Raw genomic sequence first — 144,179 nt, 5'->3', positions numbered from 1 at the left:
TCTTAGCTTTAAAAGTTAAGGTTTTAAGAAGTACAATTTTGTTAGGAAAAGTAAAGTGGGATAATTTTGGTCAAAGGGAACTTCTTTGCCCAGCATTGGAACAGCATTATCTGACCACTGAGCCTCAAATGCCCACTAGAGGAGCACTCTTCTACAGCAGGAAAGCACTGAATGGCTTGGTGCCCAAACCTGACATTTTAGTCAGCTCAGCTTGAGCTAACAGTTAAGATGTGAGGAAGGTGCCCTGAATCTTTGCCATCTGGCCAGAGCATACCTCTCAACTGTACATATTTTCACAGAATGTCCAGATTTTTGCCTCATATTTTTGATCCATTTTTCATATAATTGTGGTTTTCTGGCAAATCACTGGTGAGTCATTAAATAATAAAGTCAGAAAATAATGGCAGGCGTTTGAGTTTCAGACTTCATACTCTTCGGAAAATTCATGCAAATGCAAAATATGCTATGCTATCAACTTTCTAAGTTTGTAATAACAATATTTAAAAATTGTCCCTGTTTTTGGGCCTTTGTCCCCCCATTATTTATGGCTTTGTCCAGATTTCTTGCTCTAAGAAGTTGAGAGGTATGTGACCAGCTGTTACCTCCTCAGCAGAATAGATAGCTAAGGCTACTGCAGCAGTGACTAAATGATGATGGTCATCATTGTAAACACAGACTTAACATTTAACATCACTCCTTGACACCTGCTATGCAGACAGAATATAATCAGTTTTATAATACAAAGGTGGATGATGTTTTTAGTTCATGAAGGTACATACAATTCTCCTATATGATAACATACAATAGAGCTTAGTCAAATACAGAACTGTAGAGCAGGGAAACCCAATATGCAGAACCGTAGTAGTCAGTTAAGTTATGATACAGGATTTGCACTGCAGCAAACAATTCTGGTGGATCTCTATGGAGAGAGAATATTTCAGATTTGAGATTAACTGTATTACTGTCTCCTTAAATCATTTACATATGTGTGTTAATCTATTCGGTCTATAATCTCTAGTATCTAAAACTGAGATAGACTTATTATGTACAAGGACCATGGTGTCTACCATCTAGTAGGAAGAGAATAGCACTCTGCAGAAATGTATTAAACCAAACCTCAAGATATTTATTAAGGAGTTCCAAAGTCTTTTGAAACAAAATAACCCAAAACACTATTGATTCTGAGTATAGGTGCCAGGTGCTTTGCAGTCATCCATGGAAATATGTTCTTTGGTGATTACTGAAAGCTAATTCACACAATTGTTTTAAAAAATTTTCATCAAAGTTACCTCAAAAGTAAATACAACTCATTAGCAAGCAACATTCATTTGTCCTTCTGACTCTTCATTTGAATTCTCACTAGAGTCCATGTACTGCTGCTGCTGATTCAGCAACCTTTAACTTAAAGCATTTTGTTTTATACTGGACTCACTAGAAGGTCTCTAAAGGCATTGCCACCTACATTTGTCTATGAATCACCTAGAGACTGTTTAAACTGCATAACGTATTTTACAATGAAAAACGTCAGTTCACTGAATGTCATTAAGGTAGCTCCCAACAGTTGCCAGTTGTGTACAATTCTTTTGAATCTTTTTAGTGTGACTGAACCTCGTTCATTGAACACGTCTGAGGTCTGCCATCAATCTGCATTAGTACCTGAAAACAAAAAGCACTAGAATGCTAAATAAACCTAACAGAAATACTTATCATTAGCAGCCATGACATTAAATATGCTGAAATGATTCTGTTTTAAGAGCCAAAGTGATGTATATATCCACATTATAATGGCAGGATTGGTAAATGTGATCAGTACTACACTCAAATGTGGGGTTAATCCTACTTATTACTTCTCTGGATGTTGGATTAATATCCTCAACGTCTGACAGCTGCCTACATACATTAATAGTTATACATCCCTCTAGAAATTGCCTAGTGGGACAAAAGAAGTGATACAGCCACTGTACCTTCACCTGGGAAACTAACATTCTAGGTATGACTGTAGTTGCAGGAGTCAAAGGGTAAACGGATGGGGCACAAGTATGTAGCCAGTGATGGGAGGAACGTAAGGTATTTGGGTATTGCTTGCTGAGTGTCAATGAATAAGCAGTTCCTGAGGGAAAGCATGAACAGTGTGGCAGGTCACACATGACACTCTGTAAGAAATTCTTATAGAGCAAACTTCAATACAGCTTCCATCAGTGAATTCCTACATTTGCAGTTATAAATGCATGTTACTGTCCTAGTTCTGTGCATTCTGGACTAAAAATCATTCCATGGGGGGGTTAAGCAAGCCTGACAGATGATCCAAGCTTCTTCTCGTGCCACAGTTATAAGAAGCTGCAATGGCAAGCTGGCACTGCCCCAGGAGGTAAGGCTAAGTAAAGGGTGTATCTAGTCAAGGCTAATTCAGGATGGGAGCACAGACAGCAACACTGAATGTAAAGGACATTAATATGCGAAAAGTAGCAAAGCAATGTACAACAGTTAAAAAAGCATTATTATGTCAGACATCTGAACAGTCTATCCGCTCAGTTTGACAACAGTTCATCAGCAGCAGCTGTCGTCTGGAAATCTAACTGATAAGTATAACATCGAACCAGAATACGTCTAGTAATAAATACATTCAACAAGAATCATGATGAAAGGTATACTTCTTAAACAACAATGAACCACCTTTTTATGTAAAAAGATGTATTTCTACAGAGTTCAGCATGCTAAATGACTCATCCTGTTAGGGGTATTAAAGACAAGGCATGTAGCAATTTGGTATTATCAGAAGCATTGTGATGGATCTGTAAATAATGTATAAAATAGGTATGGAAGTTTCATAATAATATTCTATATTCTAAGATAAAGGACACCAATAAGTAAAGCTGGTGTAAGATCAAATGTGCTTGCTTATTTTTGTACCTCTACACATATGGGAAGGCAGTAGAACCCTGATGGGCAGAAGTTTACAAAAGAGACAAGGTTTACCTGTCAAATTCGGCATCTTGGTTTTGCATGCTGGCTAGCATATCCTGCAATAAGATATATAGAGAGAAAAGACTACTCAAAAAAATGGGTTAGGATTAAAGAGAGATAGCAGGAAAAAAAATCTAGACTTGAGCTCCATTAACTGTACATTTAAATAAAAAAAAAAACAATTCTGACCGGTGTCTTCTGAGATGTAAGGTGATGTGCAGGTGAAGTGTGATGATGTCTCTAGCTATGATGCTACTTTAAAAAGCAAAAAGAAAAATGGTACATCTTTTTATATTTCAGACTTTTAATTCCAGGAAGTACAAATCAGGAGTATCTGTGGAAGTATCTGCTTTAATTTATCCATGTTTTAATTTTTTTGACAACTCAGTTTTGAGTCACATTTTACTGGTAACCTTCCATGTGACTGAGTACCACCTAAACATTTTACTGTAGTTATTATTGTACACTTTTACATGTGAACATCTTGTAAACTGAAATGTTAGTCTGCGAAATCATTTGGAATAAAATATTTAGCATGGCGTACCTATATGCTCTTTAACTGACTCTGTCTGCTTTGGGGTGTACCCCTTGGCAAGTGTTCTCTATTCTCATGTAAATGTTGCAAACTGGAACTAATGCAACAAGATGGTTTACAAATATATGTACAAACAGAAAAACATGTAAATCTCTGTACTGTAGCTGGGTCTGTGGCACAGAGGGCTAAAATCCTGACTGCAAACTGGATGCAGGAGAAGCTGTCTGGGAAGGTGGGAGTGAGTGACCATCACCACAGACACCCCACTCCAATGCAATATTGGCAACGGGAAGAGCAGGGGTGTTGCAGCAAGGCAAGGTAGCATGAAGAGTGAAAACAGTACCTCACCAAAAAACAAGTTTGTGTACTGTACCAGGGATAATTGCTGGCATTGTGAGATTCCCACCTGGTAATGTTGTCACAATGCAATGAAAGTTTAGATTACATAAAAAAACAAGGATGATGCAACTACCTCAGCTGATAGTAACTGGAAATTTGCATGTTGGAGATGGGTAGCTGATACACAAGGCAGCCTAATGGAGGAAAAAGTTCAGGAAGAAACCTAAATAAGCTGGATGGTGATTACCTAAACATATCCTTATTTTACTGCACAGTTAACGGCAGAGGCCTTCAGACTCAATATCTTTAGGTCAATGAGGAGTCAACTGATATGAAATTTAGGTGACACACACATCCCATGCTCCCATTCAGAAAGTCCGGCTTTCATTATGATGTGACGTAGAGGTCCTTCCATCCTAAGGGCAGGCAAACAAAGTGTCTACCTAAGGTGCCAACTATTAGAAGGCTTCATTTTCCTTTACATGGGTGCAGTACTATAAATATTCCACAGTGAGGGTACCACAGGTACATTTGCAGAGGACATAGTAGAGCTTACATAAATTCAAAGGTCACCTCTGTAGCTAACTCAAAGGCACCGTCAAATGTTTCAGATGTGAGACGACACCAGGTAAGGCAACTGTCATTGATCCAGTCACCTAATGATGCTCTCACATGTAACCATAAACTCTTTAAGTATTTACACTGCACAGCATCATAAGTGGCATAGTTGTGAGGCCTGTATGAGTTTCAAGTGACCAAAATTACAAGCAAGTTAATTTAACCTCTTGAGTTGAAATAACAATTCTTCCATGTTCTTCACGTTGAGCTAATGATTTCCTTTCAGTCTCTAGACAATTTGAAGCCAAAGCACTTCAATCAACCTGTGTTAGAAATGCATATGAAATGAGATGGAAGAGAGGTGTGTATGTGGTCCTTCAAGGGGGATACAGATTAGCTGAAATCTGCAGAATGGTGATTGGTACGGCTATGAGATGACCTAGCAAATCACATCAGTGTGCATTTCTGTGGTGTGATTTAAAGATATTACAAGACCTTTGACTAAAATGGCTGAGGGACGTTAATTATATGAAAAAATAGTAGTCTTGATGGGAATGGAGCTAGGGTATGTGACTCAAGTCCCTGAAAAGTGGAAAGCATTTTTGTTTTATCATTTAGTCAAAAACTTAATCAAATTCAGGTCATGATGAACACTAAGGACAGTAGTGTGACAACCCTGGAATGTAAGGACCTATGAAAAGCTGAACTAGGACTAGCAGGCATACAGAGCGAATAGAAACTTTAGCCAAGTACTCTGAGTAGATGAGTCCCCTGTAGGTTTGATGTGGAGCAAAGGCTGAAGGTGGATGGACAGTAGCATGCTGTGCAGTGGTCATTGTGAGATCAAATCAGGCACTGGCACCAGAAAGAAACATCAATCACTTTAAATTGGCCATATTTCTATATGTATCTTGGAGTGAGAAGTGTAAAAGGAGAGTCCTTGGTTTTGCTGGATGATGCCTGATCCCATGGAGTTCAAATTGTACCAGGAATGATTCTGCCTAACAAAGAAGAGCTTCCAAAAGTCACATTCACCAAAAATTATACAGGATGAAAAGCTAACAGAAAGATGATTTGTTTGGAAAAGGTATGCCAATGTAAGAAGGGGCAATCAATGAGTGTATTGGTTTGGGGGAAGGATAACACTGAGCCTTTTGGAACTTGCACATTGGTACCCCACCAGAGCTAAGAAAGGAGGACTCCAATGTTTGTGGTTAGCTATGGAGAGGTAGGTGGTGTAGTATTAAGTTGACCAATGGTGTGCCAGTAAATTGGGGTTAAGCAAAAAATGGGAGCTTCAGAAGGCAACCAGCAGCTTAAATGGAAGGGAGAAGGAGGCATGCTGGAAAAGTAAATCCTGTGTTGGCTTACACTGGCCAGAAGGGTAGCATAGTTTTTGAATTGCAACCAACCAATCCAGACTATGGTTTTGGAAACTGGCTGGACTGGAAAAGATGAGCCTAGGTCTAGGTCACTGTGAATGTGCTGCTTGGTAATTGGGGTCTCCCTCGCTGGGGGGAGCAGCAATTCAGGGTTCAACAGACCTTGGTGAGTTAAGTCATCCCAGTTCAGCTATAGGGAGAGAGATTTTTAATTATAAAAAAACTTATCATTTATTAAACAAATCATACCAACAAATAATGCATCCTCATGCATGGTACACAAGAAATTTTACACTGGTGGTTCATTTCCCCTGATGCTGTTACCAGTGATTTTTACTACACAAGAATCAGGCCAAAGTGAGTATTTACTTCAGCACTTCATGACTGTTGATTTTCAGCTGATTTGATAAAAAGTGGTAAAGCCTGTTGCTACTGTTTTGTTAATTACTATTTTAATGTACAGAAAAGAAAAACATATGCAGTAGGCAGTGGAGATGTAGATTCCCATTAATCTAGCTAATTTTACCTATGTTACCCAGTTTAGACTGTTTTGACTCAGACATAGTTCCCAGATTTGTTGTTTTCATTGAGTAAAAATACCTTTGTCCTCCTTTAATGATCTTAGTTCTGACTGCTTTACTTCCTCCATTAATTTTAGAGCTTCTAAGAGAATAGGAGAATCTTCTAACTTTCATTTACTTGTTAAACATTTTTAACAGATTAGGGCTTTCCTTGTCCTGGAGACTTTCTGCTTAATATCCCAAGTCAACGATAACAGTTCTTTAGAAAGACATAGTTACACGTCTACAATTGTATGTAGTGATTTCTGCACTTCTTGCTTAAACTATGCTAATTTATGGCAGTCCCAAAATTATGCTCTCAATTCCCATTTTCACCACTGTCACAATTCCAACTGCTTCTTGAAACAGTAGGGAATATATATATATATATATATATATATATATATATATATATATATATATATACATATATACATAGAGAGAGAGAGCAGAATGTTACCGATACATGTCTGGATAACATCAAAGATTGAAACAATACTAATTTCATTAGCTTTAATCGTACTTTGACTTGGGAATGGGCCCCATTCCCGTCATGGTATTAGAAACCCAAAAGACTTGGAGAAATTAAAAAAGAGAGAATAAGGACTGCATACACATCTGCTGACTTCACCAGACCCAAACATAATGAACGTTTTAAAACATAAGGAGAACAAGTTTAGGATGACCTCCCTGCTTGATTTAGCAGAAGCATATTCGTGTCAACGGGAATGGAAATGAAACCAGAAATAGACAAAACTCAGGCAGCAAGAGAATGTGCCAGAAAACAAGAAAGAACATAAGGAGGAGGATCAGATGAGAAGGCAAGAAATGTCGAAAAGACATAACTCTAATAAGTACAGAAAACCCCTGGAGCAGCCTCATGTCAATCAGGATCTGATGCAAGAGTGGTTAAAGAGTGGTGCATTTAAACCAAAAGCTCAAAAGTTAATATTGGCAGCCCAGGATAGTGGACTACATTGGTTTACAAAGTTCACTGAATGTGTAGGAGAAACAGACAAATGCAGATGCTATAAAACAGAGCTTTAAACAGTTGCACATCCTGTTGCTGTGTGTGATACACTAATGACAGAATGCCTGTATACTGAAAGACAAAATAATGTGGCAAGACTGCTGCATTGGAGACTTTGTGATTATTACAGTATTGAAGTAGCTGAGAAGCATCGGAAACATGAGCCAGAAAGCATTACAGAGAATGATGAAATTTATGTCACAAGGGATCACCCACTACTAATAGTTCAAACAATAGATGTGAGAAAACCAGATACGTAGTGCATGAAAAGAAGACAAAAGTAGCATTCATCACTGAAATTGCTACAACCAGTGATTACAGTGTCTTATGTACAGAGAGACAAAAGTAATAAAACAGCCAAATTTGCAGGCAGAAATGAGGTCAATATGGAAGAGCAGTGAGTCTCATAAAACAGAATTTACACAGGGGTCGGGGAAACAGGGTGATGTGAACAATAAGACGTAGGTGCATGGAAATATATTTTTTAGAGTTTTACACATTTACAAAGTTTCCACACTAACCTCACAAAATTTATGGAGGTAATATTGCAGGAAAATTGGACACCAAATCCAGCTGACTTCTTACTAAGCTATGTAAGAACCTCAAACAGTAGCAAGATTAGATGTGATCTAGTAGCGTTAGTGTGGCTGATAGTAAAAAAAGCAATCACAAGGAGATGGACGTTGACCTTATTCCCAACAATCGAGCAAGTGAAGGAACTGATGATAGAAATAAGTAAGAAGGAGTTAAAAATCACCGGAAAAAAGAGGTGTAAATATCATAAAAAGAAATGGATTATTTGGTAGGAAGCAATGGCAACATTAGAATTAAGAGTAAATGAATAAGAAAATGTAGCATGAAGGCCAGTAGAAAAGGGAGGTCAACAGAGAAGTAATGATCTAGACATCAACGGATTAAAACAAATAAAGCAAAAGGGGCACACTAAATGTCTCATTATAACAGGAATGATCTGGTGCTGGATTGTACAGCGAGTCTGACAATAATAAAGATTACATTGATCTAGGGTCACTCAACAGAAGTATACAACTAAAGCAATATCATGATTATGATTTGGATACCCTGACTTTTCTTCTTAAAAGGTCAGGCATGGGTGTGATTAACAACATTATCAGTATTTCAAAAATGTAAAAAGAAAGTAACAATGATCTGTTAATAGGGCGACACTGATGTATAAAACTTAAAATAGATAGTTAAGAGGAAAGGTCACCCACCAGAAAAAATACTGAAATTCATGTTTTGTAATAAAGGTAACATGAATAAAGCTGTTAAAAAAAAAAAATTTAAAATAATGAAATTCATGTTTTGTAATAAAGGTAACATGAATAAAGCTGTTAAAAAAAAAAAATTACAGTCGTATTTAGATATGCTACCAATACTTGTAACTCCATATGAATTGCAGAAGGAGCCAGTTCTTGGCACACTGTGGGTGCTATGAAGAACACTTTTGGTTGACATCAAAGATTGAAACAATACTAATTTCATGAACTTTAATCATACTTTGACTTAGGAATACAGGGTCCTTTCCCATCATGGTATTAGAAACCCAAAAGACTTGGAGAAATTAAAACCATGAGAGAATAAAAATGATGATGGAGGTATTTCCATCCAAACAGTCTGAGGTGGCTTGATTTAGTGGAGAACCTTTCTACACCACATATTGCCTTCCACTCTTCCACAGTGAGATTCCTTTTTGTACTTCCATAGGATAGGCCCTTCATACAATGTGTTGCCATCAGGACTGCAGGGACCACAGTGCTGAGCCACTATGTAAAATGTGAACATAGCCAAAAGGGGCATCACTGGACTGGGGGATCAGGCAATCTGCTAAGGATGCAACACAGTAAAGTGGTTAAACAAAACTGCAAGGCAATGCTCAAGTCAAAGTTATGCTGGAAGACCAACACAAAAGGGAACTAGGAGAACAAAAACTACAAGGCAAAAAGAGAGCTCATTCCCATGCTATCAGGTGCAAAAAGTAAAAGTGAAAATCATCGGTGTGCAAGGTCAGTAAGCTCTGTCCAGAGGAGGGAGAACAACTCTACTTATTTATTGGTCTCCTCTGAGAATGCAGTCTGGACATCTGATCTTGTATCCAAGTCATCCAGTCACCCAAACCATCAATGTATAAATCGAACGTCCTCCTTGACTCACTGTGACAGTGGTACGTTTTTTGGTGGTATTCAAGAAAAAGCAGAGGAAAGTGTAATGAAAATAGAGACCACATCAACACAGGAATTAGGAGGGTCATGACTTTGCAAGTTATTGTATTGGAAAGCAATCACAGACAAGAGATGCATTATGGGGTGAGGCGTTCACTCCAAAACAGTCAAATGCTTGAGGTAGGGATAGGAAATCCATTGAGATGTTCCTGTTGCCATTTCCTGAGGTAGCTAATGATAACACCATCATTTCAGGTCCCCAAGGTCCATGTGGATCTCCACATATTACTTCCTGCCTCCAGCTGAAACAACTCATCTACGATACAGAGGTCTGGGGATTAGTTCAGGCGAAGTCCATGGATGAATACAGATATAACCAGTGGGTGGGAGCTCTGACAGAGAAAAATAAAAAAAAAAAAAACAGACTGTTACTGGCTTGGTTATTAAGGAGGGATCCATTAGTTTTAGCCAGGAAGAGGCATAAGACCCCAGTGGAATCGTATTCACTAAAGTATTTTGGTTTGGAGGGTGGAGGATTGAGCCAGGTGTTTGGAGTGGACTTTGTATACTTGGCTAAAGCTGTTCCCATGACTGACCATGTATTTAGCCTCTTTTCAAAAGCCCCAGAGTTGGATTTCATTTTTTTTTTTTGTCATTGCTTCAAGCAAAACCATAGTTTCATGTGGTTTCAAAGTTGTCCCCCAAATGACAGACACTTTCTACTGCAGACAAAAACAGGAAGTCCAGCAAATTATGGTTATCCTCTTTTAATGGGAGTTACAACTAAAGGATCAGTGTTATTGTACAGCCATAATGTCAAAGTTGTCAGGTGAGGTAAACTTTAGTTTTCAAGTGGAATTTACTGCAGCATCATGGTTGGTCCACCATGGTCACAGGTGACTTCTCCAGTCACTGGGAGTAATGACCTAGAGTTATATCCCACCCCACACTATATATCACCCTCACTGTCCAGCCATAAGCTTTACATCTCCTTTATTGCATGTTTCTGATTTAGTACTCTTGAAATTACTGGGAATTAGGATCTCTAAGATGACAGACTAGCTTGGACACAGCTGCTTAACTAGTACCCTCAAAATTCACTGGTCTTGCTAATAATACAAACTTACTCTAAATTCACAGAGTGACAATTTTATTAACACTTTACTGAAATTATAGAACATCAGCCAACTTTAAAAAGAAAAGAAGGAGAAAGGTGGGGGTACAAAAACAGGCAGTTCTCCTCGCCTCAATGACTCAATGATTCATACGTACAATAACATGCTACTGTACTATACAACTACATGGTCAAACTACAAGTTTTCTAGAAAAGTCACGAGCTGAACAAACTTTTGAACATGAAGTCAGTGCTGGCACACACAAAAACTAAGTAGAGCCCATATTTCTTTCCTTGAGAGAGAATTTAAAAATCCCTCCCCACCACAGTAATGAATGATAAGCAAATATATAGTCACCAGGCTGCCACACCACACAATCACAGAACAGCAAATGGTCATGCTTGTCTGTTTACTGTTTGTAGCAACAAATAACTCTGTGCTTCTGATTCTGACCTCAGAGGAAGATGATGTGTGAAATGAACTTTCTCTAGTGCAGGACTAGAAATGTGTGCCTCGCAGGCATTGTAAGCTTGTGTTTGTGAAACAGTGTTTCTTAATAATTTTAAATAAATGTCTCTACATTTTGCCCCGTGTAAAATGGGAAAAAGGGGACTGATTTCAGTGGCTACTGTACATGTTCAAGCTCACTTCCAAGATACTCTGAAGTGACATTTATGTAAGTGGTATAATTACAAGGCCAAGCGTACTGTACCTGGCAGAAGCCTGAGTTACGGGAAAGCCGGGAATACGTTCCTGTACTTTCCATTATCATTTACAAACCTGGTGCATTGCTATAACCAACAGTAATAAAAAATCAATTATTCAACAAAATAAAAAGGAAACATCATTACTAAGTCATCTGAATATTCATGACACTCCTTTCATGTTGGCTTTATTTTAATTAAGTTACAGTAAAGGAATAGCAAAGAAAAACAAATGGGTGTGCTGAGAATTGCATCTTGAACAAAATTGAGTAGCTGTAACATTTATTATTGTGATACACTGTTTCACTTTTAAAACTGGAAAAGATTTTCACTAAATCAGTTCTCACTTACACTCACTACAACTTTTAACAAACACAATACAGGCACTGCTTTATAATCCAGAGAAACACTATCTTAAAAATATTAAAATTAAATATGGTAATGTTACACTACATAACTCAATATATCATAACTGTAACACTATATAATAGCTATGAACCATGAACCATGAATGGTTGTTTAGCTAAGTTATACTGGATTTACATGTGTAAGGGCTTGTGGATTTGGTCAAGAGGCAGACCAAATCAGGCCAGGCAAGAATAAATCCAGTACAACCCAAACAATTAGTCACAAAGAGTATACACACCAAAAACTACAGTGGTCTTAAAAATATGATCCCCCCCACAACCACACACACACCACTTGTGCCTCTGACATCTGACTGCTATACTGCCAGCTGCCATCTTATTCCATTTCCCTAGTGTGACCCATACTAGGAGGGTCTCTGTTCTGGGAGGGCCTGCATACATGGGATAGCCATGTCCCCCATCAAGCCACCACAAGAGGGGGGGGGTTCTTCTTTAAGCCCTGATCAAGCCACCACAAGAGTAGGGGTTCTTCTTTTAGGGTTATGTCATTAGGTGGGTTTGCAATGGTGCAATCAACACCCCCCCCTCACCAAATGTCACATCATTCCTCTTCCACTCACCTAGCTCCAACAGGTGGCCAAGCCACCAGGCAAACTCAGGTTATGTGGGTCATAGTCTGGTCTTTATTTCTCTAGTCCATGGGCTGGCTAAAGGTGTGATTTTTTTTTTAATACCATATTATTTAAATAGTCACAAATTACTGTCATATTAAATTTCTTTAAAAAAATGTCAAAATATGTCAGTACTTCCCAGTTTACATTTTCCTAAAAAACAAAAGATTTCTAGGACCATTTTCAGCTTTCAGTGCTATAGCTTCTAACATGAAGACAAAAAGTATCATTTACAATATGTCATAAAATGCTTTCTATAACAGGCAGAATCTGTCATGAAATTTCCACCTGACATATCCAGCATATTCTTTCTATCTTGAATTTGTAATATTTGGACTTAATTTACTACTTAGGCCACCAAAATATTGTTGGCATCCATTAGCAGTACAGTACATGCAAGTGCTGAGGAACAATACTAGGAATATAATTATGGACTAGCGACCACCTTTGTTGAGCTGAAACATGAGGCATCATTCCCTTTTATGCCATTTTTTCATTTAAAGTAAAATGTATAGTCACCTCATCTAATACGCAAAGCTGTGTAAGTAACCTTGCACACTAGGCAAGATTGTCTGAATTCACAGAATCCTTCCAGTCTGCAAATAAATTGCCCAGCAGGATATTTCATAGATATTCATCCTAGGTAGTTTCTGTGCAGAGCAGTACACAAAATGCATAGGGGTGATATGGCACTTTAGTTGCTTACACTTGTTTACTTCAGTGTGAAGAATCTGTGGAGAGTGAAACAGGTCAGCTTCAATTTAATCAGACTGAGCAGTTATATGTAACTGCATGGTAGGCTACGCAACTGTGTGTGTGTGTATATGTATGTATACAAGCATGAATATATCTCTGCAGGGTGCATAAATTGACTACATGTCTGTGTGTGGTCTCTGCTATTGGGCAAAGGAAGCTGACTAGATCACAGCCACACACAGATCAGCCTCCCCTGTCTGACAGCAGCTACTGTAAGTGCAGTATGCAATATGTGTGTGTGTAAATCGGTATAAATGTGCGTCTGGGTCTGAGTCATGGTGAGCATCACTGTGTCACTGTCTGCTACTGTGTGTGTGTGTGTGTGTGTGTGTGTGTGTGTGAGAGATCTGCTAGGTGCTTGCATCACCTACTACCACAGGTTGGTAAAATGACTGGTTGTTCAAACTTTTACTTTAGTTACACGCAGCACTACAGGGAACATGCATCACTCTCAACAATATTTTATTTCAGGTTATGTGTGCTGCTCCACTGAACTCTATGAATTCCATCTGTACTTCTAATATATTTTACTTTTGTCCTCTATTTGTGTCTTTAATGTAATGCTTTAATCTCAAACCAGGAAGTCTAGAAAGTATTATAAACTAAACATCACATGTAACTTTACTTATTTTACAAGAAACTAAATGTTTATCATTCAACCTACACACGTCAAAATTTGTTCTAGCATTCTTCAGGTAAAATGGATAAGTCTCTGGTCAGACGTCTAATTTGGCTAAGTTACAGTATTGCATTTTTCAATCAGCAGCACAACTAAGCAAATACAGAATAATTGTCTTTCAATCCTCTTAAAGTTCCCTTGTTTTCATTTTTCACACACTTGATAATTTGGGGGATGGGATTGCAGTCTGTGAGAAGGGGTCTTGCCCAGTGCTGAGCTAGGTTCCTTTCAAGCAGAATCAGCCCTGTTCTACTTCTGCATGAGAAACAAAGGCTGATTTTCGTAATAAACGTAACTCCCATTTAAAAGACACACTTTGCATTATTACTGACACTATTCCTCCAAGCACCGTTTTTTGTTCTGTAAATAGCCTGTCGCAGGAACTTGCAAAATTTGCTTCTTAGGGTATGCTGTGCTGCTTACTCCAAGTAAGGGTTCTTTCCCCTGGGTTCCCTTTTCCTCATGCTCCTCATTATCCACATTTTTCATCTCTTTGGACTGAGACCAGTCTCTCTCAATGTAGAGATGATAAGGATCTTGCTTAGATTCTCTTTTTCGGGAACGTGTGTATGCCAGAATCAGTAACCCAGCCAACACTGCATACATAACCATGATTAGGACTACAAGGTACAGTGCATCCCCCTTGGGTGTTGGTTGCTGCTGCTTAGTTTCGTTCCCAAACGTCTGTGCCAGTTCTGCATAGAGTTCCTTAATCAGGCTGTGAAGCTTTGAGGATGGATTGGTGCAGTTCATGTTTTCCCTAAAAATGAAAGAAAATTTACAATTAAAACATATAATTTTCAGGATGTGATCAATTTTATATGTTTGCCAAAACAAGCTAAACATTTTTTTGAGACTAGGTGCCTTGGCTACTACAGTGCTGGAATCATCCAGTGTTTCTGGTTTGAAACTGGTCTTCTGCATTTACCTCAGTTGCTCCCTTGCCCATGGGTAGGAAATCAGAATGTAACTCTGATGCTTGCAGAACAATATTTTCATACAGATATTTCACACCAGCTTTAGAAAGTGAGAATAAAAAGCCAACTGAGTGACAGGATGTAACAGTCAGGCAGCTAAGACATGTGACACCAGCGTGCAAAGTGAAACAACTAAACAAGACGAGGAGTTATGGTAACACTTTAATTAACTGGCCTTGGCGGTGTAATGTTGTGTGTAACCACGTCATCTAAGATTTATTAACAAACATTAAACAAAAAAGCTCTGATGTGTTACTGCTTCTATTATTATACATGGGATTATAATTTATTTTTGTTTTATAATCCTATCCTTTATTACAGTATTTGTTCTGTATGTTGTGCCTAGATTAGATAGCTGGCATGTTTAGCTGATTGTCATAAAAATTTGCGATGCAGCTTTCTGAAAACAGAATAACAGGACATGTTGTAATCGTGATTATTATGTATTTTTAAATCATTTTTTTTAATTTAAAAAATATGCAAGTAGATCAGGATTTTACTTGGCATGCCCATTCAGGTTTCAAACATACACGTTTTGCACATTTTAAAATAACTGTATTTAAGTAGTTAGACTCCTCCACTACCTAAACTGTATTTCCCAATTAATTACTAGTTTGAGGGACTACTCAATAACATTCACCATCATTCTCTTCTGGTTTAATCTGCCTATTATTGAAAGTTTCAAGTTCCACTGAAACCATATAATTCATAAATCTAAAATTTTACTGACTTCCATTACTAGAATTCAATTTATATCAATATTCTTTGAACATATTGACAATAAAGGTCATTCTAACTTGATAAACTTTATTTTAAGCATGGAAGTAGGCTAGAAAGCCCTTTATCTTACAACCAAATCTGTGAACAATGCCCAATATTTGTAATGTATTTCTATATCTAAAGAAAATGGGTTTAACAGGGAAAACATGATTAAACTCATATGTTCCACTTTTTATTCAATTCAATTTTCACTCTATGACTCAGGTACAGTTATTCATTACTGTAACCATAATAGCCACATTTGTATAAGATTAGCAGTTCTCTTTTCCACTGATATAGTAACTATATATATTCTCGGGAAGGTAGATAGTGTTGCAGTAGTTAGTATTGCTGTCCCACACTCTGGAGCTTTGTTTTGTTTTTTTTTTTAATTGGTGTGTCTTCTGTCTGGAGTCTGTATGTCTTCTTTGAATTTGATCTGCATGGTTTGTCACTAAGTGTTTCGATTTTATCCCACATCGTAAAAAGATACTGTCAGATGAAATGTCAGTCTTCTAACTTGCCAGCAGATTAGCAATGTAGTCTGTGTGTGTCTATGTGAGTCTTGTGATAGTCTGGTGGTCCATTAAGGGCTGGTTCTCTCTCCCTCTCTTTCTCATATCCCCTGTGTGCTGGGATAGGCCCAGACTCCAAATTGAATCCTGCAAAGGATAAACTGGGTGTCAGTGGAATGACGAATGAGTATATATTAATGTACAAGACAATCTAAGGCTCCACAAGTGGTAACAGCCACTAAGACTGCATTATTTGTGATAGCCTTATGATCAGGACTAGTACAAAACCTTGCACACACCAACACTGATGTAGCTGCACCACAGAAAGGATTGTTTCACCATTTCAAAATTAATTGAAGCTGTAAAAATGGTACCCTCATATTACTTGGAGACTCAAACACAGAACCTGTAAGACGCCAGTTGTTAAAAGGTGATATGAAAAGTCTTAGAAAAACTGAGATATAGATAAAATATTAAAAAAGCACACAATAGACATATCATGTACAACAATGTGGGATTTATAAGAGAAACAGACTCAATGAAAAACATAAATGCTTTGTTGGGAACATGAGATAGAGATTAACTGCAACAGGACTATGGTAATTCATAATGGCTATTCAGTACACAACATCAGGTAAACACCTTTTCTTTATGCATTCCAAGCTTATGTATTTTACTGAAGAACCCACTTCATGTTATCTACTGTCCAGCCTTTCAGCCAACAAAAAGCATGCAAGTGTATTAGGCCTGGAATTCTGGGTAGCTTTTGGTAGTAATCATTATATCATAAGCATTATCTGTAAAATAATACCTGCAGAATAGAAAACTCTGATATTTAACATTAACCTGATCAGCAGAAACAGACAGTTATGTGGTAGACAAAGGCTTCTATGATGCACACTCGGACTGTTTTTTATTTATATCGTACATTTCTATGTAGTAGGAATTCTAAAAGATCACTCTAACTGGCCAGTGTTATTTCACAGTTCATTATGCCTTCTACTTTAAAATGTCATGATAAGGAAGGCAGAGATGTTCTGAGATGCTTTTCAAGCATTTTTCTTACAATTCACTTTGAAGATGATATGATTTTACTTGTATTCTTCCTTCACTGTTCTGTCACCAATGAATCAGAACTGCAGTATGCTGAATTCAGGCTGTTATTAATTAGCTGCCAGTGTAATTTAAGGAATATCCTTTCATGTTTTGCAGTTCCAAATTCCTACTAAGTTTTTATATTTTCCTTTTTTTTTTGCCAGTAACAGTGACTAATACTTTTGCTTTGTAAATAATCTAATTATCTGTCTTCTCATCTGTGAAAGCTCACCCTCAGAAAGGTTGCTAACTAATCTCCCGGGAAGTCAGTGAGCCTCATATGACAAACTCTCTTGTACAGATTAATGAATGTTATTTCTTGTCAAAGCAGCATCTGCTACATAACAACACATTCTTTGCAAACAAGGTTGTCAAGAACACAAAAACTGCATCCACCACACACACAAACCATCTTGTGCTGAGGTACTAAAAAGCAATCTTCCCAAAAACGAAAGATCTCCTGACCCTACAAATGGCAACACCTATCATCAGCAATCTCTAAATCATACACCAAAAGCAACACCAAACACTGCATATATGCCTGCTCTCAACAGACCCCCCCCCCCAAGAACGAAGCCCATAAGACAAGCAAACACTTTACCCAGGACTCTCATGTCATAGGGGACTCCACTGTATTCCACACAGATTCCACACTCACCAAACTGGGCAAGGAAAAGATAACAGTTAGTTGCTTACCTGGAGGCAGGATCCGCCAGGCTATGCATACACTCAAGTCAATGCACCAGAGGTACCAGCATGATTCTGTCATAGTCTATATGGGTGTAAATGGTCTGAGACGTACCTCACTGGACTATATGAAGACAGACATTAAGGATCTCTCTGAATATGCGTCTCAGACATGTATGTACATTGCACTAAGCAGCACTGACTGACTATAACAACTGGCTTACTTTCTGGTGTCACTACAGGAGGTTTTAGTACTTGTCAGCATGGGAGGACGTGGTTAATAGACCACATCGCTTTGCCAAGGATGGTCTGCACCTGATCCTCCTGGCTTCAAGATATCGGCTAAAACCTTATCCACCCCCTTAGAGCTTTTATAAGGCAATGCCAAATTGACACAACTACCAACTTAGAATAAAAACCCGAAGGAACTGAAAGGTGTTACGGCATGATGCTAGTAGTGTAACTCTCTGTGCAGGCAGGGTATAAATTGTAGCAACTGTTTGCTACAGTTTAAAAGAAGAAATTATTTTTTTTAATAAAATATGTTAAAAGAGGGTTGGGGCAGGGCACAGAAGTGGGACCTAAATGGTTGGGGGAAGGGCATGTCATGCATCTGGTCACAGATCTAACTGTAATAAGCCAATCACTTACAGTGTAGCAATCGGCTTATTACAGTGACGTGCTCTTCTAAGGGAGTGCTTCTGACAAAATCATCACTTGAAGTCTTAAGAAGGATGGCCCTCATGTGTTGCTGCTATAGTGAGTATAAGATCAACTGACTGAATCCACATTTAGAGCTTTGACCTTCCAGTTCTTTCATCAAATTTGAACATTTTCAAGCTTCTGTTCATCTTTCTTTGAAAAATGAACAAAAAATACTTTCATATTCAAATGTCTTACTTGACTACAGAAGATATTTTTCAAATTCAGTACAATATGACCTTCTTGATTTTTACGTATTTCTGAATGCATCCCATCAACTTATGACAGCAGATTATTTATAGGAACATTAAAAAATGTAAGTTCTTATGTACTATTATGCCAATAACACATACTGTGAAATCTTACATGTAAAATAGAGGGATATCTGTGAAATATAGAATATGTCTTTAAAAGTATATGTGAATTCTGAGTCATGGATGTAAAATTCTCACAGTCATTCATAAAGGTCAAGTAATTGGATTAGGTACTTGAAGGAAAAATAAATGACCAGTTAAGCTACGCGAATAGCTACAGGTCTGGAAGGCAAAAATCAAAAAGATGGGTCCTCAAACTGGAGGGCAGAAAACTGGCTGAATTGTGGTTCCTGAAAATGGATGGCCCAAATGGGGCCTGCTGCAAATATGGCCTGAAGTATTTATTTATTTTTTCTCCCCAGTACACCTATTTTACTTTTTGTACCTCCAGTATGCTTTAAAGACTTGACAGCATCTATGTGTTATATTTCCTTTTTCAAAATGTGGTACTGTTTATCCATTTTTACTTCAAAAGAAATGTATTTATTGTCCAAGTCATCCAAATAGTACTGCAAAATCTTATTAACTCCGGTTATAATTCTACCTATCAGCTGAATACAGACAGTAAAACGCATTAGAGAGGATGATTGAGCCCATTACATACAAGCTGAATAACTAGAGATTAAGAGCTGAACCCAATTATTGGGTACAATTCGGTCACTACATTGCCTGGATGTCAGCAGAAAAAAAATCAACTAGAAATATATAAGGAAAAAACTCTGGTAGGGAAGAATCTTGAAGCTGTTGCAAAATGCAGCTCAGTTTTCAGCTGCAGTATAGGAGACCGCTTCCAGTAATTTAGAGGCATACCAAATTCCTCTGTATTTCCCGATTTTGAGGGCAAAATAATGGGGCTCCACAAATTCCCGAGAGGCCCCTTCAAATTCCGAGATTTTTTTCGGTGAGCGAATATTAATAATGATAGTATTGTTGTTATGATATAAAACACAGACTGAATATATGCTACTCCCTGTAACCTTTTAATGCAACCATATCTGTGTAAATAATAAGAACCCCCGTTTACCTATGTCTATTTGTTAACAACTTCAGCTCTGCAAGAAAATACCTGAACTGTGTGGCAATAGAATGCTGTGTTTCTGGTATCAATAAATGTATGTAATTTAACTTTAATGGAAAAAACAGTAAGGGCTTCTTTCACTCTTTGGCAACCGTGAAAAGATCAGAGACACTGCCTGACATTTACTTTTCCAAAGCTGGGATGGACTTTGCCCACTTGAAGTTGTTTTCTGGGGTCTGCTGCAACAGACAAAAGTATTGGATTTGGACTGATCTGAACAAGGTTGGAAGTGCAGACTATATGAACAAGGCTGTAGATTGATTACAGCTCAGGAGGTGGATTCCAAAATATGGATATCAATTTCAAAGGCGTGAATACACTTACCTGATTAAGACTTTACACCCGATTGTTCACTAAGCAACCTATCTGTCCATCTAATGCCCCATCCAGAATAAAAAGAAATAGTACTCCAAAGGGGTCATCACCAAAACATAGGGTACTGCCTGTGTCTCATACACACTGAATGCCTTTTAATACAATCGGAAAATTGAGAAGAGACATTTGTGCAAAATTTATGTTTTATGCAGAATAAACTCCAGCAACACTCATACCTGTGTCAACCTTTTAGTGCAAGAAATCTGGACAATGCCTAAAATAATGTGGGGCAGCAGGGGGTAAAGGCCCAAAGTAGGGACAGCTTCTAGATATTGCGTTTATAAACAGAAAGTTGCTGGAATAATATAATTTGTGTTACCATGGGGTTTTTTTTTTTGAAGGATATGAAGTCGGAAATTCAAATGTATGCCATTAGTGACTTCAATCCTCAGTGAAAACAACACATTTCATCAGGAACAACAGACCAAAAACATGTGGCAGAAATCTGGACAGCTGAGATTAGAACAATATCGATGACAAGGGGGGCACATTTTCAATTGCCTTGGTCCCATTGAACTACCATTTGTTTCTGTGCTGATTTCATCATGGAAGTAATTATTGGGTGGAACTCCCATATACACTCATTTTGTGTTGTTAGCTTTACTTTCTATTTATGTTATCCCTAAATACTGTCAGAACAAAGTATAAAGGTTGGATTTATAAAGTTTTCTACATGTATACTTACTGCCTGCATCCTTACATGAGGGAGTGGCACTCGCAGAGCAAACGGTTTAATACTGTACTACTGCTTATAGTCAAGGAGGTTAGGTTACCTCACTTGTCACCCATAATCAAACCTCCCTGCACTGGGACTAAACTCCATCTCAGTCCCGCTGGGACACCACCTGCACACAATGACAACAGATACTGGGTTTCCCTCACCCCCACCAAATTTCCTGATCATTTCAAATTTCGAAGGTGGTTAAAGCTTGCTTCCAGTTTCTGTTTCTGTTAACTCACAGTAAGCCACTCTTTTTATTACCTCTAAACTGACAGATGCAGTTTGGAAGAGGAAAGGACAGACAGAGCCGGGCCGAGAGATCAGTTAATCTGCTCCATGCCTAACCATGACCTCAATCTGATGGTGGTGGTGGTAGACATGGGGCCCCAACAGGCTCCTCGTCAAGTGGGGGCTCCTGCTCTCTCCCGGTCGGGAACTCTCACTTATACTGAGCATTCTGCAGGGGATTGGAATGTTAACATTCTTAAGAGGGGTCTTAGCATGTCAGGCGTATGGAAGTAATTGTTCTACTACACCCCCAAAAAACAATATGTTGCCAAACTGATGATAACTCTATAAGCTTTGGATATGAAAATTAAATTATCAACAGTAAAAACAAACGTAGTTTTTCTTAAGTCACCTGGGTTGATTTGAGTGGAGTCTGGGGCAAAGAATGAGGATCATGCATTCTTAAATGCTCTGCTCAGTAAACCAGTTTATTCAGTATAAAGCAGTAAGTTGATTATTTCAACCAGCCACTGTGATAGTAAAGTTTATTTCTAGAAATGAATTTAGGATTGAATCTGATGGAAACTATATGCACCTTCCCAGACATTTCAGGTCCTTATGTATTGCATTACACATGTTGTTTATCTGTAAACAAACCCATTCTGTATACAGTAAACTCTCAGTTAACCTGCACTCTCAAGCAACCAGCAAAAAAAAAATTGAAGAAATACAGTACAATTTTCATGTGTTGTGCTTTCTGTTTTTCCCCCTGCAGAAACAGACTTTACATTTTTAGTTTGAGTTCTAAAAAGGAAGATGGTAATAAATTCCCTCTCTCCTCAACCTTAGAACAAGTCAACCAAACAAATAGTATGGGGTACAGTATTAGTCAGGTCTGTTTTTAATAGTAACTCTCAATACATTTATCCAGCATCTACCAATCCCCATGGGTGCCATTTAACTGAGAGTTCACTGTACTTGCGCTGCTTAGCTTCATTCTCTATACCTATAAACTGTCAACATACCTCTCAACTGTCCAGAATTTTGTCTCGTATTCTGTTTCATAATCTGTTTCTCATAAAATTTCCAGTTTTCTGGTAAATCACGCAGGACTGAAAGTCACTTAACAATTACACATATTTGAGTTTCAGACTTCACTTCCTTCAGAAAAATGCATGTTGATGCAAAACCTGTCACTCTAGCAATTGTGTAAGATTTTAAGAATAACATTTAAAATATGTCCTACCTTTCATGGGCCTTTGTCCAGATGTTTGATGTTTCCAGTTTGAGAGGTATGTTCAGAGGATAAAATAAATCACATGTATTTAGTCATGTTTAAAATAAGTGAGACACTGAAAAAAACGCATACAGCCATATGACAAATGGCTGGAGAGAATAAAAGCTATTCAGATGAGATGATACAACTGCAGAAATCAGAGACTGAAATGAAGGAAGGACATGCTGAATATGAGGCCTCTTATGATGGGCTGTTTCAAAAAACAGAAGAGCTAGAAGGCCGAGAATGCAGAGAAAACCTAAGATTTTCTACTGTACCAGAGAAACTAGAAAGAAAAGACTACATCAGTTTTATGAAAGCAAAAATACGGAACTGAACTGGTATTCAACAGAAGAATTTGTTAACTGAAAGGGCAAATTATGTTTATGCTCCAAATTTGGCCATGGAAAAGAAACCAAGACCTACAGTAGTAAAGATGCAGTCATATCAGCAGAAGCAGCTGCTTGTGACAAAATTATGGCAGTAGGGCAAAATTTTACCAAACAGGACACCAAAATGTTCACAGAAAATGATTACTCACTCTACAGAGGGAGGACAGGAGAGGAGAGTTTACCCCTACAATCAGGTGTTGAGAGTAAGGTGTGAGATTCAAGTAGCTATATCCAGCTGAATTCTGAAAGAGCAATGGCATTCTCGAATGCAGAACATGTGAAGGAGGAAACAAAATGTTTCCCCATTAAAAACGGAGCCAGCAAATTGAGGGGGATTCTGTTCGTAATTCCTCTGATAATGGAACAGCAACTTGTCAATAACATCTTATCAATCTTCCAAAGGAAAATGACTAAATGACAGAAGAAAGTTCAGGAGGTGACCAGAAAACTGGAATACCTTGGATTAGAACCAGAGACAGGTGTGGGTGGTCAAAAGCAGAATAATGTAAGAGTAGGAAATAAACAGATGAGGGGGCTGTAACGTGTCATACACCCAGGATGCAGTTTGGACATGAGATCTGTGCTTCTGCAAGAAGTGGAAAAAAAAGGTGGAGACTGGAAATCAGTGAACTGTTAAACTGGTGTGAGGACTTTAAAGTATAATCCCTGTTCTGTCATTGAATTTTAGAGGATAATGAAAGAATTGAAGTTGTAACTGTATGTAAAATATTTATTTTTTCTTAGTGATATGTGTATAATAAATTTTCTGAAGTTAGATGCATATTACACTGTAAAGCAGTTCTGTAAAATATGCAGAGGTACTTTAAATATGAAGTGGGGGGGGTCTTATTAATGGCTGCTGATAATGCAAGTGATGTTAAAGTGAAAAAGTAGATGTGTTGTTGGCAATCTCACCTTTATTCTTACTGATTGGGTCAGATCCGATGTAGTGGATCTGTCTCGATCTTTCCAAAAGCTTGAGATCTTCAGCCAAGCTCATGGGCAGCTTTCCCTTCCCATAATGCAGTTCCCTAACTTCCCCAGATCTCATTTGCCATGCTGCAAAAAAGTTCAAATAGAAAGCTCTGGGCTAAGTTTATTCCTTATTCTTAATTCTGTAATGTTACTAATCTCTCTGTAGTTAAATCTCTTTTATCTTAGAACTTTTTATCCCTTCCTTAACAACCTTGTTAGTGTAATGTACTGTTATTTACCATTTTGGTGCTTTTTGTTAGCGTCCATTGTACTTAGATGATGTCTAACTTACACCTGTTTTATTTAGAGGGTGTTTTGCCTTTCTTCCCCTTTGCCTTTTACATAAATTTATTCTAAATTTTACTCTAAATTTCTGAGTGTGTTTATTTCTCACTGTCCCTGGTCAGTTTCCATTTAAGTTAGATGATGTCACCCCCACACACACACACACACACACACACATATATATATATATATATATATTATATATATATATATATATATATATATATATATATATATATATACATATATATATATATATATATATATATATATATATATATATATATATATATATATATATATATATATATATATATATATATATATATATATATATATATATATATATATATATATATATATATATATATATATATTATATATATATATATTATATATATATATATATACAGGACTGCCTTTGAAGTCATGAACAGGGTGATGACTACTCCCCAGTCCAAGACACAATCTTCATCGGATCTCCTTCCACATCTGCCGCAGGTGTCTGTGTCCTCACACCTGTCCACAGGACTGCAGGGATCCCAGGCCTCAGGATGTCCTTCAGGAGACTCCCCACTCTTCTGAAACATCCCCAGAATACCCCACTGAGAAAGTCCCACAGAAGAGGACATACAAGAGGAAGCATTGTGACTCCCCAGAGGAGTCCATCATACCTGATATGACATCGATGAAGCAGAAGGGTCCCCATGGTTGGCTCCTGAAGACGTCTCCTTTGGAGACATCCTGGAAATTTTAAAACAGAGAGGTGACTGGCAGTCCATGTCCACTTCGGCCAAGGAGTCGGTATACCTGAAGGCCTTTGGATCTCACCTTTCAACCTCTTGGTGACCCCTCCTTCTAATGAGCTTATTGAGTTAATTTCTCGGAAAGTGTAAGAGACCCCAGATTTGATAGAACCCACTTCTAGGAGGCCAAACAAATATATCACAGCCCCAAAAGATAAGGCTTTTCTAACCAAAGGTGTAGCAGTTGATGCCATGGTCTTAGTGGCCGCCACAAAAAAGGAACTATTTGAGACCAGTTCCTCTATCCATCTTCCTAATAAGGATTCCAGGACCATTGACAGGTATGGGAAGCACATCTTTTTGTCAATTGCCTTTACCTTACAGTCACTGAACTACCTTACTCATTTCAATAGACTACAGAGGGATCTGTTAAAGGAACTTTTTAGACACCCTCCAAGGAGCTGTAACTGACACTGTGACAGATAAAGTCAATGTGCAGCTCGCCACCCTCAATTCTGTTGTCAACTCGGCCATGAGGCTCATTTCATATGCAGCAGATGGCGCGAGCAGGGTGTCTGGTTTAGGCATCTCTAGGAGGCAGGAGATAGGCCTGAATGTGCCTTTGCGATTTTGTGGAGCCCTTTCAAGTCTTCCTTCGTTAATGCTCCCTTTGATTGTTCATCTCTCTTTGGGGCTAAAGTTTAAGAAATGCTTACCAGGTGTGAACAGGAAGCTAAGACCTTATCTGCCACTGGAGTACATTTTTCCACACCTACCAGACTATTCCCTAAGGGTCACAGAGGTAGTGAGAAAATGTGTTTCAGAAAATCACAAAGGTCTTACCAGGACACACAAGATGGAAGTTCCCCCAGAGGCAGGGGGGGGGACAATAATGAAAGATGCTGCCTTCGCAGCAGGGGAGGCCTGCACAATCAGTGCGCCAGAGAATCTTTCTTTGGCAGACCCTTCCAGCACTCCTGAAGGATGCCCGATTGCTCACCTCTGGTGGCAGTTGAAAGGGGGATGATTTTCTCTGCACCTCGAAACCTTGCAAAAGATAACAAAAGATAAATGGGTGCAGGACGTAATATCCAGGGAATATATAATTCCCTTCTCCTTTTCCACTTCCGCAAACAAGACAGTTCCAGACATTCTACCCAGTCAAAAGGAACAAGCAACATTAGAAATTCAAAATTTGCTAAGAAAAAGAGTCATCCAAGAAGTCCCCGCAGACCAGAGAGGATCTGGAACTTACTCAGGATACTTTTTAGTTCCAAAGAAACAGGGGACTAAGACCCATCTTGGATCTCAGTAACCTGAACAAATCTGTGAAGAAGACCAATTTCCAGATGGTGACACTGCAGTCAATTCTTCATTCTTGGAAAGAGACAGTTGGATGTGTTCTACAGACCTTCAGGATGCGTACTACCCCTAAGAATGGAAAGACAATCCAGAAGGTACTTGCACCTCTGGTTAGGAGCCAGCCACTTCTAGTTTTGAGCTCTGCCTTTTGGTCACACTACAGCCCCCAGAGTGTTCACCAACTGCATGGCAGTAGTGGCGGCTCACCTGAGATGCCGAGGATTCTGGGTGTTTCTGTATCTGGATGACTGGCTCATAACCACCCCAACTAGGCATCGTCTGCTACAAGCCAGGGATTACAATCTTCAGCATTGTTCTTCCCTAGGTATTATCATAAATTACAACAAATCTGCTCTAGAGCCATGTCAATGTTTTATATTCATAGGAGCAGAAATAAATACAACTACATTGATAGCAAGCCTCCCTCACTACAGGGTTCATGATCTCCGCCTTCATGTAAAACTGTTAACCAGGAAGACATGAGCCTCTGCAAAACTAGTTCTTCAGGTGCTGGGAAAGATGGCAGCTTCTATCGTACTTATTCTCCTAGCTCATCTGCATATGAGAATACTTCAGTGGTTACTTTCCACACAATGGTCAATCCTAGATCTTTCAATGTCGCACAAAATCCCCATAACCAACTTCTGCAAAAAGGATCTCCAATGGTAGATTCACTCTCCCTCAGTATCTCAGGGACGTCCATTCCCCTCAACACCAAGCCATAGTGACCATGGATGCTTCCCAGATTGGGGGGGGGGGGAGGCATTATCTTGGGAAGACAGTTGGCATCTGGCAGGATCACAAGGCTCATTTTCACATAAACATCCTAGAGATGAAAGCGGTGCTCTTAGCACTGCAAACAATTCAGGACACTCTCCCTCTGGGAATGATAGCAATCCATTCAGACAATATGTCAGTAGGCTGGTACATAAACAAGGAGGAACCAGATCTTGCCCCTTTTGTCGAGAAGCTCTAAGGGTCTGTCAATGGGCAGTGGCCTCCAACCATTTTCTGATTATGGTGCACATCCCAGGAAAATCCAACATGATTGCAGACAAATTGAGCAGAGCCGTATTATGGCTGTATGAAAGGTCCCTCAATCAGAAAATTGAGGAAGAGATTTTCTGGAAATGGAGCCAGCCTTGCTGTGATCTCTTTGCATCACCTGCCAATGCCAAATACAGCAACTATTTTGCTCTGATCCCTCCCATGGGAGAGTCACCAAGGGATGCACTTGTTCACGATTGGCCTTTGGAACTCCTCTATGCTTTCCCTCCAATTCCCGATTCCCAAGTTGATACAGAAAGTAAGTTTGTTAGAGTCCACGATAACCCTGATTCGCCCCTATTGGCCTCATCAAATCTGGTTTCCCTTCCTTCAGCCTCATCTTGTGGATGAACCATGGATTCTGGACCCTGATCCAGACCTTCTGACTCACCCATCGGGAATGGTACATCCCAACCTACACAAGCTCAAATTGACAGCTTGGCTGCTCCAATTCCCCTGATCACCATGTTTCCTCGCCTTTCCTCCCTCTTCAAACATATTTTGTTGTATTCCCATAAAATTTCTACATGAAGATTATACAAGAGTAAATGGACCAGGTCTGTAATATGAGCCAGCGATAATCAGATAGATCCCTTTTCAGTACCCATACATTCTATTATAGAATTTCTTGCAAAACTTTTTCATGAGGGAGCTGCTGCTTCCACTATTAGAGTTCAATTGGCAGCAATTTCAAATTTCCATGTAGGAGAAAATTGTTCTACATTTATGTCTCACAGGCTTTGTAAAGCCTTTTTGAAAGTAACGATGATAAAACCTCCTTACAAAAATCCAACACCTCCCCGGGATCTGAATTCTATTTTGACAAACATTATTTGTCCTCCCTTTGAACCTTCAGCCACATTTGATTTGAAATTTTTATTATGGAAAACACTCTTTTTAGTGGCTATTACCTCAGCTAGAAGAGTTTCAGAGTTGCAAGCCTTGTCTATCAAGCCCCCATACCTAGTTTGTCATAAGGACAGAGTTTCTTTATACACTAATATTACCTTTCTTCTAAAGGTTGTGTCAGAAAGTAACCTAAGCCAATCTAATGAGCTGTCAGTTTTCTTCCCAAATTTCCAAAACAATGGAAAATATTCTTTGCATCTTCTGGATATACATAGACAGTTACACTTTTACTTGCACAGAACTTCAGAATTTAGGAAATTGGATCAGCTCTTTATATCCTGCTATGAAGTTAGAAAAGGTCAACTAGTTTCAAAAGTTACCTTATCTAGATGGCTCACACTTTGTACATCCAACATTTACATCTCTATGAACAGAACTCTTCCTTTCCTGGTTAAAGCTCATTCCACCAGGTCGATAGCTACAGCTATGGCTTTCCAAGCAAGGTTACCATTGGATAACATCTGTGCTGCAGTTACATAGGCAAAACACCTTACCTTTATTACTCATTACAGAGTGGATCTGGCCTCCAGAAGTAGAGCCTCTTTTGGTAATATGGTTCCCATGAGCTACCCAATGATTCAGGTTATTTGGGAGACAGTCCCATCAGTGAGAATAAAGGCGAGATTGACAACAACACATAAAGAAGTTATGTACTTACCATAACGTTTCCATAGCCTCAGAAATACTGCCTTTACTTTATACACATGTAGACATATGTCTATATATACTTTATATATATATATATATATATATATATATATATATAGTTTCAGATGTCTAAGTTACTGGGACAAACAAGACCCGAGAAAGTTAGGGAACTGGATTATGGGTAGGGAAGGATGCCCACGAGCTTTGCTGAAGATCTCAAACTTTTGGAAAGGTCGAGACAGATCCAATACATTGGATCTGACCCCATCAGTGAGACTAAAGGTCAACATGGACAATACACATGGAACATTATGGAAAGTACATAACTTCTTTTTTTTTTTCTCAATTGCAATGCGTCAAGATTTTATACTATAACAAGATAAAGGCTAGATGTTAGTAGAATAATGTTTTGATCTGGGCTGCTACGGGGAAGAAGTTGAAGTGACGTGATCATATGTACTTAAATTGCAGGTAGAAGTATATACTAAAATCATGTAAAATGATAATTGCCTAGCATTTGAGATGAAATATGTCATGAAACTGTAGAACCATTTTATGTACCAGTCAATCATTGCAGTTACACATTAATTCCATATACCTGTAGACATTTTTATCAAGCAATGATTGAACTGTGAACTTTGAGGAATCTGTATGGAGAAACATGAAAATTAGCACTTAAAGATGAAGTGAAAAGCAGTTCAATGAGAGTAAATTAAGTCCGATGTACTGAAGGGAGTACAAGCAGATGTTTTCCTTGAAATATCAACCTCTTCAGTATTGATCTAGTCATTTAATGACTGCTGGATCACTTTTTCTAAAAGCTAAAAATCAGTTAACTGAGAATATGCAAGTGTCTTTTCACATTTGGGAGGAAATTTGAGACAGGACAAAAATAAACTGTGTGGGTGTAGGAGAGAAGACTTGCTTTAACATGCGTTTTCACCATGATTAAAGCTAACTTTGGAATGGGTGAACCCCGTGGCTGTCTATTTGGGGCATCTGCCCTCATATGAAGGGGTACTTTTCTCTTTTTTTGAAAGTGTATATAACTGTGTGTGTTTGCTATGAGTTTAAATGGGTTGGGATTAAAACGGAAATATACATTATTTTTGTTTCTTGAGCATTTGTATTGAAATAAAAAGTCTGGGAAAATGTGACATGGCTCAAAACAGAGCCAAGAAGTTGCAACTGCATATGACGTCTGCTAAACAAACATTGTGTGCACGTAAGTTGTAGCTTGGAAATGTATATTAAAAACTTGTCATGTAGAATACGTGAAAGTAATAGCATCTTTTCAGAATGACTGCTTTAACAACCATTTCATGGAATGTGAATGGCATTGAAGATGCTGGCAAGAAGCAAGGAGTACTGAATTATATTGTTTAGGGTACAATGGCAATATTACAGGAGACACACTTAAATGGAAATGAACGTGAAGTTAGCAATAAAAGGATTTCATAATTGTTATTCAGCAGAATCTTAGAGACAGAGGAAAAGGGTGCTAATAATACTGACTGTGAGGGGCTCACCAGTAATGACAGAGAAGGAGGAGAAAGACAACAATAGTAGATATGTTAGATGTGTGGTAATAAGGGGTTACTGCCAGAGAAGGGGTGGGTAATTTGGCACGTATTTGTATTCCACCTAAAATTATTACTAAAAAACATAGGATAATTATGGGAGAGATAATAAGCTCCCAGCACTGAAAATCATATGTGGGTGGGGAATAAAATTTGATATATTATAGTAAAGGGCATACTGGGGAAACTAAAATGGAAAATTTAACAAAGAAGGGGAAGTTTCTGAAGAAATATACAAGATGATGTGGAATTACTAGCAGAAACGCAAACAGAATTTACCTATTACTCCCCAAAGTGCATTAACTGGGCTAGACTGTACTGAAGTTACATTTCACAGGAGCATGAGTATTTAATTGAAAGTTTTGAAACACATTCAATAACTATTTCAGATCATGCACCAATAACGTTAAGATAACAATGCAGTGTAGTTAAGTAAAAATGAGACACAGGCACTTTCCTACATGCTTATTAAAAAGAGTGGAATGCAAGGAATGGGTAGAAGAAATAATTCAAGAGTGTGAGGTTAGACTGTAGCCCCCCTACCCACCTCAGCACTACATCCGAACCCTAAACCTCATCCTGTCCTCACCCCAAATCTAATCCCACACCACACCTTATAAAAAAACCTTCCCATAACACTGATTCTATTCAGACAAATTGGAGGCTAGTTTTTTGGGGAAGGGGTTAGTGTAAAGAATGGGAAAGAAATCCATTTTCCTGTTTCAATCTTTCACGTGTTTGATGTTTTTCTAATTCAGTCTTGTTTATGGTCAATCTTATTTTTGTCTGTACATCTGGAGCATTTCTCCCCGGGCCTCCGCTGAAAACAGGCTCTGTGGAACCTAGTCGGACTTTCCCGGTCAACAAATGATAAATAAAATAAAAAAATATAAAAAATAAAAATAAAAAACATTGTGTTCAATGTTAATTCAATCATACACACACACACACACACACACACACACACAATAAGCTTGAAGAGGAAAAACCTAGGTAATGGTTTGTTTGATATAACTGTATGTGTATCTTTCTCACTGTGTACTATGTGAAGTTAATAACTGCGTCTGAAGTAAAAAGAACTAAACCCTGTGGAATGCTCTTTCTGTACTCAAAGTTTCCACTACAGCCAGCATATACCAGCTGCCAGGTTCTCTTTAAACAGTATTCAGCTATCCATTTTAGTTTTTCAACTAATAGCTGATGGACTACCCTATCAAATGCAGAAACAGAGTCATTTTAGATCATATCAGCCTGAAGTTCATAGTTTCATAGGTAGGTACTAGGCTATCGGCCCAAGAGCCTACGTAAGGCTAGCCAGCAAGGTTCTCTGGCTTACGCCACCCAAGAAAGTTATTTTCCTGTGCCACTGTTGAGCAGAGACACAGAAGTGATTCCTGGGGTGTATTTCATATTTCCCATCCACTCATCAAGATTTTTCTTGAAGAGTGCTAATGAAGAATTTTGCTTGACATAGATGGGTAGCCTGTTCCAGAGTATGGGAAGTCTCTGGGACAGAAATCTATCCCTCCAGCATGTCCTGTTTATTGTGGTAACAAGGTTTAGGTCCCTAGAGCATGTAGCTCAGAGGGATTAGGATTTCTTTAGGTGTAGCATGTCCAACAGCTCTGGGTGTGACATAGCTTTACATGTTAGGCAGAGATCACCTCGGAGTAGTATATCCTATTAAATAAAGCTGGAGTTTTTTGAGATGGTCAGTGTAGGGCCTTTGAGGCCAGTAATCCTCTTTGTGAGGTACTTCTGTGGCCTTTCCAGCTGCTGATGTCTTGTGAGGTACATTCTAAAAGGGGCGTTGTACTCTATAATGGGTCTAATGAGCCTCACCAACACCCTCCACACAACAGGCCTCACTAATACAGTACACAGATGACTCCAGACTTATTTGCACATCTGACACATGACACATATCCAAAAAATTACTCAGGAAGCTTTAACAGCCACTGATACATATCTTTGTAACACAAGTCCTCACTCTTAATAACACAACCATTGAAGTCGTCACTTCTCGTAGCAAATTATTAGGGTTGATAACATTAAATTCAACCTGCCTATACAAAATTACATAAGAAAAAATCATTAAAAACTTGGGATGCTTTATAGATCCAAAAACGTTCTCAGTGACACAAGTAAATCTACACTTGCCACTCTTCTCCTCCCCACGCTTTTTTATGTCGCTCCCATCTTTACTAACCTTCAAGCATCACAAAAATCAAAACTTGAACAATGCTATTACAAAGCTGGTAAATTTGCAGCATACACCCCTAAACCCATCACTATATTGCACTAAAAAGCAAAATTTGGTTAGAACTACCTCATCAACTAACATACACACAGCTTCTTATCACCTATAAAATTATCCAATACCCATCTTTTTATCCAGCACTAAATAACATTCTAACAACTATGCTCCCAGTCAGTCATTGCGATCCAATGACCAAAAACTCCTGTCCATCCACAAACCTATCAAACCTGCAGGGGTATTGTCTGTACTCGTATCATGTTGTAACACCTGAAACTCCTTATCTCTATCCATCAGGTCAATACCCTCCCTCCATCCTTCAAAACCATTCTGAAAAACTTCCTAGCCAAAAGCTGGCTCTGTTCTTGATCAATATCAGATAAACTATATCCCTAAATGTGGACAAATACCTATTCATACCTTACACCTCTTTACTCTCCCTTCTTCACTTATTTCCTTGCTTCTGTCAGTTTCTCTCCTCCAGTTCTGTTTCTAAATATACCATAAGCCTGCCTTTCTCTCACTTCATATTGCAATTCCTGTTTGTATTATACTAACCTACTTTTGAAGGGAAACCACCTCAGAACTCAAAAAAATGTGTTTCCTTTTTCATTGTATCTTTGGTTTCTGAGCTATTTTAATACCTCAAACTCACTCTTGGGTGCTTCTTTTACAATTTTAAAGTGTTTCCCTCAAAATGGCAGATGATGGGGCCTGCCTTGGTAAAGTGATCTTGTTTTCTTGCTCTCATTCATTCTTCCCAGAATACATTTCAAGTCCTTTTTATATAACTAGACACAAGGAAGTTGTGGTGTTTTCTCATGTCGCTAAGATGGAATGGCAGGACTGTGAAGCACTGTTATCTAAACACTCTTTCTGTAACACAGCTTCTTTAATGTTTCCCTGACTGAGCCCCATTTATGTCTGTCAGAGCTTGTTCTGTGCTATAAATAGCTGTTAGCCACTTCCAGCTAAAGAAAGTAAGTAAATAGCAGGCTTTTGTAATGGGATTTTTTTTCTTTGTAGTTCTAAAAAAAATCAACAGACCTTCCCCCACACTCTCATGTTGAGGTGTGAAAACTCTCACTGCAGTAAATGATCTTCGCTGTACATTTATAGATGACAATGAGTAAAACTCCAAACTAAGTCTGTCTGCTACTTCCCAATGCCTTCAGTGCACATAATAAACACAAGTACATTCAGCTGTATATTATGGTTGCCATCACTGGTCACATTTTCTCTGTGGACTACAAATTGCTCATGAACTCTAACACTACAAGGACTGACTCAGTCAGTGGGAATCTCTTACCATGGATCTGCATGTACCAGATATGCATCCCTGTCTGGGAGGATGTCTCAAAAAAGCATAAAAGACCTTTTTATGAACATTATCAGTGCACCTAGTTGATAGGGTTCCCACTTGTCTCTCTTTCTGCAGTTCTGCCCTGTGTGTGTTGGGGATGGGGGCTCCAAAATGGTAAATGTGTTGATACTTTACAAGAAAAAATATTTTCTTACTTTTCTCTAAATGTCACAGAAATCTCTGATACTACATTTAAGTTATCTTACTATATAAACTATTATAAACAACCAACATTCAAAGCTTAGCATTTCAATACTGTGTTGCTGCTTATGTAAATTTGTCAGAAGAGTTGACAACTGCATTTAAACCCCTAACTGATCTAATTGCTTTGTTTAGCTATGAAAGGGGAGCATTAAGTTCTCCTCTCTGCAATAAAAAAGTGGAAAACAGTTTCACAGGTTTCTTTTTTATATCAGCTGCTGACATTAGCAGGATTAATTGCCCATCTAAGAATGACAGCAGTACCTGACAGAGTAAACTATAGATTTAACTGTCTTTATGACATGTCATACAAGTGGAGTAGGGTTGCCACTTTTGTCGTGGCTAAAACTGGAGTAAAGCCACACACCTCACATCATCACAAACCCTGCCCATCCCACCCCCCCTCCCACCCACATAACGCCCATTTTGTTATATTACGATGACATCACCTGGCAGGAAATGCCCTCTTTTTCTATTCCTGCTGCCTGCTTTAGGCTGATTTACTATGCTTTTCTGTAAAAAAGCATAGTAAATCAGCAGATTTACAAACTCCGATAGTCTGTTTCCTTTTTGAAACAGAATACCGGAGTTTGTACAGTGTTTTCTGGACTACCAGAGAATCACTTTGACTTCTGGATAGTCCGGGAAAAATAACGGAGGGGTGGCAACCCTAAAGTGGAGACAAATTTTTCTACAAAGTATGTGAGAAATTAAACTTAAAAGAAGTAGATGGGCTTTCCTTTCCTTTGATTCCAATGCAATGAAGTAAAAGTTTTAAAAAGTACAAGCAGGTTTCTGGTACCTACACAACACTGGAAGCATATTGCACAGAGAAAAGAAACCTAAGGACTCAGTTAAACTGTTGGAGAGGGTGGTGTTTTCTTTTAATTTCTGTATAAACTGGCTAAATTCTTAACCAGTGTTTTCATATTATGTCTAATTTGGTACAATTAGTTAAACTGCAGTTGTTTTTTATATTATTTATAAAGATTATGAAATTATTATTCTTAAAATGTTTTGTAAAACTTTGGAGCTTTTCTTCCCGGGCCTCTGCTGCAAATTGGCTCCTACCCAGTCAGACTTTCCCAGTAGTCAAATGTCAGTAAAATAAATAAAGTAATCTCTGGAGGGTGGTTAAAACTTCCTTTAAAAAATCATTTTGTCTGATGGTCCACCTTTATTTATAGCTTCTTTTTTTTAATCTAACTTGCTTAAAACCTCAATGATATCAGTATTTTCTACTGATAAAGTGTTGGAATGTATCTTATTCCTTGAAATGCTTACACTGCTGTTTCTTATAACAAAGTCCTTTCCAGAATGATTGAGGAATAGATTATTTTATATACTATTTACTTTTTTATATTCTGTTATTTAAGTGTCCGCATTTCAGCTGTTGCTCCTTCCCTGACGCATGTAATTATAAAAGGCTTTGCTGTTATCCTCCGTGTACTTAATCAAACTTTTCTTCATATAATTGTTGAGCTCTCTCATCATCTAGTATTGTTTGTCCAAATCAAGTCAATTTTAACACACAGGTTTTTGTTTCCACTTCTTAAAGCACGAGTTTTGAGAGCTTTGTTTAATTTTATTTCAATACCTACTCAAGATATTTTTCTTTTTTCTTGAAAATGTAAAATATATCTTGTAAGAATTTCTCCCATATTAGAGACATCCATTAGATACTCCATAATGTTTAAGCAGCCAGTGATAAGTATACATTTCTCCTCAGTGTTTTATTTGTATTAGTGATTGATCTTCAAGACATGTTTACTGAACAGTAATGGGCACTACATACTATACTTTTTTACATTATCTTGAACATATTACATATCCAAAACATTCTCTTCACTTGTACATTTGATTATAATCTGTCTCAGCATGCTATCCCAACAGAGCTAGATGCATCTGTTGGTCCCCAGTTTGTTTGAGGGAGGTTTAAATCTCCTGTAATAATAACAATAACATGCATTTACTTGTTTGTCTTTTCGACTTTTCCTGGTTAGTGGTCATCACAGCGGAACTCCGGTCTGCTAATGATAGGCAGTAGATTTTTATGGTGCCGAGTTGCCAACCCGACACCCAACCTTCAATGAAGGCATGCCCATTCATGCATGTCTTTCGAATGCCACTCGACAGTGGGGAAGACATGCAGACTCCACACAGAAGGCATTCCAGCTGAGAATCGAACAGGAGAACCTCTTGCTGTGAGGCATCAACGCTATCGCTGGACCACCGCTGCTTCTGAGTAAATAAAACGGATCCTCTTTTCAAGTTCACTTTTGTTTCCCTTTAGGGGAATGTTTGTTATTTTACTTTGACAATTAGACATGGACAATGAAATTATTTATATTTTCGGAGATATAAACATCATTCTTTCTAATACAGTCTTTGTCCAACACATTACCTTTCCTATCAGAAAATGTTATTTTCTATAAAAGTAAGCCATGTATCCTTCAAAAGTTAGGTGTCCAGTCATCAACCCCAAGCCAGGTTTCAGTAATAACAACTATGTTGGCATCATCTGATTTAATAGATCTTGAACTAATAATACCATTTGCTGATACTTCAGTAGGTTTACTTTTGGCTAAGTAGGATTTATTTGAGCTGAATCATGCATGTTATAATTTATTGCTGTCGGAAAGTTATTTGCCAAAATTCCTTTTTTGTTGTTTTTCTCCCCATCAGCCCTCTCACCCCAGGAAGCTACCATATAGCCACTTATTAGGGTTCAGTAGTTAGGTTTCTTTTCCTCTCCACTGACTGATATTAGCACCTGCATCACCGTAAGGACATTCTGTGTCCCCTCATGTGCCTGCTCCCAAGCACATGCCAGTAACAGCAGCCATCACTGGCATGGGTTGCCAAGTCTATGCCCCTAGTCCTAAGGCCACTATTGCTGTGCAAGCCCCTACTTGCATGGGATTGATTTGGCTGACTGAGACCAGTATTTATCTCCTCCTATGAAAGGTGGCTCTTCCAATGCAGAAGTCTCTAGTCAAACACAGGTGGCCTGAGTTGTAGTCAGAACTTCATCTCTCTACACCTCAGATCTAGGCCTTTGTTAACATCCATTTCCTTTTTGATTGTAAGCTGTCATTCACCAGTGCATGAATTTATTAAATACAGGATACATAATGCAATCCTAACCTCTCAGGGTCAGAGATTTCATAACTTATGTAGCAATCTTGTCTGACTTTCTAACTTAAATTGTGAGCCCTAATGCAGAATGCAAGAATAAATTGCATCTATGTTACTTGGCTGATGAACTACATTGTTGAAATCCATGTGGTCAAGACCACATGATTGACAGTGCAGTATGTTGACTGTTTTGACTGAGATTGTGGGACAGTGGGGTTTGGGAAATGTTCCCTTTTCCCCACTATATTGTGATCACAGAGCTGATATATAATAATTAGCAGGAGTGTGGGAGCTGCAGGGGGGCTTGGCCCTCTGCAAAACTATTGTTTTTGTGTGGTTTTCTTTGATCAAGGAACTGCATTATCGATCATGTGGTCTCTACCTTGTGGGTTTTGACAGTGTTGTTCGCCGATCAATTGAAACAGATCCAAATTAGATTTGCCCCCTTAGTCTGTATATTACAAAGTCCATGATTTCCCTGGTTAGTTTACTTTTCTGTTATTTATGCCAGCACGTATTACTACATCTCAACAGTTATTTGTTCAAAGAAGCCTTACAACTGCATTCATACTATTTGTATGTAGCTCCTGAAAGGCACATTAACAGTCTATGTTGACTCTTTTGTCTGCAAGCATAAGCATGTGCACTTCTAATGATTTTATGGACTGTTACTAAAATATCGTAGGTGCAGCTCCATTTTCTTTTCTTTCATTTAAGCAAAACTCCGATTTCATCAATGGTCTCAAAGGAAGTTTCTAAGCTATTATGACCACTTTTTATATCCCTCAAATTTCCTACATCTGAATGATTTCAGTCAGTGCCCTATCCCTTTTTGATTTTTTCTGATTGGTATATTTTTTATACATTAATCAATTTTCTTCCATTTCTTCGTCAAGCCACTCATTGTGGTTATATTTATTTAACATTTGTTGACTGGGAAAGTATGACTAGGACACAGCCTATTTTCAGCGGAGGTCCAGGGAGAAACGCTCCTGACGCATGTCTTTAGAATGTGGGAGGAAACTAGAGTACCCAGAGAAAATCCATGCAAACACAGGGAGAACATGCAGACTCCGCACAGAAGGCTCCCCAGCCAAGAATCGAACCGGAGAACCTCTTGCTGTGAGGCGACAACGTTAACTGCTGCACCACTGCGCCACCCATCCCTTTTTATTGTGACTTCTCATCTTTAGGTGTCTCAATGCTAACTTCTTTGACTGACCTATAATGACAGGAATAATTGTTTTCTTTGAAATCAGTTTTATTTTCTGCCTACTCAACATTGCTTAGATTTTTGAGAAGTGTCATTTTTATTCATATCATTATTCTCCAGACTGTCTTGCCTTTTTTATGTTATTCTTTACCTTTAAAGCTTTTCTTTATGATTTATAAGTTACAGTCTGTTTTTACGCATTTTGTTGCATCAGTGATCTCTGAATTTTTCAAACCATTTACACTTTATTTCAGTATTAGCAGTCTCCTGTAAGCACTTCCTTGTTTCTCAACATATATACCCCCTCCCCCAGTAATTTAGAGATTCTTGTCCCTCTTTATGTATGAAATAGGTTGTACTGTCAGAGTTTATTTCACCTAAATATGTCTGGATATCTGTTATAGTTACAGGATTTACACTTTAAGTTCCTACAGTCACACTGCCCACCAAAACCATTAACTTCTACCCCGGTGCTTGTTTGTATATTTCTAAAGTCATGATAACCTAAGTTTGTTGCTCTCCTCTGTAAAGACTGCTTGCCAGAGACTGCTGCAAATAAATGTTTTACCAAAATCATATCCCTGTAGCCATTCATTTACACGAATATCCACCATTTCCTAGGCATCTGCTAAGTCACATTTACAACTGCCATACCTACTATATCCTTATTGTTTACTACTGATGAGATTTCATTCAAATTTCACAGAAAAGACATTTCTTATTTGCAGCTTTACTTGCTGTTTTATAAACACTGACACAATATGGGTGGCTCTTTCAAAAATATATAATTTTCATTAAATTATTCAGAGCCAAAATATAAAAAATCATCCATTTTGAGGAAACTCCATACAATATCTGTTGGAACAGTAATATTAAATAATACGACTTGGCTCCTATGACTAATGAAGGGCACTCAAATTACGTCCTTTATTGAAGTAAGATGATTGCTATCTAACCTAACTGAAATAGCTTGGTATAAGGGCTTTATTACACAAACAGTTCTTGGTTTACACACATGAACTTGTCACAGTTATTTAGATAAAGTTTGTGCTATATATGTAGAAAACTGGAACCTTGTACAAACAACAGCATTATGAAAGAACATTCAGTTCAGAACAGATTCAGTTAAAGATCATGTCCAAATGTATGAAACATTATGTTTTTTATATAAAGAGAAAAGGCTGTTCACACCCATTTGTAAATAAAACATTTTTAAAAACTGCTTCTGAACATGGAAGACTAAATGTACTGAGCCATGCTTGCGACATGAATATTCATGGGTGGGTATGAGGTGCTTCCGTCACTTTGGGTTCTAGCTGTAATGTTAAATTAACAGTTTGGCCAAAACTAATGATTAGTTCTTTTGCCAAACTGTTAATTTAACAGGTAATTTTAAATTAGTTATGTAATTGCCAACCTAATCTAATCCAGCATAATTAGAGCTGGAACCCAAAGTGACAAAATCACATCCTGCCCGCCCATGAATATTCATGCCGTAAACATGTCTCAGTACATTATCAGTCTTTTAAACTTGATATGTGTTAAAGGCTCCAAAATTGACTTTTCTTTTCATACAAATCCTGAGTTGAATGTTCTTTCATAATCTCATTGTTTGTACAAGGTGCCAATTTTCTATGTATACAGTACAGACTTCATCTAAATAACTGTAACAGGAGAAGATGAGTTTGTCACAAAGGTTTCAGTGTAATCTTCTATTTATGCCTGCCAATATTTCATAATAAATGAACAGCTGCTTTGTAACTGATTACAGACAATGTGGGGCTGGGGGGGGGGGGGGTCAAATGGGTATGCTGCCCAAAGTAGTCCATTGCTACAGTTCTTTTCAAGAAGAACAAATGGCTGAAAAAGTCAAAAGGCATTCTGAAGACACATGACTAACCTTATCAGACTTATTTGTCTTTGCTGCAGTGCAGAAACATACCTTTACTGATTGCAGGCCTTCTACTAGCACATCCATTGAATGAAGGAAGGCTTAGTTCAAACATTCCTGTATCACAATCCTTCCTATTATCAGAAAGCAGGCAGTGGAACTACTGAAGAGAAGACAGTTGAACTAAAGCAGTTTTATAACAAAAATACCCAAGAGGTGAACAATATAGTTTTAAAGATGGAGACTAGTCTCTACTGAACATTAAGGCCACTACCAAACCCTAGATGATTCAAGAAAGGAGATCGCCACTTGTTAAAGGCATCTTTTAGGAAAACAAGTACAATGCAGGTAAGCAGGTAAGACAAAAGACTGAACAAACTAAAGCTTATCAAACAACATGCAAACCTTTACGGTAGTACTCTCAACTCTATGAAAACCTCAAATTCAACCTAAAAAAATATTTTCTTAATAATCACATCTGTCCTTGTGATCAGAACTTCACACCACCGTAAACCAAAACCAGTGAGTTTACTGACTAGAATACCCCCTTTTTTAGATCAACTGAAATACTAGTAAACAAATTGTACTTCCGTGACTTTCTCTTAAAGTATACTAATCAACATTTAATCCTTAAGAAACTTCCACAAGGCAAAAGTATATTCTCCTTCATATTGTAATTGTAGAGAATATACTCTATATCATGATTGTTTATACTGAATGTTCTCAACAAGTTATCCATTTATATACTGTGCAAGTTCTACTGTTGTTTATTTTCACTGCATGAAGACATTGTACTCCGCATATTTCTATCACTAAGAAATGCTATTTATATTTGTATGGTTTCTTATTACTGTAAATCTTATACTGTTGTATAATATTTTTTGTTTAGTTGTATTAATTTTTAATTTGTTACTGGAACTTTTATCCCTGGGCCACCACTGAAAATAGATTATTCTGACCCAATGAACTTTCTCAGTCAACAAATGTCAATAAATAAATAGTTTCATCTGCTTCAATAATAAAATAAAATTGTATTTGCTCCATCCTAAAACTTGACCCCTATAACAGTTATTTCCATTTTAATTAATCCAGAATCTCTAGCCATTTCACTTAGTCTGTTCTCCTAGGATCTTCTTTTGACATTCTTAAGATTTCATTATATTAATGTTCATATCCCACTCCATAACAAAAACAATGACAATCAAAGCATAAAAATAGGGCAGTTGTGTGTTGAGTCTTCATTCCTCCCTCTGCAATGTATTCCTTAGTTTTGTAAACTACTACCATGCCCAACATTAATCCTTACGGTTTATTCCCTTGTTCTGTGCCATTAGTAGCTCCATCAATTAATTAATTCATTCAAAGCAGGACAATCAAACTTAATGCCCTCTTACTTCTTTTTATGCTTGTTATTTCTTCTGCTCTTTACTGAATCTACCTCCCATCCTCCTAATTTATGCTTCTCTTATTTTCACCAAAATACAGTGGTCCCCCCTTCCCTGCATTCTCCACAGATAAATGACATCGGTATAGCCACATTGTAAAGTCAGAGTGCATTTACAGGATATGTGTGCATTAACTGATCATGAGGGAAAACACAGTGCAGTGCACTGAAGGAATGTTTTGGGAGACCACCTTTACAACAGATTACTTTCCAGTATAGAATGGCAACCCTTGTTTACACTCACACTCACACACTTTAAAATAGTGATCACTGGTGCAGATTTCAAGCACAATATGGAAGAAGGAAGGCCCAGTGCTAAGCATTATTTTCAGCGCACATACATTCTTCAATGCACTCATTCTTGAACAAAATAAAAGCACAACAAATCATTGATTTTATCAATGCACGATTGCAAAGCAATTCCAAGGAAGGCTGTATTTTAGCTTTTTTGGTCTCTCCCTAAAGAACTATGAAAAAAAGCTTGTTTTGAAACTCAAATCCTAAACATTTTCATAATTTCTACTGCACATACCATTTCATTCCTCATCAGTCTTCTTGAAGCCAAGCTTAGGTCTCAGCAGTAGTCTCACAACAGAGTAGCCGTCAGGATTGATGGGCTGTCTTTCTCAGTACAAAAGCAGCAAGGTAGCCACTGAGTGACTGCAGAATTTATTTTCAGAACATTAGCTAAAAATAAGTCTGCAAAACGTATGTTCTACTGTGGAATATTTGTTTTTGTCAGTACAATAACCTTAATCAGCTTATTCTTTTCAGTAGTGACACAAGTCAGTTGTACCATCTCAGCAAAAACTGAATTATTCACTGTCTCTTGCAGCCATACCACAACAAGCAGACTCTTCAGCTTTGTTTCTCTTTACTTGTTATATCAGTGGATCAGGGCATTAACATCAATCCTCTGCTCTCATCAGGAAACATCTAGTGCAGCTGCTACATTCCAATTGGTCCAAGAGCTGTCCATCTCATCTGCTACTCTCCTTTGTTTTTTGAGGTATTACTCAGCAGTTGGTGACTGTTCGCACTGCTCAGGACCCTGAATAGCCATTCACTGCACTATGATACATGGTGACTGACAATCTTTAGCATCAGGCTGGGGGGTGTTTTAATATGGATGTGTGCTTCATAACCAACTAGTCACAATGTATTGCAGTTTCTATGAAAGCTTCCCTTTCATGCTACCATAATTATTTTACATGGACTAACCTGGAATTTCTAACACATTTAGCTCAGACTAAAATTGATTTGGTCAATGGGCTTCCTCATCTTCCTGTAAATTGGTACAGCAGCCTAACCATGGCAAGGAAAAAGTGTCCCTCCCTACAAGCACAGGAAGGGAATTTCTCTAGAAACTGTGGGTAGTTTCCATTGTTCAATACAAATGCAACCTCTTGTCATGTCTGAAAAAATCTCTTCCAGATCAGTGTACTTACCTGTGTAACAAGCAAGTAATTAGTATGAGACTGTATTAAAACAGCAATTAATCTATATGTCTTTCTTTCGAATAAATGAGTAGGCACAGGTCACACTCCGTTCAGCTTGTACTGGTGGTGCTCATCTACTTGCAAGTGTAAAACTTAATATAATCAGTACAATACTGTATCCTGACTAAAGCTGCTGTAGAGACCTGTGCGCCTACACATCCTTTCATATGATGGCCTGGGGGAATAACTACACCTAGGCCAGGCCTGTCTCAACAGAGGTGGTAAAAGCTCTTTTGCATGTAAGGCTACATGACTCACAAAAGAAATGTATGTGGTTATATTTTGTTTGTACTGCCGTGCTATCATTTATTTGATATACACCCATTTTTCATGATGCTTACAATGTCATATGCTAAGTCCATGGTGCCTTAATAAGAGGTGGCAGTTATCAGTCATGTGAAGTTTGCATGTATGAAGGACAATTAAATCCTAGGAGACTGAATAACAGCCTCTACTAGTGTCAGCTGTTAGTGTCACATAAACAGGTAGCACAGCTTAGGAATAACAAAGGACATTTACACTAATAACTTAAGTAAGACATACTACCAGGGAGTGCCGAAATTAAGTAAAAAAAAGAATACTGAGTAAGCTGCAAAACGTAGCACACTTGTTAACTGCAGTGATGGGAGTAATATATTACAACATCTAATATATTACTGTCATACATTATATTACTAGTTACTTTTTCAAAATAGTAACAAAGTAATAGTAAAATATTACATTTAGTAACTAGTAACTTAAATGTGCACTACTTTTGAGTTATTTTGCTTAAACCAGTGGTTCTCAATGCTGGCGATATTGCCCCAAAAACAGCGATGGAAAACTTCCAGGGCCGTGGATAGTACGGATACTAATCAGAAGTTAGGAGGTAATAGAGACTTTGAAGGGGCAATTTGGATAAAAATTTACAACATAATGTTGGCACAACTCATAGCACGTAGCATTCATAATAGATCATTAGAATTAGTCTGGAGCAAAATTTATTTAATTTTTTTAGCACAGCAAGGAGATGAAAGCTAATCACAACCAGTATCCAGCCCTGCCCTGATACTCTCACCCACTAAAACAAGCCCTAACACTGGGACAATTCTAGCCTGCTAGAGATCATAGCCTTACCTTGCCATATAATAAAAGGTATTGGATCTCCATACCTCCATCAACTGGAATCTAACTTGACCACTCATCGGTTTAACACCTGATGCCCCAATCCACTGCACCAACCAAGACTTTTCAGGTGGCTCTATGATCAACCAACTTTTGTCTTGACAATTTTTTGTTATGTTCTATTTGAAATTCTATTTGAGTTTCAATTTTTAGTTGCTGAAATAGATAAAATGTGATAGTTTTTTACAGGTCTTGTGTTGCTGGCTGTGTATGGTTTAGTTTAAATATTATTTGTGACTCTCTAGATATAAAGACTAGTCACTGTCTTCTCCTTTTAGCTGCTCCCATTAGGGGTCACCATGGTGGTTCATTGGAACACAGAACAAGTGGCAGTACAGCTTTATGGTGTTGAGTTGCCAGCCTGGCACCCAGCCTTCCTCAGAAGGCATATGCATGCACACACTCACACCTAGGGCCAATTTAGGAAGTCCAATCCAATTGCAACATGTCTTGGGAATGTGGTAAGAAACTGAAGGACCCAGAGGAAACCCATGCGAACACAGGGAGGACATGCAGACTCTGCACAGAAGGCACCCAGCTGAGAATCGAACCACAGAACGTCTTGCTGTGAGGTGACAACACTAACCATTGCACCACTGTACCACCCAGGTAAAAAGAGTAATTTGCTGGAGTTTTTCATCTGGTAAATGCTATTCATCAGCATTGTAACATTGTGTATACAACTTTAATAATGCACTTATATGCATGTGCTTACTTGTGTGAGTAAATCTCAGTATTACAATTGATAAACTATACTTGTGTAAAAGTAACATTACTTTAGTTAGTAACTAGTAATAGTAATATATTACTTTTTTAGAAAAGTAATAAGTAATAGAAATATATTACTTTTAGTGAAAATTAATTGGTAATAGTAACTTATTACTTTTATAAGTAACTAGCACAACACTGGTTAACTGTTAAACAACACGTTACAGAAATCGGTTTATGAGCTAGCAACTAATTAAAACCACAGAACAGCATTTTTATAAAAATGCTGTATCAAGCACAACTCAATGAAAATTTCAGTTTTACACAAAGCAGTTGTAACACACTGCTAACACAGAAAAGAAGAAAGGGGAAGGACAAAAATGTCATCATATTCTGAGGGCTTAAAGTGCATCACATGTATAAAAATTAAAGGCCAAAACGCAGAACTATGCAAATGTTTCCTCCAATGTATCCAAACCATGAGATGAAGGAACAACACTGCATAGAAGACTAATATTATGATAAATGTGCACTTTTTACGTTTTGTGCTTTAATATTCTTGACCCCACTCTTGGTGCTAGGCTAATGGAGTCACTCTACCTGATCCACTAACTTTAGGCCAATTAGGTCACTCTACCTGATCCACTAACTTTAGGCCAATGGGGGTCACTCTACCTGATCCACTAACTTTAGGCCAATGAGGTCACTCTACCTGATCCACTAACTTGCAGAGATGACTCAATGTACTTGATGCCAACATCTACTCTTGTTCTTATTTTCCCTTAACTTACATTTCTTAAAATATTCCTTCCATTTTCATAACATAATAGTATTTAATGCTAACCTTCTGTATCTTTCTTGATAATTCTGTCATATCATTAAAATATATCATATATAATTTATATTATGCTCTTTAAAAAGCATCAGTTTTCAATAATGCCAGTGTCTGTGGATATCACTTTAGAATTTACAAACAGAACTTAGAAAATGGCCTCTCTGGTAAAGTCTCCTATATGACAGTTGTCATCAAATCCCATTCACTGATCTAACAACTGTAAATCCCCTTCTATAAAAAGGGTTAGACAAGCTCTCAATCCAAATCCCCATGCTTGCCTCTTAACCAGTATAACCTACTCTGAAGCTATAATTTCTTGGGGTAGGATATAAAACTTGTGGACACAAAATAATTTGATGAAATTTATGTGATTATGGTTTGCTTAAAAGTGACATGATAAAAATCACATAAAAAATCGAGTCTGTATCACTTTGTCAAATAGTCTAATTCATTGAATCACTTAAACGAAAACTCATTTCAGTGAACGACCGTTCCAGCGGAAATTCTCCCAGTGAAAGAAACTAGTGGGTTAGCTACCGACCATTACAAACACTACACCCCCAAATAAATATACCAGCTCCAGGATCGACTACAGTGGGTAAAAGGGCAAATTCCCAATGATGGCCAACTACTACTTTTCCCTGAGAAAAAAATCACTGAAATGATCATTTGCTGAAATGAGCTGTCAAGTGAGTTTGATGAACAGTGATTCGAAGAATAAACTATTTGACAAAGTGAATTAGACCCAAAAAATCATGATGAGTTCATCTTCCACTTCATAGCCAGGCCCATAGATGTGAAGCTAGAACCAGTTATATGAAGAGATGCCAATCCATGGGATACTGCAGTTTTGTATTACTTTATAAGCATTTTGGGACCTTTATGCACTGCTTAACACTGTGACAAGCACATACAAAATAACAGTGCGTAACATGGGTGACTTTTTCTTCACATACAAAGGAAGGATGACCCAATGCCTGTACATACACTCTCCATGATACTTCTGCACTTTCATTTGCAGAAGGAAAAATAGAGTGTCCATCTAAGTATTTTGTTATTTATCCAAGTGAGTAGTTACCCATACAGTTGAAAAGGTGCTCAAAATAAGCTACCTGCTCTGTGTTCACTAATGGCAAGAGCTTCACCACTTTTACCTGAAAGAATTACAGGGTTTGATAATTTTTGAAATACTTGACAAGGAAACATCCCATCACAGGTACAGGATTATAACACATAGAAAGGGAGACTTGAGGGATGAGTAGTACTTCTGGCATGTTGGGAAAATAACTGCTATTAATTAAAAATGGTACTCTTCAGGAAGTTGAGAACAAGTGCATTTGATTACAGTACCAAGAGAAGCAAACCCAGGCACTAGCCATGTACTACAAAGCATTTCTAGTGAAAAAGACACTGGAAGGGAGGCCAGATGTTTCATGCAGCAAGGAGACACAAGCTAACTCAATGAAAACTGACCACTTAAGAGGATGTCATACCTAAAACCTTTGGAGACTAGTTAAAGTCCGAGTTTCCTGCACAGCTTATTTAATGGCATTTCATGATGTGTTTCACATATCATAGCTTGTGCAGCCCAGAGTTCTAGCTAACAGGCTGATTAAAGCTGGCATGAAAGACATAACAGTGGGCACGGTCAGAAGAGACACTTACTGCAGAATGTGGGGAACCTATCAAAGATTTGCCTTTTTGTTTTGCAGCATGCATGCAGCATTAAAGTGCTCAGAGATTTGGGAGTTTCACATGGAGCCCTTCCTTAAATTGTTTAACCTGAGCAAAGCCACAGGATTTGTCCCCGAAGTGTGGTGAACTGCAGTGGTGATGCCTTTACACAAGGACAGCTCTACTACAAATCAATAAGCTATAGCTTCATTAGCCTGATTAGCAAAGCTATAGACTGCATCATATCTGACCTCATAAACTCTATTAAAAATTTTAAGTTAAACCCCTTCTGTTTGGATTTGTCAAACAGCTATCCTGCCTACTAAGTTTGGTTAATTACTTTGAGAAGGTTGCACAAGTTTTAGACAGCTGATATAGTGTTCAAACACAATATTTTATATTATTTGTATTTTAAATAAATGTTTTATAAATAACATTTTATTTTAATGTTTAATATTTTAAATATTTAATATTATTATTATTTATCTGGAACTAGCCAACGCAGTAAACACTTTACTCTGTACTGCATCGTTAACAAGCTAAATGCCTTAAAAATAGATCCATATCTAGTGAGGTGAAGAGCCACCATGTTGAAAGATAGAACCCACACAGTTAACTTGGAAAGTACAAAGGCAATTAGTGGTGTGTACCAAGGCAAAGTACAGGGACCAGTCATTTTTGGCATCTACTATGATCTCCAGGCCAGGAATCAAAACCTTTGGCTAAGTTCATGGATGACAGCAAACTGGGTATTGTCAAATCTCCTACTAATATCTCTTCATTGCAACTGGAACTAACCCTCATAAATAACTAGTATATATGAAAAAAAGACTAAAATTAAATATCAAAAAGTGGGATGGGTTTGGTATAAATGGTTAAGGACTTCACCTCATAAACATAAGGTAACAGGTTTGATTCTTACCTCAGGTAATTGGCTAGGCTTAAAATAGCCATTCAGGACAGCTAGCCTAGTGTTCACTTATAAACCTAAATGACTGTCTCCCTCAATGAACAATATAGTCAATACCTCATTCCAAAAATATAATGTAATCAGCGGTCTTGGAACCTGAGTCAATAATTCCCTCTCATTTGAGCACCATATAGCAGTACTAATCAGAAATACTTCTGTTTAGCTCAACAGATATCTGAAGGCATATTATCCAGGTCAGAAACAAATATTATCCCTCTGTATAGTTGCCCTAATTAGACAAATTACAGAGTACAAAATTGCCTTTGGGATGTAACTTTCAATACATATTAAGCAATTAAAAAGGTTGCATTGATTCTTAATCTGGAAAATTGTTATCCTGAAGTCCCCAGTTTACCAAGAAAGGTCTGAAGTGCTATCCTTTTGCTCATTTTTTGTGAGGTAATCTGTGCCTTGCATTTGTCATTAGGAACTTTATGCTACTTGACTTCCTGCATTGTTGTAAGTCAGACAGTTTCACTAATACCAGCACTAAGGACATACATGTTTAAGAATGTATAAATCTCCCAGTTTATGGAGGGACAGCTGAAGTTTCCTAGGAGGATGACTTTTGCCTTAACCAGTATGGAGTCCCTATGCAATAAGTAGGAGGTACAAACCAAGGGGGACATAGAGGGGTCCTGTAGTTAACTATGATTTGATAAGGGTGTTTGTTTACACTAAGTTGGATGTGGAGGAGCTCCAGGTTAGTATGTCATCTAACAAATCTGGAGGTGTGATTTTTTTTTTTAAGAATATAGAGACACCTCCACTGTTAGTACATTTGTCAAATGCGGTGAAGCTATAGGATTGGTATGCACTGAAGCTGTCCACTGATGCAGTGCTTTCACTGGTGTCGAACTAGACCTCTGTGAGGATGCATACGTTGACATTTTCCAGGGTAAGTAGTGCTTGGAGGATATGCAGTTTTTGTTTACGGCTCCTAGTACTAAGCATCAATACCTTAATGTAGTCCAGACTCTTTTTAGTTATGCTGGAAGCTTAAGAAGATGGTGATTGCCTGAATAGCAAGTTATGTTGGAAGCTTAAGAAGATGGCGATTGCCTGAATAGCACTATGGGGTGCACAAGGTTTCAGTCAATGTATGGAAGCTTTTGGGGGTGAAAGCCATCCCTAGAAAGGCAGTCAAAATTGTCAAGCTATGTTCAGTCATCGAATGGAAAAATGTCTAAACTGCATGACATCGAAAATGACATTCAGAGAAACTTCTCGTGTGGGGGGGGGGGTTGTGCCCCACCACCACCACCACCACCACCACCACCACCACACACACGCATTATATATACCAACTCCAAGATTGCACTACAGTGGTGAAAGGGCAAATTTCCAGATTCGTACCATAATGTGATCTTACTCAAATGGCTCAACGAACACCATGTTTGATGAAACATTCCATTCAATGTTTTTTCCATTCAGTGACTGAACATAGACCCAAGATTTTATACCACTTCTTCCCAGACTGATATATATTGTATCCCCTTGCATTGACACCAGAAGCTAAGCCAATTGTTGAAATCAATTATCTTTTTTCATATTCTGGCATAATTCTTGGTGATGGTAGAATATTGCTCAAGGCTAGGTTCATTCCCACCTCAGACACATTTCAAGAGCTCCAAAATATCTCTCTTCCTATAGTCCAGGGGGGTATTTCTCAAGCCATTTACAATCACTTTTACAGTGACTGTGACGTGTGTGTGTACTTGTGGTCTAAGGATATGAGTGCTTGTGTGATGTGAAGAATCCTGGTACCTGATTGGCAACTGACCATTACCATCTCGTTGAACAGCTTACATCAGTGTGTGTCACTACTGAGTCACCTATAACTAGAATATTGGATTGTGTAGTGTTTTGTCTTATGGGCTTTGAACTTGAGACAATGTGACTTTTGGATGTATATTTCATGATAAGTGCTGCCTGCACTGTGTGTTTGTGAAGCTGATGAGCATAGTTACTTCTTAGGTTATATTTAGGATGCCTTTGTGGTACAGGTAGGTTATTTTAAGAGCTACAGCATACATAGGTCTATGTGTTTGATTTGAGGTGTGTGTGTGTGTGTGTGTGATCGGTTTAGTTTGGTGTTGTGTGCTACTGACAAGCTGCTTGTTATTCATAGTGGTTTTGTGTGAAAGCTTTGCCTCCATTAACTTTATACAACTACCTCCCTCACACACTGTGTCAGTTTAAGTAGTAGATAGTTGTCACTAAACCTGAGGTCATCGCGGCATTATCTCAGGTGGTCCATTTCAAACAGGCTGGCTACAGAAACAGATGGAAAGTCCAAATTCATAGTCCCAGTTGCTTATTAATGTTGGTTACTAGTTACTGATGGGGGAGTAGAGCCAAAGCAGACAGGAGTCAATTTACTGAAGTGCTGTCTTGTTTAAAATTAACAGTCCAAGTCTAGTCTAAAATGAACAGTCTAATTCTATACACAAAGAAACACAGAATTAAGCTATTATCGGAAAAGCAGGACGGCTGCCTGGATGATGGTATCCTGCAAATGGCAATTGGTCCTAGAGAGAACAAATAGGCCCATCAATCATGGGAGAGCTGATGGTTGGCAGACAGCAGGGATAATTAATTAATAAATAAATACATACATACATAAAAAATGAAATAAAATAATGTCCTGCTCAGTGGCTTATCAGATAGTATGGCTAATGATGTGAGTTTAACCACAGACTTTTGGATGGGAGAGAAAGGATAACATAAACTTTCAGGTTGATAATGACTTAAATAAATGCCTGGGGGGGTCACAATTTTCTCCAGTCCTTAATGAAAGTACAAGCATGTGTCTCACTGGGTTCAAGAGACATATCTCTCTATGATGACAAATAAAAAGCCTACAAAGCATTTGGGTAGTTAATCATTTTCAGTTGTAAGGAAGGGCTGCCAGATTCGTCACATTCAGCTACAGCAGTAAACAGGAAGCACTTGAGATCTAATTGCAGCATTACAGAAAGACACTGGACAGGTTCACAGGTGGGGAAGGAGAATTACCACAGTCCATGAGGGGAAAAAGAAGGAAACATTTCAAAGTGGTTCCAAACAATGGGGTCCATTAAAATATGAAAGAGCTCATTGAATGAGAGGGAGGGATAGGGACTTGTCGACACATGCTGGGTCATCAGATTACAGATCAATAAATAAATTCCTGTTTATTCCCACTGGGTTTTTTTTCCCAGTGTCTAGCATGTGGTAGTTTTAACAGCAGATATGTATTCAGACACACGTCATCAGAATCTGTCACGAGTGCTTGGCTCAGTAGTACTGAAAGACTTAATGGAAAGGATTACATAGAGCATAAAATTAGTAGGACACAACTGGAACAATTGTTATGGTCTTTGTCTCCCACATAGAAGGTACAAGGTTCAATCCTGATCACTGGCCAGTGTTCTCCCTGTGTCTCTGTGGAGTTCCCAAAAACATGTTGGGTGTTATCACCACTTATTCACCCCATGAATGGAGTTTTGGGCAGGTGCACAGACTGTAGATAGTGTCTGCTGGGGAAAGAGTTGCATAGACAGTCTACTCTGGGCATCAACTGTGGTGTGCATTATCCTCTTAATAGAAGAACACAGATCACAGACTGCATGCTGTCTTAGAGTTAACCACTAGAAAGTGTAAAAATTGTCTATAGATTTGGTCACATTGACAAGTCACCAAAAAAATGAACACTGGTATTTTCTAGAGATAAGTGGCTTGAAGACCTGGATGCTAACAGTGAGATCTGTGTGTCCCTGTTGACCAGTGTGTGCCTACCATAAAGCCCAGCAGGTGTCCTGTTGCCCACCTTAGGTTACCGGAGATCACTCTATTGAGAGAAAGCTGGGCATAAGACCCATCAAACTGCCAAACATGAACTAGGTACTGCTACACATTTAGGATCACTGACAGGAAAACATCTTGCAAGTGCATGATATGATGTTACAGCCTGTGTTTTGGGAGACAAGATGGAGTCTACTATGAGGAGAAGGACAGACTAAAAGTAGTTTTGTAATGGTGGTGTGGGAGAGGCTTAAGAGGACAGTGAGGAATGTCATCAGAACATGGCAATCAGACTCCAGTATAAAGAGAAGGCAGTATTCATAATCTCAGCCAATGGATCACAGCATTTTTGTGATAATGAGGAAAACAATGCATTCAGATGCAAGACCTACTAGAAAAAAAAACAGTAACTTGAGTTGGGGTTGATAATGGGGGACCTGAATGCACATATCATGACAGACAGAACAAGATGTGAAGACTGCATGCATCCACAATGGTGGGACAGTTGGAATAAAGAAAGAGAGGCCATTCTGGACTTATTCCTGTTAAATGGCTTAATGGTGGCCAATACATAGTTCAGCAAGAAATACAGTCTCAAGATCATACACAAGGGAAGCCAAAATGCAACTCAGGTAGATGTCCTACTAGTAAGGAAGGGGCATCAAAGAAGCAACAGTGATGATTGTAAAGTTGTGACCAGTGAAACTGTCAGCCAACAGCATAAAACACTAGTTGCCACAATCAGCTGTAAGCAGTAGTCAGAGAAGGTTCTAAGGTCAACAGTGACTAGGCTAAAGACCTGGAAGTTGACTGGAGGAAAAAAAAGAATTCAAGGAAATATTCAAGGTTCTAGCACCACAGGCAGAAGAGGAAACAGGCGGAGCTGAAGAATGGCACTGCCTCAAAACAGCATGTGAGAGGACAATAGAATACATATGCAGCCAAGCAAGGTATGGAAATAAAGTACATAAGGAAAATTAGTAGTGGAATGCAGATGTCCTGGAAATTACCAAAAGGAAGTTGGAGTGAAGAAAAAAGTGGGAGACAGAGAAGACTGCTCTGACTAAGAAGATTGACTTAAAAATAGTCTGACAGAACAGTTGTAATAACAAAAAACAAGCCATTAGAGGCACACAACCGTAATCTGAAAAGTAATTAGCAGATGACACAAATAAACTAGGTTGCAAGACAAAAACAGAGAGATGGAGATAGTCAGACACCAGTCATAAGGGATACCAACAACCTGTTTACCAGACCAGATGACATCAAAGGCAGATGGAAGTACTTCCAGCAGCTTCTGAATGAAGAAAGCCCTGCAAAAGCTGTACTGCCTCAGACACAGCATATAATGAAAGAAGAGGAGGAGCCCACTCCAGAAGAACAGCACTAAGGGAAAATAAAGTCAGGGAAAGCAGCAGGCTCATTTGAATTCACAGTATATAACATCAAAACTTTGTGTCAGATGGGGAAAATGTCTCCATAGGGTACTCAAAGCAGAATGGAGAGACAGGCATATCCCAGATGACTGGAGAGTAAGCACTCTTGTGCCAGTGTACTGTGGGCAGGTATAGAGGTATCAGACTCCTGTCACAGACAATGGACAGGGTGACTGATAAATGAATAAGCAGAGTAGTAGAAAGTAAGATGGCAAAGATCAGTTCAAATTCAGATCAGGAACCAGCATAAATGACTCCGTGTTTGCAGTGAGGCACACAGGTGAGAAGAAATTAGAGATAAGGAAATAGTTCAACTTGGCATTCTTAGACTTGGAGAAAGCATATGACAAGATCCCAAGAAAGGTGATCTGGGCAGTCGTGTGATGATCTGAAGTCTCAGAAACATTCATAGAATTCGTATAAGCTATGTACATGAACCTAATGTCACAAGTATGAACAGTACTGTGACTCACAGAAGGGTTCTCAGTGGGAGTAGGTGAACATCAGGATTCAGCTCTGATCCCATTACTGTTCTTAGTGGTGATGGACAACATTAGCAAACAGGTCACAGGGGTCAGATCAACAAAGCTGCTGTATGCAGACAATGTAGAATTACAGACAGCAATAACTTTTGCTAATAGAAGAATGGAATGCAGAACTGAAGGCACATAGGATGAAGGTGAGTACAGATAAGATGGTTGCAATGGCAACAAATGAGGGAAATCAGAAGATGCTGAACACTGAAATAGAAAAGAAAACAGTGGAACACGTTAACAGCTTCAAGTACCTGGGGGGGGGTGAGGACGGTCTGAATAAGGATGTCAAAGCTAGAACCAGAGATGCTGCAGACAGCTGCCACTAGTGCCATGTGTAGTGTGTGATAGAAGAATGCCCAAGAAGCTGACAAGCAAGGTGTTCAAAACAGTTCTGCGACCAGTACTACTATATGGTACAGAAACCTGGGCAGTGAAGGCTGAGCAGTTTTGGAAGCTAGAGGTGATGGCGATGAAGTGCCTGAGGTGGGTAGTAGTGGGATGCATACTGTGGGACAGATGAATAAATGAGACCACAGAAGGACAAGCAGCTCCAATTACAGAGAAGGTTAAACAGAGCAGATTATGGTGGATCAGGTACATAAGCAGGAAAGCAGAAGACAATCTGTTGAAGAAGATTTGGGACAGACAGGAAGAAGGCAAGAGAGAATGAGGATATCCAGTAAAGAGATGGCTGGATTGCAGGGGCGGCTGGTGACTTCAAATCAAAGGGGGGTTGCAGGAAACAGCTGAATGGCTGGGGTAAATGGGTGTGGCCAACTAGGAAGGGGAGGAGCTATGCTCAAAACCACAAAAACTGTAACTTTAATTAAATACACTGCCCTGGGTGCCAAACCATCATTATGAGAGTCCAATCAAGGCAAAATGAAGTGTAGAAGAAAAAAATATTTCAATGCATTGGCTGCATGACAGCTTACTTAATATCTAGATGGAAAGAAAAAGGTTGTGAGGCATGAAAAAATAAATTACTTCTTAAATATATTACTGGAATGCCAGTCAAAATCAAGTATAAGAAAAACAAGCAGCACTCAACTCAAACCACTTCTCCTTGCACTGTAGTTCTAATTATAATTTATATTTAGCTTTACTAAAGTACCATGTAACATGCTGAAAGTAGCAATCTCTGTGATACCCATACTTGTAAAAATGTTTCTGATCCAAAAAAGACCTGCTGCCTGACAACAACTATCTACTTGTTTCATGGGGAAAACTTGATCAAAGTAAAAAATGAGAAGCAAACAAGAAACAAGCTCAACATACATTACTTAAAGGATCACTGCACAGGTTATGGACCACACATGGTAGATTGGCATTCTGTTTAGTTTGCAGGTAAAGCCTGCAAAGATGACTGCAGGTCTCCAACAAATGTAACAAGCTTCTTAAAATAATGTAACCCTGTCTTTTATTACAAATACTGTCATATGCATTTCAATACCCAAGGCTTATACGTTATCTAATTATGTAAGTATTCTCCGCATGGCAACAACAGAAAGGCTTTCAATGTTGGTGATTCTTTAACAGTAAGCTTATTAAAATGTACTTGCATCTTACAATCTCAGACAAGCTTACCTGATGGTCATTAAAGCATTGCTACTTAAACACAGAGCAACAAGCACTTTCTGAATAATAATAAGCATAAATCAACAATATAAAAATATGACAGAAACCAGAACATTCTGCAAAATCAAGGACAGATGAAAAGCCACTCTAGTACTTGTGTTTACCTTGAATGGTGGGTACTTTGCACCTTTACACTGCATAACTGTTCCTTGCCTTGCTTGGACACATCCAGAATCACTACATGGGGGAGTGAGGTGAAACAAATATGTCACAATTTGAAATGTCTCTGGCTGACTGTGATGGCCCTCACACATATGTCATACCTCTCAACCTCAGAGCAAGAAATCTGTACAAAGCCATACATAGAAATAGGACAAAGGCCCAAAAATAAGGACAATTTTTAAATATTGCTCTTATAAACTTAGATAGTAGAATAGTAGGTCTTATATTAGTATGAATTTTCTGAAGGGTATGAAATCTGAAACTGAAATGTCTGTCATTATTTTCTAACTTCAGTCTTTAATGATTTGCCACTAATTTGCTAAAAAACACAATTTTATAAATAACGGACCAAAAATGTGATGCAAAATTATAAAATAGCCACACAATACAGCTGGGAACCTGTCAAAGAAGGGACACTTTTTAAATATTAGTACTGCTAACTTGAGCAGCTGACTAAAAGAATCTACATGCATTTCTGAAATAAAAGTAATCTATAACTCTGATTACTACAGTTATTTATTAATTGTAAACCCTCCATGTTTTCTTCCAAAATTGCTATTTTGCGGAGGGATTATTAGGGGAAGAGCAACATTTTGAGCCAAAATTGGGGATAGTTGAAAGGTCTGGATATGCCTAATTCTATAAAGCAATTTATTTGCACGTACCTCTCAACCTGTTAATGCAGAAAATCTGGACAAGGCCAAATATATTGGGGGAACATATAAACAGTACTAAAAATTGCTTTTGTATAAACTGAGGCAGTTGATAGAATAACAGGTCTTGCTTTAGCATGCATTTTTCTGTAGGTTATGAAGTCTGAAACTCAGTGTCTGTCATTATTTAGTTGCTTAATTCCTAAATGATTTGCCAGAAAACCACAAATTTTATGAGGAACATACCAAAAATAAGAAGCAAAAATCTATTCATTCTGCAAAAATCTGAACAGTTGAGAGGTATAGTTTAGCCGGGGCTGTCTTTGAGTTTGCGGCCCTCCCCCCCCTCACAAAATCATGGTCGAATGGAGCCTCCCCCCTGCAGCCTTTCCAATGAACCATTACTTGGCTATTTCATCCCATTTACCATAAACACTAATGTGCATACTGCTTTACTTCTGTGATGATTTGGACTACATTTGAAAGTTTTATTTTGCATTTTACAGCGCAAACACTAATAGATATCTGCTAAACAAAGCAATGCAGTCTCACAGTGAAAACAGACTTAGCATTAAAACTTCTCTGCCCTTGAAATTCACATTCATTGAAACAGTATTGAAACCCACATTCAAAGAAAATATATTTTGCCAGTGGCAGATAAAGATTAACTTTGGGTTTGGGCTGTTTTCAAATCACAGGCCCCTTGCACAAGAAACATACACATGCTCTTTCATACACCTTTCTGATTGTATTAAATTATATTCCTTGTACAATACAGTACAGTTTTAGGGGGTGTTTTAAATGTATTGTTTTGAACATGTTTCCAGTAAACAATGAAACAAAATGCATGCACCAATAAATGACAAAACTGCCCAATTCAGAACATTTCCATCATAAAAGTCTACTCAAACTTCTACAGTCCCACCAGTATCAGTACATATGCACAATCTCTGAAGAAGTAAAAGTCATCTAAATAATTCCACATTAAAGAGATATGTAACTAATGAAGAGGTTGCTGCTAGCTATTTCATTGTTTCATCTACAAATAAAGTGCCTATTGCCCTTGAGGAATAAACTGCTTATCTTACACTAAAAAATGATAAGCTAGTAATATTGCAATAGGGAATGGATTGCAAACTGATAACAGGTTCATAGTTACTAGGTATCTTCACCAAAAAGGAGTGCAGCATCCACCCCCTTTGCAACACTGTACAGTATCACCAATGCATCTATCTACTGTGGGAGTAGAACCAAAAGCCTTCTGCATCAAAAGCAAGTACACTACCTGTTGTGCTATTAACAATGCAAGCAGACTCAGCATAAGCAGCACTAAACTTTTGCTCCCCTGCAGCTCTCAGCTCCTTGTAAAATCTACTTGCTCTGCTGTATCTCTGAACTTTGCAGCACAAGAAATCTGGAAAAAGCCAAAATGTATTGGGGGGGGGGGGACAAAAGCCCAAAAACCAGGGACACATTTTAAACATTGCTTGTATAATGTTGTAAAGCTGTTTTGTGAAAGAGAGGAAGACTAAAACTTAAATGGCTACCATTTAGTAAATTCAGTTCTCACCATAGCTGTCAATCTCTTAGCACAAAATACCTGAACAAAGCCAATAATGGGGGAATACAGCCCCCAAACATATCCAGTGAATTCAGTTCTCACCATAGCTCTCAACATCTTAGCAAAAAACACCTGGACAAAGCCAGTAATGGGGGAATAGCCCCCAAACATATTCAGTGAATTCAGTTCTTACCATAACTCTCAACCTTAGCACAAAAAACCTGGACAGAGCCAATAATGGGGAAATACAGTTCCAAAAATAGGGACACATTTCAAATATACATCTTATAAACTTAGAAAATTGCTAGAATAAAAGTGTTTGTGTTACCATGTACTTTCTGAAGAATATGAAGTCTGAAATTCAAATGCTTGTCATTTTTATTTAACATTTGTTAACCAGGAAAGTCTGACTTGGAACAAAAGCCAATTTTCAGCAGAGGCCCAGGGAGAAACACTCCAGACAGACACATGTCTTTGTAAGATAGGATGGGAGAACACCAGAGCACCCAGAGGAAACCCACACAAATGCAGGGTAGACATGCAGACTCCACACAGAAGGCACCCCAGCCAATAATCAAACCAGAGAACCTGTAGCTGTCAGGCAACAATTCTACCAATGCACTACTGACCTTGTAAGGACACAAAAATGCAGAAACCACAGATTTTATGAGGAAAAGTACAGAACAAGTATGAGAGAAAAATCTGCAATTTTTTTACAAATGGTTGTGGGTAGGGAATTCAGGCTCTTGCCACCTGGGCCCAAGGTACAGGGTTCAAGTCTGTTCTCTACCCACCACCATATAGCACTTGGGGCATTTTATATATATATAATGAATATATATACACACACACTCACACTCCAAAGTCCGTCCATAACATCCACAGCCCTTCCATCTAGCCTTGTAAATGCATCCAAAATCCACAGTCCTTCCATCTCTCCTCTGTCTGTAAAACAACATCCACCCCTTCCATCTGGCCTGCGACGACGAGAGCAAGCTGGGTGCTACCCAGACTGCGGACGTTGCAGTCTGATCTCCCATCAAGTCTATGCAGTTGTAACTGCATAGACTTCTGGGATAGTGCTTCTGCGTGCTCTCTCCCTAATCTGGACTGCTGGTGAGACAGTCTGGATTCTGTGCGCATGCTCCAGACTGGTTCACCAGCAGTCTGGAGATGCCACGAGTGCGCATGCGCGATGTTCCATGACTTGCATTTTTATTTTATTTTTCTTCTTTGTTTATAGCTGGGGGCTGCAGTCCTGCAGCCCAATAGCACAAGCCGCCCCTGTGGATTGCATGAAAGAAGGCCTGCAATAGTCAGCCATGTTTGTTGAATTAGCTAGATGAGTGACACTGAATCGAGAGAGATGGTGGCAGTTGAGGTAACACTCCCCCATACCTCTCAACTGTACAGCTTTTTGCAGAATGTCAGGATTTTGACCTCATATTTTTGGTCCATTTTTCATAAAATTGTGGTTTTCTGGCAAATTAGTGGTAAATCATTAAGGATTGAAGTTCAAAAATAACGACAGACACTTTGGTTTCAGACTTCATATCCTTCAGAAAATTCATGCTAATGCAAAACCTGTTCAACTTTCTCAGTTTATAAGAACGATACTTAAAAAAGTCCCTATTTTTGGGCCTTTTGTTCCCCTTTTATTTATGACTTTGTCCAGATTTCTTGCTCTAAGAGGCTGAGAGATATGACTCCAACCCCATGTAGAAAATGGGAAAAAGGATCATAAGTCTGCTACAGCTGGTCTTTGTAGCAGGAAGGATCCCACATGATTATAGGCATAAAAAATCCCCTTTAGGTAAGGCTTGTATAAGTTAGATATTTGAAGTGAGTCAATAAAAGCAACAATGACCCATGTCCACCCCTTAAGCCAAAAAAAAAAAAAAGAAAAACAAGTGAGACCATAGGAACAACATGGTAGCTACACGTTTTTCAAGGTATGTATAGTACAGGCAAAGACATTTCTAAAACACAGCAAATTAGCATTTTTGTTGTTAAATCAACAGGTGTAATGGTCTATCAAGATTCCTAAGTGGTTTCAGTTCATGAAACTTGTGAGGAGGCTAGCATCATAACTTCTAGCTGATCAAGTACATTTACCTCATACTGCCTGAACAGTAAGTAAAGTAATTGACTCAAAATGGGTCTGTACAATTGCCTATTCACAAAAATGGACATATAGAGGCAGTGATTTGTAAAATGATTATGCAGTCAATGGCACAGTTGCAAAACTTAATTAGGTAGGAAAAATGGCCCAAACAGCATTTATGAACATCATTTTATCTTGGATTCAACAAAGAAGAAACTATGCCTCAGGAAAATTGTAGCATGCAGATTACAAAAGGCAAACTGCTGTTAAAAAAAGTACTAAAAACTTGGATTTAGTGGGAGCATGTAGGACAGATTTAATCAGCAGGAAGACAGAAGCTACAATTCAACTGAGAGGAGTTCATTGCATCTTTCTGACCCAATAGTCTGTACTAATTTATGAAAGATGCATCTTAAAAATGCGACAAAATACAAGCTAAGTTAAGAATAACGAGAGCAATGCATTTTTGTTCCCCAACTCATATGAAAAAATAAACAAAATATCACATATTAAATGATGGAGGGAGAGGTGGTGTAATCTTAAACTTCGACAGCCTCAATGAGTAACTAACACAAATTTGTGTTCAAGAGAAAATCTGCAGTAGCAATATTAAGAAAAACAGATAATACCTGTAAATGTTTTTCTAAATCAGAAAGGATGACTTGCCCCACTCCTGCCTTTAGCATGCATGGATTAAATAAGGCTTAGGTATACCGAACAGTATGCAAGCAAAGGGAGTGTGTGTGCGCCCCACTAACAAGACAGGCAGCAATATTTCACAGAGAAATACATTTCCTATTTTTCTGTATGGAGAAAACGTATTTGTAATATATCATTATTCATGCAGATTCCACTGAACTAAAATCAGGTCTTCCTCCCACCTGGGATATTTGAATCACAGGGTGGGATTAGCTCACCAGTACAGCAGGTAGCTTTCTGTCAGTGGCTCTGACAGCAAACGTTTGATGACGAATTAATGCCAATGGAAACCAGACAGAAATGGAAGGACTGACCATTGTATGTTAGCTCATGTGCACTGAGGAACATATGAGTGGATATCTGCTCCAGTATATTGCCTCCTCCCTACCCGTGCAGATACTGGAGCTATAACAGGAAACATTACATCACCACATCTGAATAAGTATGTATAGGATTGTGCCCTTCCCAACAGGCTCATACATCAACTACGGATTCAAGCAAAGTGGCACTTCTCCAGAGAAATATGTGTGCCGGTGACCTTAAAAACTGTTTATGGATGGTTGTAAAGTTTCTTTATATGGAGGATTAGGATAAGTCAAAGTAAAAAAAAAAAAAAAAAAAAAAAACACAGCCGCTGATGGTGAGTCAGTCAAAATACTGAGAGGTTGCAAAGGGCACAGCTGTCTTATTCTTGTCTGGGAAGAAAAAACTGTGAACATTACTTCCATCAGATGTCGTGAGATAATTAGTAAAAATGTATCATGCCGATGTCTCCAGAACTAGAATACACAAATAAGAATCAAAAGTCTGTGATTTAATAGCCCGAAATATCTGGCACTTTAAACAATTATTGTGTGTGTGTGTGTTTTTTCTTTGATACAACAAACAGCAAGCAACTATGTCTCAGAAGAATTCTAGCATACTTATTCAAAATATCCAACTAACCTCTCAAGTACCATAGAGGTAGCACAAATGGACAATTCAAAAGCAGCAATAATTGTTTTGCCAATATATAACTTCTAAAGGAAGAAACAAAATATCAGATTTCCCTGTCAGCTGCCACTGCTAGACTCAAACTTAAAAACTAAGAAACATCTGGTGCAGTATTTTGTTATACATTTGTAAACACACACACACACAGTTCAGGGTGGAGACATTTGTGAGAGTACCAGACAACAGAACCAGGATAGTTATGCTGTATAAACACACGAAAAGGTGAATATTACATGCATTATGTTACCAGCAATCACCACAAAAGAAACCCATGGGAATTCACATTAGAAACAAGTAATTCTGCCCAAGTAAAGTATAAACATACCTGTCAACATTTTTTCATTAATGATAAAGTTTTTCCATAATTCATAGATTATACAAGACATTTGCTGAAATCAAACAAGTTGACTGGTTAAAAAAGATTATTAACTGCAAGACTTTATGCAGTATTTCACTAAGTTAAACAGTAAAACGATTATGGTTGAACGATCACTATCTCAAACATAAATCAGCCAGCAGCTACTTGTGTGCTCAAGTCAAGAGAACAGAAGGAAACTGTGCTTAACATGAAGAGGCACACCCAAAAAAAAAAGACTGTTACTCTACCATTTTTGCTTGCAGGCAAAAACATCTATCCAGTTCCTTAGAAAGTGCATTTAATCTCTTCAACTCTGACTTCTTTGTTTTATTAACTTTTGTAGAACACAGAACAGCAGATTAAAGAGGAAAGCAAATACATTACCTCAGCAATTTAGCATTAACTTTCAAAGCAGTTGATGCAAACTTAACTCTCTTTCATCAGTATCCCTTTGCAGAAAAGGCAACCACGGCAAAAGTTGATAAATAAATACCTCCTCAAAGGATATAAAAGAAATACTCAGTTTGTCTCTTTCTGTAGTGTAAAGAACTCAAAGAACAGCTCATCAGCACATTCATCACGAGGCTCCAAATAAAAAAAGGAACTCCGCCTTGTGGTAAAAGCAGCTGGGTGTGTGCAGATGTGTTTACTTCAGGCTGTATATTATTTAGTGCCTCCCTACTCATGAATAGTGTAATTTATTTAAATAAGGGCCAGCAGTCAGTAAGATCTCAAACTGGGATACCCCATTTTATTTACAATGCCTGAAACTACGCAATGCTGTACACCCATGTTACTTTTACCTCTTTATATGAAGTAACCATGGACACTTAAATTGGTATTGCATGGTATTAGTAACATGTAGTAAGGAAAATTAAATAAATTAATAAAAAAGAAGCAGAAAGCATGACCCATCTGGCCATAATGTAGTGCATTTTCTTTTCTACTGCTTATAACAGATGGAAGCTTTCATTCAATTGTCTGTTCCCTATAATTGTTTAGCAATATGAAACATCAAAAATATATTTTTGTTACTGAGCAATAGAAGAAAAAATCTTTCTCTTTATCAGTAGATGTTTGCATTTACATATTTATTTGCATTTGTTCAGCTGGAATACCCCTTTTTCAGTGATGCCCTGGGGAGAGCAATCACCATAGATCTAATGGAAAATAGGACATACACAAGACACTTAGCATACCAAATATAAACAAGGCACAACCATACCTCTCAAACGTTTAGATTTTTGCAGAATGTCCATATTTTTGCCCCATATCTTTGGTATGTTTCTCATGGAATTTGTGTTTTTTGGGCAAATCACTGAGCAATGAAGTCATTAAATGACAGGGATCTGAGTTTCAGACATCCTATCCTTTGCAAAATATATGTTAACACAAAAACATTTACTCTATCAACTTTCTAAATCCATAAGACCAGTATTTGTAATTTGTCCCTATTTTTGGTCCATTGTCCCTCCATTAGTTGTGTCTTTGTACAGATTTCTTATGCTAAGAAGTTGAGAGGCATGGGCACAACTAGTAGAAAAAGTGTACAATACTGGATATAAATAAAGACCATCAAAGTGTAAGAAAAAACTACAAATATCACTTGCAGTAGTATCTCGTGACCTTCCCCTAGAAAACAACAATGCAAAGGTATCCCTAAATTATCTCTACAAAACAAAGAGGAAACAGCAACCTATAATTCTCCCACATATATATTCCAACTTATGCCAGTGTGGAGACATTCATTCAAACCCAGGTCCCACCTCTACCTTTCTCAACTCCCTTAACACCTACAAATCTCTAAACTTCACTACCCTTATCCTTCAAAGTATCAGAAATAAAATCCCTCAGTTACATGCCTAGATAGCTCAAAACAAGCCAGATGTTATAGCCATTACTGAGATTTGGCTAAAACCATACATTAAACATGCCAAAGTTCTACCTCCCAGCTATGTTTGCCTAAGATCAGATAGACCCTGTAAAAAAGGTGGAGGTGTCTCTTTGTTATATCCTAATGCCTTTACTATAGTTCCATACACAAAGTCAGTCCCACAGTTCTCCACAGCTAAAACACTAACAGCCTTCCTAAAAATGAATGATTGTAAAAGCCTCTGTATTGTGCTCCTATACATCCCCCCAGACAAAAACATTCCAGTATTAGAAGAAACCCTTGCATGAACAGCTAATAATATAAAAAATGAGACAATCATCTTGGGAGATGTTAACATTAATTGGCTTGACATCTCCCATCAGCATCCTTCCACCAATATCAACCTATATAACTTTCCCAACTAGTCACCGATATGACTAGACCCAGCAACAACAACAAAGGCTCAATCCTGTACTGGATTTTAGTCAGACGCAAACAAAATCTCCTCCTCAGGGACACTGTCTAGTAGCCTTAGTAACCACCTACCAGCCTTTATAATAGATAAAACTACCTCAACATTAAGTAAACATCAATATAAACAAATGAGAGACCTATCCCATTTCTGCTCAACTACCCTTAACGAAACTTTACAAAGTGTCCACTGGGACTCTCTAAAATTACCCCCCTTGATGATGCTGTTGACCTCTTCAACTCTACATTTCTTCAGATTCTAAATAACTTAGCTCCACTCCATCTAAAGAGAGTAAAGCTTAAACATGCCAACTGGCTTACTAAAGCCACTAAGCAACTCATGACTTCTACGGACAAAGCTTGGAAAGCATGGATAAAAAGCAAAAATCCCTCAGACCCCATCCTATACAAACAACTACGTAATCAGGTAAAATGACTTGCCATCAAAAATAAAAAAGAACACTACTACTTCCTTCAAAACAAACATAAACAAAATCCTAAAAAATTCAGGAGTTTAATTAACTCCTTACTATATCCTGGCTCAAAGAATAACCCTTGTACAAATCCAGGTAAAACACCCACTGAAATTGCCTCACTCTTTAACACATTTCATCAGTACCATAGCTAACCTCACCACCTCCTTTCTAAAAACTAACCCCACCCCCTTAGATCCATATTCACAGAATTCTACTACTTCCTCTCTAACACCCATTCCAACCTTTACTATAAAAAGACTTCTTAAACTTAAACCTGGCACTAATGCACTTACAACTTACCTCCTGAATTCCTACAAATAGCAGCTAACTCTATTGCTTATCCCATCAGCATACTTATTAACAGATCTATTCAAGAGTCCCATGTACATACAATCTGGAAAAATGCTTATATTCTCCCTCTCCATAAAGGTGGAAACAATTCTGACGTTTCCAACTTCTGTCCCATTGCTGTCCTTTCAACTCTTTCTAAAATATTAGAAAAATGAATTCACACTCAGCTTCTTAAGTATCTGCTTCAAAATCAAATCCTTTCTCCTTATTAGCATGGTTTTAGGCCTGGTCATAGTACTACTATGGCTCTTATATCCTTTATGGATACAGTGAACCAGGCCCGGGACACCATTAAAATTGTTTCATCACTCTTTCTCGATCTTTCAAAGGCCTTTGATATGATCTCCCACTCTCTTCTTCTCACTAAACTATCTCACTTAGGCATCTCATCATCCACTTTAAACTGGTTTGCAAACTGTCTCACAAACAGGCAATAATCTTTCTCACCATTTCTTAACACAACCACCGGAGTTCCCCAAGAATCCATACTTGGCTCCCTTCTGTTTAGTATATTCATAAACAACTTTCATACCACTCTTACTCAATGTTCCATTATCCAGTATGCAGATGATTCAACCATCAACTGCACTGCCAAGTCTATATCTGAACTTCAACAACTCATTCAAAATGCCTTCACGTCTGTCGAAACCTTGATGAATAATAACCATCTCGCCCTAAACCACAAGAAAACTAAGCTCATGCTATTAATCCCTAAAAAACACCACCCTAAACAAGAATGAATTCAGTATTTATTCTCAAAACAGCACCATCACTGAAGTAGTTTTGAATATAAAACTACTAGGTGTCATAGACGAAAATCTGACATTAGACCTGCATATTCACAGCAATATCAAAAAAACTCATCAAAAATTGGGTACCCTTTGTACACACAACCACTTCCTAAACCATTCTATTAAACCTCCTAGCCTCCTCTTTTCTGCTACCATCTCTTCTATATGGAGCCCCCCCCCCCCTCCTTACCAACATCCACTCCTCTCTGAAATCCAAACTACAAACATGCTACAATAAAATTGCAGAATTTGTAACCAAATCAAAATTCTCATCTCACCATTGTTCCTCATTACACCAACTAAAGTGCCTAGAGCTTCCACACCACCTTACATATTTACAATTAATCACTGCACACAAGCTTATTTACAAACCCTCTAACTGCCCTGCCCTCTCCTCTCTACTTACTCTCTGCCATCCAAATAGAACTCCTGATCTGAAAAACAATAACTATTGAATGTTGAAAAGCAACACCTCTCAGATGGTCAGCTGCTCTATCCTTTTACAATCTCAAAACTGTGGAATACCCTCCCATCATCAATTAGGTGCACTAATAATCCAGCTATCTTTAAAAAGTCCCTGAGGCAATACATCTCCTCTCTGTGGCTGTGCACATGTGCCAAAACATCACTTCCCAAAACCTGACTCTCCCCTATTTACTACCCTGTCTTTATTCCTCTTAAATTATCCCTTTTATATCTCTTAACTCCTACTTAATTGGACTGCTGGCACTGCCTGTTATATTCCCCTTCTACTCATGTTTAAATTGTCAAGATGTATTCTTATTTAATCCGCCACATCCTTAATATTACAGTAATACTGCACCATGGCTGTCAAGTATCAACTGCATCCCTCCTATCTTATTGCACAGTTCACATTGATTTATTGCACTGTATTGTATGTTATGTTAGGTATTGTGTATTGTGAACATTAAGTACTTACTGTGCTATGCCTTCATAATGTTATTGTTAATTTTTGTTGTGGATCTTTTCACATTGTGTTATTTTTCATTCTACTGTGGAGCTTTTACCCCGGGCCTCCACTGAAAATGAGCTCATTTTTGACCCAGTGAACCTTCTTGGGAAACAAATGCAAATAAATAATAAATACATATTATTGAGAAGAGGTAGCCTCACAGCAAGAGATTCTCTGGTTCGATTCTCGGCTGGGGTGCCTTCTGTGCGGAGTCTGCATGTCCTCCCTGTGGTCGCGTGGGTTTCCTCCGGGTGCTCCAGTTTCCTCCCACATCCCAAAGACATGCAGTAGGTGAATTGGACACTCTAAATTGGCCCTAGGTGTGTGTGTGTGTGTGTGTGTGTGTGTGTGTGTGTGTGTGTGTGTGTGTGTGTGTGTGTGTGTGTGTGTGTGTGTGTGTGTCTTCTGTGGAAGGTTGGGCGCCGGGCTGGCAACTCGACACTGTAAAACTCCACTGCCAATCATGAGCGGACAGATGATCCACTGTGGCGACTCCTAACCGGGAAAAGCTGGAAGAAGATTGAGAAGAGGTAAAGAATATCATAATCCAATGAGAAAGGTTTAAGCATGAGGTTACACTGGCAGGGTGAAAGGCTATTTAGAGATGACTGAAAGGACAGACACTACAGGAGCAGTGACATTAAGTAACATCACAATTATAGGTTTTCAAGAAAGTATTTTTTCAACAAATGTGTTCTAATAACCTTACAATGTCCATGGCTTAAGAAAAGCTGCATTTCCTGCACTTCCTCTATATTTAGAAGTTGTCCAGTAGTTATACACAACTTACATGTAAGCACATGTTCAAGAAGTCAGCGCAACATGCAGAAGAGTGGTTTTCAGAAGAACTCTACAATCAATCACATATGCTAGTGTCAAATATTAAAATAATTTAAATGTACAATTGCATTTGGATGCTGTTGTTTTAGTGTATCATAGCCTGTATGGCTGCAGCTAGTGTGCTTTGCTGGGATACTGTGAGATCTGGAGAAAATAGAAAAAGTGAATTTCATTTTTTAAAACATTTCCCTTCTCTCTACATTTGTATAGTTTCACAAGCAGTAAAGAAAGATGAAGGGTGTGAGGCTAGACCCCCTTCAGTGGGGACTCAAGGGATTTGCCAGTGCTGAAATAATTATTTTTGTATGTTCTGCATTGTTTCTGAACAACAGCGTTTAAGAATGCAATTGCATAATGTTTAGCTGTTACATCTGTGGAAATACAGTACTGCAGAACCAGTACTTAGTACTTATTTCTTTACATTTTCACTTTGATGACTGGGTAGGTGATTTTATTACAAGCAACCATTTTTATAAAAAAAAAAGCAGGAATCACAAATCTGCATAAATGAATACAGAGTTTATAGCATTTAAAATGATTTGCAAGTTACACCCTCTAAAGCATAATTCAAAGTGCTTCACTAATGACAATTTTTACATTGGAAACTGCTATTGATTAAATAAACCAGAAACAAAAAGAATGGCATACACACACACACACATATATAAATATATGTAGGTATATTACTAAAGCTTGACTACACCAAATGTTGACACTCAAAATGTTGATGGATAAATGTCAAAAAAGCTGACAGCATGCAACTACGCATTCAACAAGAAACAGCCTTGGCCCATGCAAAATTTACAATTAAAAAAATTAATAAAAACATAATTTTTTTTTTTTTTTTTTGCAGAGGGCAAGCCCTCCCACCCGCTATGACATACATACTAACTCTGAGATCACGCAAACATGGAGTAAGGGCATATTGTCAACCCCTGGAATTGTGCAGTCTCAGACATCAGTTGACCAGCTGCATAGTCGATCATAAATGGTCAACTAAACAGTTGTCAATGAAAAAACATTCAGTCTTTGCAAGGAACCCATAAATACACACACACACACACACACACACACACCTGTAGAAAACCAATACTATTATACAGATAGACTGGGTCAAAATGTCCCCTCTGTTGCTTTGCTTTCACACAGCCACAGTTAGCATCCATCTACTTCAACCATTGCAGTGACTTGCAGCCGGTGGAAGCCATGTTAATTTGTCCTGTGATTGTAATGTCATGCTGTACACCTAGTCCCCTTTCAGGAGGATCATGAAATTAGTCACAGTGTGGCTAGCTGTTTTTTTTTTTCTTTGTCCCTGTCCCCAGTAGGGTTACAGAATTATTACGGGAAAGTCAGTGGTGGGTGGGGGGGGGGGGTGCAGTCTGTAGCTGGACAGTGTATTTCATGGGCCCCATTCAGCAGACAGCCAAGATAAGTCTACAAGCTGCTGCTGTGGCAAGGCTGGAGGTACAGTGGTGATTCTCCCTCCTCCATTCTTCTTGGCATGTGTCGATCTGCGACGTGTAGCTCCCAAAACACTGGTCATATCCTGTCCTTTCCACACACCTGACATGTAGTTATATACGAAGCAGAGAATAAGCAGCCAAAGTATTATACTCATACTGAGACTTATATACCTGGCTTTTAAAAATTGTTCTCTAATAATTTATATATTCCCCTTGTAACTTATGGATTATCTCCCATTATCAGCAAATCATTGACAGTTGGATAATGCATGTCAAAAACGCACCCTAAGTGATCACAACCTCTCCCTGATCTCTTTGACTGTCTGACTGTCATATTTCTGTTTAATGCAAATAATAACTGGCTCACTATTTGGCCCTGATTCATGTCCTGCCATAGCTGTAATGGAGTATAAGCATATCCATTTGCCAACCATGCTTTGCTAGACTTTCTATATATCTCCACCAAGACATAAACCGCAGATGGAGAGTAGAATAGCTGTCCCACAGATCCTGCATCAGAGTAGAAAAGACACTGTCCTAGAAGTCATCATCTCTCAGCTGAAGAACACACAAGCAACAAGGCATGACAGGGGGGTCATTATTGTACTTAGATAACAGGCTATTTGTTACATTGTTTTGAATTTGTTTTGTTATTAGTATATACATTCATTAATATTTTTGAAGCAAAATAATTCTTCAGCTTAATGTTTCAGAATTGTGGTTGGACATATAATTGTTAATAGAAGTATTTTACATCCAGAATAAATGTTATACATGTATTTAATAATCTCTCCACTCAGGCACACACACATATATTTATACAACAAATGACACAGACTCACAGATATACATAAAAACACACTCACATGCACTGCAGTTTATAACTACTGTTATGACTGTGTACACCTCAGATATCATATTATGATAAAATGAATGAAGGAATACATAAATAATAGCAACAGTAATACGAATCACCAACAGTCCAAACCATTACAAATTGCAACTGCCCCCCACCCACACATACAATACCTCTCTGTCACTCTGTCTCTCAGACACACATGCACGCACACAAGGATCATTGTAACTGCTACTTGTGTTAGTTTTTTTCATGCTCACAAACCACTGTTGAAGCAAACATATCACTTAACAGCTCTTCTGTCTTACCAGACATAGCACTGTGCATGCCAATATTCGATTACTGTAGTGTTTGGGACAGCTGAGTTTTATGCACATACAGGCCACGGGAATTCTTTGGTTATGCACTCTGTGTATGTAGTTCTTTAGTTAAAGTGTGTGCATTTAGCCTCCTAAGCAAACACATACACACATGTGCACTCAGGTTCTTCATCTTGCTTTTTTTGGCTTTGTTCACAGGTTAGGGAAGTTAATTCCCTTCTTTAAAAACGTGCTGTTCTCCCTTGGCCTTAGCTTTTTGGAATCTCACCCAGTGAAGTACTTGAAAAATAATGTGAACATTTATTCATTGCAGTTTGTTAATAATGTTTTTATCATTGAGCCAAATGATCACATACTGGGGAACACAAATGTAAGGGAAGTTCATTTTTTGTTTTACTGGAGCAGCCAGTCAATCTAAACAACATGTCTTTTCTAATGTAGGAGGAACTGGAGTGCACAGACAAAATCCATGCTATCACAAGACAGAATGCAGAGGCCAGAACTGAACTATAAACCATGAATTTGAGAGTCAGTAGAACTAGCTTTTGAGTTATCATGTTCCATATGTTGTGGAAAGAGACGTATAGTCTATGAAATCCACTTAAATGTCATACAGGATGTTTTCTGGTATTTGTGAAGTATGCACAAAACTGCACTGGGCTAATATATGCGAAAACAAAACATATACTAGACTGCTATGCAATTCATAAAGGTAGGTAAGCTCCTGATAGGAGTTGCATACATTAGTATTTACCTGAAGGGCTCCTAGTATGGAATAATTACATGGTACAGTGGGTACTGCAGCCTGAAATCTACAGCTATACAATAGTGTACGTACAGCAGCTACTCATTTGCATGACACCTATTGTGAAAGACAGCATCTGTAACTCTCATAAGGATGATGGTCTGCTTGGCATAACATAGCTGAGCAGACCATCACCTTTATTATAAATAAAAAGCAAGATATGTCACCTATAAAGAAATGTCATCTGTTCGTTACTGTACTGCTCTTAGGTCGTTTAACAGTATCCTGATATTACCTATCCTTCTCTGATGCTGCAAAAGCTATTCTGAGTTTGGCAAAGGTATCCTGAGTTTGCCAAAATAGTTCTAAGTTTTGCAAAATTTTTCTATTTGTAGAAATTTTCTTATATTTGGGAATGTTTCTTGGGGTTTGCAAACTTATTTACAAAGATTCCTGATACTGCAGGAATACTGCCTGTTGCATTTGTTACTGCACATGTGCTCAAAACCAGTTTGTTTTACATTATTACGGTTTTATTATGCACTCTGGTGGGAGCAGAGGGCTGATTCAACCCATCAGAGTTGCAAACTGCTAGTGAAAGGCTTACTGCATGTTTATCTGACTGTCCTGAGGGCTTAACTGTGTAAATGTCTTTCCTCTTGCTGGTATAAAAGTATTACATTACTTTTGTGTGAGAATGTACACATTTATTCAGTGCTTCCCTGTGCCTAGCTTGGATGCCTATGACTACAAGACCCTTGGATTACATCTAAAGCCACCTGTGGACCTACAAAGCTGATACAAGTTTTTTTTTTTTTTTTTGCACTTGCTCTATCTCAGTGCTTTTTAACTGTTTTGTGCTGCATTTATTGATTTGTTTTAATTTATCACTGTTTTCAGCCTGAACTTGTTAAATAAATGCCATCTGTTTGTTACTGTACTGCTCTTAGGTCATTTTAACAATATCCTGGTATTTCCTATCCTTCTCTGATACTGCAAAAAGCTGTTCTGAGTTTGCTAAAATATTTCTAACTTTTGCAAAGGTTTTCTGTTTCTAGAAGTTTTCGTATGTTTGCACACATTTTTCTGTATTTGGTAACATTTATCAGGGTTTGCAAACTTATTTCCAAGGCTTCCTGGTACTGCAGGAGTTCTGCCTTTTGTTGCAAAGTATTTGTTACTGCACTTTTGCTCAAGTTTGTTTTACATTAATAGGGTTTTATCCTGCATTCTGGTGGGAGCAGAGTGCTGATTAAACTCATCTGAGTTGGGAACTGCTGGTGGAAGGCTTATTGTGTGTTTATCTGACTGGCCTGAGGGCTTAACTGTGTAAAGGTTTTTCATCCTGCTGGTATAAAAGCCTCATGTTTGCACATCATGCAGATGTGGTAACCTGTGCCTTGTATATATGCAATCCTGTCCAGTTTAAAATCCTCTATAGAAAATGCTCGCCATAGTCACCCACTATTCACAGCTGCTTGAGGAACTGCTGGTTTGCAGAGAGGGCAGCACCACTGTAGGTCATCCTATAGTATACTACTAAACACTCTCACTTAGACCTTTAAGTGACTCTCTCCTCCTTCTTCCCATCTACTAAGGATCTGGAATAATGGATAGGTGCTTCTCTGTCATCTCTGTTTGTGGATTGATGAATATGGTCATCCTGAGGCAATATAGTAACTACCTCATGTTCACTGAAAACAGACAAACGCAGTATGTGAAAGATGAAGATACACAATGTCATTGGAGGCAAAGCTCTCACATGTACACACGAAAAATGCAAACCAGGTTATCAGTATTACACCCAAAGCCCTCACTACTTACACTAATGAATAAACACATAGACCCACATATGCACAGGTACTCTCTTGTAATCTTCCCAAACCTCCAAGACCTCCTAAAAACATCTTTCAGTGGCCCTTTGCGCACATAAAAAAGACAGCGCCTCACACAACACACAACTCTGGAAATCATAGTAGTCCCACTTCCAAGTCCATAAGGCAACACACCACACAATCAAACATTCTAATTACTGGGGTTAAGACATACTGATGTCCCCCTTACCAGGTAAACAAAGAGACAATCATAGTGAGCTGTCTATCTGGAGCCAGGATCCACCAGATCGTGCCTGCACCTAGGTCTTTAAACCACAAGTAGCAGTATGACATAGTCATAGTCCATGATGGAACTTTCTGAATATCTGTCCCAGGTGGATCTAGCCTTGAGTATCATCCTATCTTCACCAATGATGATGCCACAGTACCAACAAAAAATGATTGTCTTCAACAATTGGGTTAGTTTCTGGTGTCATAACGAGGGGCTCCAATATCTGTCAGTCTGGGGAGATGTGATCAACAAACCATGATGCTTTGCCAGAGATGGTTTGCACTTGTCACCACTTGGCTTCCAGATATGGTAATATATTACCCCCCACTGTACCTTTTTTTAGGTTGTGCCAAGTTGTTAAACCCTCCCACATAACAGAAATCACTCACAACCGCCTAAAGGTACTGCTGCTCAGTGCTAGGAGTTTATATAAAAAATTAACTCCTTGGAAGCACTTCTCACCCTGGAGAATAAAGACATATGTGCAGTCAAAGAAACATGGTTCAGAACCAAGGAGAGCACCCCGCCATCTAAGGGTACAATATTTTCATACAATTTCAACCCCCTCAGCTCATGATAAAACAGAAAGAGAGGAGGTGTCTTAGTGTTCATAAAGGGCAAGTACATCACTAGACTGGCCCAACAACATGACTCCCTTGAACTGCTCCATGCCCAGCTAACCATAGGCACAGTCCCCTATCATATCCTCGCTGGCTAAAGATCCTCTAATGTGAGTCTGGAAAACCACATTCCCTACCTAAAACTACTGGAATCTCTTAACCTTTAGCCTAGCACCATACTTATGAGTGACTTCAACTACCCCTCCATAAACTGGGAGACTTATAACAACCCTTACTCAGAGGTTTTTGAGCTTTGCCAATGGAAACACCCTGGAGCAGCTCTCCAAATAGTGGTACAAATATCCTAGACCTGGTACTCATGAATATGATGGAATGCTGCTCCCTCCCATACATTAACTCTTCCCTGGTAAGTTCTGACCACAAAATTATCTCCTTTATTATTAAAACTAACCTAGAATCCCTATCAAACTCCAAACTTGTTAAGAACTTTGTAAGGTCAATTACCTCAAGACTAAGTGACGGCTTATTAAACTTCCAAGCCTCACCAAACCAAGACGGCACTAAGGCCTACTCTGCGCCACACACAAAAGCACCGTACAACCACATTCATAGCTTCATAGAGAAGGCAGTACCTGTCCAAGTCAAATCTATGATTACTGGCAAAAGTAACCCACCACTTGGTTTCCAGATACTGGTAAAAATGTGTTGCTAAGACATAAAGGCCCTATCTCTTTACCCCATCTCATGTTGGATCCCTAGCATAAATAGGCTATGGAACAGACTGAAAAAAAATTCTGTCTGAAGCCAAGAAAGAACAGACAAAGTAGTGCAGAAAGACACTCACCAGTCTAAATAAACAAATCAGAGAGCTGGTTAAATCTGCCAAAGCAAACTATGAGGCAAAGATAGCATACCATGTTAAAAATAACCATAACGCTTTTTTTAATTATGTTTGTAACCTCAGAGGAAAGGCTTAGCAATGCACTGAGTTAATCATGAACAGCAACACTTACCACCAGCCTGAAACATTAGCAAATCTGCTGGCTAACAAGTTCAGTTCAAACTTATCCCCCCAATCACCTCCTACCACACTTAAAGAAATACCCACAACCATCCCCTCCCAGTCATTTTGAGGGAACAGGTCCTCACTGTGCATGCTAAAGTCAAAAACACAACCTCCATGAGTAACAACATTCCAGGATGCTTCTTAAATAACTTAAAACAGAATTTATCAGGGTCACTAGAAACTCTCTTTAATCAGAGTCTCCCGACAAGTTTTGTCCCAAAGGAATGGAGGACTGCAAAGGTCATCCCTCTGCACAAAGGAGGACCATCAACTGACCCAAGGAACTACACACCCATAAGCTTGACCTGTCTTATCTGAAAGCCCATAGAGAGAATTATCATGGACCTGATCAGTAACGACATAGGAAATCTCCAAATACTGGACCAGACTCAATTTTGCCTTGTCAAAGTGAGGCCTGCTGAATCTGGTGGACTTCTTCCAGAAAGTCACCAGGGTCATAGAATTATCTAGACCTAGCCAAAGCTTTTGACACAGTCCCCCACATGGGGATCATAGATAAATTTACTGCATTAGGCATAAACCTCTACATCATCAGGGGGATAGTAAACTGGCTCACTAACATGACACATGTTGTCCAGATAGGCAAATCCACTTCCAATAAGAAACCAGTTACTAGCAGTGTCCCACAGGGCTCAGTGTTGGGACTCCTCCTGTTTGGTATACACTTCTCTGAAGTGAAAGCCAGTGTTGTGGGCTCTAGCTCACCAAGTTCACTGATGACTGCAAGCTGGGAGCAATCACTGAATCCCCAAACAGGCCTAAAAATGACAAACGACTGGTGCTAAACCCATGGTCTGAGACTAAATGTTAAAAAATGTATAATCATACCCACTGGTAAATCAGACATCCCTGCAATTTATAATATTGATAGCACACCTCTAAAATTAGACCCAGTGGTGAGGGACCTAGGAACACAAAAAGACAGTAACCTAAACTTTGGCCACCAGGTAGCTGCGGTGGTGAGGAAATCTTTCTGTGTGGCTCAACTTATAAGTTAAGGCATGGCATCAAGGTCAAAGGAAGTTATATTGCCATTGTACTCAGCCCTCATCAGGTCCATAATCGAGTACAATGTTCCCTTCTGCATGTACCTAAGCGAGCACTTACACCAACTAGAATGGCTCCAGAGGTTTCTCACAAGAAAAAAAAAAAAAAAATATATATATATATATATATATATATATATATATATATATATATATATATATATATATATGTTTAAGACACATGTCTTGTGCAGACCAACTAAAGGCCCTATTCCTCTACCCCAGGTGACTTATGCCTAACCTACAAGGCATTCTCTGATCCAGCCCCGATGAAAATGTTACATATTCACAAGAAAAATGATGCATGGGTTACTCATTCCATGGACCTGAACCTTACTTGTGACTCTATCCGAACTTAGTGAATAGACAGATTCATATCCCAAAGGCTACTTCATCTATGGAATAAATTTCCCAGCTTCATAAAACAAAACCTGTCCCTCACTCACTTAACAAAAAAATTGGACAAATGGATGGAGAACATTAAATTCACCCCCAGGATCCTGCCCATATCTCTTATGGGCAGAGGCAGTCTGCAAAATAACTCAGGGCTCCAACATTGAAAGACCCACTACCCCAATATTACCTCATCCCATGTCTGGAGAATTAAGCTAGAAGATTGTTATACCCTAGATATTATTTGATAGGCTTGTAAAGGCTCTTGCACCATTAGCCTAGTAATCACCTATGAATCTGTGCAAAAGCACATCCCAAAATTTCTTAAAGTGCGCACAAACCCAACCATACAACCAAATCCCTTCTCACCCCATGCACAGTAATGTGACCAATCTCATGTCAATGCTTGTGAAATGAGCAACAGATCGCTTAAACAGAATAAAATTCAGATTAGCCCAGCTCCATAGATGTGGCCAGGGAATTATGTTTCTGAATCACTCTGGCCACATCCACAGATACTTAACAAAAGGGGAACACTGATGCATTCCCAGTAACACGGCCCAAAACCCCATCCATTCTCCAAGGATTATAATACAGCTGCAGTAATTCCATTGTCAGTCTTCTCTACTCCTTCACTCCAGTGAAGACCTGGAGTTTAACTCTGACTGTATCCTGAGCTTTTTGTCAAAATCAAGTTATGTCCTCACTTTTGAAAAAAATGCTCAGATCTCTGGAACCATAAAGGTTACTAAAGAAAGGTAAATGGCAAACTGTTCAGCATAAACAAATCTTTTAGGTGGTAGTGTTCATTAGATTATAGGAATTAAATTTGATTGTACGAGTTATAATAAATAAAGTAAATGTTACTTTTGTAATATTTTGTAAACAACTTTCAATATCTCAGTAACTACTCAAGCTACACACACAAACACAGTCAGCAACATTTTGTCTGTCCATCTGACAGCTTTCATGTGAACTTAAGCACTTCTGTCTGTGTTACTTGGTTGTTGAAATATTTACAGAACTATGAAATTGATGGCAGTATAAATGCATGGTATATAAACAACAACTAATATCGCTTTTGCAGTACTAGGCAGCCATCAAATATCAGTGCATTTGTAAAGGCCATCATGTAAGTGTTAAGATGAAATCTTTCCATAGCTTGTATGTAGAGTGGTTTTGGATGTATTAATGCAAATATGAACAGCCTATATTAGATGCCTACAGGGATCTGTAGCATGTAACTATAGAAACACCTGGAGGCATCAGTAGGGTGTAATGAGTTAAATGCCCCCATTCTTTCCTGGTGTTTTTTTTTTTTTTTTTTTTACCAGGGGCCCCCTTGCTTTTAGTGGCACTGTGCATATTAACTAGGTTAACTTTAAGGCTCTTAATTGCTGTGAATGACAACAATTAGGAGGTAGCTTTTCTTGATCTTTAACTTGAAATGTCTTACAGCACAGCAGTCTAATAGAGATCAATGTGAAGACAGGATGCCTTTTATCACCAACTCTACTGTATGACAAGTACAGGTGTAATGTAAATGCTTTTTTCCCATAAGGGACACATAAGAGTGCACAAAGGAAATGTACAATAATAATACTGAGAGTTTAGTCATGTGCAAGTTGTTATCATATCAATTAAATGCAATGCCAAGTCAGAAAACACTAAGATGAGAAAATACAATAATCCCAGGAGTTGTGATTAATTGGTTTTCAGATTCTGTGCTATGTCTGTATGTGGAACAAATGTAGTGTGATTCACTGTTATGATTTGCACTACTTTCCAGATCCCCTGTGGTACACACCATACACCTCCCATTCGTGGGACTTAGCATGACGTCTATGAATATGGAGTCTTATCACCATTGCTTTAGCCACACAGCTCACTACACTACCCAGTATTTTGTTGGGCTTTGTCAGGAATGATAGCATATTCCAAATTCATGTACTTATATTACATTGTTTACCAGATAAAGGAAAACCTCTGCCTATCCATTCTATTCAGTAGTTCCATTTTATCATTCCAGTTCTTCAGTACTCTGCCATGCCCCCTGCCCTTCTGAATGCTCTGTAGCTTCCTTCTCCACACTCCATTCTGTTAGTACTGTCCAGGAACCTACACCCCACCATGTAAAGAAGTACTTTTATAGATCCAGAGAACACTTGGTCTCTACAGTCTGCTGCCAGGAACCTACACCCCACCATGTAAAGAAGTACTTTTATAGATCCAGAGAACACTTGGTCTCTACAGTCTGCTGCCAGGAACCTACACCCCACCATGTAAAGAAGTACTTTTATAGATCCAGAGAACACTTGGTCTCTACAGTCTGCTGCCAGGAACCTACACCCCACCATGTAAAGAAGTACTTTTATAGATCCAGAGAACACTTGGTCTCTACAGTCTGCTGCCAGGAACCTACACCCCACCATGTAAAGAAGTACTTTTATAGATCCAGAGAACACTTGGTCTCTACAGTCTGCTGCCAGGAACCTACACCCCACCATGTAAAGAAGTACTTTTATAGATCCAGAGAACACTTGGTCTCTACAGTCTGCTGCCAGGAACCTACACCCCACCATGTAAAGAAGTACTTTTATAGATCCAGAGAACACTTGGTCTCTACAGTCTGCTGCTTATGGTCTCTTCTTCCTTTCCTGTTGTAGTTGTTCTCTTTAACCCCCCTCAAAATTCTCTCACCTAATCCTGTGCACTAATGTCCCTTCTACTATAGCATAAGAAGAGAGACAGTTCCTATAGCTTCTCTTCATATGACTCTTTCTGAATGGTCTCCAGAACTGTGTACAATACCCAAGGTGTAACCAAACAATGTGCATCAGATCACAGCATTACTTCTTAGGTTGTCTGAGAATACACCCCAGTATTTCCTTCACTAGTACCGTACCCTCTGCATCTGGTTATGTTAGTCACTCATATCCCTTATCCAGCTCTGTTTCTACCATCGTCACTCCCTCTAACTGACAGTTTACATTAGAGCTGTTTGAGTCCAAGAGTCCATGCAGCAACACCTACATCTATTACCGTAAACCTCAAATGTAACCTTTCCACACATCTCCAAACCCTGGACCCTACCCAGTTCGGGTTTATAAAAGGCAGATCATGTCTCCTAAATCTGATAGACTTCTTTGAAGAGGTCACCAAAGCCGTAGATGAGGGTAAGGTGGTTCACACAGCCTATCTAGATCTCCCCAAGGCTTTTGACACCATCCCCCACTCTGGAATTATAGACAAACTCAATAAACCAGGTATAAATCCCTATGTCACAAGATGGGTTGCCAACTGGCTCACTGACAGAACCAACACTGTGAAAGTAGCAGACTCTAAATCCAACTTCAGACCAGTGACAAGTGGAGTACCACAGGGTTCAGTCCTAGGTCCTCTCCTGTTTGGTATCTACTTCTCTGAAGTACAGGCTAACACAGAAGGTCTTTGGCTAACGAAGTTTGCAGATGACTGCAAACTAGGAGCCATAATCAAAACTCCTAATGATGTGGACATCCTACAAAAGGGCCTCACTGAGACAGATGCCTGGAGTCAAAGCCATGGCCTCAAGCCCAGTGTCAAAAAAGTGCATTGTCATCCCTTTTGGTAAAAACTCTGTACCCATGAACTACCACATAGGCGGTAGTCTACTTCACACTGAAAGTGTGATAAGAGACCTCGGGACACATGTGGACAGTAGTCTCTCCTTTGATAATCACATCGCCACAGTAGTCAGGAAATCCTTGTACATGGCACACCTCATCACAAAAGGTTTCTCATCCAGGAAAAAAGAGGTCATTGTTCCCCTCTACTCATCACTCATTAGACCCATTATAGAGTACAAGGCCCCTTTTGGTATGTACCTCACAAGACATCTACAACTGGAAAGGCCACAGAAATACCTCACAAAGAGGATTACCGGCCTCAAACAGATGCCCTACACAGACTGTCTCAAAAAACTCCAGCTTTACTCTGTCGCATATCGCCTACTCAGAGGTGATCTCTGCCTAACATACAAAGCTATGTCAAATCCAGAGCTGTTGGACATGCTCCACGTAAAGAAATCCCAATCCCTCCAAGCTACATGCTCTAGGGACCTAAACCTTGTCACCACAATAAACAGAACATGCTGGAGGGATCGATTCCTATTGCAGAGACTTCCCATACTCTGGAACAAACTACCTTTCTATATCAAACAAAGCTCCTCATTAGCACTCTTCAAGAAAAATCTTGATAATTGGATGGGAGATAGGAAATTCACCCCAGGGATCACTTCTGTGGCTCTGCTTGACAGGGGCACAGAAAAATTATTTTCTTGGGTGGCAAAAGCCAGGGTACCGTTTGGCTAGGCTTGGCCCTATTGCCAATAGCCTAGTACCTACCTATGAACCTATTTAGCCTATCCAGCTCTTTATTTAAGTGCTTTCTTAACCAAAGCATAACAGTTATGTGGCATCTGTGAAGATGTTGACTCTATACTGTCAGGTAGGTCAGAAATGAACACAGTATATGACGCTGGAACAAGGACTGAAGCCTGTTATACTTCCTTATTGTGGACAGTGCCCATTTCACTATCTGGGTTATTCCCCATCTCCTCTCACCAAAATGTATAGCTTTGCATTTTTGTTATGTCTTATACCCACCTACAAAATATCACATGCACTGAAGACTGCTCCAAGCACTGTTGGAGGATATAGCAGTTCCAGTCTTAGTGTTACTGGCAGATAATGAGTCCTTAGTGTAGGTCAGAGAGTATGTGCTATGTCTTTAAGAAGCATATCGAGGACTGAATTTGCACATATAACTACCGGGCACGTGCAGCAAGTACTATTCCTAGTGCCATCTTGAGAGTGCAGCCAGAGAGTGAGCATGTATGACTGCAGTAGTTAGTTTTCAGAGAATGATATTTGGTGCTATGAGGTGCAGAGATGACAGTGAAGATAAACTAAGAGAAACGAGCATGAAAAAGAGCCAGTAAAGAATCAAATGTAATGAGAATTTGCACAAACTATTTTATAAAACGGAGCATTACAAGGGCACAAATCACATTATTAAACATGTGGGAAGCACAAAAGGTTTATTAATTAAAAGGAAATGTTTAAAATTGAGATAGTTGACAAAACGATCATCAGAAAAGCAAAACAAGTGTGTTTAAGGCAAAACAGGCATGTTTAGAGTAAAACGAGCACAAGAAAAGTATGATGGGCATGAAAAGAGATTAAATGAGTAAAACTAATATAATAAGGGCAAAAGAAAAAAGGGCATATTAAACATAAATACAGCAAGGTGACTGCATGTTTTTGGCATAACTATGACTTCATATTGTATCAAGGGCAAAACTAGAGTTATTTGAAGTATCTCAAAGTGTGTAAAAGTGCTTAAAGTGTGTGCTTATTACTGTGCGTGTATTCCAAAGACCTTATATGTATGCAAAGTGCAACTATTTTGTGAAGTACAGTCAAAGTATAGCCATTTTGAAAAGATTGTTGTGTCTATTCACAAAGTGCCACCATTACAGAGTGTTTCTTGCACTGTAAAGAGTTCCCTAGCAAGGTACCACCATTTTGGGGAAATTTCAGTGTGCTGTGTACAGTTTATTTGCAAAGTGCTATTACTTTGAAATGTTACTGTCTCTGAGCTTTTCTTGCCTAGTTCATTTGCATTGTGCAGTTATTTGATGTTTCTTACACTGATAAGAGATGATTTCTTGCAATACAGTAAGTTTAAGAGTATTACAGTGGCTGAGAGACTTATTTTGCAAAGTTCAGTTATACAGAGGCTTATTGTGCTTTTGGGCAAAGTTACAAACATTGGCATAAAATTTCTGGCATATGTGTATGTGTTCGTGCTTGTTTGCAAAACCCTTCACTGGTATGTGTTAATATGGCAGATGGATTTCGAAAGCCCTTACCACTTGTATTTCATCAGAATATTGCAGAGAATTGGTGAATATTTGAGCAAGAGTACGATATTTTTATACAAGCATCTTATTCAGATAAAGATGCATGCACCAAGGCATTCATTTTGCTAAACCTAGCTGGGTCAGTGGCCATAGAAAGACAGCGTTCATTTGTGTATGCACCAGCAGTATATGAGGGAGAAGGTGAAACTCGTCACATTGTTGTACAGGCTGAATCAAGGGATGACCCCAAGTGTTTGAAGCGCAAGTTCAGAAAAATGTGTAACCCCCAGACAAATATTACATTAGAGAGACATTTGTTTTACTCAAGAGTTCAGAAACTGGGGGAAACTTTTGCCACTTGTATAACTGGTCTGAGAAGCAAAGCCAAAATGTGTTAGTTTGATGACTTAAAAGATGAGTTAATAAAGGACAGGCTCGTGTGTGGTATTAATAGTGCTGCTGTGAGAAAGATTTTGCTTCATGACGGTGATTTAATGTTGAGTAAAGCCATTGAAATTTGTCAAATCCATAAAGTGACAGAAAAACACAAGTATGCTTGCGAGTGACAAGAGCATGGTTTCAACAGGCTCCAGAGCAAATGTAGATAGCATGCAACATGTGGCAAACACAAGCAGAACTAAACACATGGCAGCCACGGCCCCTGCTGGCTCAACAGGGAAACCACATAGTTTTCCAGTAAGTTCTAAGAATAGTTCAGTTAAAGGAGCATGTCCCTCAGTGCAGTACAAGCATGAATTAGCAAAACCCAAATCCAGCTTTATTGTTAACTGTCGCATTTGTGGTGCCAGTCATGATTGTGGAAGACAGAAATGCTTAGCATTTGGTCAGCAATGTCACAAGTATAAAAAATGTTACCAACGTTTTGCAAATCAAGTAAACCCCGCACAGTTGTAAAGAAAGGTCACACAAAAAATAATTTTGATCAAGTAGACTGCAACCCTACTTTTTATGTAGCTGGTGTATCAGTAATTGGTAAGAGAGCTGATGCAGTGAATTTATTGGCAAAGAGCAAAGTGTTTTGTACAGTTCGGATCAATGGTAAATCCACAAAGCTTAAAGTAGACACTGGTTCAAATTGTAATGTTATATCAGTAGACACATTTGCTAAAGTGAGAACTAATGAATAACTCAATGTGGTCAGTAGTGCGAAACTTGTTGCTTATGGATGTGAAGAAATTCAAACCGAAGGCTCAGTGATGCCTTCATGTTATTTAACCATGAACTGTTACAGCTTGTTATTCTATGTAGTCCGAAGACCAGTACAGTCTTTACTGGGTTTCAAAGACAGTTTGAGAATAAACCTTTCTTTTACCTCTGCTTTCTTTTACCAAAGAAGTTCATCACATAAGTGCATATCCTAGTTCCAATTTTTCTGAAGCAATTTTCTGTGAGTATGCTAATGTTTTCGACGACAAGTTGGGCAAACTTCCAGTTTTGTATTCCATGAAGTTAGACGTAGAGGTCACTGCAGTAGTCAGACCAGCAAGAAGAGTTACGATAGTTATGCAGGATAAAGTTAAGTCTCAGTTGGATAAAATGGTACAGCAAGGTGTAATTTGTCCAGTTACACAACCAATTGAATGGGTGTTTTCTATGGTAGCAGCTCACAAAAAAGTCTCAGACGAAACCAGAATATGTATTGACCTAAGAGAGTTGGACAAAGCATTGAAGCGACAACATTATCCAAAGCATACAATCGAGGAGGTTGCAGCTCTAATACCGAATGCCACTGTTTTTTCTGTCTTGGATGCAAAAAGTTCATTTTGGCAAGTGATGCTTGATTGCAAATCCCCATTACTAACCACTTTTGGTACACTGTTTGGCAGATACAGGTTTCTAAGGATGCCATTTGAAATAATTTCTGCAAGTGAAGTCTTCCAGCATGCAATGGAGCAATTTTTTCTGGGTTATCCTTGTGCCATAATAGTAGATGATTTATTGGTTGGAGGCAATGGTGAAGCAGAGCATGACAGAAACCTAGAGAGAGTTTTAGACAGAGCATGTGACGTAAATTTGAAATTCAATCCTCTGAAGTGCAAATTCAGACTACCAGAAGTTACATATGTAAGTCAGTACTGGCATGAGACAAGACCTGAACAAGCAAGCAGCTATTCTTAAGATGTTAGCACCAGATAATATTCAAGCTCTACAGTGTTTCCTAGGCATGGTCAACTATTTAGGCAAGTTTATACCAGACTTTAGTGAGTTGACAGCACCTTTAAGAGAGGTGATGTGCAATGCAAAATGTTACATGATCATGGTTAGAACAACACTAAAAGGCATTTGATATTGCTACCCCTCCTACATTAAGATACTATGATGTGAATAAACCAGTCACTCTTTCCTGTGATGCTTCAACATTTGGTCTTGATGCAGTTTTTCTTCAAGATGGCAGATCAGTAGCCTATGCATCTAGAACACTAACCCAAACTGAAATGCAATATGCTCAAATTGAGAAAGAACTTTTGGCAATAGTATTTGCATGTTCAAAGTTTCATGATTATGTTTATGGTCGTGCTATTCAGATTGAAACTGACCACCATCCTCTAGTTACTATTCTAAAGAAGCCTATGCATTCAGCTCCAGCGAGATTACAAAGAATTATGCTCAAACTGCAAAAGTATAACTTCAAAATGGTCTACACGAAAGGCAAACTACTTTATCTGGCTGATACCTTATCCAGATTGCCTAGAACTACAACAGAACAGCTTGACACAGAGAATTTTGACTTTGACATGATGGCAGTGCATTAGGCTTGATCAGCTGAAAGATCACACAAAGACTGATCCAATTTTGCAAAAGCTCAATCACTACATTAATGTTGGATGGCCGTCAAAGCAATCTACTGTAACACCTGATGTGTGAACCTATTTTCCTTACAGAGATGAAATGTTTATGGAAGATGGCATTATTTTCAAAGGTCCTAAAATTGTTGTTCCTGCTTCCTTACAACAAGAATATATCCAGATTTGGCATCATAGTAACCCAGGTTCTGCATCCACTAAGAGAAGAGTGAGATAACCAGTATTTTGGCCTTCCTTACTGAAAGACATCGATAGAGTACTTTCTTCTTCTTCAGTATGCAGTAATACTAGACTGCATTTGCAAAGAGGACCACTTCAGCTAAGTCAAGTTCCTGAGCTACCTTGGTGAACAGTAGCCACTGATATCTTTGAGTGGGACAATCAACACTACTTAGTATTAGTAGACTCTTATTTTAATTGGTTTGAGATTAACTTACTACCTAATCTAACATCCACTACTAACTTAAAACATCATTTCTTGGTCCATGGTAATCCACTCACAGTTATTTGTGACAAATGGTGCTCAATTTACTAGCCAGTTGTTTCAGAAATTTGCAAGAGAATGGGACTTTGTACATGTTACTAGCAGTCATAAATGTCCACAGTCAAATGGGCAAAACAATTACTTGAAAGGTCAAAGCATGATGATACTGATGTCTTTTTGAGTCTACTTAATCTCAGAAACATACCCTGTGATGATATACTTGGCTCACCTACTCAACACTTCTATCCAGGCAAACCAAAACAATGCTACCTATTAGTGCCAGTTTAAGACCCAAAGCTAAGATCAACAAAACCATCAAGGCTCAATTATTCAAGAAGTGTTCAATCCAGAAGTCCAGTTATGATAAATCGAGCAGATTTCTTTGTCTGGTGAGGGAAGAAGAGTGAGTGAGGATACAAATGGTGAAAGGTTTCGACCGGATTGGTCAAGTTACAGGCATATGTACTGAGCTAAGATCCTACCTTGTAGAATCTGACGGTCTGGAGTACAGGAGAAATTGCAGGCATCATCTTCCTGTACCAGAATTATCATTGCAGCATTGTTCCTGTGATACAGACTCTAGATCTGAGAGCGAACCAGATGCTGTTCCCATCCCAGAGTGATTTTCAACCTCTACTTCCATTCCTGAGGATATTCCAAATACTTCCAAGGTTGAACATTCTGTAGAAACAGCTCCAGTTGCTAAACCTAATTCCCAGTTTTATGTCACACGATATGGTCAAATATCCGAGCCCAGTGTGAAATACACAGCAACATGGACATAACTGTATATGTGTGTGTGTGTGTATATGTATATGTATATATATATATATATATATATATATATATATATATATATATATGTATATGCCTAGCCTTGTATAATTTCATGACAAAGAACTATTTGTATGCCAAATAGATTCATAACATTGCATGACCTATTTCTCAAAGAGGGAGGGTGTAGATCAGAGTGTATGTTCTGTGTCTTTAAGAAGTATATCAGGGACTGAGGTGCACATATAAATACCAGGCACATGCTATTCCCAGTGTCATTTTGAGAGTGCAGCCTGTGAGTGAAGACTCTTATATTGTGTCCAAATTAGGAGAGCGACACTTAGTTTCCAATCCTATATGATAACAGACATAATTATGCTGAACAGGCCAGGTTTTTTTTTTTTTTTTGGAATAATCCCATTGATATTCCACATTTTACTGAGTCCATTCACCAGCTCCTAACAACTGACTTATTCTTAGTGGTCAGAAAGAAAGGAGGGGACACACGGAGCATACATACATTGTGGTGACTTTAAGTGTAAGCTTGCATAAACACATAGCTATTTACTTCATCCTCTTCTGATCCCACTGACTATCGGATCTTTTTTGAGTTGTTAAAGAGTTTTATAGGTCAGATACTGCTATGAAGCATCTGTGGATCAGTCCCTGGTGGTGTAATAAAAACTTTAGCAGTCTTAATCTACAGGTGTAAAGACAATTTCAGGCCTGGGAAATGTGGTGAAACAGCCTGAATGAAATACAGCCAAAGGCAGAACAAGATAGGTTCATCTGCGGGGGACCTACCTGCAGATATCGCAGTCATAAAACTCACATAGCAATCTCTAGCAGCTCTTTGGAAAGATAAGCCAACGCTTCTGGTCTTATATTGAATTTGACTAAAGCAGAACGGTTTCTGTTGATGCAGCAGGCACTAGAAACTTTCAACGGCTGGACTGACATCCCCTGTGAGGTGGTTTCCAGGGTGTAGTATCTTACTGTCTTGCTGCATGGCTAGACATGGACTTGTTACACCAACCCAATGCCTGTCCAGCTTGAAGGAATCTAGTGCAGTCTTATAACAACACCCGTACCCTCCGCTTAGCCAATAAATTACTTCGAAAAGTCATGAAATCCAACAATTTTTTTGGTGATTCCATATTCTCAAACTATGTCGCTAAAATATGGAACTGTATTCCCCTACATATACTTAATACCCCTACTATCTCAAAATTCAAACTCCTTCTTAAAGAACATCTAAATAATAAATGGCTCTGTTCCTGTCTCAGTCCTGGATAACTCTCTTCCCTCACTCTGCATTTTTTTCCTTAACTCAAACCTATTATTTGTTCTCCTCTTCCCCTGACCACTTTACTTCTTAGACTTGTATCTTTCTTCTCTAAAATTTAGAGTTTCTTTAAATTATAAATACATTGTACTCATTAACTATATACCTATCTTCTCTTTCTGTTTGCATTAACATTATATGACTTTTATATGATTAATATTAGATGATCTGTTATATGATTTTACTTTGTGTTTGTTTAAATACTATGTTAATGTATATTGTAATAACTACATATTGCCATTACTGTTTGAAGTATTAGGTCCTTTGTGATATTATTTTGTTTTTGGAGCTTTTATCCCCGGGTCTCCACTGAAAATGGGCTGTTAGCCCAGTTGGACCATCCCAGTAAACAAATGTAAATAAATAAATTCCCCAGCTGAAAGTCAAATCAACAAGCATAATGCCTGGATTTTTTTGAAATAACCCTTTCTAAGCAGTGTCCAGGTAGTCAAAAAATTTTTTTGTCATTTTATACATTTACCACCCATTGTGTCCTCCTCATATCTCAAGAAATGGCAGAGGTTAATCATAAACTTTGTCTGACATGGCAAAAGACCTGGAGTAAAACAAAAAAAGCTTTTTGCCTTGATAAGGTTGGGGGGGTGGGTCTGGGCATTCCCCACTTACACAGGCACCTTACTTCAGTGGTGGCATGGCAGCACATCAGATAAAGGCAGACATCTAAACCCAAATGGTTTCCTGTAGAGTTATGGAATATATGGGCCTCATGCTCTCTCAAACAAAACACTTCCTCCCACAAGGTCTGGGCCCCTGGGGGACTGCTTGAAGAGAATATTTGCATGTGGTAATAAACGCCACAAGACAGACAGAGAGATTTATCTTACTGACCTCCAGAACATGGGAAACTGCAGTGTCGCCATAAACAGGAAGTGTATTTTTGGCAGAAGTGGACTGGATGTAATATGTGTGTAAAATGTTTTGGACATTATGGAAGGTACAGGTTTGTCTTTTTCTTTTATGCAGATCGTCAGAGAATCTGGTTTGACCCCAGCAAGAATCCAGTGGTGCCAGATGTGACAAATCAAGGACTGTATCTCTAAATTTCACATGTGTAAGTGTTAATGTGACAAGACTGGCATGGGTAAGTAAATCAAACAGTCACAGCAGGAAAACCAACAGCAGCAGGTAAGATTAAATGCATTTTATAAACATATTAGCAATGATGATTGGGTTAATGGAGTACATTTCTTTATAAATGGCAAGACCTGACACACTATGTACGGACAAATAGAGATATCAGGTAAGCCATGCATGCGGTGGAGCCCACTCCTGTCCACCCGACAAGATTTTTATATTTTAAAAACACACATCACTGGCAATTTTCTCCCAAATTTCTTGAAGAAATAAAATTGGCAGTGGGAATGAGAATTGCTGGAGATGAGATAGCAGTGCAGAATTTCTGCACATGATATGTTTTTGTAACAGGAAAGGGAGGATGTGGACTAAAGTAATCAGTGCCATTGGATGGTCTTCTAGCACCCTTCTGCTCCATTGCTGGCATGCACACTTCTGGCTTTTAGCAATCACAGCTTCCACTTATGCCTTGTGAGCCACAGCTTAGGGGTGAGTGAGAAAAGTGGCTGTGTCGCTACTGAATGTACTGTTAATATATTGGAAACTCTCCTTTTAGACTGGGTTACTCATTTTTTGAAGGTTTTTAATTATTTAGAGTTGGTGGCATGATACATTTTGTGAGCAACAGTGGAATGATTACTCCTCTGTTTTTTTATTTGCTCTGTTTAATCTTTGAGCCAATGATATTGTGACAAGATGTTAATATTATTGATATTAAGGTTACTTGCTGTTCATGGTCAAAATCATGTACATGTTCTTTTTTTCTCTCCTATACATGATTCAAAATAAAATGTCATTGTTTACTAAAATCTTTACAAGACATCATGTCAGATGTCTTGCTGAATTCCATATCCATCACATGGGAGGTTCGCTTTATTATCCTCAGCAGTGACCTAAGTATTGGACTGAATCAAGCTACAGTGAGAAAACCATCTCTGGAGGAAACCCTGCTATTGGCAATCTACAGGGGAATGAAGTTCAATGACTGTCAGCTCAGTCTGAGCTTATAAATGTGTATTATGGTAGATTTGTTCAAGTGAAGAATTGAAGTAGGATTTTCCCTGGCTCTGCCTCCACCCCCAACCCCCCACCCCCATGGAAAAAATCTCCTAAAGTCTAGAAATTTGAGTACTTGCATCCTTTTTGGATATATTTAAGTTTTTTCTCTGCATTTCTTTATCTGTTTTGGTATATGTATGCTTTATTAGTCTGAAGCCTTTACTGAGACAGAAAGATTCTTCTCTTTTTCTTTTCTTTGTTTTTTTTTTTTTGTTTTTTTTTGTTTCTTTATAGGTTTATAGTGAAGTACTAGGCTAGCTACCCTTGTGGGCCATTTGAAGCCTGGCCAGTTTCCCTTTTTAGGCTCATAATAACCTTTCCCATTTGGTTATAGATTGGCCTTATCGATCCCACGATCAGTAATTATATATTAACCCTAATAAAAATAACTGGGATCATACTGATAATTTGAGAGGACCCATGCATATGATAAAGCTTTTAGGAACTGCATGTGTCCAATAGTACATGTGTAGTCCTGAGGTAAATTTGATTCCCATCCATAGATCTAAGTTGCTCTAAAAATGGGCAGGGATGAACTTTGTTTTATATGGATGGGGAGTTTATTCCATAAAAGTGGTAGCCTCTGAGAAATATACCTGTCCCTCCAAATTGTTCGATTGATATTGCAGAACAGGCTTAGATTCCTAGACTGAGTATTTCTGATGCCATTTGGCTTGCTGACGTGCAGTAAATCCATCAGTAATGGGTCAGAGAATGCCTTGCATGCCAGACACAGGTCATCTCTTAGTCTGTACGATACCAACTATAGTGAGAGGGCATTGAGTTGGTCCATGTAGGACACATTTAGGCCTTGTATCATTTAGTATGGTATTTCTGTGGGTGTTCCAGTTGTTGCATGTCTTTGAACAGATACATACCAGGGGGGGGGGGGGGCAATGAATGGCCTAATGAGGCTGACATCCCTAGATATAGACACAGTCTGTTTGTTTATAAGCTGTGCAATATAGAAATAATTTATTACAGCAATACACATATGTTGGTCAAAAGTTAGGTCAGTGTTCACATAAGTTCCCAAATTCTAAACAACTGTGTCAACATTTAGGGGAGTATTGTCAATGTGGGAGTTCCCCAGGGTAGATAACTTCCCAAAGGATGCAATAATGCATTTTTTTGGAATTTAGTTTCAGACCATGATTTTGACACCAGTTGTTTATTTGAGACAGAGCTTCCACAGGATGGTTAAGTCATCTTGGGATTCAATGACTGCTCCTAGCTGGCAGTCATCTGCAAATGTAGTTAGCCAGAGCCCTTTGGTATTGACTTTTACTTTAGAAAAGTAGATGCCAAACAAGAGAGGTCCCATTACAGAAGCTGATACATTTCCAAAATGGCCAATCACAGATAAGTGCGGGAAAAACAGCATATATAAGCCCCATAGGCGGGAATACACAGCATAACTGATTGTGGAATCGATTTGCAGTCAGGATGGCAGGTGTAGGAAAGGGTAGTTGCTTCCGAGCACAGAGGTGGGGCATTGAGGAGTCCAAATATATGGTTTAGCTCCTCGTCCATGATCATGAGGCCCAACTCATGCAGGGCCAGGTCCTGTGGGGAGCATACAAGGCTGAGGCATGGGACCGGTTGGCACATGATCTCACCAGTGCCACATGAATACCAAGGACTGGTGAACAGGTCCGTCACCACCATGCAGACCTCAAGAGACGGAAGCAGGACCAACTGAACCGTTGGATCCAGGAGGTCCGGCAAATGCCCAACGCCCCACTACTGAGTAAGTTACATGTAATTATTTATGTAAGAAGTTAACCTAGCTGATATTATGGAGATGTGTATTCCAATATTACTTAATTTATATTACAGCTGCAGGTGTCCGTTCCATGAATCGTTAAGCCTATGCCGATAGGCTTGTGCAGTTGCGCCACCAGGCAGGTTAGTAATTCTCTCCCTGTAACTGTTAAAAAATATAAGTATGACAGCTTGCAAAAGAGTGTAGTGTAGTCACCTATTAATAAAAAGTGCAAGTAACAGTGTAAGAGAGATTCTGCTAGTACTGTGTGATTACATAAGTGTGATGCAGCCTGTAATCCAAAAATAAAATGAAACAAGTCTGAAATAAAGATGTTCCACCTGTAATATAATAGTACATAACCTGCAGCAGGCTGTAAATTACAGCTACAGAAGCTGAGTAAAACACGTGTGAAATATATCCCCATTTAAAATCTGAAACATGACACAAGTGAGACTGTTGGAAAGGATTGTTGTAACCAAGTAAAACATGTCAATAAAGCCTAGAATTAAGTACCATCCTGAATTGTAAGAATAAAACAAGTGAGAGTGTGAGAAAGAGTTATGAATTCACCAATAAAGCTGTAATAACTCCTGGATAAAGTATACTGCAGTCAGTACAGAATGAAATGAATGTGACAGGCACAACCAAACAGTGAAATGTGAGGAATAAAGTATTGAAGTTGGAATGTGTGTCCCACAATTTGGATATGTTGCTGTACGTTTGCAATATGCAGATAGTATGGTTGTATGAAATACCAAACATCCACAGTTGTCTAGAGCCATATAAGGCAAATGTAGCAGGATGCTGTAGCTGAACAGAGCCAGATATGAATATGTATGAATAAAAATGCAATGTATATTAATGTAGCAGTAACATTCCCATCACCAACATGCATAAGTTTACACATAGGAAACTGTAGTCAGACCTGTAGTGTGTACATATCTACAGCTAGTAGAAATGTACAGCATATGTATAGGTATTTGAAGTTGTTAATGAAATATTTCTTCATCCTACCCTATAACCACAAATAATCCATTCCATATGAAATGGGTATGTGTCTTCACAATTAACTCCCCTGGACATTTGTCCTGTTGGTTCATACATATTTGCATGTACGTTGATGCATGTGCCCTGTTCATACATCCAAACCTGATGGCCTGTTGCCATCAATCAACCCTGCATGTTGTTGGATTGTGTATTGTTGTTCAAATTATGCATGTGTTATGCTTGCTGTTCAATGGCTTGAATTTATGGGTGTTTGGTTAATGGGAATACTAATGCATGCTGTTACAACTAATTGTGAATAGTATTGTACGTTACTAACCCAAACTGTCATAAAATAATGCAAAACATAGGACGACAGGGAAGGCAGGTTCCAGCGGACCCACCTCAGCTGGCGAGTGCACCTGGCAGTACTGCCCAGGCCGGACCCTCCTCCAGTGGCCCTGTGCCACCTGCAGGTGGAAGCGTTGCAGGGGATGGGGCTCGTCCCCCCTCTGCAAGCGTGGCCGGAGAAGAACATCCACTCACCCTCCATAGTGTCCGGACTGTGGTGCATAGAGAGATCAGGAATGCTGTGCTTGGGCCCCTACGCCAGCTTGAGGCATAGGTGGCACAACTCATGGGCATGCCTGCTGCCCATCCTACACAGCCCCCAGCACAGCCCCATCCTGGGCAGTGAAGGCACAGTGGCAACTGCCCATGGGTGGGGATCTCAGTTCCACTGTTGCCATCTGTGGGCTCATGAGCTCGAGATATCCAAACATCCATCCCCGTCAATTGTGTATCCCCCCCACATGTCATACACCACCCCTGTATGCATCTTGTTTGTCTTATCTGTTAACATCCCCTACATACCTCCCCAGCTATACCGTCTTCCTGTACCTGACATATCACTCTCACCTGAAAAAAAGAAAAAGGGCACTCTGTACCCACAAAAAAATTACGCCCCATACATAGCTGCCCATTTTGCACACATGTCTGTTGGACATGTAAACTGTCAATTACAATTGGCTGTACAACCAATATTGTTGTCCTCACACCTCTCTCAAGGGTGGAAGGTTTCAAATTTCACACCAAATTACAAACATATGCACAGCTGTTGCTGATGAAGAAATGGGCAGCTATGGGACTTTCCTACATCCCTCCTGCAAAACCCGAGCTTGTTTTCCTACTGTCCTACCCTCTTTGTGCCCCCTTTTTCACCACTTTCTTATCTCCCCATTTTCTTTTCTTTCAAAGAAATTAGCGCGGGTGTGCACGAGAGTAAGCACTTTTAAGCAGTAGTAAGCGGGAGTGCGCTTCTGTGCGCTTAGCTAAGCATGTGTGCGCAAAGCTAAGCGGCAGTGCGCATGCGTGAGCTCCACGCAAACCAGCGCTAACCTGCTTACAACTGCTTAAAAGTGCCTTAGTCACTCTGAATGACAAGGCCTGTAGTTTGCTCAGCAGCAAAATAAAATACCTCTGTCAGTCTCAAACCCAGGACCTTGGAAACACTAGTCTGCATGACTTACCACTAAGCCATGACTGCTATACAAGAACATTGTGCTGAAAGAAATGTATCACGAAATAGTAGGAATTAATGTAAAGGGAATATAGCATGTCTAGTACATAAAACATGTCATGTATATTTACTGTCAAATCTAGTGGATTTGTAAAATAGTACTGTGTGAATAGAAACAGCCATGCTAGTTGGTAGCTAGTAGGTAATAATGTCACAGTAGCACCTGGCAAGCCACACACATACTCAGAGCAGGATAAACACTGCCATAGTTGAATAGTTAAGAGCCCAGACATAGCAACTGTGACTGAGTTACAGGGATGTCCCTAATGTGAAAACAAATGTCAACTGTGCCCCACTGACTCCCTGTGAAATGTACTAACAGTAGGCAGAATGGTGTTACAACACATGCAATGGTAACTATGAATTACTGAAAGTATGCACCACTTGCACGTAACAAATGGTGTAGTAATACATATGCTCAGAATAACCCACAGTCACAACTGCAGAATATCAGAATATTTCAATGGAGTATGCCACTGATATGTACCATTCCAAGAGGCTGATAAAAGATGCACCTGAGAGTATCTGAGGCCTGCTCAGCAGCATGATCAAATACCCTTGTAAGTGTCAAGGCCCACACCATGGCCAGACCACACTGCATGCAGTACCACCCTACCACAACAAACACATAGGGAATTGCTGCCCAAACAGATATAGCAAGCATTACAAGCTGTGAATGTAAATGGAAAATAGGAAAGCCATAGCAACACTTTACAGGAAAGACACCTAGCAGGCATACAAGGAGTGAATGCAAAGGGCAAATATTGAAGCCATAGCAACAGATTGCAAGAGCCACTGCTATATACCAGTTACACCACAATTCCCACAGGAAAGCACACATACCCATATACACAGTATTACTAGTCGTAGGTGTCAGTTTACATACACACGGAGAAGAGGAAACTGGAGGAAGGAATACTCAGGTTACAGTACAACATGCATTGCAGTGTCTACAACACAGCCTGAAATATGAGAGACATACTAACCCTTACACTCACAGAACAGTGTCCACAGCAAACCAGCATGATCCCCACCATGATAATCTGAAAGGGCTACGCCTAACAAACCTTTTTATAGCACTGTCCTGAAATCACAGTGAGAACTGCAATCACTACACAACAGGCTGCATGCAATTAGTAAATGCTGGCTAACAATTGGTGCAGAGGCCATCACATGGACATGTGCAGATACCTACAAAAGCATCCTGTACTCCCAGTCCACACATGCAATACTTTCATTGCACCCTCTGGAGGTAGAGACAGAGAGAGAGAGAGAGAGAGAGAAAGAAAGAGAGAGAGAGAAAGAAAGAGAAAGAGAGAAAGAGAAAGAAAAAAAAAGTAACAACAAAACAAACAAGTTGACAGCAGGCCAAGTATCTGAAAGCCTATGGAAACAGCTGCAACAAACACAGGTAATGTAAAGTACTAATATAATAGTCTACATACTGTGAACCCTCCATATGTGTTATTGTTCTGTATCTATGTATATGAAGATGTGCATAGGGCCGGGGACATACTGCAACTGTCACTGAAGGTTGTACATACATATGTATGTGAAGGTAGCTATGTGCACATAGCAATGTAGGTTGTAGTGCAATGTACAATGTAGGTTTTACAGTAATGGATGTTCATCAGTACGTTACTGTGTGTATACATATGTGGAACTAAAAAGGATTATATATATATCTATCATGTGTATACGTATGTATATCGAGATATCTATGTGTATATATATATATATATATATATATATATATATATATAATATGCATATATGTATACATAGCTAGAGAGGGATTTAGAAATACATAGACATATATAGTTTCACAGTGTCATAGTTTAGTACTAGGCTATCTGCCCTGGGGCAGTTATAAGCCTAGCCATAGTGATGTGGCTTTCGCCACCCCATGTAATGGTACTAAAGTGTACAGAATAGATTTAGAATACTGTGCCTCTGTTTAGTAGTGACACAGTGAAGATCCCCTTACATAATAGAATTAGTTTACTGTGCCTCTGTCTAGTAGTGACACAGAGATGACCCCTGGGGTAAACCTATGATCTCACATCCACTCATCAAGATTTCACATGAAGAGAGTCAGTGAGGGGTTCTGCCTAACATGAACTGGGATTCTGTTCCAGAGTATGGGAAGCCTCTGAGTTATGAATCTGTCCCTCCAGCATGTCCTATTCATATTTGTGCTGAGGTTTAAATCTTTAGCTCTTGTGGTTCTGATGGATTTGGATTTTATGAGGTGGAGCATGTCCATCAATTCCTGATTGGACATGGCCTTGTACGTCAGGCACAGATCACCTCTAAGTAGGCGGTATGCTACTGCATAGAGCTGGAGTTTCTTTAGTCTGGCAGCATATGACATATGTTGGAGACCCTTGATCCTCTCGGTGAGATACTTTTGGAGTCTCCCTAGCTGTTGCAAGTGCCAGGTGAGGTACATACCAGTTGGGGCATAGTACTCATTCATGGGCCTGATAAGGGAGGAGTATAGGGGTACAATGACCTCCTTTGATCTGGATATGAATCCCTTCATGATAAGGTGTGCAAGGTAGGAAGTCTTTCCAACCACTTTGGCAATGTGGGTGTCAAATGAGAGGTCACTATCGACTTGTGTCCCCAGGTCTCTGATTACTCTGTCTGTATTCAGTGGGTTACTGTCTATGTGATAATATGTGGGTACTTTGTTTTTCCCAAAGGGGATGACTATACATTAATTGGCATTCAGTTTAAGGCCATGACTCCGGCACCACTTGTCCGTTTCAGTGAGGCCTTTCTGTAGGATGCATGTGTCAGCTGGTGTATCGACTATGGCGCCTAGTATGCAGTCATCTGCGAACTTTGTCAGCCACTACCCTCCCATGTTTGCTTCCACATCCGAGAAATAAATGCCGAACATGAGGTGTCCCAGGACAGAGCCCTGTGGGACACCACTTGTGACTGGCTTTGAGTCTGACATGGCACCAGCGATTTTGACTTTATGGGTTCTATCCTGTGTTTATAGCTTTGCTGAGGGCGGTTCTCAGCTGGACATCTGAGATGACAAGGAGGTTACATTCAGCTGGGATAAGTATGTCTTCTTTTGCGGGTGAGGGAGGGGAGATATTTGCACTGAACCTGTCTGCCAGAATGTTGGCAATATCTGTGTGTTCAGTGTATTTTTTGTCATTGTGAACTAACTCTGAACATATCTGAGGGTTTCCGCCCAGGTTTCTAACATAGCAGAAGAAGGCCTTGTGGTTATATTTAGTGTCCATAGTGATTTTTCCTCTCAAAGTTGGCCTTGCATGTTTTTATGAGAGAACGTAGCTTTCTACTAGTGCTGATCAGAGATGCCTTCTCTTTATGGGATTTTGCTCTGTCATGCAGTAGCTTCCTTCTTTTGTTATACAATTTGTTCATGGCTGTGGTCCACCAGACAGGACGCCTGCCCTTGGTGGAGAGGGTCTTGGTTTAATCTGGGATTGCATGATCCATGCATTCTTGGAGATGTCCATAGAAAGCATTTGTGAAGGATTCTGCATTGTGGGATGTGGTTTCCACTGGCCCAGTGGGCTTAAAGGATGCCATCTCAGTTAAAAGTGTAAAGTCGGCTTTTGAGAAGTTTTCACTGTAGTCTTTTGTGTTGTGGGTGGAGGTGGGATATGTATATCCAGGGTGATTAGTTTGTGGTCAGATGTCACTAGTGAGGGGTATACTTCCGGTGTGTAGCACATTGTCCCCATGTTTGTGATGTTCAGGTCTAGTATATTATCTCCCCTTGTGGGAGAGGTGACTAGCTGTTCCATTGCATTTGAATTTATGAATTCCAGGAACCTTTGGGCTAGGGTGTTTGGGCTAGAATAATGCACCCAGTCTATGTTAGGGTAGTTGAAGTCTCCCAATATGATGGTGTTTGGTGAGACATTCATATCCTCCAATGTCTTCAGGAAGGCTGAATGGGGTTCCTGAGATTGGGAGGGTGGTCTGTAACATGCTACCAGTTGTATAGCAGTTTTGCCTACGGTTAGTTGCACCTGCATGGTCTCTGATGCTTCATGTGTTGCCACTAACCTGGAGGTGTGGGTGTCCTTGATGAATATGGACACTCCCCCTCCCATTTTGTTTTGGCCTGAGTTTTGGGGCCAAAAAGCATGATACGAGGTATAGCCTGGTAGCGCTGGGGTGCTCTCAGGAGCCTAGAACCAGGTTTCAGTTACTGCAGAGACATTGAGATTGATAGAATATGTACATACAGATATATGTAATACACACATACATATATAGATATATGTAGATACATATATATATATATACAGACAGATCTGTCAACAGATATGTCTGTATATGACTATCTCTCTCTCTCCCCCTCTCACCCCATATCTATATGTATATATCTATATCTATATATCTATATCTATATATATATATATATATATATATATATATATATATATATATATATATATATATATATATATATATATATATATATATATATATATATATATATATATATATATATATATATATATATATATACTGAGTGAGGCACATGTGTGCAGATGTATTGCAACAGGTGCCTGGTGACAAAGGCATGGAGTGAACACCAGTGTGGATACTGGAGTACCATATGCCATTCCAAAACACTGACACCAGTAACCACCACATATGTGCATGCCTGCCCACCACTGCATGTGTCAGTGGGGAACAGGGGCAACAAGTGTACAATAGGCTCCCCATTGATATACACAGTGGCACACTAGTCCTGTAATACCTGTACATGGAATGTGTCAGCAGACATGGTGTGTCAGCTATGGACATTTAGGTCACTGTACCCCTCTACACCCCACAGTGTCCTACACGGTATGTACCTCCCATGACAGCTACAGATATGGAGAAGGACACAGAGATACGTAAGTAACTGTGTCAATGCACTCAAACACATTACCTATGCAGAGTGACTGACAAGACCACAGAGCGCACCCATACTACCTACATAGAGGTTACCACTGCTGGATATACATAGTTAGGTCACACCCATGACAGTTGTCCAACAACCATGGTAACACCTCCAACATCCACAACCCAAATTACCTATGTCTGTCGTCCTTGTCACCGCAGTAAAGAGCACATGGTGGAGGTACAGGTCCCTACCCACAGATAAGACATACCCTGGAGTAAACCACACAGCATTAAGAAGCAAGGCTCCCCATGAGTAGATGTCAGACATACCCCTGCTGAATGTTATGCAGATAGGTAATATGCCATATGAGTCACCCTGTGTAACTGTTTGGCAGGAGCAGGTACGATTACATCACATGTGTCACAAGGGGCAGGGTAGCATAACAGTATGCTGCTGTAGGCCCAGGGCCAATAGCATACTACCTACCTAAGACACAATGCACACCCAGGAACCCATTGCAAACCAAATATGTGAGGTGGAATGAGTGTGCCAGTGACTGGGTGCATGTTATGTACTGGTGTGATTGCTCACCATGACTGACTGTCTGTCTGTCATGGTAGTGTGCGTCCTTGGTGTGAGGCCAGAGACAGATGTGTGAGGTATTGCGATCAACACATACTACATTGCCATATGTTGTGCTGTGTTACCCTGTATGTGACTGTGGTTTAGGTAAGGTTATGGCAAGTAAGATTAGTGTGCATTACCAGTGAAATATGTAACGTGCATTGCATGCAGTGCATGGGTTGATAATGTTCCCCATACAGTACCTTGATACAAACCCCTAGTGTGAGGTTGTGCATTAGACCTGAGCCAGTGTGCTGACTGCTGGAGTATACTAGTCTGTCGTATGGAGTGTGCCAGGTACTGTTGCACAGTTGTCGGCTGAGCACTGATATCTGGTCATTTACATGTGTATCCCCCAATAGACAGACAGATGCTATATATGGGGGTTAAGTTATATCACTACAGTCGAGTATTATGTGTGCCATATTTTGCTGACATATTATTCTTCTCCTTTTCAGGGCTATGGTTCACCAGCATAACCCTGTGTACTCCGCTGCGGAGGAGGAAGAGATACACCAGAGCCTGGTGCGGGATTTTGCAATACTCTTTTCCCACACCAGCAGGAGAGGGCTGCACTGTGGCAAGACCTGGTCTGTCAGGTAAATGACATAGGCACACATAACCGGACATATGAGCAGGTACGCCATCACTGCAGTGATTTAATTAGAAATGTCCGTCAGCGTGCATCGGATATCCACAGGCAACAGCTTGCCACAGGTGGTGGGGTGGCTAGACATCCCCCACTCACCAGACTGGAGGGACTACTCCTAAGTGTTGTGGCTCCAGCCCAACAGCAACAACAGCAGCAGCATACATGCATAATGATGGAGGCTGGAGTCACCCAGCAGCAGGACACGGAGTGTGCAGGTAACATGCCATGTCTATAGTTGACTGTTCTGTACACTGTTAGTTTATGCATGTGTGAGGTGTGTCCTCGGTTTGTAGCTGTTATCTTGGTAATTATTGTGCAAGAGTGATATTCTCAATTTCAGCAGTAGACCTGTGGAAGCCAACTGTTGCACTACTGAACTGTATCATACTCACAGTATCAATGGCACAGTTGTGCCCACTGACAATAAATGTCTAATTTCTGCAGGTCCTTCTGGTGTAACAGCAAGGCAGCCTATCCATGCTGGTGAGTGTGTAATAACAATACCTTCAATACTCTTGGTACTAATAGTAATAATAGGCTGAAGCAGTAGTGCTATGTGTTTGATTGCAGGTGTATTTGTGTCTGTGTGTTGATATCTCATATACTGAGGAGTGTGCACGTGCCCTGTGAGCATGTGTGCATCAGTGGTGACATTGTGTACACATTGTAAACTGTGTTTCCTGTCTTACCCCCACAGGTTCTGGTGCTGCTCTGGTGTTGTGCAGCAGGGAAAATGAATCAGCTGCCGTGGATAGTGATAATGATGATACCTGTGTAATGGCACAGGGAGGTGTGCCAGGGTCCGTCGTTGATCAGCCAATTGACAGTACACAGCTGTCGACCCCATCAATGCACACAGTCATCCTGCCAATACATCCTTTGTCACCAATGTCCCTAGGTGATGGACAGGATACAGTGGGCATTGACCAGGGTAATGTGGTATTGGTGGCACATGCATCCCCACACAGCAGCCATGGCCAGGGTCCTGACATGGTACCACACAGGCAGATGTCCAGGGGTTCTCGTGGGAGCATCCGTGGGCGTACCACCCCTGTCAGACGTGCCCACAGAGGTCTTTCAACCTCAGCTATGTTTCGGGCTGTAATGCAGGCACAGTCATGTATGGAACGGTACACCAGACAGGGTCTGAGGGAGCTGAGAGCATGTCGCACAGCTATGAATGACAGTATGCGTGATGTTGCGGCTGCCATCCGTAACTTCACCGAGGTCATTGACAGACGTTGGGGGGACACATTAGATCTGTTCCACAACTACATGTCCATGAGCCAGGGCAATGGTGGACGGTTGAGGCATCGACATGGCCGTATGCCAGCAACAGCAGCAGCTGGCAGCCGTCGCGGATGACAATAGGCCCCCGGCCGCTCCCATAGTGCCAGCAGCAGCCCCAGCAATGCTGGGTCTGTGCTGTCATCAGACCGCCCCAGGAGACCACGTGCATGTGGCTCTGGACAGTCCCAACAGGGACCTGTCTCCAGTCACCAACCACCTGCTTCTGATGACAGTACCCAGTCTGGCTTAGTACCTGATATGGTCCGTAGCACCCCTGCCAGGCACAGGTACCGTGTCCATGGCCAGAGACAGTGATCTGTATGACCTGGCAGGTACAGTTTGTGGCTGTCCACAAACACCTGTATATGGCAGCCATGAGGTGGAACTGTGTGCATGCATACACGCATGCAAATTGATAACACCTAGGACTACCGCATACACGCACACACTGCATCAACATTGCCCCATCTTGTACTGCTGTCCATCACTAACACACACACAGACATGTCAATTGGTTGTATCAGTGGCAGACTCAGGCATACCAAGTACTCACTCTGTGCATATGATGAAATTGTGCCACCTCCTGCAATCTGTAACATCGGTGCAGGAACAGGTTAACATGGTGCCGATGCACAGGGTGACTACATAGAAGTGTAGTAATAGTATCATGTTGTCAAAAGTACAGTGTAATGATATCATTGTGGGTATATCCCAGCATGCCTGATGCAGTTACAGTATGAATGTCATTGTATTGTTTTGTACACCCATAGTAATTACCATAGTGTAATGTCTACACATCTTTGCATACTGGTGGTGAGGCTGTCAACGGATGGCCACCTACATAGGTAGCACAGGGGATAAGAAAATGTAAGTATTGATATTCAATGATGGACATGTCAACTGCAAGTTGCATGCTGTCCACACTCGACTCTGCAATGAGGATGTTTGAGGATGTTGATATCTGTGCAGTAATACACAACAAGTTCAAGACTCACAAGAGCACCCTAGCACTACAAGGTCACACCTCATACCATGCATGACAGCCCCAAAGCACAGAACTATGACAGGAGGGAGAGTCTCCATACATGTCAAGGATACTGTGGTGCCAGGACAGGTAGCATACATCCTACTAAGTTTGGAACTGCTGAATGAGGGCTCAGTGTTTGTTATTCGAAATGTGTATTAGTTCAGGTATGAGCACTTGGGTTTCAGGCCAGTTATTCTACATTACAAAGGTACATGGTCTGTACACTTGTGGGGGGTGGGGCTGGACCCAGCCCGTCTGACCTGTGAATGTCTGGGTACAGGCTTATAGTGCCTGCATATATGCACTGTTACCTACTGGAAGTCATACACCTTGTTTGTTGTAGCATAGTCTAGATCCAGGCCTGCTAACTTTAGCTTTGTTTGTATGCATGTTTGCTTGTTATGTCCCCGAAACACTGATTCCACCTGCAATGCAGATTTACAGAGCCTCTGTGTATCCCTAGTGACATCTGTATTGCTTACAGTACTGATGTCCATGTCTCACTTTACAGAACGTCACTGTTTGTCCTGTTTGCATGTAAGTTGCCTGTAACACATTGCATATGACTTACCTCGCATTTGCTCACGAAAGCATTTATATATGCCAGCGCTAACAAATCAGGAGCACTACACCCTCACATACTCACCTTGAGTACCTTGTTCCCCATTGGCCCTATGTGTTGTTAATTATTATGGGATTCACAATGCTATGGTAGCATGTGCAAAGGTCACTTGTCAATCTGCTCTCTGGTCCAGTTGGTGAATCTGTGAGTCATGTGGCAATGTTACGGCTGCCTCATGTACACAGACAACCCTCTCCCCTTCCCATAAACTTACAACACATGTGAGAGATGCAACTATATAGCCAAAGTGGGGGCTAAGCTCTCTTAACTCAGTACTGGCATACCCTGTCAGTTGGAGTGGGATACTACAGTGAATACAATACCAGTCTCACATAGACCTGCCACGACAGCAGTCCAAACACAGAAGCACACAGGAACATTCTTGGAGTCTCAGAATAGCATCCTGCCTGAGCAGCAGACACCTGCGAAGCAGACACACAAGCAAACGTTACGCCAGAACAGAGCACGTGCAACACATAGCTCACAAAGCCTGTGTGCCAAACAGTCACAGCCCATATGGCTTAACAACACACCTGCTACAGTTGTAATAGGTACCTCCATCATCAGGTACACTGAGGTCCAGCTCACCAGGCTGAACAAGGTGAAGGTCACGGTGAGATGCCCGTCGGGCTCTATGATCCACCACATAACACAAGCATACAGGTCACTCCAAGGCATGTACAAATATGACTCAGTCATTGTCCGTGTCAGTGTGAATGACCTGTGCCGTACCTCCCTGGACTACATGTTAGGGGACATAGAGGGGCTCTCTGAGCATGTGGCACAGGCTGGTATGACCCTGACCTAGAGTAGCATCTTACCCTCACCAAGAATGCTGCCACAATATGTAGACAGGATGATCAATTTCTACAATTACCTCATGTTTCGGTGACATTCAAAGGGGATCCAATGCCTGTCAGCGTGGGATTACATGCTAGACAAGCCACGTTGCTTTGCTAGGGACAGCTTGCACCTGTCACCCATGGGCTGTTGTATATTGGCAGTGGCTCTTGCTACACACATAGTGCCTTTTTATGCAAGGCTGAAATTACATTGCCACCTACACAGGTATCACACGGGATAGGACACTAATAATAATGCTACTCAATGCCAGCAGTGTAAACCTCAAGATGCATGCAGTGGAAACTGTCCTTAGCATGGAGAACAGCAATATCCGTGCAATAACAGACTCCTGGTACAAGGCTCACAGGTGCACCCCATCACTGTCAGGTCATACCTCATACCATGCTTGTCGTCCCCTAAACATGCACCAAACCAGAACAGGGGGGATATATCCAAAGGCACCTCAGATACACACACCCCCAGGTTGGTGGCACAGCACAAAGCATCAGACCCTATCCATGTGCAACTAACAGTGGGTTAGACTGCCTTCAGGTTCATAACCTGGCACACACCACCCTCCCATACCCAGGAATCCCACTTGGCCTTCCTGACAACACTGAGAATATGAGGTCTCTACAAACACCATTATATGGGTGGACTGCAACTACCCAAACATAGAGTGGGAGCATTACTCTAGCTCCAAGACCCTAGCTGAAAGGTTCCTAGCATTCATTCCCTGCATTGCTATGGAACAACTTGTTACCACTCCCACAAGAGGTGAAAACATGCTGCACCTGTTCATCAACAACATGTGGACTATATGCTCCAGACCAGTCGTGTATCCCTCGCTGGTAGGATGACACCATATACAACTCACACTGTATATTCACATACCACATGCAGCCCCTGCACAGAACACCACAGTCATACAGTTGTCTAATGCAAATTCCATGTATTCACATGAGTCAGGCTTCGGACATGGGAACTATTGAAGGTCACAGGTACATATGTGTATGTGGCACACACATACATCATGTGTGCATTGACATTACTGATATAATGTATGTCGTGCAATATTGGGAACAACACCCCTCACACATGGACAAACTGTGTGACAAAAACACACATGGCGTTTATAGGATACAAACCCCTACCTAACTATGTTATGACACTTGTGAGAGACGCAGTAGCAGAGTGCGCTATTTGCATTACTGGGAGGCCTGCTTTCTCCTGCTGTACTTATAGGCTGCTGACATCATCGGTATTTAGACACTGGAATATGCAGCATGTGGTGTGTTGTACTAGTTGCCAAAAGGGACATTTCTCTTACACATAGAATTGCACACACACTGCTCCCCCCCCCCCCATAGTCACACATATACACACACACTGCGCACTTGCAGGATTCAAACCCCTACCTATGTTATGACACTTGTGAGAGACGCAGTAACAGAGCATGCTATTTGCTTTACTGGGAGGCTTGCTTTCTCCTGCTGTACTTATAGGCTGCTGACATCATCAGTGTTTAGCCAGTGGAATATGCAGCATGTGGTGTGTTGTACTAGCTGCCAAAAGGGACATTTCTCTTACACATAGAATTGCACACACACTGCTCCCCCCCACAGTCACACACACACTGAGCACTTGCAGGATTCAACCCCCTACCTAACTATGTTATGACACTTGTGAGAGACGCAGTAGCAGAGCGTGCTATTTGCTTTACTGGGAGGCTTGCTTTCTCCTGCTGGAATTATAGGGTGCACATCATCAGTGTTTAGACAGTGGAATATGCAGCATGTGGTGTGTTGTACTAGTTGCCAAAAGGGACATTTCTCTTACACATAGAATTGCACACACACTGCTCCCCCCCACAGTCACACATACACACACACACTGAGCACTTGCAGGATTCAAACCCCATACCTAACTATGTTATGACACTTGTGAGAGACGCAGTAGCAGAGCGCGCTATTTGCTTTACTGGGAGTCTTGCTTTCTCCTGCTGTACTTATAGGGTGCTGACATCATCAGTGTTTAGACAGTGGAATATGCAGCATGTGGTGTGTTGTACTAGTTGACAAAAGGGACATTTCTCTTACACATAGAATTGCACACACACTACTCCCCACCACATACACACACACACACACACACACTGAGCACTCGCAGGATTCAAACCCCTACCTAACTATGTTATGACACTTGTGAGAGACACAGTAGCAGAGCGTGCTATTTGCTTTACTGGGAGACTTGCTTTCTCCTGCTGTACTTATAGGGTGCTGACATCATCAGTGTTTAGACAGTGGAGTATGCAGCATGTGGTATGTTGTACTAGTTGCCAAAAGGGACATTTCTCTTACACATAGAATTTCACACACACTCCCCCCCCCCACAGTCTCACACACACTGAGCACTTGCAGGATTCAAACCCCTACCTAACTATGTTATGACACTTGTGAGAGATGCAGTAGCTGAGCGCGCTATTCAAATTACTGGGTATCATTTGTGCTCCTGACATATGTATAGTGTGCTGACATCATTATTTATGAAGAGGTATGTACATCTGTTACTATCCATCAGTAAGGGAGAGAGCATATATATGCATTAACTTTGCACAGGCACAGTGGCCTACTGTACTGCGGAGGCAGATGCCAAATACACTGTGGATAGCCTTCTGTATTCCCTAGGGACAACAGCCTAGTATTGCACTTTGTGGCCATATGTTTACCTGTCAGATGCAAGTATCTGTTACTCATATACTGTTTGTGGGTCTTTATTGCCATAGCTTTCCCTATCTCTATGAACAACTTGTGTACTGTGGCAGATGTTTGCATATGAGTGGGATCCAGTACTTTACTTATGTCCCTGTTATAATTTCACTGTGTGCACTGGGCAGATTTCTGTATTGTGGGAGGTTCCTGTGTTAATACATACAAATGCCAGATATGTGTGTGCAACTGCTGAACTGTGACATGGCCTAAGTGTGTGAGCATGCCCAGTTCACAGTTTCTATGGCTTCTTGACTGACACGTCTCATTTATCTAAGTGTGCGAGCATGCCCAGTGTGAACTTTCCATAGGTTGGGATCTGTGGTCCACCACATTTGTGTTTGTGTGTGGACTTCATCTATATTTCACATGTACAGTTGAGTATTGGACATCAGGTTGTGTTCTTACTGCCCAACTGCTTTGTGTATGAACCTAACAGGCATTATGCTGTGCCTGCAGGGTTGCCATGGGATAGTTTGCATACAGTTGTCAACATCCTTTCATACTGACCAAACAGTGTATTGTCGTGTAGTGTACTGGTTCAGTACTTTCACTGTGGTGGACAGTATCATCGGTTTCAGTCCTATCACTGCTTGTAATATTTATAGTGAGCACACCAGACTGGTTGAGGGCCAGTAGTGCAGATATGATCATGTTGCATTTTGTTCAGATATGGACAACATAGAACAAGATTGTCCAACATTGTTAATGTATTCCACAACTTGTGTGGACAGTGACAAACAATGGCCATGTGCCCTAGGCCATTTGTAATGCTAGTCAGAGAGTGTTTGTCCTTCAACACACATATTTACTGGTGTTTACCATGACATATGTCAAGGTTAGTGTGCTGTGCCTCTGTCTACCCGTGACATGCAGGTGATATCCAGGGTACACCTACCATCTCCCATCCAGTCATCATGATTCCTCTGGATGACAGTCAGTGAGGGACTCCCTGGATAACCTGTACTAGGAGTTTAGTTATGAGTGGAGTGAGCTTCTGGGTTATGGACCAATTGGTACAGCATGTCCTGTTTATGTCTGTGCTGGGGTTCAGGCCTGTCATCTGCATAGGTCACCAGCATTCAGATTTTACATGGTGCCAGGTGTCGATTGATACCAGCGTGGTCATGGCTTTATACATCAGGCACAGATCACCTCCAGCCAGGCGGTATGGCACTGTGTGGAGCTGCAGTTTGTTTAATCAGGCAACACATGGCATCTGTTACAGCTCTGAGATCCTCCTGGTGGGGTATTTGTGGGGTCTTTCCAGTTGATGCGGGTGTCTGCTAAGGTACATCCCACAAGGGCCATTAAATGCAATTGTGAGGCTGCTGATGGATGACTGGAGAGGCACAATGACCTACCCTGACCTAGCTGTGCTTACCTTCATGATTCGGTGGGTATATGGTATGTTTCTGTAACCACTACAGACATGTGGTTGTCATATGCAGGATATCTATCACCTTGTGTCCCCAGGTCTCTTATTGCTCCTGATGTAATTAATGGGTTAACACCTATGTGGTAATTTGTGGCCACGTACTGTGTTTCCACAGGGGATGACTATACACTATTCTGCATTTAGCTTGTTGACATGGCTGTGGCACTACTTGTCTGTTTCTATGTGTGCCTTTTGTAGGATGCTTGTGTCAGCTGGAGGGTCCAATATGGTGGGCAGTTTGTAGTCATCTGCGAACCTGTTCAGTCAGAGTCCTTCCATGTTGGCCTGTACCTATGTGACATATATAGCATACAAGAGAGGTCCCAGGACCGTGCCTTGTGGGATGCCAGTTGTACCTGGTTTGTAGTCTGACATGGCTGCAGCATGTCTGACCAGGTCAGTTCTGTCCTTGAGCTGGTTTGCTACCCATCTACTTGGATAGGGGTTTATAGTTAGGCTGGTGAGCTTATCTGTACTGAACAACTAGGGTATTGTATGGAAGGGTTTAGCAAGGTCCAGATAGGCTGTGTGAACCACATTCCCCTCATCAATGGCCTTTGTGCATGTTTCACATGAGTCAGACATGTGTAAGGACCAGGATCTGCCCTGTGAAAGCCACACTGGGTAGGGTCCAATGTCTGTAGGTACCCAGTCTCGTTATTCCTGGGATCCATGATCATCCTCTCCATTACTTTGCCGACCAAGATAGTCAGGGTTGAGGGGTGATAGTTTGCAGTATCCATTCAGGCACCACCTTTGTGGTGAGGGACCACTGTTGCTGTACACTGCTCTTTGGGTACATATCCTGTGGTAAGACTGTGAGTGCGCAGTAGTGCTGTTTGATGTTCCATTTTTCTTACAGTACTTGTTGGACACAACCCAGGACACCATCTGGTACCATTGATGCTGTGTGGTGTGCTTTGTAGATGCTGGCTGTTACCTCAGCATCTGCAATGTCAGGGGGCCAGCACTCTGCTGGGATAGATATTTGGCAGTTTGGTGCTGGTGGGGAGTTTGCAAAGTATCTGTTAGGTTGGATGTTGGCAATGTGTGTGGGTTTGGTGTATTGTTTGTGATATTTGAGTACTGCGGAGCATATCTGTGGATTATCACCATGGTTCCTACCATCAGTTAGGACAGCTGTGTGATTATCCTTTGTGTCCTGCACAATTTGTATCATCATAGGTTCATACTAGGCTATCTGCCCTGGCCATGTTTGAGCATAGACAGACTGTATGTGACTTTTGACACCCCTTGCAATGTGCATATTATGCCCATTACGGGTTTACTTTACTAGATGTGACACAGGGATGGCCCCCAGTGTACACCTACTATCTCCCATGCACTTGACCGGATGTCTCTTGTTGAGAATGAGTGTGGAGCTCAGCCTATCATGGACTGGGATTCTGTTCCAGAGTGGAAGGAGCCTCTGGGTTATGGATCTGTCCCTCCAGCACATCCTATTTATCTATGTGTGGAGGTTCAGATATCTCACTGTGGTGTCTCTGCTGGATTTGGAGTTTCTGCAGTGGAGCATGTCCATTCATTCTGGATTGGACATGGCCTTGTACATCAGGCATACATCGTCTCTGACTGGGCAGTGTGCATGTGAATTGGGTTGTGGTTTCGTCAGCCAGGCAGTAGATGGCAAATGTTTGGACCCTTTATCCTCTTGGTGAGGTACATTTGGGGTCTTTCTAACTGCTGCAGGTGTCAGGTAAGGTACATCCGAACTGGGGCATTGTTCTCAAGTATGGGCCTGATAAGGGAAGAGTATGGGGGCACAGTGACCTCTCTTGATCTACATGTGTATCCTTTCATATTAAGGTGGGCAATATAGCAGATCTTTCTGGCCACCTTGGCAATGTGAGTGTCACATGACGGGTTACCGTCCACTTGTGTCCCTAGGTCCCTGATTACTTCTTCCGTACATAATGGATTGCCACCTATGTCATACTTTGTGTGTGCCTTGTTTGGTATTTGTTGAGACATTCATACTCTGCAGTGTCTTCAGGAAGGCTGGCTGGGGTTCCTAGGTTTGTGAGGGTGGTCTGTAGCAGGCTGCAAACAGGGACGCAGTTTGAGCCACTGTTACTTTCCCGTGGATAGTCCATGCTGTTTCTTGCTGTGGTACCAACTTGGGGGTGTGGTTATCCTTGACAATTACTGATAGCCACACTCCTATTGCAGTGTGTTCCATGTTTTGGAGCTGTAGAGCATGGTATAAGGCATAACCTGGTAGTATTAGGGTGCTCTTCTGGGCCTTGACCCAGGTTTCTGTTACAGAACAGATATTACCATTCTCCATGCTGTGGTGGGTTTGGTCTGCATGCACCTTGCAGGTTAGACTTCTGGCATTGGGTAGCATTACATCCAGGTTGTTATCCCTTGTGCTACCTATGGTGGTCTGTTTGTGTTTCCAGCCTTACCTATTCAAGGCACAGTGGGGGGTGACAACAGCCTTTGCCAGTATCCACACAGCCAGGTGTGCTGGGTGCGTGTCATCCCTAGCAGGTGGGGCATCATGTCTTGCTCAGCATGTCATCCCAGGCTGTCAGCCATTTGTTCCCCTTTGCTAACAGCAATACTTCAGCCAATTATTGTACTTGATCTTGTTGTCTTCATAGTGTGGCATCATGCTTGGTGAGGGTGAGATGTTAGGCAGGGTCTTCATGTTTGCATATACTGGATGGTGTTACATTGCTTAACAGATGGCAATCATACCTCAGGTGGTGCTGCAGGGCTGCCTATGTCGGATGCACATACTACACTCCCTGTACATGTTTGAAAGCAGTTTGTGTCATGTTAGGCGTCCCTGTTACTATATGAGTGAGTCAGAGAGGGGTATCATTCCCAGGGTTCCTACTGAGCCAGTGTATGTGCTATGCGTTGCCTCTTTGCCAAGGCCAGGGCATACTGGGCATGCCTCCTTCTGCCTACTGGGGCAGGCTCAGGTTGTTCCTCCTCCGAGTCACACTCTGCCTGTGATGGCCTTGGCAATGGTGGGGGGCTGTTTGTCCCAGCCCTATGCTGGTCCTGCTGCAGCTGTTTTCGCAGAATCATATTATGTAGCATAGCACATACCATGACAATTTGGGTACATGTAGTTGGTGAGTACTGCAAGGCTCCACCAGATGTGTCCAGGCACCAGAACCGTGACTTGAGCAGCCCAAACACACGCTCTATTACATTTCGTGTTTGTGCGTGTGCCTCATTATGGCATTCTTGTTCAGGTGTGTGTGCATTTCTGATGGGTGTCATCAGCCACGGCTCCAGTGCATATCCAGCATCCCCCACTAAGTGACCATGTGGGATGTCCCCATTGGCAAATGTCTGGTACAGCTGCGTCAAATGCCAGATATGGGAATCATGGTAGCTTCCAGGGCAGCCAGCACACACATTCATTATTATGCCCTGGGCATCACACATGACCTGGCAGTTGATGGAGGGGAAGCCCTTGTGGTTAATGTAGGTCCTACCCCGCTCACCGGCTGGTGCTTTGATGCATATGTGCATGCAGTCTATTGCACCCACTACCTCAGGGTATTCCGCTATTTGCTGGAAGAGACGCATATTGCTGGCCAATACCTCATGGGAACTGGGGGAAATATACATGCTCACCGATATGTGCTGACATGGCATCCAGGAACTGGTGCAGTACCCTGGAAGCTGATGCCTGTGATATCCCCATCATATCACCAGTTGGTCTCTGGAAGGTACCTGTTTCTAGTATTCTTAGGCCAATACATACCTTGGTTTCCACTGGGATGGGTTCCCCTCTGTTGGTTCTGTGTGTGAGGCATGGCCTGCACAGCTCAACAATTTTCTGCAGGAGGTCTCTGTCCACTCTATAGCACTCCACTATCTCCAGCTCATGTAACCCCTGGTAGGTGACCCTGGGCCTGTACACTCTTCTCCATCTCCTCACTGTGGGTTGTCTGACAGCATTTGCATTGTCACCACCCTCAGCAAGTTTCCTATGTCTCCTTATAACAGCTATGGCAGCCCCTAGCATGTTTGGTCTGAGTGCAGCTTTTTCAGTTTTCACTTCTAATAGCTTACTCCTGTCTTGCAGTGTCTCTTGAGAGAAACATACTGCAATGCTGTCTGCAGTGTTTTAAGTGCTGGGCTGGGCTAGTATTCTGCCTTTGTAATTGTCTGCTTCTAATTGTTTTCACCTGCTAACTCTACCAGTATTCCCTGCTAGCTTCCTACTATTTCTTCTGCTTCCTTTTCCCTCTCTGTTTCCTCAGGGGGGAGCAGCACGCATACCAGTGAAAACACGCTCACAGTGGCTACCATGCGTGCACACATGCTTACACTGACTAGAATCTACTTATTCGGATTATAACGCGCGCACACCAGCGCAAACAGGTTTACAGATCTTTAAACAGGCTCCTACATGCTTACTTTGCCTTACACGCGCGCACTCTGTCTTACTCGCGCCTCCCAGCGCGCACACGCACGCATGCACGCACAGCAAGAAACTTTGGTGTTGGCCACAGTGTACACCTTCCATTTCTTGACTTTCCCATGCTTATCTGTTGACACTCCTCTTTCTATGCTGTGTGACTGACATCTTTCACATACCACTTTGCTCCAATGAGCTTGATTTCTTTCTAACATTCCCCCCTGTGATGTCACCTATCTCCTACTCTGTTACTCCCCCTTATCTAACTCTTACACTAAACAGGATGTGCCCATTTGCTATGTGACAGTGCGATTCACTATCCTACCACTCATTTACATAGGATTGCCTACTAATGCTTAGTTACGTGTCTTACACTCAGCTTCCCCCCTTAGCAACCACTACACGGTGGCCATGTTGTTTTCGGTCTGCTAGTCCCTGCATTGTAAATCCATGCATTGCATAAAACCCACATTTGTGGGTTTCAAACCTTTATTTTTATGTCTTATTTAGTGCAGCCTGTTTGCGCGGGGCTGTGCTGTGTTTAAACATCGCTGATCGCCGAAAAAAAACTGATTTTATTTCATGTTTGCATCGGGTTACCATGCCAATGGCCACATATTTGGCCATTGGCATGCTGCCTGATACATATGCACACTTTATTTGGAGCTGTCATGGCTCCATTGTATTATTTGCAGAAACGTACTCAGTTGTCAACTGAGTACATTTCTGCACCTAACACGACTCTTACACGGGCTGGTTTCAGCTTCGTGGATCGCTAATCTACCTCATTTGCATGCCTTTCGGCTGCAAGTGAGGTAATTAGCATATCCACGCCCTGCCCGTGTAAGAGACGTTTTAGCTGGTCTCTTACACGGTATTTCGGGCTGTTCCTGGATCGCAATGGCTGCATGGAGTCTTACACGACTCTTAGACTCCGTGCAAGCCATCGTGAATCCTGCCCAATGTCCAGGAATTTATTTGCTTGTGCACTAGTGGTAGTGTAGGTTTCCCAGTCTATAGTTGGATAATTTAGATCACCTAGGAAAATGGTATTGGGTTTAGTACTGAGTGATTCTAGTTCCTGTATTGTTATGTTTTGGCCTGAATAGAGATTCTGTTCCACTTAATTTTCAGCATACACATTACTTTTGTTGCTGGCTGCGTGTGCCAACTGAGGATACATTATTTTGCCTTAAATTGTATTCCCCAAGTCTCCAAATTACCTATCTGACATTTTTTTTTTAATTTGGCTGTTCTGTTGAATATATAAACAATACCTCTTAATCTCAAAGCACAAGAAATCTGGAAAAAGATAAATACAGTGCGAGACAGGAGCCCAAAGTCAGGGGCACATTTAAAATATTGCACTTATAAGCTTAGAGAGTTGCTAGAATAATAGGATTTGCTTTAGCATACATTTTCTGAAGGATATGAAGACTGAAACTCAAATGTTTGTCTTTATTTAGTCATTTCAGTCCTCAATGATTATTTTCCAGAAAACCACAGACTTTATGAGGGACAAACCAAAAATATGAGTCAAATCTGGAAACTTGAAAAGTATGTATACAAAATTTAAAAAGAAGTTATGTACTCACCATAACATTCCATGTTTGCTGTCCTTCATCTCGCCTTCCTTCTTGCTGGTTGGGTTCGGAGCCGATCTTCGGCTCCGACTCGGTCGTATACTATAGCTCAACAGCTTTTTACTGGTTCGAGGCTAGCCCCTGTCCCAACATGCCTAGCGGTAGTTACCCAGATCTCATTTGTGATAACCCCCAGACTAAATGGGTCCAAATTTTACTAAACTTACTTATGAGAAAGGGACCTGCATATGAATGAGCAAACTTCAGCAAAGAGAGAAACAGGAAAGACTAGGTCTAACCAACTGGTAAGCAAATAGGGAACTCAGCCAGTGTAGCCAAACAAAAGGGAAGAAAACTCCTCTCAATCCTCCTGGAGGGGAAAGGAGAGTGGGACGCAAGAAGGAAGGCAAGATGAAGGACAACAAACATGGAACATTATGGTGAGTACATAACTTCTTTATGTTATGTTGTCCCATCTTGCCTCTATTTTTGCTGGTTTGGACAGCGTCCCCAGCACCTATATCTTGGGTATCTCACTGGAAAAGACTCTTCGGGACCGTGGAACCAAAGGGTGCCCTGTTCCGGGAGGCCACATCTACTTTGTAATGAGAGATAAAGGTATGGGGATTAGCCCATGTAGCTGCTGCACAGATTGAATCTAAAGACAGTTTGGATAGAAAGGCAATAGAAGTAGCTAAGGCCCTAGTTGAGTGTCCTTTAATTTTTCCTGCAAGTTCTCTGTTCCGCAAAGTGTAGACAGGGATGATAGTGTCTGAAAGCCACTTTAATAAGGTCACTTTAGAGACTGGACAACCTTTCTTGTTGTCTGCAAAGGATATAAACAGTTGGTCAGATTTTCTGAAATCCTTAGTCCTGTGTAAATAAAAATGTAACTGTCTATGAACATTCAATTGATGAAACTTATACTCTGCCTTGTTGCCATAATTGGGGAAGAATACAGGAAGCTCTATGGATTTATTTAAATTGTGCTCTGAACACACCTTGGGTAAGAATGAGGGATTGGTTCTGAGAGGAACTCTATCTTTGTGGAAAATCAAGTATGGTGGACGAGTAGATAGGGCCTGTAACTCTGAAACCCTCCTAGCTGAATTAATGGTGACCTTTTCAAAAAAATCCATGTTAAAAATTTCAGAGAACAAGAATCAGCTGGCTCAAAGGGAGAAAGAATGAGAGTCTCTAAAACTAGATTTAAATCCCAGTGGGGGAGAGGTTTCCTTATTGGAGGTCTTAAGAGGGAAGTACCTCTTAGGAATGTTTTACATAGCCTGTGCGACATGATGTTAGATCCCATTTCTCCTACATGGAAATTAGAAATGGCAGCTATCTGGACTTGGATAGTAGCTGCCACTGCTCCTCCTATGAATGTTTCAGCAAGGAAATCCAGAATCTTAGAAATGAGGGCATTAAAGGATCAGTGTCGTTCTTTTTTTGCCCAACAAGAGAACCTCTTCCATTTACTAGCATAATGTTTTCTTGTACTGGGTTTATGGGATGAAATCAAAATGTGTTGAACTGCCAGAAATACATCTGGGAGCCTGGCTAAGACCGAAAGTGGAGAAACCAAGCCGTCAGCTTGAGGGTGTGGATGGAAGGGTGGAGAGCACCCGGCTGATGCTTCATAAGATCTGGAACTGGGTCCAATATCCAAGGCTACCCTTGCAGATGAGGCCAGAGAAATGGGAACCAAATCTGTTGAGGCAAGTAGGAAGAAATGAGGATTAACTTACAAGCCAACGACTGTGCTTTCTGAAAAACCTTGGGGATCAGGGGGAATGGTGGGAAGGCATAAAGCAGTCCTGGGGGCCAGTCATGAACCAGTACATCCCTGGGTGACTGTCCTGGTGGTGGCACTAGGACAAAGTAGCTCCTGCATTTGCTGTTGAGGAGAGTGGTGAAAAGATCGCAGCATGGCTGGCCCCATTTGCAAAAAATCAGCTCTGCAACTTCCTGTTTCAGGGACCACTCGTGAGGCATCAGAATAGCCTTGCTGAGCTTGTCTGCTATCACGCTGGATTTCCCTGGAATGTGCATTGTGACCAGAAAGCACTGGGAGGATATCGCCCATTGCCATACTCATAGACCCTCTCGGCACAAAGGATAAGACCTGGTTCCACCCTGTTTGTTGATGTACCATACTACCGACATACTGTCTCTCTGAATTGCTATAGTCCCTGTAGGTAGAGAGTCTTGAAGTGCTTGCAATGCCAGAAGTACCACTCTCATCTCTAGGACATTGATGTGCAAGTGGTACTCGTGTTCTTGCCAAGTCCCTTGAACAGTCTGTCCCAGATAATGCCCCCACCACCCTATCTGGGAAGCGTCCATGGTCACTGTGGCTATGGGTTGGGAGGGTTAGAAACAGTCTGCCCACTGACACAAGAGGGAAGTGAAGCAGTGGCGGCTGGTGACTTCAAATCAAAGGGGGCTGCAGGAGACAGCTGTATGGGTAGGGTCAATGGGAATGGGTGTGGCCAATTACAAAGGGGAGGGGCTATGCTCAAAACCACAAAAACTGTAACTTTAATTAAATATGCTGCCCTGGGTGCCAAACCATCATTAAGAAAGTTCAATCAAGACAAAATGAAGTGTAGAAGAAAAAAATATATATTTCAATGCATTGGCTGCCTGACAGCTTACTTAATATCTAGATGGAAATGAAAAGGTTGTGAGGCATGAAAAAATAAATTACTTTTTAAATACATTTGTGGAATGCCAGTCAAAATCAAGTATAAGAAAACAAGCAGCTCTCAACTGAAACCACTTCTCCTTGCACTCAGTTCTAATTATAATTTATATTCAGCTTTATTAAAGTACAAAGTAACATGCTGAAAGTAGCAATCTCTGTGATACCCCCACTTGTAAAAATGTTTCTTATCCAAGACAGATCTGCTGCCTGACAACAACTATCTACTTGTTTCATGGGGAAAACATGATCAAAGTAAAAAAATGAAAAGCAAACAAGAAACAAGCTTAACATACATTGCTTAAAGGATTACTGCACAGGTTATGGACCACACATGATAGATTGGCATTCTGTTTAGTTTGCAGGTATACTCCTGGAAGGCGAAGGCCGAGACGTCAGAGTTTTTTTGTATCTTTGAGAATAAATCGAGCTTGGTGAATCCTGCTTTGTTGTTCTTCTACATTCTACATTTGAGTGCTGTTGTTTTTGCTAAAGCCTGCAAAGATGACTGCAAGTCTCTAACAAATGTAATAAGCTTCTTAAAATAATGTAATCCTGTCCTTTATTACAAATACTGTCATATGCATTTCAATACCCATGGCTTATATGTTATCTAGTTATGTAAGTATTCTCTGCATGGCAACAACAGAAAGCCTTTCAATGTTGGCACTTCTTTAACAGTATGCTTATTCAAACTTACTTGCATCTTACAATCTCAGGCAACCTTACCTGATGGTCATTAAAGCATTGCTGCTTAAATACAGAGCAATGGGCACTTTCTGAATAATAATAAACATAAATCAACAGTATAAAAATATGACAGAGACCAGAACATTCTGCAAAATCAAGGACAGATGAAAGGCCAATCTAGTACTTGTGTTTACCTTGGATGGGGGGATACTCTGCACATTTACACCGCATAACTGCTCCTTACCTTGCTTTTGAGTTTGCTTCCCCCCCCCTCACAATATCATGGTCGAATGGAGCCTCCCCCCTGCAGCCATTCCAAGGAACATTACTTGGCTATTTCACCCCATTTACCATAAAAGCTAATGTGCATACTGCTTTACTTCTGCAATGATTTGGACTTCATTTGAAAGTTTTATTTTGCATTTTACAGCGCAAACACTAATAGACATCTGCTAAACAAAGCAATGCAGTCTCACAATGAAAACAGATTTAGTATTAAAACTTCTCTGCTCTTGAAACTCACATTCATTGAAACAGCATTGAAACCCACATTCAAAGAAAATACATTTTGCCAGTGGCAGATAAAGATTAACTTTGGGTTTTGGCTGTTTTCAAATCACAGGCCCGTTGCACATGAGACATAAACCTGCTCTTTCATACACCTTCCTGATTGCATTAAATTATATTCCTTGTACAATACAGTACAGTTTTAGAGGGCGCTTTAAATGCATTGTTTTGAAAATTTTCCAGTAAACAATGAAACAAAATGCATGCACCAATAATGACAAAACTGCCTAATTCAGAACATTTCCATCATAAACGTCTACTCAAACTTCTACAGTCCACCAGTATCATTACATATGCACAATCTCCGAAGAAGTAAACGTCATCTAAATAATTCCACATTAAAGAGATGTGTAACTAATGAAGAGGTTACTGCTAGCAAACAACTGTATATTTCATTGTTTCATCTACAAATAAAGTGGCTGTTGCCTTTGAGGAATAAATTGCCTTACACTAAAAAAATAATAAGCTAGTAATATTGCAATAGGGAATGGATGTCAAACTGATAACATGTTCATAGTTACTAGGTATCTTTGCCAAAAAGGAGTGCAGCATCCACCCCCTTTGCAACACAGTACAGTATCAGCAATGCATCTATCTACTTTGGGAGTAGAACCCACAACCTTCTGCATCAAAGGCATGTACACTGTCTGTTGTGCTATTAACAATGCAAGCAGACTCAGCATAAGCAGCACTAAACTTTTTCACCCCTGCAGCTCTCAGCTCCTTGCAAAATCTACTCAGCTGTATCTCTGAACTTTGCAGCACAAGAAATCTGTAAAAAGCCAAAATGTATTGGGGGGGGGGACAAAAGCCCAAAAACTAGGGACACATTTTAAACATGGAAAGTTGCTAGAATAAAATGCTGTGTTACCACCATATATTTCACTGCCAAGTCTTGAACCCAGGACCCTGTGCAAAACAGTCAGAGCAACATACCAATATGCCAAATCAGCTGTTTTGTGAAAGAGAGGAAGACTGAAATTTAAATGGCTACCATTTAGTGAATTCAGTTCTCACCATAGCGGTCAACCTCTTAGCACAAAACACCTGAACAAAGTCAATAATGGGGGAATACAGCCCCCACACATATTCAGTGAATTCAGTTCTCACCATAGCTCTCAACCTCTTAGCAAAAAGCACCCAGACAAAGCCAGTAATGGGGGTATACAGCCCCCAAACATATTCAGTTCTCACCGTAGCTCTCAACCCCTTAGCAAAAAACACCTGGACAAAGCCAGTAATGGGGGAATACAGCCACCAAACATACTCAGTAAATTCAGTTCTTACCATAGCTCTCAACCTTAGCACAAAAAACCTGGACAAAGCCAACAGTGGGGGAATACAGTCCCAAAAATAGGGACAATTTTCAAATATCCATCTTATAAACTTAGAAAATTGCTAGAATAAAAACTTTTGTGTTACCATGTACTTTCTGAAGAATATGAAATCTGATATTCAAATGCTTGTCATTTTTATTTAACATTTGTTAACCAGGAAAGTCTGACTTGGAACAAAAGCCAATTTTCAGCAGAGGCCCAGGGAGAAACACTCCAGACAGACACGTGTCTTTGTAAGATGGGAGGACACCAGAGGAAACCCACACAAACACAGGGAGGAAATGCAGACACCGCACAGAAGGCACTCCAGCAAAGAATCAAACCAGAGAACCTGTAGCTGTCAGGCAACAATGCTACCACTGCACCAATGCACCACTGACTTTGCAAGGACACAAAAATACAGAAACCACAGATTTTATGAGGAACAGAACAAGTATGAGGGAAAAATCTGCAATTTTTTTTACAAATGGTGGTGGGTAGGGAATTCAGGCTCTTGCCATCTGGGCACAAGGTACAAGGTTCAAACCTGTTGTCTACCCACCACAATATAGCACTTGGGGCATTAGACACACACACACACACACACCCCTGCAATACGCCGGAATGCTCACATCCAGTTCCTGGCTCTTGTTTGTTCCTTCCTGTTTGAATGTTCCGAGACTGCTGACCTTGCAGTCTGATCCCCTTCCAGTTTATGCAGTTAGCACCGCATAGACTTCTGGGGCATCAGCAGTCTGCTGCCTTCTTCCTGAATCCGGACTGGTAAGGCAGCAGTCTGGACTCACTTTCTATGTGCAGGTTAGGAGGATTTGTAGGACTGTACCATTGTGGTTCAAAGCTGGGGGTCTGCAGTCCGATAGCACGAGCCACCACTGGAGTGAAGCCACCATGCTAAATCCTTCTTGCAAGACTCTGTGATCCATATCGAATGTGACATTGGCAAATCCTGGAATGACCTTTGAGCAAAAAGGAGCCACTGCAGAATTCTCATGTGGAAGCGTGCCGTAGGGATCAGAGTAAGTGCTGCACCCATCGAACCCAAGACCTTGAGGAAAAATTTTGCCTGGATTCTCTCATCTGCCAAGAGAACTGAAACTTGACGATGAATGGTTAACACTCTTTCGTGAGGCAGTTTTGCTATCATGGCCCTTGTGTCTAAATCTGCCCCTAGGAATGAAATATACTGACATGGCAACAAGGCAGACTTTTCATAGTTTATGGTGATACCTAGTTGTGTACAGGTGTGAATAGTGGAGTCCCGTGCCTCGATCAGATCATGCTTAGTGGTGGCAGTGAGGAGCCAGTTGTCTAGATATGGAAACACCCAGAATCCTAAACACCTCAGATGAGCCATGACTACTGCCATATATTTGGTGAACACCCTGGGGGCTGTGGTGAGACCAAAGGGCAGAGCTCTGAACTGGTAATGACTGGCTCTCAGCCAGAAGAGCAAGTACCTCCTGGACCGCCTGTACATTTTTATATGGTAGTACATATCCTGGAGATCGATGGAGCACACCCAATTGTCCTGACCCAAAAAGGGAAGAATGGACTGCAGTGTTACCATCCAGAACTTTGTTTTCTTGACTGATTTGTTGAGTTTGCTGAGATGCAAAATGGGTATCCAGTTCCTTGTCTTTTTCTGAACTAAAAAGAACCTTGAGTAAGTGCCGGATTTGATTTGGTCTGCGGGGACGTCTTGGATGGCTCTTTTTTCTAGCAACCTTTGAACTTCTAGGTTTACTTAATCCTGAAGACTGGGTGGAACATCTGGGACTGAGTATTGGTTTGTTGGAGGGGGTGGTTGAGAGAAGGGAATTTTGTAACCTCTGGATATTATCGACAGTACCCATGTATCTTCCGTGATTGTTTGCCAGGCTTTTTGGTACTGGGATCATCTGCCCCCAACTACCTCCAGAGGTGGACAGTCAGGCCTCCTTTCAGGAGCACTGAAAAGGCCTGCCAGAGAAGGTATCTTTATTGGCCTGATTCTGTAGACCCCTCCTACCATGGGATCGGCATCTCCCATTATTTCCCCCTCTGACCCTGGGGAAAGGTCTTCACGTGTGTCAGGTGAAACCCCCTGGGATTTTCTGACCCACATCTTCCCGCTCTTCTGACCCTTGGGGTAAGGTGTAAAGGGAGCAGAAAAACATATTCCCATGGCAGAGAGAGTTTTGCCATCCTGTTCACACCTGGTAAGAGTCTCTGAGGCCCGAACAGCGATGAGCACTCAAAGGGGGTGTTGGTAAAGGAGGACTTGAAGGGCTCCGCAAATTGACAAAGGTGCATCCAGGACTTTCTACACCAAGCAACTCCTGTGTTTGCTGCCCTACTCACACCATCTGCTCCGTAAGAGCTCAGCCACGTGTAATAGTTAACTATAGATGTCAAGGTCGCAAGCTGTGAAGCCACCTTGCTGGCAGCTCTTTCAGCTGTAGGGTATCTTCTAGTTCATTTAGGAGATCCCTTTGAAGGAATGTAAAGTGGGACAAATAATTCAGTGACCTGAGAGTAAAGTCCACTGAAGCAAACATATGCTTCCCATACCTGTCCATCGTACAAGACTCTTTATTTGGCAGATGGACAGAAGAAGAAGAAGAAGTCTCGGGTAATTCTTTCTTGGTGGCTGCTGCCACCACCATAGCATCAACAGGCACACCCTTAGATAGAAAGGACCTATCCTCCGGAGCAGTTATGAATTTATTGGGCCTCCTCAGAACTGGCTCCATAGTCTCTGGGGAGCTCCAGGCCTTCTGACTCACTAAAGCCAGTAGAGGGTTGAAAGGTGCTGACACCCAAGAGGTGGAGGGTTGGGAACCAAATGCATCCAGGTACAGAAACTTGTCCTCAGAAGGGGCAAGGGATTTCCAGCCACCCCTCTGTCTAAGGATTTCCAGGATGTCTGAAAAAGAGACATCCTCAGAGGGGGACCATGGGGACCCTTTTGAGTCCTCCAAGTCTGTGTCTGAAGTGAGAGACTCAGGGGTGTCCAATGCTTTCTCTTGCATTTTCTGAATGTGGAGTATTCCTTCAGCAAGGTCCACATAACACATTTCTGAGCTGCTAATTCACGCTGAATTTGGAGTATTCCTTTAGCAAGGTCCACATAACACATTTCTGAACTGCCAATTCATACTGAATGTGGAGCATTCCTTTAGCAAGGTCCACATAACACATTTCTGAGATGCCAGTTCATACTGAATGTAGAGTATTCCTTTAGCAAGGTCCACATAACACATTTCTGAGCTGCTAATTCACGCTGAATATGCAGTATTTCTTTAGCAAGGTCCACATAACACATTTCTGACCTGCTAATTCTCACTGAATGTGGAGTATTCCTTTAGCAAGGTCCACATAACACATTTCTGAGCTGCCAGTTCATACTGAATGTGGAGTATTCCTTTAGCAAGGTCCACATAACACATTTCTGAGCTGCTAATTCACACTGAATGTGGAGCATTCCTTTAGCAAGGTCCACATAACACATTACTGAGCTGCTAATTCACACTGAATGTGGAGCATTCCTTTAGCAAGGTCCACATAACACATTTCTGAGCTGCTAATTCTCACTGAATGTGGAGTATTCCTTTAGTAAGGTCCACATAACAGATTTCTGAGCTGCCACTTCATACTAAATGTGGAGTATTCCTTTAGCAAGGTCCACATAACACATTTCTGAGCTGCTAATTCACACAATGTGGAGTATTCCTTTAGCAAGGTCCACATAATACATTTCTGAACTGCTAATTCACCCTGAATGTGGAGTATTCCTTTAGTAAGGTCCACATAACATATTTCTGAGCTGCCATTTCATTACTGAATGTGGAGTATTCCTTTAGCAAGGTCTACATAACACATTTCTGAGCTGCTAATTCACACTGAATGTGGAGTATTCCTTTAGCAAGGTCCACATAACACATTTCTAAGCTGCTAATTCACATTGAATGTGGAGTATTCCTTTAGTAAGGTCCACATAGCAGATTTCTGAGCTGCCATTTCATACTGAATGTGGAGTATTCATTTATCAAGGTCCACATAACACATTTCTGAGCTGCCAGTTCATACTGAATGTGGAGTATTCCTTTAGCAAGGCCCACATAACACATTTCTGAGCTGCTAATTCAAACTAAATGTGGAGTATTCCTTTATCAAGGTCCACATAACATATTTCTGAGCTGCCAATTTATACTGAATGTGGAGTATTCCTTTAGCAAGGTCCACATAATACATTTCTGAGCTGCCAATTCATACTGAATGTGGAGTATTCCTTTAGCAAGGTCCACATACATTTCTGAGCTGCTAATTCACAAAGAATGTGGAGTATTCCTTTACCAAGGTCAACATAACACATTTCTCAGCTGCCAATTCATACTGAATGTGGAGTATTCCTTTAGCAAGTCCCACATAACACATTTTTGAGCTGCCAGTTCTTACTGAATGTGGAGTATTCCTTTAGCAAGGTCTACATAATACATTTCTGAGCTGCTAATTCACACTGAATGTGGAGTATTCCTTTAGCAAGGTCCACATAACAGATTTCTGAGCTGCCATGGAAAGCTGTAACAGATGAGATGAACTTTCTGTGGAATGTCACAGCCCTATGTTAGAAAGGATTAGAAATTAGGGTAAAACAGTAGTGACCTTACCTTACAACACAGATGCCTGAAGTCTTCATCTTTCATTTGTTTTCATTTTACAGTATAAGCTGTTCTGGTATATGGCCATTGGGATCACTATAGGAAGCCTGATCCCTAAAAATGAAGAATTGCACCTTCTACATTCAGATTAGGAAGAAGACTGGTGCTATCACCCTTAGTAAGTTGTGCAGCAGCCTGTCTCTCCAAGCCACAACAGCAAAGTGTCTGGTTAGGACAAAGCAAATCCATCACAATAATATCACAGCAGTCCTGCTAGGCTTTGACAGTGCTTTCTGATCAAGAAGGACATGAAAAATATGAAACAGCTCCAGAAAAAAAAAATATCTGAATGAAACACCTTTAGACTTCATCCTCTAGAGTCAACTGTGGTGGTTCACAATTTTTTGGAGCTTGGGGAAATATTTCTGTGAATTCCCCCAGTATAAGAATCTTGTACCCATTCTTCCACACAAGGTCCAAATGGCCTTGGAGATGTCTACCCCACAAAGATATTATGCTTGTAATATCAGCTGCTGGTTACACAGCCACAAAGTTCTACTTCCAAGTGCAGTCTTAAAATAAGTCACCCGTTTGTCAGTCTTTCCCAAAAGAAGTCATGACAGACGTTTAGAAAGTCACACAGCCCAGAAAATATGCTTGCAGCACAACAGTAGACATGGGGTTTGATAACATTACTAGGCTAGCATCATCTGCTTGATCATGATAAGAAATGGCCTCCTCATCTGGATACAAACCCCTGCAGAGATAATGGTAGTTTTAACGGACTCAAAGAAACTGACATGATATGTACAGAGTTGATTATCTGAACTAACTGGGACCTAGGGTAGTTCAGAAAATCAAACTGTTCGGATAATCAACTATATAATTGAACTGGATAAAAAAACCTTCTAAAATCTTGTTTTTTCTGCAGGCAGGGAATACACTTTTCAACCATTCAGCAATTCCAGTGGACAGTAAAGCATTCTCAGCCAGACATGTCTCCTTATCACTGACCCCATCCCATAGTGTCTGTCCTGGATGCTGCACCCACAGTATTATAACCTCATGCTGGAGTGTTAATTTACCTGTCTAACTGGGAAATTTCCCATAATTTTATCCTCACATACCTCTTCAGTCTTACTCTGATCTAAGACAGCAATTAAAAGGCCAAACTAGCATCTGTGTGCAGTTTCTTCCCAAATCAGTCCAGCAAGGACTCTTGTCTCAGTGGGACATGCTTCAAATCATCAGGCATGATGGCTTCCAAAAGGGTTTTGCCAGAGACCTGAGATCCCAGAGACATGAGGACTGGGGGCTGTGAAAGCACCTCACCAGGACCTGCATCTCTGTGAGTAAAGCAAAGATACCTAATGCCATCATTGCATCATCTGGGTCCTCTAATACCTTTTTATTTAATCCACTTCTTGGGGAAGAAAACATTCAAGGTTAATGATAAACAGGAAGATGCAATGGCAGCATGAACTAAGAGCTCAAGTCTCGTCTGATCTAAATAAATTATTATTATATCATTATTATGTATCTTTGTTTACCACGAAAGTCCAACTGGGATAAAGGCCTTTTTCAGCAGAGGACAGGGGAGAAAAGTTCCACATTTAACACCAGGTTTGACAAATAGTGGAGACCATTCATTAGACAGACACAGGTTTGTATGTAGCAAATAGAGGTAAAACTGCAAAAGATACTGTAATATCACTCATGATTTCTACCAATTAAAATAATGTATTTATTTTCCACTTGTCTTCCAGGGATGTCCGACAAAAAAAAAAAAAAAACATGACATGAAAATTCATGCAATACAGTACCAGAAACACACAAGTTTACAATACAATTCCAGAAACATGTAACAGTTTTACAATACAATATAAGAAAACACATTACAGGATAATACATGAAATACAGGCAGTAAGTAAGCTAAACAACTAACTGACAAAATAAAGAGCTGTCTAACAATACATACAATATAGAGTAATAATATTCTTATTAGGAAAAAAATGCTAATTTGCAGTCTGACAAATAAAAATAGATTGTACCATCATAGGGAAATGGTAGACTTTTTAGGTGAAAATTAATGGTTTAGGAGGAAAATATTATTAAAAGCATATATTGTATAGAAGGCGTGAAAAAAATAGATGATATGTTAGTGGTACGTATATTTAAAACAGTGACAGTAAGGCAGTGTGGAGGTGAGTTGATAAGAAGGGAAAGAAGATGCATATAAAATACTTGAGATAGGTGTAAAGTGATTAAAGGAGTAGTAAATTAGCGGTAGGTAGAGAGAAGTTGAAATTTGGTGGATGCTGAAAAAGTGTGGAATATAAAAATAAAAAAGATAATTATGGTTGAAAGAAAAGGGATGGGCAGAATAGATCAACCTGGGTTAGTGCAGAAGCAGAGCCAAGTGCTCCTTAAGCAGTGTTTTAAATCTGGATGTAATGCTGGTGTTTAGTATCATTTGAAGTATGGAATACCAGGACGTGGATATTTGGCAGGAGAACAGAGAACTGCCATGACAGTTATTAGGTTTAGTTACTGTAACTAGTCATTTGTTGGAGGATCTTAATGTTCTGTTGTTTTAGTAGGGTTGAACTAAGTTCTTAAGTGATGGACAGTAGTCCGGATGGTGTAAGATACAATGAACGAATGTTAGTTGCTTGATAGGAAACAAGGTAGTTCAATCCAATTTAGTTTATGAAATGCTGTGCAGTGATATGATCTGTGAGGGAGGTTAGCAGCAAATTTGTGATTTTGTTATAACAGGACTTCAGCTTGTTTAAGTCACACTTTCTGAGGTTAGTGAATACTGCTGAAGCATAAAGGAGGGTAGAGAGTAGATGAGTCCTTGCATTGGAATGTTTAGTGGTATCAGTTAGGTAAGGCTTGACTCGGTACAGTGAACCAAGCTTAATGTGGTCCTTTTTGATAGTTAGAGTGAGGTGCTTGTCAAATTTTAAGTTGTCATCTATTCTAACTCCGAAGAGTTTGGTGTGCTGGACAGGTTCTTGTTTAGTTTTATTGGCTGAGTAGATGGTGAAAGGGGTATAGTTATCAGGTGCTTTACTATTAGTGAAGAGCATAAGGTTTGTTTTATTTGGATTGAATATAAGTTGAGAGTCAGAGAGATATTCTTGAATATCCTGGAAAGAATGTTGATTTATTTGTAGTTCTGGTAGGGAGGGAGCTGAGCATATGAGGGAGGAGTCATCAGCATAATGAAGGATAGTTTCAAGATGGGTGACTGTGCTGAGTCTATTGGTGAATATGATGAAAAGCAGTGGATTGAGAACTGATTCTTGGGGTACTCCCACTGAAACTTGTAGTAGGGTGGATAGTTCAGTTATCCGCTTAACTGCCTGTTGGTGGTCAGTTAAGTAGTTGAGAAACCAGAGGACAGCAGGCTGGGTTAGATTTAAAGTAGCTAGTTCCCAAACTCTTTTAGCAGCTTTTGGTGCGATACTGTATCAAAGGCCTTAGACACATCAAGAAAGATGTCAGTGACAAGTTGGTATTTCTAAGATAGTTAATTAAGCTTGTAAAGCTGACAAGGACAGTGGTGGTACTGTGTTTATGTCTGAAGCCATGTTGAAATGCAGATAACAGATTATTACTTAGCAGGTGGTTAAGGAGTTGTCTGTGTATGCATTTTTCAAGAATTTTGCCTATAGAGGGTAGGATGGCAATTGACCTGTAGTTTGAGAATTCTGTAGAGGTGCCGCCTTTGTGGAGAGGGATGATACAGGAGACTTTCCAGAGTTTGGGAACGAACATATTGCTCAGTAATGGACCAGTTTATTAGGAGAGATATAGGGTAGGAAATGAAGTCTGCAGCTAATTTTACAAATTTGTTGGAGAGTTCGTCAGCTGCAAGGGAGGATGGCTTAATTTTGGATAGATATTTTTTTGATGATGTTATTTTGAACTGGTTGGACTGTAAAGGAATTAGGGGAATTGCCTAGTACGCTGGGGACAGATGAGGGGGTCTTGTTATTTTCTACTAGGGAGAGAATAGAGTTGATAAAGTGTAAATTAAATTGTGTGGCTATACTATGTGGTATTTGGAGTGGTTGGAAATGGAGTTCTATCCAGGTGCAAGTAATTGTTTAATGGTACTCCAGAATTTCTTGGGATTGCTTTGTTTTTTTTTTTTTTTTGCAAGGATGTATAGTAAAGCTTTTTGTCTCATTTGATTTTTTTGACAAGGTTGTATAATTGATGGTATGTGAGAAGGGAATATTCACTTTTGTTCTTATGGTATAGCTCCCATGCTATGTCTCTCCATTTTAGGAGTTCCTTAGTCTCATTGGTAAGCCATGGTATGTACTGAGATTTAGCACATATCTTTCTAAGGGGAGTTAGGTTTAGTATATTTTGGAATTTATCATTAAAATATTCAACAGCCAAGTCTGGGTGCAGGTATTTTAAAGGGGACTAGTCACATTGCTGCAGAATGGCTTTGAAAACTTCAGGGGAAAAATGCCACAAGTTTTTATGTATTCTCTCATGTCTATGTATGTTGTAACCCTGGGTTAGGATTTCACTGTTAGGTATGTGGGGTTTTAGCCAGGTTTCTGTTAGGATAGCTAAGTTGGGGGCGTAATGGGTGATAGTTGCATGAAACTCATGACTTTTAAGTATGCTTCTTAGGGTTATTGTTTAACAGTAGGATATCTGGGCTACAGTGAGGGAGAAAGTACAGTTGTGTACACTTACCATAAATGTAGACATTCCAGTGTATTCACTGTCGCAGTCATTACTTGTGGGTTATCCCTGCTGGGTAGCCTTTGGCCGGCCTGAATACCAGAGTAAAGGATTTTCCTCCTGCGTCAGCTGTCCGGATACAAAGGCTGATGTCAGGTCGTGAGGGCTATAAAATAAGACAGCCGACACCATTACATCAGTTTTTCTTGCCCCAAATAGGTATGAGCCCCCAAGAAAGAGGAATTAAAGGGGGAAGGTGGGACGGAAACAGGACTGCAACAGTGAATACACTTGAACATCTACATTTATGCTAAGTGTACATAACTGTACTATGTTCTTCATGTTACACTGTTGCAGTCATCACTTGTGGGAGGATTTCCAAAGCTGAGAAAAGGGTGGAGGAAGGAGCACAGAGATTAAAGGCAAATACCACATTAAGGGGAAGACTGCAGATGCAAAGGCTGCCCTGGTTTTGGAGAATGTAGCCAGCTGGTAGTGCTTGGTGAATGTGTGGATGGATGTCCAGGTAGCAGCTTCCAAAATATCCTTAGTTGGAACCTTTCTCTGGAAGGCAGTGGAAGAAGAGGCTGCTCTAGTGGAATAAGATATGATAGATTTGGGAAGACTCTTTCCATGAAAGGAATAGCAGAAATGGATGCAATGATAGATCCATTTAGAAATGGTCTGTTTGGAAATGGGCTTCCCCTCTGCCACAGAAGTGAAGGAAACCAGTAGCTGGTCAGATTTCCTGACTGATTTGGTCCTATCCAGGTAATATCTCAATTTCTATGTATGTCTAGGGCATGCAAGATTCTTTTCCCTATATTTTGGGGGTTGAGAAAGAAGGTAGAGAGATGGATGGCCTGGTTGAGGGTAACCTCAGAGAACACTTTAGGCATAAATGAGGGGTTGGTCAGAGAAACATCCTGTCAGCATGGAAAATAATGAAAGGCTGTGTGGCCATAAGGGCTTGGAGTTCAGAAACTCTCCTGGCTGAGGTGATGGCCAGAAAGAATGTAGTTTTCCAAGAAAAGTACTTCAGATCAGTTGAATCAACTGGCTCAAAAGGAGGCAAAATAAATTTCCCAGGATAAAGTTTAGATCCCACATTGGAGCAGGTGGTCCTCTAGGTGGTCTGATGTGTGCCACCCCCCTAAGGAACAGTTTTAAGAGGTGTTGAGAAAATTTTGTCTGCTTTGACTGGACAAAGGCAGAAATAACCAAGGCATGTATTTTGAGGGAAGAGTAAGACAATCCCTGTTCTAGGAGCTCTGCCAGGTAGTCCCGAACCAATGGCAGAGTGGCATGGGAGCTGTTTACGCCCTTGCTGTGGCACCAGATAGTAAATCTTTTCCATTTGTTTGAGTAGGATTTTCTGGTGCTGGGCGTTCTGGCCTCCGTGACGATGTTTAAAACCTGCGTGCTGAAGGCTGTAGTGTCATCCGCCTTTTGGGTATCAGGCATGCAGACAGCTTGAAAGTAGGGAGGTTTGGGTGGAGTACCATCCCTTTTTCCTGAGTTAGAAGATTTTCTGAGAGGGGCAAGTTCATGGCAGGCAGTTTGGCCAGACTGAGGAGCAAGGGGAACCAGTGCTGTCTGGGCCAGTCTGGAGCAATGAGAATAGCCTTTGGTCCTACCTCCCTGATCTTAAGAAGTACCCTGGGATCAGGAGCAAGGGGGGGGGGGGAAGCGCACACAAACAGGTTTTCCCAGTGGAAGGACAGGGAATCCACACTTCATGCTTCTGGATGGAATTCTCTGGAGTAGAACTTGGTTAGCTGGCAGTTCTCTGGGCTTGCAAAAATGTCTATGTCTGGGTTCCCCCAATTTTGGGTGATGATGAGGAAGGTCTCCCTGTGCAGATGCAACTTGTGGGGATCCAAGAGGATTCTGCTTAACTGGTCTGTCAGGGTGTTCCATTTCCATGGGGTATATTAAGCTATCCGTGTAGTCCCAGATTTGAGGCTGACTGCCAGATTTGCATAGCTAAGTGACATAGGGGGTAAGAGTGAGTGCCCCCCTGCTTGTTGATGTACCACATTACTGTTGTATTGTCTGTCTTCATTAAGAGCACTCCTGGTCTCAGGTGTTCTTTGAACATTAGGATTGCCTGGTGCACTGCCAACATCTCTTTTAAGTTGATAAGGAGGTCCTGAACCTCCTGTTCCCAAATGCACTGAGTGCACATACTCCCTTGGTGTGCTCCCCAGGCTGTGTCTAAGGCATCTGGTGATGGTCTGGCCCTGTGGGACAGTGATGAAGGGTAGACCCTCGTTTAGGGTACACACCTCTACCCACCATAAGAGCTACTTCTTTAAGCAAGGAATCAGGGGCAGCTGGTATTCTAGTGAATGTGAGTGCTGGCACCAGAGGTTTCTGAGGTACCATTGTAGTTTCCTCATGTGCAGTATGGCTAGGGGTACCAGCAGAATGCAGGAGGCCATGTATACCAGCACTTGTAGGAATTTCCTTGCTGTGAGGTGGGTCCTGCGGGCCAGCTGTGTGAAGTATGAGTGGAGGAACCTCTGCTTCTCCAGAGGGAGGCTGTTTAAGTAGATGTGTCCAGTAAAGCTTCCAGGAAGCTTAACCTTCTTGTGGGGAGAAATTGGGACTTCTCTTGGTTGGTAGTGAAGCCCAGAGAGGATAGGAGAGTTTGAACAAAAGTGAGGTCCTGCAGGAGTCTCTCCTTGGTGTCTGCCTCAATGAGGCAGTCATCCAGGTAGGGGTAAATCTGAATGCCCTTCTGTCTGCAAAAGGCAATGACAGGAGCCAAGCACTTGGTAAAGACTCTGGGAGCAGTGGATAAGGCAAAGGGCACAACAGAGAACTGAAAATGCTGTGACCCTGCTCTGAAGTGCAGGAAACTTCTGCAGGGCTTCCTTATGGGAATGTGGAGGTAGGCATCCTTCAGATCTAGGGTCACTAGTCAAGCATGTGGCATCAACATTGGTAAGAGTTTGTGTAAGGTCAGCATTTTGAATTTTGGTACCGGGAGGGAAAGATTCAAAGTGGACAGGTTCAAAACAGGGTGCCAGGTGCCCTCTTTTCTGGGTACCAGGAACAGTCTGGAATAAAACCCTTTTCTGACTTATTCCTTTAGTACAGATTCTACAGTGCTTTGGGCATAAAGCTTTTGTATTTGACAGATGGCGTCTGTCCTCTGATTTGCTGGTACATCTGGAAAGCCTGAATATCTGGGGCTTTCTTTGAAAGAGAATCTGTACCCGTTGGTAATAATGTTTAGGACCCATAGATCTGATGTGATGGCCTGCCAATTATCTAGGAAGAGGGAAAGTCTTCCTCCTAGTCTCTCTGGGGGGGGGGGTGTAGAGTCATTGTGAGTCCTTGGAGAAAGTAGGGGGCTTAGAACTCCCCTGCCTAGGTGTTGCAGAGGTCCATTGTCTAGATCTCTGTTGGCCTTGAAACTGGTGCCTGATAGGCCTGTCCCTGTGTGCCTTCCTCTGGATAGGCTTTGTTTGGGTAGGAAAGGACCAATGCTTTGTGGGGAATTTCCTGCTGAACCTGGGAGGCTGAACCTGCAAGAAATTCTTCACAGTCTACATAGACTTCGCCTTGTCTTCCATTTTCTTAATAACCTCCTCAGCTTTGGGTCCAAACAGCTGGTCCTTATCCAGAGAGGCATCCAACAATTTGGACTTTACCTGGTCATGCAAAGGTTGTTCCCTTAGCTAGCCATACCTACTGATCACAGAGCCAGTGACTGCGGCCCTGCTGGAAGCCTCTAAGGAATCAAACCCCAATGCAGGGAATGTTTGGCTACCTGGGAGCTGGAAAGTATAAGATCCACTAATTCGCTGGTAGTACTGCTGTCTGATAGGGTGGAATTTTTTTGTTTTAGTAATTCCAGTGCACTTTACTGGTATTTCTACATATAAAATTGAGAATTTGGGGCCCTAATGGCTAGTGTAGCTGAAGTGTAGGCTTTTTTGCCTAGTCTGTCTAAGGCCCTGCTCTCTCTGTCATCTGGAATGGGATTTTTAGACGAACTAGCCCTAGCCCCCTTAGGACCCTGAGTAATGACCTCTGGGTCAGCTGTTGGGTGTTTAAAAATATACTTGTGGGTGTCTTTCACCCTATAATATATGTCTGGCTTCCTGGGGGCAGGTGGGAGAGAGCAAGGGGTGAGTGCACACGCCAAAAAGACATCTTCCACTACATCTAGGATAGGGGGAATGGCCAGAGTTTATGCTGTGGCAAGTCAAGGAACTCTTTCATTTTCTTTTTTGACTGAGAGTAATCCTGCGCCTCCCAGTGGAAATGTTCCATGAGATAATTTAAAGTTTCCCCAAAAGAGAGATCCTCAGGAGGGGTGGTAGCAGGAATAGGGTCTTTAGCATCAGAATCCTAACTGCTGCAAATGTCTGGTCTTCAGTGTCAGAGTCTTCTAGTTCTGATCCTTCTGACTCCTGCTTAGAAAGAGCCTCAGCAGAAGTGTCTCTCTTCCTTTTAGCTGGGGTGGCTTGGGTAGCCTGGCTTCCTCTAATTAGAGTGATTAAATCCTCTGCCATTCTGAGCAGCTGCTGGGACAGTGTGGCAGGCTGGAAGAAAGCAAGTCTTAGTCTTGGGCCTAGTGGACTCAGAGGCCTTATACAAGGTTAGCCTAACCAATGGCATGATTGTCGGTCGCTGCCTGGCATCAGTCATCAGAACTGTACCTGCGGAAGCCAGTGCCTGCAAAGTGGCTCTGGACCCAACCACATGACTGAAGGTCAACATCCCACCAGAAGAATATGGACCCGGTGGCGTACCAGACTCCAAACGGGTTTCGGTAGAGGCCTGCAATGGTTCCTCATCTGGTGTCAGGGGCTGTGAAGGCGCCTCACTGAGTTTAGCAACTGACTTCGGACCAGAGTCGTCTGTGAGCCTAACTTTCTGAGGCCTTTCCTTTCTTTGTCTTTCTTTTTTCTAGGCAATTCCACAGCCACTTGATCTACCAATACCATACCGCAATGAGAAAAAGAGTCACCAAAGTGTCTAGCTACAATTTCATCTCTTTTTCTAGTAGTTCTAGCATTAAACAGGGCACATAACTGACATCCAGAACATCATGGTTTGGTCCTAGGCAGGTGACGCAGAGGGAATGAAAGTCTCAGTGTGGGATCTGTTTTCCACAACTGAGACAATTACTGACTTTCTCTGACATTGGATAAAAGCAAGAAAAGGTTCCCCAATGGGGTACTTGGCTTCAGATGGTTTCTCCCTCACTCTGGCAACGGCCGACTGATGCACTCGTGAAACTGCTTGTGCTCCGGGCTCCACAGCAAGAAAGACTGGTGTAATGGCATCAGCTGTCTCATTTTATAGCCCTGATGACCTGACGCCAACCTCTGTAGCCAGCTGATGCAGGAGGGGAAATCCTTTACTCTGGTATTCGGGCTGGCCAAGGGCTACCAAGCAGGGATAACCCACAAGTGATGACTGCAACAGTGAAACATGAAGAACATCAGTGGTGTTTGGCAAGTGAGTGAGGTTTGTAGTGTGAGGGGTTTTGGTTATTAGGTTGAGATCCTGGATTAGGATGAATGTTACCACTTAGCTTGAGCAGAGTAGAGTTGAATAGGTATAGGTGTGCAAGTTTGGTAACTGGTTTAACATATTTGAGCTGTACAGTGAACATATCTGAATGTAAACAGGTGTGTGAAGTAGATGCTAAAAAGGTAAGGAGACATGATTATGTTGTTTAATGAAGAATGGAGTGAAGTGTGAGGGGGTTAGTGGGGGGGGTAGATAGTTATGACCTGTAGAGTTTGATAGCATGTTAGAAGGTAAGAGGTTAGTAGCAGAGTGAGTAGAAGAAGGTGTTGAAGCAACATTGTGTATGTAATTTGGAGTTATGTTTTGTTTTGGTGTATAGTATATAGAGTGACAAGTGAAGGTGTGCCTGCTATGGGGAGTAGATGTAGTGTGGTTAAGAAAAAAAGTAATCAGTGTACTAGTAAATGGATAATTGGCAATTATGTGCATGACTGATGTAATTGGATGAACTACTGAGGGTGTGTGTGTCTTGTGGAGAGGTTTAAATCTAGGAATAGGGTGTGTGGAATTTGGAGGTAGGGTAGGGGAGTGGAATGAGCCTCAACATAGTTGGACAAATGGAGCGGGTTGCAGCAGATAGCAGAGCAGTATATTTGCAATGTCTGTTGGCTCGGTATAGGAGATACCATTGCGCAGTAGCTCAGAGCAAAACTGGATATTGCCATGGAGATTCTTTACATAACTATAGAAGGCCTTGTGGTTGTCTTGTCTCACTATCTGCTGCAATTCTGTTTTCATAGCTAGTTTTAGAGGATTTAATGAGGGATCTCAACCTTTTGCTGAGGCTAATAAGGGAGTCTTTCCAGTCTTGGGACTTCACCTTATTCCACATCAGTTTCCTCCTCCTGTTGTAGAGTTTGTTTATGGCAGGGGACCAGCAGATTGGCTTCCTTTTTTTTTTTTGAGGAGAGTGTCTTAGTTCCATTGGGTATGGTGATATCCATGCATTTGTGTACGTGTTTGTACAGTGCATTGGTGTATGATATGGCAGTCATGCAACTATTCTCCATTTGCATGGGTGCCGTGAAGTTAGTCACCTCTGTTTTTAAGAGCCCAAAGGTAGCTTTGGAGAAGTTTTTCATGGTGGTTACCTTTGTTGGGGGGGGGGTGTGGATTTTTAGCTTGTGATCAGATCTAACCAGGGAGGAGTTGACTATTGGTGTGGAGCAACGGTCGCCCATGTTAGTAATGATCAGGTCAAGAATACTGCGACCTCTAGTGGGGGTAAGAATGAGTTGGTCCAGGGCATTGGAATTAATGAATTCCAGAAAGTGTTGGCCAAGTGTATTGGTACATGAGTAGTTTTCCCAGTTAATGGAGGGGTAGTTGAAGTCACCCAGTATGAGAGTGTTAGGTTGGACCCTAATTTTCTCCAGGGTGCTTAGGAATGTGGAGTGTGAATCTTGGGACATGGCTGGGGACCTATAGAAGGCTACGACCTGAATTGCTGTCTTACCTAATGTTAGCTGCACCTGAAGTATCTCAGATGTGTTATGTTGGGCTACCAGTCTGGAGGTGTGCACATCCTTTATGAATATGGAGACACCACTGCCTTTGGAGCTTTGGTCCAAGTTCTGGGGCCGAAAGGTGTGGAATGAGTTGTGGCCTGGTAGTGCAGTGGTGCTTTCTGCTGCCTTAAACCAGGTCTCTGTTACAGCACAAATGTCGATGTTTTCCATTTTAAGGAGTACTTTGAGAGAGTGCATTTTGAGATTTAAACTTCTAGCTTTGAGCAGCATGACTCTCAAATTGCATTTGTTTGTAGCTGTTACCAGTGGCGGCTGGTGACTTCAAATTAAAAGGGGGCTGCAGAAGACAGCTGAATGTGTGGGGCCAACTAGGAAGGGGTGGAGCTATGCTCAAAACCACAACAACTGGAACTTTAAATATGCTGCCCTAGGTGCCAAACCGTCATTATGAGAGTCCAATCAAGACAAAATGAAGTGAAGAAAAAATATTTCAGTGTACTGGCTGCATGACAGCTTATTTATTATCTAGATGGAAATACAAAGGTTGTGAGGCATGAAAAAATAAATTACTTTTTAAATACATTACTGGAATGCCAGTCAAAATTAAGTATAAAAAAACAAGCAACACTCAAGTCAAACCACTTCTCCTTGCAGTGCAGTTCCAATTATAATTTCTATTCAGCTTTATAAAATTCCCAAGTAACATGCTGAAAGTAGCAATCTGTGAGGCCCCCACTTGTAAAAATTTTTTTTATCCAAAATAGACCTGCTACCTGACAACAACTATCTACTTGTTTCATGGGGAAGACATGATCAAAGTAAAAAATGAACAGCAAACAAGAAACAAGCTCAAGATAAATTGCTTAAAGGATCACTGCACAAGTTATGGACCACACATGATAGATTAGCATTCTGTTTAGTTTACGGGTAAAGCCTGCAGTGATAACTGCAAGTCTCCGACAAATGTAATGAGCTTCTGAAAATACTGTAATCCTGTCCTTTATTACAAATACTGTCATATGCATTTCAATACCCAAGGCTTATACGTTATCTAGTTATGTAAATATTCTCTGCATGGCAACAACAAAAAAGGCATTCAATATTGCTAATTCTTTAACAGTATGCATATTAAAACTTACTTGCATCTTACAATCTCCAACAAGCTAACCTGATGGTCATTAAAGCATTGCTACTTAAACACAGAGCAAAAGGGCACTGCGACAGCATGCATTTTCTGAATAATAAGAAGCATAAATCAACAGTATAAAAATATGACAAAACCAGAACATTCTGCAAAATCAAGGACAGATGAAAAGCCACTGCCGTACTTGTCTCCCCCTTGGATGGGGGAATACTCTGCACACTTACACTGCATAATTGCTCCTTGCCTTGCTTGGACACATCAAGAGTCACTGCATGGTGGAGTGGGGTGCAACAAGTATGTCACCATTTGAAATGTCTCTGGCTGACGGTGATGGCTCTGACACTCATACCTCTCAACCTCAGAGCAAGAAATCTGGACAAAGCCATACAAAGAAGTGGGACACAGGCCCAAAAATAAGGACAATTTTTAAATATTGCTCTTATAAACTTAGAAAGCTAATAGAATAGTAGTAGGTCTTGCATTGGTATGAATTTTCTGAAGGGTATGAAATCTGAAACTCAAATGTCTGCCATTATTTTCTAACTTCAGTCTTCAATGATTTGCCACTAATTTGACAGAAAACCACAATTGTATGAAAAACGGACCAAAAATGTGATGCAAAAATATAAAATTTCTGCACAATACAGCTGGGAACCTGTCCAAGAAGGGACACCTTTTTAATATTAGTACTGTTAACTTGAGCATCTGACAAAATTAGAGAATCTACATGCATTTCTGAAATAAAAGTAATCTACAACTCTGATCATTACAGTTATTTATAATTATAAACCCTCCACGTTTTCTTCCAAAATTGCTGTTTTGTGGAGGGATTATTAGGGGGAGAGCAACATTTTGCGCCAAAATTGGGAACAGTTGAGAGGTTTCGATATTCCTAATTCTATAAAGCAATTTATTTGCACGTACCTCTCAACCTCTTAATGCAGGAAATCTGAACAAGGCCAAATATATTGGGGGAACATACAAACAGTACTAAAAATCGCTCTTGTATAAACTTAAGACAGTTGATAGAATAACAGGTCTTGCTTTAGCATGCATTTTTCTGAAGGTTACGACGTCTGAAACTTAATGTCTGTCATTATTTAGTGACTTCATTGCTAAATGATTTAACAGAAAACCACAAATTGTATGAGGAACAGAACAGAACAAATATGAGGCAAAAATCTGTACTAAGATGGGAGGGCATGCAGACTCCACACAGAAAGCACCCCAGCCAAGAATCAAACCAGAGAGGCTGTAACTGTCAGGCAACAATGCTACCCCTGCACCACTGACTGACTGTGTAACAAAAATACAGAAACCACAGATTTTATGAGGAACAAAACAGAACAAATATGAGACAAAAATCTGCAATTTTTTTACAAATGGTGGTGGGTAGTGAATTCAGGCCCTTGCCACCTACATACAAAGTACAGGGTTGAAGTCTGAGGTATTCCCTTTTCACCACCGTGAGTTGTTTCTAGCCACCAGTATATAGCAACTAGGGCATTTTATATACACACACACACACACACACACACACAAACACTATGAGTTCACCTATTTGCATGTTTTGGAAATGTGGAAGGAAACCAGAAACCACAGGAAAAACCCACTCATGCTCAGAAAGGACATGCAGACTCTGGAAAGTTAAGAATCAAACAAGCGAACCAACTGCTGTGAGACTGCAACACCAATTGCAAGCCTAATTAGGCAAACATTATTTATATAATTAAGTTCAAGAGCAAAATATGAAGATATGAAGATATGAAAGAGTTTAAAATGTATTTATTCATGATCAAGCATGCAAAATTCTGCCAGTTTTTAATATAACAGTCTGCCCTTAGATATGGTACTGCAGCTTGGCACACAGCCAGCATCATTTGAATACTTTCTTTTGTCAGCAAATTATGTCGCTGTTGCCTATTTACAATTTTGCCAGACTACGTGACATTGAGGGAGGAATAAATACTTTCTTAAACCAGATTATTTATATTACCTTTATTTTACTGAACATTACATTTCATTTAGGAAGTACATATTTGCATGTTTTTGTAGAACTCAAAAACAGTCTGCACTTCTTTTTGTTGCCATTTCCAATAGTTTCAGTCCTACTAGAAAGTATAGTTCCTTGAAAGGTTAAAACATAGAAACTAAAATAAATAACTTGCAGCCAAGGTTATTGTTTTGAAAAATTTCCAGCCTGCTGGCTTGGTATAGACATTCCAGAAATGAGATCTAGCAATAACTGTCTTTTCTTAATTTCACAGTTGACCCAATTAATATGACAGGTTCAAATAACATTCTTCAAATCCCCAGTACTGCTGATTGCTCATTTTAAGGTTAAACATTATCTCCTTGTCCATGAAACTTAGACCCATATGGTTATTGCCTTAATTTAAATTCCCTGCACATTGATGGCCATCTGAAAATCATGTCTGCAATACAATTTCAGGTATAATGAAAGACAGAAATTGAGGCTTGAGCAATTCCATATGGGATAAAAACAGGTTCTCATTTTACATCCCACACATTCATACACTCACACGCATGTGAGGAAACACACACACACACACACACACACACACACACACACACAAGAAGAGCTCACCTTCATCTCTCCTGATGACAAGCCCGAGCATTCTGTACATCCATTGAGCCCACAGCCCTGTAATTGCATTTCCAGACAAAATTGCGCTAAATGAAACGCACCTTGATTGAAATCCAGTCCTGTGCACATTAGCTCTCGTGCTAGTTAAATGCAAATTCCACCTTCATTGGTCCAGCCTGCTGCTGCTGCAATCCAGAATGCCTCCGTTCTGTGCTGTCACCACCACACAGACTGCTGGGCATCTGCAGAGCAGAGATGCCTTTCCTCCTATTTGGACTGCTGAGAAAGTAGTCTGTGAGTGTTCCTGTGCATGCGAGCATGAGCGGAGTACTTCTGGGAATTGTGGCGGCCATTGTAACATTTTTTTTTTTATTTTCTTTATTTTTTTTATTTTGTATTTTGTGTTTTCTTTACTTTTACTTTTTTGATTTCTAGGTGGGAGGGCTGCAGTCCTATAGCATGAGCCGTCCCTGGCTGTTACAGTGGTAATTTGGTCTTTGGAACACCACCTAAAAAAGGCACTATATGACATTATGTTTTCTTATATGTTACTATATTGTCTGGTTTGAACTGTATTGGTATTTGGAGCTTTTCTCCCTGGACCTCCACTGAAAATGGACCTGTGTCCAGTTGGACTTTCCCGGTAAACAAATGTAAAATAAAATAAATAAATAAAATATACTTTTTTTTGCAATTTAAATGTAATTCCAGAGTCTGCCACATGGCGTCCGGCATCTTGATTTTTTTAGTGTACCTCTGGGTATCCCACAGTACAGTGTTTAGCTTAAAAATATTACATCATAACCCCTAAGCTTCTGTCAATGCATTGGCTTTACATATGTTTTCACATATAGCCTGTTTTATTTAAGCCAGACAGGTTTAATTACCATTTCTTGCTTTTCAATGACTACTTCAAAGACAGAGACAGCACAGGATAATCACACAAAACAGTATTCTCAGTGCCTGTTACTTCTTTTGCTTTCTAAAGTGGCCAATTTCCATTCTTTTGTTATGCCTGATTTGTCTTTAAACACTTTCCCTCTCCTAAACACCTTCCCTTTGTATCTGTCAAAGTGGCAAAGGTAATTGGAGCTGTTTGCTGCTGTGATTGATAGCTCATAGCAGAAGACAAAGTCCATGTACTGTTGCCTTGTACTATCCACCTACTTACAGTGGAACACTTATTTTTGCTGCACCACAGCCTCTTTCTGTCCTCAAGTTTTAATCCATACTACCTAAAAATTGGTAACACATTGTTTGGCAAACCTTCTAATTTCATTTTCCGTGGATTCCTGAGAAAGCAAAATTCTTAAATAATTGTCACAAAGACCGTAAAAAATATTTTTAATATAACAACACTATGAAGCACTTAAAATAAGACATTTTGAATCAACATGCATTTTCTAAACAACAATAATGTAAGTGTAAACTGTCGCATTACTGACTTAACAGTAATCACCATTGATGACATAAGTAGTTATGAAGGGCAGGTCAAAAAAAGAAGTTATGTCTTACCATAACGTTCCATCTGTATTGTTGATCCTCGTTCAGTCATTACGCATGGGGTATCGGTTCCGACCTCGGAACCAAGCCGGCCATTTTCCAAGCTTGCGTCAGCTTCAAACTCTCGAGCTAAACTCTTACCCACAATCCCCCTCTCCCTGTTACCCCAGATTGGGTTTGCAAGTCAAAGAAGGTAGAGGCTACCTCTAGTCAAATAACCTAAAAGAACCGGATGGTGAGATCCACTAGAAACCACAAGAGGGGGAAGGAGGGAGGGTTGTAATGACTGAATGAGGATCAACAATACAGATGGAACATTATGGTAAGACATAACTTCTTTATCTGATATTGTTAATCCTCGTTCATTCCTTACGCATGGGACAGAGTCCCCAGCTACCTCTATTCCTGGGAGGCTCTCATGGAAGGACATTCCTGAGCACCATAGAACTGAAAGATGCTCTTCCATTGAAGGCCAAATCCAATTTGTAATGATTGATGAAGGTATGAGGCGTAGCCCAAGTTGCAGCTGCACAGATGTCATGTAAGGAAGCTCTGGCATGGAAGGCAGCAGAAGTTGCCACCGCCTTGTTGAAAGAGCTTTCATGGTAGTAGGCAACAAGATATTGCGTTGTGTATAAATGAAGGTCACACAGTCCTTCAACCATCTAGCTAATGTGACCTTAGCAACAGCAGATCCTAATCTAGATCCAGAAAAAGCCAAAAATAACTGGTCAGATTTACGAAAAGGCCTAGTCCTGTTTAAGTAAAAATGAATTTGCCTGTGGATATCTAAGGTATGTAGGCAATACTCTCCTCTGTTTGAATGATTGGGAAAGAAAACTGGCAATTCAATGGCTTGATTAATGGACATTTCAGAGATCACTTTAGGCAGAAAGGATGGATTAGTTCTCAGAGACACTCTATCTCTATGAAAAATCAAGTATGGACTCTTGATACATAGAGCTTGAAGCTGAGAAATATGTCTGGCAGAAGTAATGGCGAACAAAAACAAGGTTTTCCATGACAAATACCTGAGGTCACAAGAAGAGGCAGGTTCGAAAGGTGGCATTGTCAGAGCTTGTAGAACTAATGATAAATCCTATGGTTGAATAGGTTCTCTAAAAGGTGGCTTCAGATGATTCACACCTTTTATGAAGTTCTTGCACAATTTGTGGGACATGAGAGAGGAATCTTGGACACCCTCATGAAAATTAGAAATTGCAGCCAGATGAACTCTAATGGTAGAGGCCGATAGGCCCGATTGAAAGAGGTTGGCTAGATAGTCTAGTATTATCGACACTGGTGCTGAGAAGGGATCTACTTGTTTATCTTTCAGCCAACAGGTAAATCTTTAACACTTGCTGAGATAAGTAATTCTAGTGGAAGACTTATGAGATGCAATGAGAATATCACATACTGATAAAGAAAGATTGTTCTGCCTGGCAATCAAGGGAATTGGAGTAGCCAAGCCATGAGCTTCAGGCTGTTCAAGTTGGGATGAATCAGGTTCTGTAGATGTGAGATCAACTCTGGGGTTGAATGGAGAATCCATGGTTGATCTATTAGGTGAGGCCAATGGAAGGGGAACCAAATCTGTTGAGGCCAATATGGTGCTATGAGGATCACCTTGCTCTTCAACCGATGGGCATTCCTCAGAAACTGGTGAATGAGGGGAAAGGGTGGAAATGCATAAAGAAGACCCGAGGGCCAATCGTGGACTAGAGCATCCCTAGGTGACTGTCCCGGAGGAGGAATCAGGGAGAAGTAGTTGCTGCATTTGTAGTTGGTCGGAGATCCAAAGAGGTCGCAGCAAGGACTGCCCCAGCAGTGAAAGATCTCCGCCACTATGAAGGGATTCAGGGACCACTCATGAGGTTGAAGAATGCACCTGCTGAGTCTGTCTGCTATCACATTGGAACTCCCGGGAATGTGCGTTGCTAGAAGAAAATGGTTGGTAGCCATCGCCCATCGCCATATTCTCATGGCCTCTTGACAAAGGGGGTAAGATTTGGTTCCACCTTGCTTGTTGATGTACCAGACCACTGCCATGTTGCCTGATTGAATCGCAACTATGCCAGATGGCAGCAGGGGATGGAATGCTTGCA

This window comes from Protopterus annectens, chromosome 15.part0 (assembly GCF_019279795.1).
Source record: "Protopterus annectens isolate FY-2018-M chromosome 15.part0, PAN1.0, whole genome shotgun sequence".
In the NCBI taxonomy this organism is placed as follows: Eukaryota; Metazoa; Chordata; order Ceratodontiformes; family Protopteridae; genus Protopterus; species Protopterus annectens.
Note: the sequence above shows the minus strand (reverse complement) of the source record.